At 49.8% G+C, this 140,000-nt stretch overlaps 3 protein-coding genes and 1 non-coding gene across 6 annotated transcripts in view; 3 read left to right on the top strand and 1 right to left on the bottom strand.

Moving 5' to 3' along the window:
- The first annotated feature begins 11,784 nt into the window (after positions 1 to 11,784).
- Slco2b1 (solute carrier organic anion transporter family member 2B1) lies at positions 11,785 to 60,085 on the top strand. Its single transcript, XM_029479789.2, has 14 exons — positions 11,785 to 12,260; positions 28,252 to 28,388; positions 29,542 to 29,679; positions 31,068 to 31,230; positions 33,894 to 34,127; positions 34,437 to 34,535; positions 37,154 to 37,344; positions 47,943 to 48,036; positions 51,788 to 52,145; positions 54,099 to 54,264; positions 55,862 to 56,025; positions 56,891 to 56,955; positions 57,238 to 57,358; positions 58,289 to 60,085. Exons 1-14 carry the CDS (start codon positions 12,245 to 12,247, stop codon positions 58,422 to 58,424), a joined length of 2,082 nt encoding a protein of 693 aa, XP_029335649.1. The 5' UTR covers positions 11,785 to 12,244; the 3' UTR covers positions 58,425 to 60,085.
- A 4,622-nt stretch (positions 60,086 to 64,707) lies between these two features.
- On the top strand, positions 64,708 to 64,844 carry LOC115031622 (small nucleolar RNA SNORA41). The gene has a single exon (XR_003837295.1). It is a non-coding gene; the product is annotated as a small nucleolar RNA SNORA41 (small nucleolar RNA).
- A 27,389-nt stretch (positions 64,845 to 92,233) lies between these two features.
- Tpbgl (trophoblast glycoprotein like) lies at positions 92,234 to 95,234 on the top strand. The gene has a single exon (XM_021168088.3). The coding sequence runs from the start codon at positions 92,502 to 92,504 to the stop codon at positions 93,654 to 93,656; it is 1,155 nt and encodes a 384-aa protein (XP_021023747.1). The 5' UTR covers positions 92,234 to 92,501; the 3' UTR covers positions 93,657 to 95,234.
- A 17,042-nt stretch (positions 95,235 to 112,276) lies between these two features.
- Positions 112,277 to 140,000, bottom strand: part of Arrb1 (arrestin beta 1) — a 73,399-nt gene continuing 45,675 nt past the window's right edge. Inside the window, exons 1-16 of one of the 3 annotated variants that reach the window (XM_029479370.2) lie at positions 139,623 to 139,799; positions 137,186 to 137,216; positions 135,753 to 135,813; positions 132,381 to 132,425; positions 131,442 to 131,638; positions 130,691 to 130,750; positions 129,962 to 130,029; positions 128,275 to 128,410; positions 127,064 to 127,148; positions 126,596 to 126,668; positions 124,788 to 124,925; positions 123,395 to 123,478; positions 122,438 to 122,461; positions 120,922 to 120,992; positions 119,257 to 119,308; positions 112,277 to 117,998 (exon numbers count right to left, since the gene is read on the bottom strand). In XM_029479370.2, coding sequence (XP_029335230.1) covers positions 117,887 to 117,998; positions 119,257 to 119,308; positions 120,922 to 120,992; positions 122,438 to 122,461; positions 123,395 to 123,478; positions 124,788 to 124,925; positions 126,596 to 126,668; positions 127,064 to 127,148; positions 128,275 to 128,410; positions 129,962 to 130,029; positions 130,691 to 130,750; positions 131,442 to 131,638; positions 132,381 to 132,425; positions 135,753 to 135,813; positions 137,186 to 137,216; positions 139,623 to 139,678 — 1,293 coding nt within the window. In that variant the 5' untranslated portion in view covers positions 139,679 to 139,799 and the 3' untranslated portion in view covers positions 112,277 to 117,886. Of the gene's footprint in view, positions 117,999 to 119,256; positions 119,309 to 120,921; positions 120,993 to 122,437; positions 122,462 to 123,394; positions 123,479 to 124,787; positions 124,926 to 126,595; positions 126,669 to 127,063; positions 127,149 to 128,274; positions 128,411 to 129,961; positions 130,030 to 130,690; positions 130,751 to 131,441; positions 131,639 to 132,380; positions 132,426 to 135,752; positions 135,814 to 137,185; positions 137,217 to 139,622; positions 139,801 to 140,000 lie in introns of those variants that run through there. The other 2 variants (XM_021167486.2, XM_029479371.2) reach the window with 2 other exon arrangements.

Raw genomic sequence — 140,000 nt, forward strand, 5'->3', positions numbered from 1 at the left:
CAGTCATGTTCTCCCAGAGCTGGCTCCCTCCTTGGACTATATATACACTCAGCTCTGGACACATTATTTTGTTTACGTGTCCGTCTTTTGCCTGCATGTATATATGTGTACCATGTGAATACCTGGGCCCAAGGAGACTAGACGAAGCCATCAGATTCCCTGGAACTGGAATTATGGATGGTTGCGCACCATCATTTAGATGCTGTATAACTGAGCCTGAGTCCTCTGCCAGGGTAACAAACTCTGAGACCTCTCTTCAGCTCTAGAGAATTTTAATTCTAGCTTTCCTGCTTGGGACCTCTGTAGCTTGTCCCAGGGCAGGCAGCCCCAATCCAGGATGCTGAAGCTGACTCTTTCTCTTCCATCCAGTGCTGACTCATTACAAATGGCCAGCTTAGGATGGAGCCGGACACCATCAGTCTCCTAAGCGCTAACCCTAGTGGCTCCTGGGATTTGGGTCACTAGGGATCTCTTTTCCTGAGGCTCTGGTTTGTTTTGGGGGCATTCTCGGGTGGCTTGTTAGCTGCCACTCCTGGGCCCTGTGAGAAGTAGAACAACAAGATTAAGCGGTACACTGGGGTACAATGTTGTGTCCTCTGGGGCTCCCCCACCCACGGAGCAATGCTAGTATCATTACCTAAGGACACCGTAGGTCTGAAGACCCACGTTTGTAATTCTCTGTGTAGCGTCCATGCCACACAGTGATGTAATGAGGAACAGTGAGAGAATTCACTCTGGGGTGTAAAGTCCATGTGCCCTCAGCCTGTGAGGACCTCTGGGTGAAGGGTCAAGTGTGACAGCATAGAGGGTCACTTAGTCCCCAGGGCTACACTTTCTTTCACTCACTTTCCTGTTCTCTCTTGTCCACTCCTGCTCTCTCTTGGCTATGGTATGAATAAGTTCAGCTTCTGCCAGGGAGCCCTCCATGACTTCACCTTCTCCAGCTGCCAGTGAGCTTCCTCCCCGGAGTAACCAGGCCCAGCTGTAAATGCTGCCATTTTAAGTCTCAGAGAACTCTGGTCCTCAATCACGCTGACCCGAGAGAAGCTGGCTTGGTCATGAACTGGCAGTGGAGTGGAGTGGTTAGTGTCAAACCTGGCACCCTAGCCACTGTGATCTGTGCTCTGGAGGGCCCGGCGGAGGGAACAGCGCAGGGTGGCCCTGGAAGAGCTGATCATGGAAGACTTCAATATGATGTGTTTGGGCTTAGATGGAAAGATAAACAATAGGGACATTGAGTGAGACAAGGAACATGGTAGTGGGCAGCAGGCAGTCGAAGTGAGATGAAGGTTTTAGAAAAAGACGATGAGGGCTGGCTTAATGATTAACAGCATTGGCTGCTCTTCCAGAGGTCCTGAGTTCGATTCCCTGCAACCGCATGGTAACTCACAAGCATTATTAATAGAATCTGATGCCCTTTTCTGTCTGATGCCCTCTTCTCTCATGCAGGCATACATGCAGATAGAGCACTCATACACACAAACAAACAAGTAAATGAATAAACAAACAAATAAATAAATAAATAAATAAATAAATAAATAAATAAATAAATAAATGGAAATTATGGTGAGTTAAACTTAGGACACATTGCATTTGACAAGCCTGAGGGATATCCACAGGGAGGCTCCGGATCTTGAACTCAGGAGAGAGCACTGAAGTGCAGATAGAAACTGGGAAGGCCAGAACCCTGGGGAAGCCAACTTGAGGCTGAGACAAGGAAACACACAACGGTGAGAAACACTGCACAGAGAGGATGTTGTAAGTGCCAATGAACAGCTGTGCTAACAACGTTGGGTAATACAGACAGAGACCGCCATGGTGGCACACAGTTGTAGTCCCAGTACTGAGGAAGCTGACTCAAGAGGGTTTGGAGTTCAAAGTCAGCCTGGCTACATACAAAGATCCTTAACCAACAACCAATCAATAACCAAAACACTACTAGTGATGGGCCCAGAAAGACAGAACCTGAATGTGCTTGTGAGATTCAGCAGAGAGGTCCCTGGTGACTTCAGCATGTGTGGGTACAGTAGAACAGAAGCCGTGAAGGCTCATCAAGTGAAGAGAGGGAGGGTAGGTAATCGCTTCCAGATGTCTGGCTGGGAAGATAAGTATCTGGCTGGATCAGAAGTATCTAAATATACTCCACCAAGGTGATGGACAGGTGACAGATCTGCGATGTTTGAGGTCAAGATACCTGGGGATTCCTCAGCTTCTGAGGACTCACTCTGCTTCATCAATGGCCTCTACTAGCCGAGACCTTGCAGGATGGGGCCAGACAAACTCTTCCTGGCATCTTTTATAAGGCCACTAATCCCATGTGTGAGGGCTCTGCTCTTCCAAACTCACTGCTCTTCACACTGACACACTGGAGGCTGGCTTCCAGTGTCTGGTTTTGTGGGGAATACTTTAGGGTTGAAGGTTGATGTGATGGCTATTCTTGGTTGTCAACTTGACAGCATCTGGAATTAACTAAAGCCCAAGTGGCACACCTGTAAAGGACTTTTTTTCTTAATTAAATCCTTGTCAGTGGGAAGACTCACATCGAATAAGAATCTCTGAGGTGGGAAGACATTCCTTTAATCCAGACCTTTTGAGGTGGGAAGCTCCACCATTAATCTGGGCCACACCTTCAGCTGGCAGCCTATATAAAGGACATAGAAGAAGGAAGCTGCTCTCTGTCTGCTTGCTCTCAGTAGCAAGTCCATTCCTTCACTGGCAATAGAGCCCATTTCCTCAGGATATATACCAAAGACCAGATGAGACATCCAGCCTTGTAGACCACCAACCAACTGGATTCTTGGACCTTCTGTTGGTAGCCATTGTTGAGCTAGCTGGACCACAGCCTATAAGCCATTCTAATAAATCCCTTTCTGCTCTTTGTTGCCAGGAAACCACGAGTTGGGGGGGGGGGTTGTCGGTTGCTTTTCTTGTTGCAGTGAAAAAAATACCTTAATGAGGTAAGGCAGGAAGGGCTTCTTTGGGCTCCCAGCTTGTGGGTGCAGTCCTTCACCGTGAGGGAAGGAAGGAATGGTAGGTGGCAGGAGTGTGAGGAAGCCGGGTACTCTGCATCCATTGTCAGGAAGCAGACAGCAATGGATGCTGGAGCTCAGCTCACTTTCTCTTTTTTAATCTGCTTGAGACCCCAGTCCACGGAATGGTATTGCTCACATTTAGGGTGGGCCTTCTCATGTGAGTTAACTCAGTCTAGAAACTCCCTCGTGGTGTGCCCAAAGCCTGGTCTCCTAGATGACTCCTTTGATAGATTCTGTCAAGTCAACAAGCCTAGGCTCCAAGTGCAGGCGAACCAGGCAAAAGCAGAGAGGGCTAGAGGGTTCTCCTGTAGGTTGGAGTGAAGACTGAGAACAAGGCTCCTTTAAGACCTGAGTGTACACTTACTTGATCACCACTCAGTGGGCCTGAGGACAGCAGAATAGACCAGGCTCAGATCTCAGTGTTGGGCTGATATAGACCCAAGCCTTGCACTTCTGATAATCTGTTTCCTTTACTATAAAACAAAGGACTGTTCATCAGGTGAGGATTTCTTACGTCTTATCTCAGTACTGATACAGTACAGGTTTAAAGAGGTGAAAGGGACACGCTGGTACCACAAACACACCTTAGCCATGTGACATAACCCATGTCTCTCTCCTCCAGGACCATAGGAGGGCCACATGCTCACTGTCCCTTCAACTGTGAAATAGAGAGGTCCCAAAATGTCTCCAGAGGAGTCCACACATCTCAGGAGCACGTTCATGCTCAAATCAGAAAATAGCTGGCAGGGTGCAGGGGAAGGGGACAGCAGAGAGATGAATCAAAGTATAAAGGCACATGGTGCTTAGCCTGGCGACTCGAGTTCAAACGCTGGGTCCTAATGAGGAGGAGGAGAACAACCAAGTCCCATAGTTTTCCTTTGTCATCCACACGTGTCACACACACACACACTAAAGTGAAGAAGAGAAAGGAAGGAAAGAAGGAAGGAAGGAAGGAAGGAAGGAAGGAAGGAAGGAAGGAAGGAAGGAGAGAGGGAGGGAGGAGAGGGAGGGAAGAGAGGGAGAGGGGGAGGGAGAGAGGGAGAGGGAGAGAAGGGGAGAGGGAGAGAAGAGAGAAGAAAGAGAAGAGAAGAGAAGAGAAGAGAAGAGAAGAGAAGAGAAGAGAAGAGAAGAGAAGAGAAGAGAAGAGAAGAGAAGAGAAGAGAAGAGAAAAATAGAGCAGCCCTCAGCCCAAACAGAGGCTGGCTGGCCAGCTGCCTGTGCCCTGTGCCTGGACACCACTCTGCTCTGGGGGTGGAGCTGAGAATGGTGACAGGCTGTCTCTCCCTGTCTAGCTGTCACTGCTCCTCTCCATCACCTCCACCCCCTTAGAGGTGTGAGGCTCTGACAGACATGACAGGCTGGAAAAGGAAAGTGTCAAGGAAGAAGAGGAGTTAAAAATACATCCCAGGAGAGCCTGGGCGCCTTCCCAGCCACAAGCAGGAGGTCCTCCGCGCTCTGTGGAACAGACCAAACTCAGCACACAGGTCAGGGCCTCTAGTGTCATCCTCGCTTCCACCAAGAGACAGTGTGACCAGAGCAGAAGCCCATCTGTCTCTGGGGCTAAATGCACCTGGCTTGGGTCTGAACACCAGCCACCAAGCAGCTGTGCACCCTGGGAAGGTGGCTAGGCTTCTCTCTGTGTATCCTGGGTAGGTGGCTGTGCTCTCTGCCTTGGTTTACCTTTTAATGAGGATGATCAGACAATCCATGTTGGCTTAAGTAAAACTGTGGTGAGATGCTGTGTGTGAATGAGTAACTGAGCAGCCAGCTGGGCAGCCCTCACACCACTACACACATGTAAGCTCACACGCACATGCACACACAATGCACACCCCTCTCTCTGAGGCTTTGTTGTGGAGAGGCTGAGATTCCCGACTTGTTTTTCTTTAGGATTAATCTGCCCTGTGATCAGTGACCCTAGGGTTCCTCTATCCTTACCCTAAGGTCTTAGATGAGGAAGAGGCATGCAAACCCTATTGGACCCTGATGGAAGGCAGAGGAATTGACTCAGGAGGCTCTGCAATGGAGCCAGACCGTGGGGTGCTCTTTAGTCAAGGCCCTGGGAACAGAACATGAACCTGATGACACCCCTGTTCTTCCAGGAGCTCAGGAAACATTAGTTGTCTGGGAGTTTGGGGGACCAGTGAAGGATTTGAGACGGGCATTAGATCAGAGGAAGCGCTCAGGCTCAGGTGTGGAGACGGGGTACGTGGCACTTCAGTGAGTCTGGGAGGGAGGTTTTGCTTTGGATGTGATAAGCATTGGGTGTTACTCCATGGAGAAGGCTAGGCACAGGAAGTTGGGGGCTTGGAAGGATCTGTGGCAGGGTGTGGAGGACAGACAGGGGTCAGGGACAATGGAATTAAAGCAAAGAGACAGCAAGACAAGGGTCCAGAAAGCAGTTGGAGTGGACTCTGGGTGAAAGGTGGGGCAGGAACAGACAGGAAGGGGAAGGACATTCCCCCACAGGCTGAGGGGAGAGACACTAGTGAGAGATAGGTCTGGATCTGATTGGACTTGGCGCTTCATGTGTGGAAGATCAGTTTCCATGTGAGCCTCGTGTACCTGAGGTCTCTCCACAGAGCAAGGAGGTGCACAGTTCAGGAAGGGGCTGAGCGGGAGCAAGAACCTTGGAGTCACTAGTTGGGGTTCGAATGGTTTCTGTTATATGGGGAGAACTGAGATTTGACAAGGCAAGTGACCAGCCAAGACCACCCAGACAGTCTTCAGTGGAGCAAGTGGTCCAACCCAAGGCATGGGGACTAATGGCTGGGGACCAAGTTCATGACTGGCCTCTGACTCAGAGATCTGACTAGGGATGTGGCCTGGGCTCTGATCTTGACCTGTCCCTTGCCAGCTCTGTGGCCTTGAGCAAATGCTTTAGTTCCTCTGTGTCTCTGCTTCCTCATCTAGAAACTGGAGATTCTAATAGGTTGTTGGGAACATTGGTTGAGCCAATCCCAGTACTGAGAACAGCGCCTGATGTACTGTGATGTAAGTCTTCGTCGATGCGATGTGATGCGTCCATTTTTATTATTTTGCTTATTTTGGGTGATTTGTGAGTCAGGATCTCACACTGTAGCCCAGGCTTGCCTCAAACTTGTTACATAGCCTAGACTGGCCTGGAACTTAACTTCTGAGAGCTAGGATTTCAGGTGTACAGGGAGACACCTGGCAACACATTCAGTTTACAGCAAGGAGACAGAAGCTTAGAAAACACTCAATAACCACCCGCTGCCATGCGGCTGGTCATTAGCTGAGCTCAGGCCTAAATTGCTCTGAAGACTATGGTGGCTTGTTTATTTGAAACCGCCTCCCCTTGATGCCCAGATCTTAAAGGTGGTTTCCCATCTCGCATTCAGGAGACTTCAGGGCTAGGGAGATGGCTCAGTGGGTAACATACACGCTTGTGATGTAAGCATGAGGACCTGAATGTGGCTCTCCAGAACACATGTAAAGCCTGGCATCACGGGGCAGATCTGTAATTCAGCACTTTTATGGCGACATGAGAGCAGAAAGAGGAGGGTCCTCATAAGCTCTCAAGCCAGCTAGACTGGGATGTGCTGTGGTGAGCCAGAGACCTCATCTCAAACAAGGAGGAAGGTAAGGACTAACAGCCAAACACACACACACACACACACACACACACACACACACACACACACACACAGAGAGAGAGAGAGAGAGAGAGAGAGAGAGAGAAGTCCCCCGTCCAAAGGCAGGATTCTGAGACTCAGTATACCCCGTTCTGGGCCCAACCTCTACTACCTGCTACCTGTCTCATCCTACCACCACCCTCTCCTATTTTCTGGGGAAATCTACCCTACCCTTGCCTTTGGGAGGCCACTTCATTTGAAAGACCTGAGACCTGGTCTCTTCCCTTGCTAGAGCCGCACAGTATGCTCTCTCTCCCTACATATCGAAGAGAGGATAGCATTTGCATAAGGCCAGCATTACCCAGAACACTTGACATGTGTTCCAGAACCTAAAGAGACCTTGTGTGCTGGATGGAGGGCATGCTCTGGAGTGACGGCTGTAGGGGAATCTCCAGACGCAAGCTGACAGAACCCTGGATAAACAGCTGTGAGGGATGCAAGGACGCTGGTCCAGGTCCTCTCCTCCCTCTCCCCACAGCAGCAGCAAACAAGGATCCTGCCTAGCCCAGCCTTAGCCCTAACGTCAGGCTGGCCTTTCCAGAAGTGCCGTGTGAGCCAGGCCCTCTGAGTGAGTATCCCATAAGCCTCGGCAGCTGTGGGTCACTGCTATTCCTGCCTTCTACCCTCAGACTCGCAGTCCATGAGGGAGGAAGTGACTCATCTTCCGGGTGAAGCTGGTGGTGTGCTTCCCTGAAGCTGTCACAACTTCGAAAAGTCGGTAAGTAGATAGCATCATGGCCATGCAGTCCTGGAGATCACAGCTTGCTGTTGGAGACAAACGCAGTGTAGGGTTGGATGGACACCCATTGCCCCTTGACAGCTCCACACACAGAAAATGTACTCAGTGTCACCCAGTTGTCCCCCTAAGGTGAGCAAGGTGAGACCAGCATGGCACACACCTGTAATTGCAGCATCAGTTATACACTGAGTCCAAGGCTAGCCTGGGCTACAGGAGACCCTGCTTCAAAGAAATAATACTGACAACAAAAATGTGGGGGGTGGGGAAGCATGGTAAACTAGGTGTGGAGGTTCACACTTGTAATCTCTTCACTGGGGAGTCTGAGACAGGAGACTGGATGTGAGTTCTGGGACAGCAAGGCTACAAAATGAGACTGTCTCTAAAAGATGGAAGTTAAAAATCAACCAAAGCCACGGTAAACCTTGTGCATCCTACCACTATAAAAATGAAGTAGAACATCTGGCAAGTGGAAAAGCCAGGACAGCTCACACAAACAAAGCATCCTTGTTTGTTTGGCTCTGGTCCTTCCTTCCAAAGGCCCTTTCAGCCCTTACTGGAATCTGGGATCAAAGGCCAGGGTGCAGATCTCCCTTCTGCCTCCAGGGGGCAATGTTGCAAAAATCTTTCAGGGAGCCAGGCTTCTCCTCCAGCATGGTTCCCACTGTCCACCTGACTCTGTCTGCACCCTCACCCCCCACTTTGTGTCCCCTCCAGCTTTGCTGTACCCATCAATGTCGTCTCCCCAAGGACACACAGTATTAATAACTGTAACCCCATTTTAACACTTCAGCTTATGCAATCCTTCCAAAGAATGGGACCCTTCCCGGCCATCTCCCTATTTTATAATAAGGAAACTAATAAGCAGGCAGAAGCAGGACCATAGAGATGACGCGGTGACAGCTGGAGGTCCCAGGCTAGCCAGTGCCCAGCTGGAGTCCCATAAGAGACCCCTAAAGTACCCACTGATGCCTGGCCAGTCTGTTGAGCTCCCAGCTTGCCCTTGAGCTTCCTCCTGTCCGAGGGGAGGGGTTTTCTGGTGATGTACTGCCTTGGGGCTGTCAGTCAGGTCTGGCTGGCCTGATGCTCACCTGCTGTGAATGACTTCCTCCCCTAACTCTGCTTCCAGAACCACAGGTCATCAACATCATCATGGCTGCCATATCGATAATGGGGATGTGTCTGCTCAACTCTCGGGACTTAGCAAGCACTAATCCATCCATCAGCTCATCCCAGCCTTGACAGCTCTAGGGAGGCATTTCACAGACAAGGGCACGGAGGATCAGAGAGGGCAATCAACTGACTCCAAAGTCAGCCTGAGAGTTCTCTCTAGAGAGGGAATTTTGTCTCCTTGCAAAGGAGGCACCCATTCTCTAGGAGATGATGATGCTCTGTGTGGCGCTGCCCAAAGGTTCCTTATCTTTTTACCCACAGAGGAGGACACTGGGCTCCAGAAAATTCTTGCAGGGTCAGAATTGAAGCATCCAGTGCCTAAAAAGCATCAGATGACCGAAGTCCTGCTCTCTGGGAAACAGGCCTGTCACTTGCAGGGGAGAATGCTGTTTCTAGTCCAGCACGGAGGCAGTGGGAGCCAGGGGGCAGCTGCTGAGACAATAGAGTCTGGTATAAGTGGTACCCCCATACCACAGTCTGTCAGGTGGAAGGAGTTCCCGAGAGCAAAGCAGTGGCAGTAAGCAAACATGGATGAGCCAAAGGGTTCATGGCAGAGCCCCTCCTAGAGCCCCCTTTATCCAGCTGGCCTGCCAACCATGAGGTGTCTAAATGAGCTGCATTTCCTCAGGGTAGAGAGGACTGGCCAAAAGGGAAAGCCCAGACCCTTAGCCAGATGGAGGCTACTTCTCCTCTACTGGCCAGGGAAAGAAACCCAGGGTGAAGTAGACAGGCACTCCCAATGAGCCTCACTCAGTCTCACAATCTGAAGAAGGGACATTGAATTAAAGGAGCTCTACATTCCTTCCCACACTGACCTCAGTACAACAGACATATCTGACACAGATGTCCTTAACTCACAGCTCACCTCTTGCTGGAGAGAAACGTGTGTGTGTGTGTGTGTGTGTGTGTGTGTGTGTGTGTGTGTGTGTGTGTGTGTACGATGGGATGGGGATGGGATGGTGGGATGGGTGGGTGCAGGGGCAGGTGCAGGGGAGGGCTCTGAGCAAATCACCTCTCTGAGTGGTAGTGTGAGGCTTGGCAGTGAGGAAAGACAAGCAAGGCATTGCCTTCCCTGGACGGACCTAAGGAGCCCTGCAAGGAGCAGGTCTGCACAGCAGGGATACTGAGCCCAAGGCAGTGGCCCAGGCTTGGACCACCCAGACTCGCTGAAGACCCTCATTTGCTACCGAGCTAGCCTAGAGCTCATTTATAGATATCCGCTCCCTGACTGACGAGCCAGAGGGAAGTGAGAATGGAGGTGCTGAGGGTGCAGTTTGGAGGTTCGGGGGGGGGGGTGTCTCTGACTATTACTCCCCTTCCTTATCTGCTGAGCAAGGTCATAGTGACCATCAGGCCCTCCCTGCAGCTTGATGGTTTAATGCCATGATCACTTAACAGATGGTAAGACCGAGTCCTAAGGAGCGGAGAATTTGCCTGGTGTCCCGCAGCAGGGTTGTGACAGAGCTGGGACCAGAACAGAGCTCAGCAATCTAGTTCCCTGCATCCTTCTTCCTGCAACCCGAAGCAGATGGCTCCACAGATGAAGTCTCCTGTTGTGTCAGGTTTACAGAAAGGCCCGTCTCTACGTAGGCTACTCAGAGAGAAGGGCCCTGGTTCTGCCAACAGCTCAGGGTTTTACCACAGCGTCAGGCTTGGCAGGAACCACAGGACCATGAGAATGTCAAGGATGCTGGGAGCTGCAGAGTTTTGCAAGCCATGCCAACAGCAGGCGAAGCTTTAAAAAGGCATCAAGTTTCACAAACAATGGGAATCTGCAGATGGTGCTAGGATCCACACAGCCCATGGGGCTGTGCAGTGTGCAGGCTGTAGCAAACACCAATGTTCTCAAGTACGCTAGGCCAGGGAGCAAGGCAGCAAGCACAGAGCTTAGGGCTCCTATGGATGGGACCCGACTCAACTACTAGTTCAGGAACTGTCTGAGGACCTGTTAGCTCAAGTTTCACAGGCTGACCTTTGTTCCACCTAAGCATATCTGAGTCCATGAATATTCTGGTTTCATACAAAGAGCCTCAGTTCCTGAGGCTAAGTCAGTGATAAGAGAGTTTCTACCTGTTTAAAGGGACCCTCCTTCTTGCAGCTCTGTACCTGTAATTTGATATCTTGAAGGTTCTCTGTCTTCCAGTCTCTAGGAAGACTCACTGCTGACTTTGTACTGAAGGGTGAGAGCCCAGATCTAATCTGGCTTCCCAATTAGGACAGAGTCTGTTTTTCTTTCAGTCTGTCACAATTGCTGGCCTTCATCCATGGTCACGTGCTCATATTGCTGGTCCTTCAATGACACCTTCACTCAGAAAGTGTTGGGCGTCTGGCTGAGTGCCTAAGCTCCAGCCAGATCTGTATCTCAGATGTCCCAGCTTTCTATGGCCAAGTGGGCTAAAGGAAGCTCTCTAGCATTCCGAGGAAGCTAGACTCTCAACTCACATCCCCACTCTATGCACAGGTCTCCTTTTGGAGATGGAGTTGTGCTCATTTCTGTATCAAATTGGGGCCAACTCTTCCCTAAGAAGAGAGCCTGGGTTGAAGGGCATGCCTGGTTCTAGCATGGTGGGTGGGGGCGGGGAGCAGCAAGACATGTTTCCCCAACAAGTGGGGTGCTCTGTGGCATGTGACTCAGACTGTGAAATGGAGGAATCCAAGGCTGTTGGATGAATGGGCCCTAGGGAGCCTCACGCGCAGGCTTTGCCATTTCCTCCCCAGCCCAGTGAAGGCCCCGCCTCTTGCCCCTCCCTCCAGTTCAGCCTCCGGCCTCCAGGCTTGGTTTCTCTATTTATTGTCGAACTCTTCACACCTGCAGGAACTCCTGTGATGCCTGTCCCTTGGCTAGGGCCAGCACTGGGACGGGATCATTCTTCCAGCCGTCTAGAAGACCTTTGTCCAGATATCTCTTAAAAATTTCACGTTTACTGTTTTGTCTTGCTTCCTTTCCCCCTCCCTTCCTTCCCCTTTCATCTAGGTGGCGCAGATGGGAAGGGCAGATATTAGCGAGGGATGAGGGAGACAGGACAGAGGCTCAGAGGGAAGCAAGGGCTTGCTTCAGAGCTCATAGAGGGTTGGGAAAACAGCAGCCCCACAGGAAAAGCAGCTCAGGCGGTGACCAGGATTGCAGCAAAGAGACTGAACATTCTGGAATGTTTGTCTCTAGAATGGTCCTGAACTTAAGAGCCATAAACAGCTTCTCACTCTGGCCTCTGCTGCTCGCACAGGAAATAACCATAAGCCTCAGGGAGGGACCAGTCTCCTCGCTGCATGGGGGCTGGACCTAAACAAACCCGCCTCCTTTGCAACTCCTGGTCCCGGGCTGTCCCAACTAGAGATCAGAGGAATTCATGGAACCAAAGAAACAGACACTGCAAGGGTTGGGGGGTCTAAAGCTAGATAAAGGAGCAAGTTCCCAGAAGAGCTCTCAGGGAGGGGTCAGTTTGAGCAGGGCCTCTACCACGCCCGACCTGAGGGCAGCTGTTGTCCAGTGTGGCCAAATAAATATAGCCAAGTGAGGGACAGTCCTACCTTGACGGTCCCTGCTGCTCTCTCAGGAGCTGTCTCCCGTTGTCCACTGGCAGGCTCACTTCCTCTCTGCTAAGCTCCAGGTTGGACTGGGGGCCACAATTCTCTGCATTTCCCCAGCCATGGGGCCCAGAATAGGTAAGTCTGGGGGACGGAACGGAAGGAATTGGAGGGAGCCTGGAGGCTTCTCCAGCCACAGGAAAGGGGAGAGACTATATATAGTGCCTCTGGTGTGCTGAGGAGACAGAGGCTTAGTTCTGCACAGAGCAAGCCCCTCTCCCCTAGTCTGTGGACCTCAGAGAGGGTATATGAGTGAATGAGAGGGGCAGGAAGGGAAGCCAGTTTACTGGGCTGGAGACAGGGAGCCAAGCCAAACCACTCTGCTGAGCTAGAGACCCAAGATCTTAGAAAGGCCAGCCTGCCCAGCCCCATTAAGCTAATCCCCAACCCTCATCACCACCACCCCAGTGTGAGGGAGGCAAAGTAGAGATGGATGGACAAAGTAGAGGACCACAGAGAAGAAGCAGAGAGAGACACAGAGACAGAGAGAGAGAGAGACAGAGAGAGAGACAGAGAGAAAGAGACAGAGAGAGAAAGACAGAGAGAAAGAGACAGAGAGACAGAGAGAATGTGCAAACAGACACAGGGACCAACAGGTGTCAGCAGGACAAAGGGGCAGACTAGGATCAGGACAGAGGAACAGACACAACATGGCTCTGAAGGAGAGTCACAGCAAGGACCTGGAGGGTGAGAGGGGAGTGTCAGTGTGAGCCAGAAAGGCAGAAAACTACCAACCCACAGGGACAAACGCCCAAAGGGACTGACAGACAGATTTCAGACACTCAGGATCCACACAGAGAGGGCACTCGGAGAGGCCTGCTGACACTTACCTGGAGTGGGTAATGGTGGGGTCTGAGGAGGCTAGAGGGGAAGTGTCTGGAAACTTCCTAAAGCCAAGTGTGGAGTGGTAAGAGGAAAGCACAGAGTGGCCAGGTCAGAGTGACAGACCCACCTGTGACAATGGTGGAACAGAAGGTCTTTACACAGGCAGTCCGGGCTGGATGCCCTACAGTAACCCTTGGCCTCCCTGCCACTGCCTGTCTGCTGCAGTGATGGCTTCACACCCACCCAAGCAAGGCCAGGCTTGCTTCCAGGCCAAACAGACTCGGCAGTGTAACAGACACAGTTTGGGGACCCTGGGACACCAGGAAGGGTGGGGATGGGTATTTGCTCTAAGGAGGCTTTATTGGAGAGAGGAAGATGAGGTCAGGTTGAGGGAAGGGTTGGGCTTTATTTTGGGTTTGGTGCCACAGGATTTGCTTGTAGTCCAGGTTCAGCTCTGACACGCTTCTCTCTGGCCTCTGCCTCCAGTGTGCAGGGATCACAGGTGGGCACCCCTGACCCTGGCTTAGTAGGATGTGTTAGACCTAGTGGGGAAACCCCCACCCCATTCCCGATTCAGCGTGCACCCAAAAAATCACAAAGGACCATCTCTTGCTGTAATTACATGAGGACGTTTAATTACGGAGCTCCGGTCCGACATGCATCTCACACAGGAGATAACGGATGCCGGCCACGAGGCTCGAAAGCTAGGAGTTTTTATGGAGTAAGGGGCTTAGGGGTGTGGAATTCAGCATAACGACACACTATTGGCTTATTCAAACATTAACAGAAGGATTACAGAGCAACAGGACTTTGTTCCTGTGGGCTGGGGGCTTATCTTTGTTCACATAGCAACCAGTTGATGTATGACTTTTACCTGGCGCCAAGGGGCAATAGACAGAGGAGAGGTTCTGGCCAGATGGTGGGGACTCAGACAAGATAGCCTTGCCTGCTTCCTTGAATTCTTTTTATCTTCACAGTTAAGATATTCTTAGGAATGCCTTAACAACAGCCCTGCCCTGGCAGGCCTGGGGGCTGTTCGCTTTGTTCCCAGTCCCAGGCCTGGGCAGTGGGCTCTTAAACAACTCACAATTTACAATATTTTACCTTCCTTCAGATGGATTCACAGGGCTTATGAGCTACAGACAAACAAAATTCCTATTTACCTCTTCAGTACAAATGCAGGGATTGGAGATCCCGTGACAGGGGAGAGACTTACACTCTTAGTTCTGCATTGTCCTCCCCCCTGTAAAGGCTTGGCTCTGGGTTCTCTAACTGATCTCTGACACATATATAACAGGAAGCTAGTATGAGTTCTTGCACTGAGACACCAGCAGGAGACACAGCTTGAGGTGGCCTCCCTCTGGAGACATCTGTATCCCTCGTCCTGTCCACTGTACTGAGCCTCCCTCTGGTGCTTTGGTCAAGCTCAGAACAGTGGACAGGAATAGGGACACAGATGACTCTCAGTCTTTGAAGAGTCCAGGGCCAGCTGTTCTACTAGAGACAGACAGACACCAAAGGGAAAGGAGAGTCAGATGTGTCTCCCACAGAGCTAGCCTGACAGTTTGCATGTGCCCTTGGGTAGCTGAGTTCCCTTGTCTGCGCAGGAAGAAAACTAATATTCCCAAACTGTCCCTATGGTGAGAGCCAGGGAAACCACTCTCTGGCCTCTATACCCTTTCTAGGGAGTCCTTGCCCACTGCAAATTTTCTTGAGAAATTTGACATTTCCAACATTTCCAAATAAAGCCTACCTGGGGGCCGCTGTCCAAGCCAGAGGAAGCCCCTGCTAGCCACCATGCACAGTGTTAGCCACCAGACACACAGCCCAGTTCATCCTTGCTTACTCTAGGTGTGGCCACTGTGGCTAGCTCGCTGTCGTACTCTGTTTAAATGAGATCTTTCCAGGGAAGATAGAGGAGTTGAGGGAGAGAACCATCAGCCTCATGTTCAAATCCCAGCTCTGCCCCATGGACTTTATGGGAACTCAATGAAATTTTCCCTCCCTTTTAACAAACAGATACTCAGAGAGGGCAAGTGACTTGTCCAAGATCACCCAGCAACTCACCTGCAGGGTAGAGGCCAGAACACTCATCTTTCTCATATTGGTGCTCTCTCCTCTCTGTCACTTGCTTTCTCATCCTCACTCCATACTGTTGAATTCTGGCCTACCTTGTGCACTTTTCCATTGTCTCCCCACAAAACAAATTATTTTTTGGGTGCCACTGACTTGGGAGCAGACATGGGGGGGTGTTACTTCTCCCATGACTGGTCTTGGAAGTGACAGATGCTGGTCTGGCCTTGACCTTAGCAAGGGATCATGGAGTCCATGCCCAGTCTGCCTGCCTCTATCCCTTTCAGGGACTCTAGTTCTCTATTTTCATAGTCGGTGGCAGGGATAGTCCCTTGGTCCCCCACTGTGCTTATAAACTTGGTCTGTGAAGGGAACAGCAGGACAGAGGCCTCTCTGCAGGGACCGACTGGGCCTTTGAATCAGTATGGGGGATTGAAGCATATAGGGGCTTTGAGAATGGAAGGAGCCCATGTTAGTGGGCTAGAAGGTATAAGAGACAAGACCCAGGTGGGACCAGACAGAGCTGGGATGATGGGAGTAACGGGTTCTGTGTCCTGGGTCCCAGCTCTGTGGTGCCCATCAGTGGTAGAGCTCAGGCCTAGCATGCTCAGGGTCCTAAGGTCAATGCTCAGAATCCCAGAAAAGAAAGAAGGAATGAGAGAGAGAGAGAGAGAGAGAGAGAGAGAGAGAGAGAGAGAGAGAGAATGGGGAGTGTCAAACTAAAAGATAAAGCTAATTGTTTTTCTAATTTCAACTGTCATGTTTTTCTTTTATTTTTTGTGGTGGATAAGTGTATCTTAAATGAAATTGATTATGAACATGTAAAACCCCAGGTGAAACTCTGTGGCTTCAGAATGGCTGACCTCAAACTACGTAGCCGTTCACTGGGATGTACAGTTTGGGATTAGGCAGTGTTTGAGTGACAGGTTTTTTGTTTTGTTTTGTTTTTTTGTTTTTGTTTTGTTAAAGGGTGGCATCAACCTTTAATCGTTTAAGTGACAATCACAATGGGCCTTCAGCTAGAGTTTTTTTTTTTTTTTTTTAGCATGTCTGAAGAAACTTTAAAAAAAATTTTTTATTACGTATTTTCCTCAATTACATTTCCAATGCTATCCCAAAAGTCCCCCATACCCTCCCCCCCACTCCCCTACCCACCCATTCCCACTTTTTGGCCCTGGCATTCCCCTGTACTGGGGCATATAAAGTTTGCATATCCAATGGGCCTCTCTTTCCAGTGATGGCCGACTAGGCCATCTTTTGATACATATGCAGCTAGAGTCTAGAGCTCTGGGGTACTGGTTAGTTCATAATGTTGTTACACCTACAGGGTTGCAGATCTCTTTAGCTCCTTGGATACTTTCTCTAGCTCCTCCATTGGGGGCCCTGTGATCCATCCAATAGCTGACTGTGAGCATCCACTTATGTGTTTGCTAGGCCCCGTTGAGTGACGGTTTTAATCTAACTGTGTGATGCTTTTTTTTTGTAATCTCACTACAATAAAGGCATTTTTTTTTGTTAAAGGAAAATAATAATGAAAAGAAGAAGAAAAAGCCAAAGTTTAAAAAAGGGTTTTTTGAAAAAAGCTGTCCAGTATTGGGGAAGCAGGTCTACATCCAGATAGGGTAGAAGATTCTAGTGGAGGGAGCACCAGCCAGCAAGGCCTGAACAGAATGTATATTCTAGAAGGGCAAGTGGGCTGGGCATGTTGTAGGCTCAGTGAGCAATCAGGTTAAGGGAGGAGGCTACTGGAGATACCTGAGAAAAGCCAACAGACTCTGACACTAGGAGTTCATATGGCTCCCTGGGCATATAGAGTCCAATGGGGCTCTAGAAAGATGTGAAGAGCTGAGTGGCCAGGCCTCGGTGATCTGTGTCCTGGGATATTGATCAGGACCTTACTTGTGCATCACAGCTCTGTGAGTTCAAGTCAGACTTCTGCCCCATTTACAAATGAGGAAAAGAAGCCAAAGACCCGTGACCTCGGGCCACACATCTGATCAGAGTCAGACTCTGCAACACCCAAGCCCCCTGTGGAGTCTGGGCTCTTAATGGCCTCCCTTTGTCCTCTTTCTTCAGAATCACACTGAAGGTGCCCCAGGTCCAGCCCCTGCCTGGTGTCCACAGGGGTGACCTTATGTGTGGCGGCTGAGCCTTACTAAGGCCCCCAGATTTGTGCTGTGATGCAGGAATGAGAAAATGGGTTCAAACAGAGTGCCTGATGAGCTTTCTTCTGGGGCAGGGGAAGGCAGCATGGCCTTGGGCCAATGGCTTCGTGTTTAGATAAGGAGACTGTCTTGCTTCCCCAAGGCTCAGGACACCCCCACCCCCACCCCAACGTCTAGTCCTTATTTTTAAGGTTATCTTGGGTTTACATGGGATAATCAGGGCCAGAACTAGGAACAGAAAGTCCCAGCACTTGGCCCCTGACCCAACTCGGAAACCACCAGAGTGCCTGCCCCCACCCTCCATCCTGACCGAGCTCCCTCTAAAATCAACAGCTAGACCTTGAGGTCATTTTCCCCGCCAGCAGACCACCCAGGGGTCCTTCCAAAAGGAATTTCCCCCAAATGACAGCCAAGCCCAGCTGCTGTCTGGAGACTCCCTCCACACTTTCTGCCGTGGACTCATTCTCCTTCATAATGCTGGACCAGGTCACACTAGAAACTAGAACTTGAGGCCCCACAGTCACTCTGAGTCAACTAGGCTCCAGTCTGGTCAGCTACCTCATGAGGACGAGCTCAACTCAATCAACAAGCTTGCTCTTCAGCTGGGTTGGGGTGAGACCTGAGAAGCAATGGGCAGGGAGAGGGAGGCCAGTCCATCAGGGGTATGGCATGAATAAAGGCCGAGAGGATTAATCTTGGGAATGGCAGGAGTCTACTGGGGCTGGAGGACTATGTTCTGCAGGAATGGATAGATGAAGCCCAAGGCTCTCAGGGGCCTTGAACTTGAGACTGGGAGTCTAGACCTCTGGTGTAGAGGAGTGTAGAGAGAAGAGAGGGAGCCTGCCTCTGAGATCTGCAAAATATCAGGCCCAGGGCATTTCTTTTGAGACTGGCTTGTGTATTTTGTAATGTGGTGGAAGGGGGTGCCTTAGCAGGTCCACACTGAGGCATCCCTCCCCTGAGGTTCCAGTCTAGTATAAAATGACATTTATTTGGGGACATAAGAAGGGAGGTTGAAAAGGGAATAGGGACAGAGAAAGAGAGGAGACAGAGGAGGTCAGAGAGGGAGGAAGAGAGAAAGAGGTGAGAGAGAGGGGGGGGGAGAGAGAGACAGAGAGAGAGAGAGAGCAAAGAGAGAGAGAGAGCAAAGAGAGAGGGGTCAGAGAGGGAGGAAGAGAGAAAGAGGTGAGAGAGAGAAAGAGGAGAGAGAGAGAGAGAGAGAACAAAGAGAGAGGGGTCAGAGAGGGAGGAAGAGAGAAAGAGGTGAGAGAGAGAAAGAGGAGAGAGAGAGCAAAGAGAGAGAGAGAGAGCAAAGAGAGAGGGGTCAGAGAGGGAGGAAGAGAGAAAGAGGTGAGAGAGAGAAAGAGGAGAGAGAGAGAGAGCAAAGAGAGAGAGAGAGAGCAAAGAGAGAGGGGTCAGAGAGGGAGGAAGAGAGAGAGAAAGAGGAGAGAGAGAGAGAGAGAGAGAGAGAGAGAGAGAGAGAGAGCAAAGAGAGAGAGAGAGAGAGAGAGCAAAGAGAGAGGGGTCAGAGAGAGGAAGGCCAAACAGTCCTTTTATAGCAAACCAGGCTTGTACCTGGCTGCTGTTGCTAGGTAACTGATGGCAGAGTCTAGAAGAAACTGGTAAAGAAGGAAACTGAGGCTTAGACAAAAAGAAAAAGAAAAAAAAGGGGGGGGGAATCCGTCTAAGATCATACTAATAACTGTGCTGCGCAAACAAAGTTTTGTATCCTAAGTATTTTGTCTAGAGCAGTTCAGCAGATTTACAACCAGCTCTGTCTGGATAGGCCACAGCTCAGCACTGCTCTGGGGGAGTTAGCCCGATCAAACTGATAAGAAGCTGATAAGAAAGGCATAAGTAGCAAGAGAGTGGCCAGCTGACCATGGCTGAAGGGTTGTGGGGATGGCCTCAGGACTGCAAGAGCACCTGCAAGAGAGAGACCAACCTGAAGGAGCTGGGCTGCAGTCTGCAGGAGGCCAGGACATCTTAGGAGGCAGGGCTCAGGAGATGCCCCCAGTTCACACCACTGGAAAGGGGTCTGCCACCATCTTGAGGAATGAGACGGCTCAGTCACTATCTGTCACCTAGACGCCACCCTCCCCAGGCTTAGACACTGCCTTTGGTAATGGGAGCTAGTAGCTTTCCCAGTGAGTCCAATCCACTATCCTGGAAGGTGAGTCTGATGGCGGTCTCCTTTCTCTCTGCTCTGTTTGGACACAGGGTAGGACAGGTTCAGACCTTCATCCCCTTTCAACCTTTATGCTGTCACACCACTGCTGCGGCCACCTTCTTCCTCTTCTTTCCCTTCCCCTTGTCTTTCTTCAAGAAGTCTTCTGCTCCAGGCGTCTCCATTGTTTCCATATCTTTGCCAGACTTGCCATCCCAACGCTGGGCACCATCCCTGACTCAGAGTGTGAGGTTCGTTTTTTATGATTACATTTTATTAGTGTGTGTGTATATGTGCGCACACGTGCGCGTATGCACACCACAGTACACTTGACTGTGCACTTTTGAAGATCAGAAGACAATTTGGAGGAGCCTGTCTTCTTCTTCCAACAAGTGAATTCTGGGAATAGAAAGACAAGTGCTTTTCCCACAGAGCCTTCTCCCTGGCCCTGGAATGAATCATTACTCTCACTTCGAGAACCAAAGACACACCACTTGTGTGTCTGCTATGACTGGGTATGTTCTGGGCTCCTTTGGCTTGTTTCCTTACCTTCAAAGTGTTTTAGCAAACTCAGGCGCCCTATCCAGGTGGCTCCCAAGCTCAGGGTTCTGGGGCAGACGAGGAAATCCACAAGCAGGAGAAAGGGGCCCAGGAAATGTGCAAGAGACACCCGCTGCTGAGGCTCCAGCGGGGCAAACTTCTCTGAGCAGGCGCAGCACCATGGACAGCTGAGTCCATACTAGATCTGCTGATCTTTCAAGACAAAAACAAAAATCTGCAGTTAGCTGTGAAAGTTTCTGATTTAAAAAAAAAAAAAAATGCTGGCAATGAATTGAAAAACATTCAGCAAGCCAGGATTTTGCAGGCTTCAAAACAAATCCCAGAGCCAGAAGCGCCTCCTGGCAGGACAAGTCCAGAGGCTGCTTTTTGCCTCAAGGAACTAGGCTGAATGAAGGCCCTGGGCCAGGGTTTCCCTGTCACAACCTCTGCCTTTTCTATGTGTGGTGTGCAGGTCCTTTGATGACCTGACATAGTGTGTATGTGTGTTTAGCACCGTGTGTGTGTGTGTGTGTGTGTGTGTGTGTGTGTGTGTGTGTGTGTGTATGTGTGGAGAGAGAGAGAGAGAGAGAGAGAGAGAGAGAGAGAGAGAGTAAGGATGGGTGTGTTGTTTCTTCTTATACACCGAAGTTAGAAAAATAACAAAAACAAATCCTGGAATGCAGCTGAAGAGCACAGGACCTTGGGGTAAAGGCAGTGTGGAGACTGGATGGTGGGGAGAGACAAAGAGCTGCTGGTGGGGGTAGAGAGTGAGGGGGTGGGAGGTGAGAGGGGAGTGGCTTCCAGTGGGTTCCGTGGGGCTTCCTGGATCAGATGAAAGTAACTAAGCAGTCTTCCATAAGCAGGAAATAAGTTATTCTGAGGCCTGGTGGCCGGGCTTGCAAACAAACCCGCTGATGAGTTTGGGGCCAAGGCTGACAAAGTGAGTCTTTGAAGTTGAGCAAGCCCTTAGTCTCACATCCTCCCGGTGGGTGGTGGGCAGCAAGGTCCATTGTTCCAACCTTACGAAAGCCCTCTGATTGCTAGCCATAAAGCCATGGTCCTAGGTTTTGCTTTCTGTAAGGCACTAGCTAGAACATTCTATAGAAAGTACCATGTCTTGACTCTTTCAGATTCAAGCCTTGGCATTTCTTGGCTGATGTTGCTGTAGTTTTCCAGAGGGCTCCAACCCACACTTTGGTTGTGGATCTCTAGGCCGAGGCCCTCTCAACTTTCTCCCCACTTTTCCTTTCTTAGCCCCTTCAGATCACAGAAAGAAACACCTGACTGACCAGTGAGCTGACCCACAAGCTACAGAAAGCTACAGAACAGGCTGGTAAAATGACAGATGGCAATGTGGCCACCTTTGACAACTCACAGAAGGGAAGCTGGGCCAGAATAAGAAGTGACCAGAATAAGAAGCGACTGTCATTCTATTTGTTCCAAGGCCATCAGTGCAGATCTGATGGCTGACATCAGGAGCCCAGCAGTCAGACAGATCTGGGCTCATATCCAGATATCCATTCTCCAGCTCTGGGATTCTTTTCCAAGCTTGTTTGCCCACAGGCATCCCAAGCCCTGGTTGCACACTCTGAGGATGTGCAGATACATGGACACCCAATGTAGTCCTGCATTTGGTGCTACCTGCTCTGCAGTAGCCCTGCTTCCCCCTCAGATCACAATGTAACACACTAGATGTGCATGCTGACACATGTCCAAGCTCTCGGTGAGCTTGGGACCATCTGGTCTACACTGTAGTTTCAGGCCAGCCAGATCTACATAGTGAGACCCTGTTTAAAAAAATAAAAGACGAAAGAAAGACAGAAAGGGGGGGAGGGAGGAAGGAAGGGAGGGAGGGAGGGAGGGAGGGAGAGAGAGAGAGAGAGAGACCAGAGACCACTGTTTAGTAGGGTCTTCAATGGCCACCCCATCACTGCCCACAGAGAGAGTTTTCATCCAGCTCACTGGTTCTAGTTCTATATGTAACAATACCTCATTGCTTCGTGTAAGCAGACTTTAGTTGAAGCAGGTGGTGTTTCATGGCAGGACAAATTGCTGATAGCAGGATGAACTCTCTACCAGGGAAACGAGTACCACTTAGTAAGTCGGAGATTCCCAATGAGGTAAATTTCTTGTGAGCCACAGCTGAGTAGACCCTGCAGCGTCTCTCTGGGCTTTGTCTGATCGGCAGGAGAGCTGAAAAACTGGAAATTTGTTTCAAAACCTTTCAGTGCAGTGGGGAAGGGTGGCCAGGGACCTGAGATAAGAACCACAGCGTGGCAGTGCAGGATGGGTGGGAACTATAAAAAGGCATGGACCTGGGACAGGAGGGACCAAAGGCTCTGAAGATGCCAGGCATGACAGTGTGTGCAGGTAATTCCAGAACTTAGGAGCCTGAGACAGAAGGCTTGCAAATTTGAGATCATCTTGGACTACATAGGGAGACTCTCTCTGTTGATAGGAAAGAAAGGGGGAGAGAAGGAAGAGGGACAGAAAGGAAGGAGAGAGAAAATAGAGAGAAGGGAACAAAAAGGAAGGAAGGAAGAAGGGAGGGAGAGAGGCAGGGAAGAAGAGAGGAGGGACTAGCTGGGAGCAGGATAAAGTGAAAGCCCCGGGGGCCAGTATTCTGTTGATGGTCCCCCCTAAAGAGTTGATCAGATTAATGAAGTCCTGTATTGAGCAGTTTAACCACTTGCTTGGACTGAACAAACTAAGAAGAGGGTGAAAAATGTGTCTGAAGACCAATAGACCAGCAGGGCCATGTGTGTGGGGACAGGCCATGACTCTAGAGGTCCAGTGTGCAGATAGGCACATTGGGCGAGCAAGCAGCCCGGGTTCTCGTGGGTGCCTCCTGCACTGGGGAGGAGGCATTGGATGTGAGAAGCCAAAGGGACTACATGGCTTCTATGGCTACATAGCTGAACTGTAGCTTCTTGTGCTCTGTCTCAGTTAGGGTCACCGTTGGGTGACAAAACAGCACGACCAAAAAGCCAGTTGAGGAGGAAATGGTTTATTTTGCTTACACTTCCATATTGCTTTTCATCATCTAAGGAAATCAAGACAGGAACTCAAGCAGGACAGGGACCTGGAGGCAGGAGCTGATGCAGAGGCCATGGAAAGGTGCTGCTTACTGACTTGTTCCTCATGGCTTGCCCAGCCTGTGGATGGCACCACTCACAATGGGCAGGGCCCTCAGCCATCAATCACTGATTAAGCAAATATCTCACAGCTACATCTTATGAAGGCATTTTCTCAATTAAGGTTCTCTCCTTTCAGATAACTCTAGTTTGTATGTCAAATTGACATAAGACCAGCCAGCCCAGGCTCTAAACCTGGGTCACTGACCCTAGGGCCATTGAGTGCAATCAGAGAGAATTCAGTTCTCAGGGTCTTGTGGTTGACTGGAGCCTAGACGAAGGAAGGAAAAAGGTAATCTAGAGACAGTCTATGGCTCTGCCAGAACAAAGAAGATAATTTGGAAGCAGGAGGTAGCTCCAATTGGGATGTGTTGTCTTGGACATTTTGGAAGATTTATCTGGGATTAGTGGAAAATGGCTCTTTGGTGGGTGCCAGTCTGAAGTCCAGCCCTGGGAGACACCTGCCTCATGGGCCTAAGGAAATAGAAGAGATTTTCTGTCCTTCATTGATCCTGGCTTCATTCCCGAGACACCGACAAAAGACAGATTAGCAAACTAGAAACACACAGTATTATGTAGTCTAAAGTCCCTAAGATATGGGAGTCTTCAGTAGAAACATGAAGAAATGGAAAACTGTGTGTGTTTTTATGCTATGTCTGATGAAGTATCTGATTGTGGAGGGGGACGCAAGTGGATAAATGGGGCATGACGTGATGGTGACAAACTGAGGGAGGGGGACTTAGCCAAGTCTGTATTGAAATGCTTCAAATGAGAGGAGAGGGGAAGGTCAGTGAGTAACTTGCCTAGGTCACTGACCTACCTGCCGGCGGGGGTGGGGGGGTGGGGGGGGTGGTTACATCTGACTTCTGCTGTCTTTTCCATCACCACCATGCCATACTTGGGAGCAGTGTGTCATAGGTCCTATCTGTAGATAATATCATCCATAGCTGTAAGCTGAGGAAGTTGGAGCTCAGAAAGAACAAGAGACGTGTTCAGGCCCACCTTGGAGGCTTGAGGGGAACTTGAGGAAGCCTGTATTCATTTCTACATTTGCAGGCGTTGCATTTTGCAGTCTGACTCTAGGAGGTACTATGCATTGGAAAGTGGTACTGAGCCTTTCCAGGAACGAGTGATCAGGGAGGGAAGGGCCAGGCTGGTCTCTGAAGTCTTCCCCCTTCCCATGTGACTGCAGCTGGATTGAGCACCAGCTCTTGTTCATGAGAGCAGCCTTGCACCACAGGCTCGCCCTGACCAGCTCCTAAAGAGCAGTTTTGGCTGGCAGATGTTAAGGGAGATGACTGCTCTCAAAGCCCAGAGCATATTGCTGGGCTTCTTCCCCAACCCAAAGAGTAGAGCCTTGGACTTTGTGCACCAGAAATAGATATTTCGCTAACGGACAGAATGAGCCAGGAAGACTTTGAGCTTTGGCAGAGGAGGCTGAGGTGGAAGCTTCAGGAAGACCCAGAGTGAGGCTGCAAGTAGAAGCTCACCTAAGGCAAGTGAGTGACGCTTTGGGAAGAGCAGGTGAGAGGGCAGAGAGGAGAGGGGATGTGACTGTTGTATAGGGAGCATTGTCTCCAGCGTGCTCAGAAGCCCAGGCTGAGTGTCCAGGGTCTAGCCTTGGGCTGGGGGATGCATGTTCTGAGCTGACCTGCTGACTTCTTCCTCTCTCTCATCCATTCTTTGCATTTCGTTCTGAGCTATTCCTTCACATAGGTGACTTCAGACCTTCCATCTGAGCTTCCAACAGCCCCAGACCAGGATTTGGGGTATGCTGGCCCTGCTGCCAAGGTGACCTGGCTAGGTTAGAGTGTGCCAAGACAGAAAAAGACGTTTGTGCTTTCTCTCTGTTTGGATCTGTCCAAGGAGGGCTGTTAAGTTTAACATCTGTACTGAGCTGCTGGGATCCCTTCTCAGAGGCTTGGAGATTCAAAGGACATAGGACACAGAGCTCTGAAAAGCATTCATGTGCTGTGTATGCATATCAAGACCCAGATGGCAGCCGGTGACAGGCTTCTTTCTGCTGGTGAGAGGAGCTTAGGTTCAGAAGTGGCCCTCTCAGTGTCTCCTCCTCCTCCTCCTCCTCCTCCTCCTCCTCCTCCTCCTCCTCCTCCTCCTCCTTCTTCTTCTTCTTCTCTCTCTCTCTCTCTCTCTCTCTCTCTCTCTCTCTCTCTCTCTCTCTCTCTCTCTCTCTCTCTTTGGTTTTTTTTTTTTTTTTTGAGACAGGGTTTCTCTGTGCAGTCCTGGCTGTCCTGGAACTCACTCTGTAGACCAGGCTGGCCTCGAACTCAGAAATCCACCTGCCTCTGCCTCCCAAGTGCTGGCATTAAAGGTGTGCACCACCAGCGCCTGGCTTCCCCTCTTCAGTGATCTCAGCAGTCTCCTCCTCTTTCCCCTTCCCAGTGGTGCCCCTCCCACCTCCTCCCTGCCAGGTGTTGCTCTCCTCTGTTTCCTCTGGATGTTTGTGACCCAAAAGGAACTCCTCCCAAACACACGCACTTCCGTTTCCTCAAAAGTTTCCAGCTACTGTCTAGGCATTTCTCTGGAGAGTTATAAAAATGATAAATATGAACATAAAAAGATGCCCACCATCATAATCAAACCATCCATGACCCCATCACACCTACCTGGGTGGCCAGCACTGAAAAGGCTGCTCATAACTTATCAGAAAAGGTGTAGAGAGACTGGAATGTTATTGGTGGGCTTGGAAATGGCATATCTCTCCATGTTCCTTGAACAAGCCTGACAAGGGGAGGGAATGCAGTGCCCTTCTCCATTGGGCCTGCTCACACTTAGTCAATCACCCCATGTGGCATTGCCAGCATGCCCTAGGTCCAGGCCAACCAAATGACAGGGCTGGAGCTGAGCTTAGAAGAGTTGCAGCAAACAGTCAGATGGTTTCTCAAACAGTCAAACACAGATCTGTCATAGGACCCAGTGATTCCACTCCCAGATGTGTGCCCATGAGAACTGAGAGTGTATGTCCCATGAAAGGCTACAGTGACTGTTCACAATACTCCAAATGGCCCAAGTGTTTATCAGTTGATGAATATATATATACATCAACAAAATGTAATCTACCCTGCGTGACAGAGCGCCATCATCTGTACCAACGCATGAAGCATTGACAGAAGCTACAGTGTTGAGCACCCTTGGAAATATTATGGAATTTAAAACATTAGTTACAGGTGACCAACCACATAGTAGATCATTTCATCTATGTAACATGTCCAGAATAGAAAACCCACAACGCCAGGAAGTAAATTTGGGTTTCCAGAACCCTGCTAAGGAGGAATGAGAAATGACTTCTTAGTGCCAGGCTTCCTGCTGTGGAAAGGGGGAGTTTTGGAACTGGGCAGTGGTGATGGCTGTATATGAACATACAAAACCCAAAATGCACTTTACCCCTTGGCTCTGGATTGTGAGTTTTATGGCATGTGAATTATACCTTATCAGTCATTTCACTAGTTAGAGTCTGATACCTGATCATAAAACAACCTAAGGGAAGTTGTATTTGGGCTCATAGGTACAATCTATCACTATGGAGAAGATGTAGCCCAGTTACGTTGTATGTACAGTCGGCAGAGAGAGAGAGTCGAGTGCTGGTATACCTGTTGTCTATTGTATAGCCCTTTGTCTATTGTATTTAGTCAGAGACCACAGGCCAGCGGATGGTGCCACATCATGCTAAGTGGCCCTTCCTCAGTTAAACCCCTCTGGAACCTACCCTCAGACACACCCAAAGATATGTCTGCTAGGTGATTGTAAATCCCACTGAGTTGACAATCACAATTAACCATGATACGTGTTAATGGTTCTCAAGGCTGGGGGGATGGCTTTTAATGGTTAAGGGAGTGCCCTGTTCTTTTGGAAGACCTGAGTTCCATTCCCATCATCCACATCAGTGGCTCCCAAAGGTTTGGAGCCCCAGCCCCAGGAAATCCAGGGCCTCTGGCCTCTATGGACGTGTGGGCACACACCTACACACACACACATTTAAAAGTGATCTTTGGAGGACAAAGGGGCAGGGGGAGAGGACGCTGGAGAGATGGCTCAGTGATTAAGAGTATGCATTGCTCTTCCAAAGGTCCTGAGTTCAACTCCCGGCACCCACATGGCAACTCACAACTGTCCAATGCCATCTTCTGGTATGCAGATGTACATGCAGGCAAAGTACCCATATACATAAAATACATAAGTAAATAAATCGTAAAAAAAGAAATAGTCCTCAAGTTCCAAGGCACCTTGTGTGAGGAACACAAAACCTTGGCCTGTGGAGGTTCAGGGTCTCGGTTGCCCTCTTTGAGTTTTCTTCCCGGAATGGAGACAGAATCCACTGCCTCAGAAGTGTTTTTAGGTCTCCAGCAGGCCATGAAATGAGGGGAAACTGTAGCCTGTGGTGAGGGGGACATGGAACAATGGAGGAGGCTTCCCACAGGAAATGGAGGGGGTTGTGCAGGGGAAGCTCTGGTCTCCAGCTGAAAGGATGTTGTAGAGTACTGTAGGCGGTACTTCTGGGGTTTCCACTGAGAGCCAGAAGCAGGAGATCCCAGGAGATAGTAATGGATGTGTTGCTATAGTTACTATGTGAGAAAGCCAACATGGTACTGAGATCAGGGGTCCCAAACAGCTCTGCGTCTGTTTGTCCAGGCAAAGGTTCTGTGACATATATTCTGAGTTAGCTGTGTGCTTTGATGCATGGCTTGCAGACATGACTGCTTAGCTCTGTGGCTATGTACATGATGCTGTCCTATGAGGACAAGAGGTATCTGTCTGATAAAGGGAAAGCCTTTATCCCTTAGCTCGGGAGTCAACATTGACCCCCACCCCTAGTCTAAAGCCTACGGAAAGACCACACAGCTCATACTTAGTATGAGGGTGGTTGTCCCAGAGCTTGCTGTGGGGGAAAAGGGACTCTTTCTATCTCTTTCAGAAGTGTGTGCCTGGACAGAGCAAAGGTCTCCAGCAGGAATACATGGGTGGGACCCATGGTCTCACAGGAAAGGCCCTCCCAGGGGGTCTTATCAGAAAGGCTGATGAGACTGACTCTCAGTCCCCCATACTACCCAGGTCACAGTTTCTGGAAACAGTACACTGCACGGGTCAAGGGCTTTTATCTGGGATTTTATCTCATCACTGGGTTGGATGTCCCATTGGGCCCATAGGTGAGGGGCCCCGGATGCCAGACAGGAGCACCAAGACCACAATGGGCACAGAAGACATGCATGAAAGGAAAGTCAGTGTGGAGCCTCAGGACTCACATCAGGATGCACAGCCCCGCGGGATGTTCCACAACATCAAGGTATGTACAGGCAGGGCAGGGCAGGGCAGGGCAGGGCAGGGACCACCCAGCCCAGCTTGGTACCCCAGACCAAGTGTCTGCCTTCTCACTTCTTCTCTTTGAGGATGAGTTTGTGAGATGACTCAAGGAAGCTCTTAGCTTGGTTCTGGGCACAAAGAAGGCGACCAGGCTCTCCTTGCAGAGGTTGATAGTGTTAGCCTATAGATGATAGGGGGTGGGGGTGACTCCCTTGCTGCTCAATCCCTTGGAGAAATAGAGATAAACCCTGCAGTCCTAAACCTGTGTGAGCACTGAAGTTTTGACTTCACAACAAGGGCCCGAAAGACTCACCCAATAGATGTCAGACCCTGTGCAAGGTGCTGCACACGGGCTCTTCTCTGTTACAGCTTTAGTGAAAAGAATGAACTTACTAGATGAGTGTTCTCCTGCTGAGCCCCACCACAGCCCTCGAGGGATGACTCTCCTCAGTGATCCTAGGTGGGGCTCCTGCCCTTGTACTAATGAAGAAATCGAGGCTCCAAAGTACTAAGAAAATACGTTAAGCTCTGGCCTAAGTTCTCCTGGATTTTGCTTCCTAGAAGCAAGCTTTTCTTTCTCTAGGAGGTTTGCCAGCTTTTTCCGGGAAGGCTGGGTTGTTTGGGGTGAGGTGGGGTGGGACAGCTTGGGGAAGTCAGAAAAGGGAGTGTCCTCCTCCAGAGCATCCCCGTGAAGATGGGTGCGAGTGGGGAGGAGAGCCTTCTGGGGAAGAGGGTAGTGCTACAGAGCCGGGAGGAAAGTCCAACCCAACCCCTGAGGAGATCAGAGGGTCGGAAAGGCACTGATGCTCCTATTTTTAGTCAAGTGTGTCTCTGGGAGCACCCATGTCCCCAAGTTCTACCTCATTTTGTCAACCTGAGTGAGACTCCATGGGCTACTCCAATTAACTAACTCTTTCCCTCTCTCCCTCTCCCTCCCTTCCTCCATCCCTCCCTCCTCTCTTCCTCATCTCTTCTCTCCCTCTTGTTCTCTCCTCTCATATATCTGCCTTCCCTGACTCTGTTTACCCATTGTCTATCCCTTGCTCATCTTTCGGCCACGTTCTCCTCTCCCTCTGTCCCACATGACTTCTGATGGTGTCCGTTCACCTGCCACTATCACTGCCTCTCTCCTACAGTTCTTTGTCCTATGTCACAGTCTACTGCAGCTGACACAGCTCATGATCTCTGGCTACCTCAAGAGCTCCATCTCCACAGTGGAAAAGCGCTTTGGGCTGTCCAGCCAGATCTCGGGGCTGCTAGCTGCTTTCAATGAGGTACTGTTCCTAGCCCTCCTCAGGAGTGCGTGCTGAGCAGCAAGCCCTGCACACCAACCTCCACTCACCCCCTTTCGTATACCCATAAACATTTCCTCCCCAGGCCCACATGCAGCCCCCAACACTGCCTGCTCCCCAAATCTCTCATAGCTCTCCTCTTGCAGCATCCTGGCCCAGGCTGGAAGCCTAGAAAAGCCTCCTCATGTCCTGATCGTCCTAGTAGGAAAAAGGACCTAGCCATCATGCCCTTAGGAGACCTTTGCTAGAGAACAGGAGATATTTTCTAGTTTGCCAGAGTTGGGTAAACACCCACCCTCCTTGTGGCTCCTTTGTGTCTTGGATCCTGTAGCTATTGTCTGTCCCAGGAAGGAATCACAGAGAGTCACTTCTGTCCCTGAGAGAGGCTCCAGTTACCTGCAGGATACCCTTTGACTGACCTTGGAGTGACAAGAGGGAGGCGTGACACTGCAGTGGAGGTCTGGCCCCAGGATACCCAGGATCCACAGGTCCTCAGACAGGCAGGGAGAAGCTGAGCCGACGCATTCGGATTCAGTGGAAATCAGTTCTGCTGGGCCTCAGCCATCTCCCACCAGATGTTGTCTCTCTCAGAGATGGGAAGGCTCTTCTCTCTCAAGGCCCATCAGACTTCTGTCAAATACTTTTCCTTGGATAATGTGCCCACCAGCTGCACAGCATCCCATTCCCAGATGGTCTCAGCATAATGCTACTCTTAGATCTCACATGTGGGAAGGGAAGGTCAGTCCATTTAGTAAATGGGGAAAGTCCCTCTACCCCAGTCAATAGCCCTGCAAACCCTGTTGATATGGCCCACTCCCTTTGAGGACCCTGGAGCTCGCCCACTCCACCTGTAGCTCCTTGAGATTATGAGTCTAAAACTTGAAGTTCCAAGCCTTAACCCCCTGGTGTTAGACTGTATCTTTCATTCTCGAGGCCGTGAAGCTCTGAATCCCTTCCCTGATCATCCTCCTCCAAAGTGAACTTGACCAGCCAGCTTTATCCTTATTTTTCTCCTCTAAAAAGGCAACGAGGCCCTTCCCTTTCCTAGGAAGACACAAAATCTGCATGTTGTTGTCAGTTTTGTGTTCTGTTTGTTGTTGAGATAGGGCCTCACTACGTAGCCCAGGCTGGCCTTGACTTCCCAGCTATACCTTGGCCACACTCTTTGGAGTACTTGGATGGTAGGCATGCATGAGTCAACATGCCTGGCTTAGAATCTCCATTCCAAACACATCCAGATGGTTCTTATTCAAACCAGCCATCCCAGTGTACAAAAGGGCACACTGAAGGTAGCCAGCCACAGAGAGGATGGCAGCAGCCCTTGGGTTGAGGACTCTGGCGTGCCTTCATTCTCATTTCATCCTTTGCAGGTAGGGAATGTATCCTTGATCTTATTTGTGAGCTACTTCGGCAGCCGAGTGCACAGACCCCGGATGATCGGCTATGGGGGTCTCCTGGTGGCCACGGCAGGCCTGCTCATGGCACTCCCTCACTTCATCTCAGAGCCATACCGCTATGACCACGGCAGCTCCGGTAAGAGACTGGGCAGGAGATGACTGAGGGACTTCAATCCTGAGCATGGAGCCCATCCCCAAGTCTGCATCCAGGATGGGGATCACTGTCTAGAGTACCTGATTGTCCTCCCTAGCTCATCCCAGTCTCTCTGGTCCCAGTTCATGGTAGGAAAGGTAGCTGTAGGGCAGAGGTGAAATCTAGTCTTCTCTGGGCGAGGACCTGCTCATATGTCTCTGTGGAGTTTTGAGGTGGGAGAGAATTTATAGTACAGCCTGCTTTAGGGCCCGGCACACAGAGGCTTCTTGTGAGAAGTCTATAGAATAACATAAAGGCATCCTATGGTGCTTCCTGGATGCCAGGCATAGGTTGAAGCATTTTGTTTGTATTTGTGCATTTAATTCACACAAACATTCAAAACAGAGAAGCCAGGCTTGGTGGAACACTTGGGAGGCAGAAGCAGGAAGATAGGAAGTTCTAGGCTCTCCTTGGCTATACATTGAGCCAAGGATACATGAGACTCTGTCTCACAAAAGAAGGGGGAAAAAAGAACCAATGCTCGAATGAGTAAGATGGATATAGTAAATAAATAAATTAATTAATAATAATAATAATAATAATTTAAGAGGATTTTGTTGAAAGCCCAGTTGAAAAAGAAAGATGTCTCTTCGAACAAGCATCTTGAATATTCACTTTTCTTTCCTCTTGCATCCATCCATCCATCCATCCATCCATCCATCCATCCATCCATCCGTGGTTCATGAGAGACATCTACAATACTGCCTACTCTACACCCAACCCCTTAGGGCACTGAGCCTCCTCTCCAGGAGACTCCCAGCCCTGGAGAGGAGACAGACAGACAGACAGACAGACAGAAAGCTTAGCATGTGGGTTTTGTCTCTGAAGTGCTAAGACCTGGAGGGGAGACTGTGAAGCAGACATATTCTGGACCTTATAGATGGAGTGAATATGGCCATTCTACCTGACTGCATAGAAGATGGGGAGAGGAAGCCCCGGGTAGGGGATGAAGACAGATAGTTAGAAGGAGCTACCAAGGGCTAGAGGAAGTGCCATGGTGGCGGGGTGGGGGGGTGGGGGGAGGATAAACATTGCAGGGAGTGGGGTGTGGCACAAACAGGGTCCCCAAAAGTGACACAGTGTAGAGAGCATGAAGAAGGCAGAGAATCACGCTTGGTGGTTCATGCCTAACATTCTAGCACTCAGAAGGCAGAGAGGCATGTTGATGGCCACATGTTTGAGGTCATCTTGGGATACATAGTGAGTTCCAGGCTGCTCAGGCTACATTGTGAGCTCTTGTCTCTTACTTTAAAAAAAAAAATGCTGAGTGGGTTTCTAGAGCTGAGAGGACGGCTGTCACCAGGGAACCTTGGGATGCTGGGAAGAAGTACTTCCTCATGGCGTTTTGCCCAGAACTTCCACTTTAGCAGAGATTTTTCTGTGCAAGGTTTCACTTTGGCCTCCTGGCTGGTTCTGAGCTCTTCTCATGTGTGAGCCTCAGTGTTCACAAGATCAGCTCAAAGCGTACCATGACTCTAAGCTCCAAACGCTCTCCCTGCTCTGACAACCACAGCTTTCCTCAGTTTATCTCTTCTGCAGTACTGTGCATCTGTGTGACAGGTTAGGCCATCTGTAAGACCCTGGACCCAGGAATAGTAAAGGCAAATGTGATTGGTGTACTTAAATATCTACTGGGAACTAGAGAGGGACACCTCTCACCACTCTGTCAAGGACCTTATAGGGCAGAGGTTACCACTATGGCCTCAGGACCCTGAGGCCAAAGAGGGAGATGCAAGGCCAGGCCCATACCTAGACCTCATCCAGAACTGTTCTTCATTTGACCTTCTAATGCCTAGAGAACATCTGTTCTGGGAGACTCATTTGAGGGATGAGGACCAGAGAGGCAATGGTTACACAGAGGGACAGCCACTGAGGACAGTGGGACATTCGCTGATGACTTTGGCTGCATGGTTCTTTCCAATACCTGGGTGTGGCTCTCTTGGTTGACTTGGCACCTCTGGGTCCCTGCTGTCACCATGTTGGGGATAATAATAGAACAAGGGTCTCCTCGAGTTTGCTTACCAAATATTGGTCAAAGAGTAAATGTCTGGAGCTAAATTAAGAAAACACCCTTTTCTGCACTGTGTCCTGAACCAACACAGCTTCTTCCCCAAATGAATACCAAGAACACCAGAGCCCTCCATAGTCTGGGGTCTTCCTGTTCCTCCCAGCCCTGCCTATAGCCCTGGGATGCCCCTACTCTGTGACTTGCTATTTGGAACATCTCCTTCCATCTCTGTGCCCTTCTGAGGACCCAAGTTTGCTCTCCTGTGAACTCTTCCCCTCCTTTCTGGAAAAAATCTTATTTGTCATTCTCCACCCAGTTCAAATTCTACCTATGTTGGTCACTCCTGCTCCTCCACCCAAGAGTCACCACTGTTATGACCCTTCTGGATGCCCCTGCTCAGAAAGATGAGCTGTGGCAAGCTAAGAGCAGGAACTGTGTGGTCAGACTGTGGGGCTGAGCTGGTTGACATGTTTCTGGTCTGTGAACCCTAGGTTGGGGCAATCGAGTGACTTACATCCAAGCACTCAGAACATCTTCTTACATTTGGTGATTACTGTTCGTCTCAGCTATGGTGATAGCTCTTATCGTCTTCTCTCAGACAATAGGTCACTGGACTTTGAAGCATCCCTGTGCCTGCCCACAACTATGGCTCCAGCCTCTGTCCTGTCCAATGGCAGCTGTTCCAGTCACACAGAAGCCAAGCATCTGACTATGGTGGGGATCATGTTTGCAGCACAGACCCTGCTTGGCATCGGTGCTGTGCCCATACAGCCTTTTGGGATCTCCTACATTGACGACTTTGCCCACGATAGCAACTCACCCCTCTACATTGGTAAAGATGTTCTCTCCCCTTAAGCTCTGATAGTGGGGCCAAGCCCAATCAGGGGGAAGAGAGGCCTGGCAGGAGGATGAGGGAAAAAACCTAGAGAATCCTACAGAGAGCCCTGATGACTGTTCTTGCCATGAAAGATTGGGTAGTCAGAGACCCACTCGGGGAAGACAGAGACCCACTCAGGGCACAGACCTGCTGGGGGTAGGTGGTAGGGACCCACTAAGGTGTGCAGGAATCTACTGATGGTAGACAGAGGGATTCTGATGGCAGGTAGCATCTCAGTACCCTCACCAAGACTTTGAATTGCAGGGATCTTGTTTGGAATAACCACGATGGGGCCTGGCCTGGCCTATGGGCTGGGTAGCCTCATGCTACGCCTTTATGTGGACATTGACCGGATGCCAGAAGGTGAGCCTGTGCCGTGTTCATCATCCTCAGGGGTGCACATGCACACACTCTGTAACTGATCACTGCTCTTCCAGGAGGTCCCACACCAGGAACCCATATGGGAACCCTGTAGCAACACTGACCATAATGAGCCTTTTCCTTCAATCTCTAGGCCTCAGTTTCCTCACAACTGAGATCATCTCTATCCTCCTGTTCCCTGAGGCTGTCACAAGAATCTGGTGACGTATCAGAGATAAACTGTAAAGAGCCATCTTTTAAGGAGCTGTGCCCTTTGGCACCACCTGACCTTATTGCATACCCTCCCTCCCCAGACACACTGTTAAGGCACAGACACACTGTTGACAGATAATAAAATATGCCCTCTTAGTCTGTGGGGAGCACTGCCCTCAGGGGGATAGCCTTCTAAGACTAGGGCCATAGCACCTGAGAATCTAGAGCAGAGCCCAGTCAATCAGATCTCTCCTCATATCTCTCCCAGCTGAGACCTGACCTGGGGCCCTTTTAGCCAAGCAACTACCTTAGGATCCCAGAAGCCTCTGGGGGTCTCATTTGGGAAACTGTATTCTCAGAATCAACTAGAGGCCAGAGTGGGCCAAGGAGCCTGGCTAAACGTTGGTCTGAAGGTAGCCAGGAAGGTCTGTGGGGTCCAAGAGCCCTGGATCCCTGCATGTGCAGGGGGATGGAGGGTGGATGGTATCCTGTTAGAGCAGCTTACCGTGGCTCCTCAGCTGCCTGCTTGTCACACTCAGTGCCAGGCATGCCTTCGGCCCCCTACCACTCAGAAGTCCCGTCCCTCACTTGGAGATTTTTCTAGCAGGTCCTAGAAGCCACCAACAGCGCATGTGTGTCTGGGTGGTCATCCTCTAGCTTTCTCTCACGGGTTCCCTGAGCCAGGACAGGTCTGGGCAACCATCACGAATGGCAATACTGCCTGTCTCTCTTCCTTCTAGAACACTGGGCCCCAACACCAATGACCAAGGGGCTCTGGTAGCAGCCCCTTGATGCTCTGAGGGAAAGTCCCTGAGAGTTGGGGTAGCCTAGGTTTTCCAAGACACCTCCATTTGGAAGTATGTGTCTTCTATCTGTTGGCATCATCTTGGCACACAGGGTGGATGTTGCCTCTAAGCCATCTCCCAGGTCCATTTCTTCATGGGGGATTTGAAGGGTGGGTGGTTCCTATCTGCTGCAGGCATAGACTAGCATATGCTTGAAGAGGAGCTAGGCTCTCTCTAGTGTGGCATGGGGCCAAGGCAGACAACAAACAAAGAAAGCATTGAATACCATCAGTGGAGAAGCCACACCCGTCCATGATCTGGAACCACATTGTTAAGTGCCAGCTGTGCTCCCTAGCTCCTGCCCAGAGAAGCTCGGGACCCAGTGCCTGGAGAACAGACTGTGTGAACTGCTGCTGGCTGGTGCTACTGGGGACTTGTATTTTTATAAAGTACCTGTGATGCTGGGTGTTGTGTGACTTTTCCTGGAGAGAAGTGAGCAAATGTCTTTTCGCCCCAGATAGGGCAATGATGACAGACCAAAGAAACAATTCCATCTTAGGCAAGCTTGGTGAGCCAGTGAGTTTACTGGAGTTACTTTCAGGAGCATGGGGGATTCAAGGGCATCATTGAGAGTCCCACCACACTGTAAGTGACAGCACACAGAAGCTGCATCCCTAGAGCATCCTGCACAAGTTGCTGATAGTTCCATCAGAGAGGTTTCTCCTGCCCAAAATGTCTTACTGCTGTCGTAACCTTAGAGAGGGGCTCTGTGGACCTTGTGTCTCAGCCTCCTGATGTTTCAGTTCAGAGAAAGAGCTACCCAGCACAGAGAGACTCAGGGAAGGTGTCAGCTCTTCAGCCTTTCACTTTAGAAGCTTTATGAGCAGTTGAGCATCATGTTCTAGTTAAAATAGGTTAGGGACCAAACCCATTAAGATAGGACTTGTTAAAGGAACACATTTGTTAACCCCACAACTCTATGGTCATTTTAAGCAGGTCTTAGTAACTCTGAATGGTTCTGTTAAACAATCCCAGTTGTTTTAAACGTGGTCTAAAGACAACAGCAATCCCACCTTAGTTTGATTCAGTAATAATGCTTTGTCTAATGGTGGAAATGCAATGGAAATAGAAATGGGAGAGAAGGAACATGTGACTATAAAATGCACATCCCATGAAGTTCTTCTCCTGTCTGTCTTTCACAGATTTTGTTTGTGTTTTTGAGACAGGGTCTCCTGTAGCCCAGACTACAAACTCAGTGGTTAATTAGCCGAGGGTGACCTTGGATTTTTGATCCTATTACTTCCACTCCCCAGGTGCTCAAATTAGATATTTAATTTTTTAATTAACTTTACTTGTTTTAGCTATATATGTATAATGTTTACCGTTATATATATATTTTTTTCTGTAATTCTCCTAACAACCCTATGACATAGAAAACCTTAACTCCTGAAGCTACTAATATCTGTGTGTCACAGTGGAAGACACTAAGGCACAGAAACTAAGTAGCTGGCCTGAGGTTATAGGCATTCCTCCAGTACTCCGTCGGCCTCTTGGTTGAAGGTTCTCAGAGGCAGAGATGACAGACAGTCATGACACTAACATCATCATGGTTTTCTCTTCCAGGAGGCATCAACTTGACTCCAAAAGACCCCAGATGGGTGGGCGCCTGGTGGCTGGGCTTCCTCATCTCTTCAGGACTGGTGGTCCTGGCTTCCAGCCCCTACTTCTTCTTCCCCAGAGAGATGCCCAAGGAGAAACATGAGTTTCATTTCAGGCGGAAGGTCTTGGCAAGTGTGGCCTCGACTGCCAGCAAGGTAAGCACCCTCCATGTACCAGCCCTAACTCAGGCTCCAGAGCCACCATAATGCTTCCTAATGAGGCTTCATCATTCCTGAGCAAGCCCCACTGCCTCCTTCCAACAGGCACACACACGCTGAGACCATCATGGGGCCCTCCCATAACCCAGGAGCTGTGGGGCAGAGGGAGGATGGTATGATTTGCTCGAAATCGATGAACAAATCCAGGAGCCCTGGGGTGAGGACTCAGGCTTGCTGGGGTTCACGAACGTCGGCATCGGTCACTTAGAAATGTTGGGAATTCTGACTATGCTAGAAGATGCTAAGGAGTTGAGGCTGTAGAACTTGGGTGTAGGAAGAGTTCTGAGCTAGACATGAGGACACTGGCAAGTACAGAGAAGACAGCCAAGGGATGCTGAGTGCAAACGACCTCAGCTTAGGGTTCCACAGCAGACATGAGGCTGGCCTTGCCAGGCGCAGTGATAGGGCCGAGTACGCATAGAGTACTCTGAGCCAGGATGGTGGGAGATTTTGCCCAAGGTCACATGACTAAAGAGACCAGGAACCATGAACCACAAAGCAGGATAGATGATTATAGCTAAGAATTTACCAAAATATGAAGCCCAAAAGACAGTAAGTTGCTTCCAAATTGAAAAAAAAAAGACAAACAACAAACTTATTTATTATTATTATTATCACCATCACCACCACCACCACCACCATCATCATCATCATCATCATTACTGGGATCTAAACCTCTCAGACCTTTCACATGCAGTGGCAAGGGCTCTACCACTAAGATATGTATGTCTGACCCTGGAAATGAGTCTGAAAAGTCTATTTTGACAACATAATTTCAATTTCACTCATAATTTCAATTCAATTGCCACTTTGACCGGGTACAAACTTGACTACATTATGAAGCCTTGTCCATTTTCTCTTTTCCCAAGTATGTGAGCTGCTTGTTAAGACCTCAGCTTTAAAGTTAAGTAAGGTGCTTATTGCTAAGTAATTCTAATTGCAAAAGAATAATTTATTTTAAAAAAAATCTTGCCAGATGTTCTTGCAGTGGCCTGGTACTTCTAGGCACGTTTATTGAAGTGCGGAAGAGGGCTTCCTTCTTAGAACAAGAAAGTTTAACCCAGCAAGTAGACCTGAAAAGGTCATTTCTTTTTTGTCATTTTTTTTTTAAATAGAGGGTCAATTTATTAGAATATGAGTTCAAGTCCGTCTAAGCTCCAGGACCATCTGTTCTACTGAGCCTTGTCAGCTACCTCAACCTAGGGCCAAAGACACCCCAGGTTGGGATTCTGGCCAGCAGGGGCCAGAACCACAAAACCTTTGCTGGCTTCAAGACCCAAAGGTATGCTTGGAAGGACAGGAAGCAAGGACTTTTCACCTGCTTTACCAGGTGGACTGGACCAGGAAGAGCATGGAGAGAGAGGCCACTGAGGCCTTCTTGGCCATGCTGGGGGGCAGGCAGCAGAGCACTTGGGAGCAGCCAATGGGATAGGCACCGGCTCTGCTGCCCTGGGGCAGGACTTGCCCAGGAGTGATGCTTATTCAGCAATGGTGGTTCCCAGAGACAGCGGGTGACTGGGCTGACAGTGCCTGTGATCGCTCTGGAGGCAGGGGGCGGGCTTGGAATCTCAGTTCTGCCTAGCTTGGGCCAAGATTCAAATTCCCAGAACCTGAAGTGGAGTCCTTGGAAACAGGAGTGTCACTTAGGAGGACAAGAGTCTGTGTGTCTGGGGACAGATACTCTGCGTTGGGCTCTATATTTGGAAAGAGAACAAAAGGCGTGGGTAGCTGTCCACTGGACTGGGTAACAGGTCAGCCATGTGCCTCCGCAGCAAGTCACTTCCCTATGCTTGCTGCTGTGTGTGGCACATATAAGGTACAGAGGTCAGATTCCTGGAGCACTACACAATTACCTTGGGTTCTGAGAATGTGCAGTCCTGGCTGCCGTGGTTCCTGGAGTCGGCTTTTGAGAACTATGTGCCATGAAGCCTTGTGACACTGGTTCTGATTGTGTGCCTGTCTGGCTGTCTGCATCTACCTTGTCAGATGTGGAGTTCTGGGAGGAGGGGAGCTGAGAGGTTCTTAAGAAAAGATTGAAGGCTGAGAACATGCTGATCCGCTTCCAGCAGCTCTTGGGCAATAAATATTGATGTGGGAGGAATTGATCCTCCGCCTCCGCCTCTGCCTCCGCCTCCGCCTCTGCCACTGCCTCCACCTCCGCCTCCTCAAGGCTTCCAGGACCAGCCAGGCCGCTTGCAGTAGGGTTGGCTGGCCTGGCCCACTAGAGTCACTAGTGAAGAGCCTGGAGAAGTGGTCCCACTGGGTGATATTGGCTGCTACATGCTGCATGTGTCTCTCCTGCACAGAGTGGGATGGGTAAGTAAGAAACAGTCAAAGCCAGTCAGTTTGGGAAATCTTTTCAAACATCTCCCAGACTTAGGGCCCAGGAACCCCCTAAGTACCCTAGAAGTAAATGCAGCCATTAAAGTCAATCTCTACAAGCCAAAAGATTGTAGCACATAAAATAAGGCTTGTCTGATCATGAGTGGGTCTGGCCAATGTATCTAATGTGTGGGCAGCAGATTTGACAAGAACAGCCAGCTCTGCATATTGAGGCTGTGTCCTCTAACTTGCTCCATGCTGCTATGTTGTTTGTTCAGGAGAGTTGAAGAAGACATCCCACACACCCTGCCTTAAGGAGTGAAGGAAGCCAGGTGTGAGGAGACATGGGTGCCTGAATGGTGGCTCAGCTATGAGGCCTCTTCAGGGTCTCTTAAGGGCTCTCTGACAGATCATTTCTGGGTGCATTGCCCCTTGGGTGGTGGGGTGCCCCACCCGGTACTTCTCCAGTGTTCACTGGCTCCTCTGAGAACCTGTTCTTAGAGCTGAGCCAGGAGATGGAAGAGGCCTGGCCACCTGCTTCCTAACAGGCCTTTTGCCTCTTGCATCAAGCATGCTGGCCATGGCCAGCCTCTGAGAGCCAGTGGGCACCATGGTCTTCTGTTGGCTCTGTTACTCCTAGAATAATTCCAATTCGCCATAGGTCTTGCCTTAGTGCTCTGCTTCTTTGTGTTTGTTGTTGACTGGGCAGAGTTTAATTCTTTAGACACTTGGGCCTCAATCTGGGCTAGCCTAGGATTTACTATGTAGCTCAGGCTGATCTCAAATTCATGGCGATCCTCCTGCCTCACCCTCCCAAGTGCTGGACTGACAAGTATGAGCTATGGCACCTAGCTAAAGTTCAAATCGATGGGTATTTTTAAGTACTTCTTTTCTAGAATCAGAGGAGTGTGTGTGTGTGTGTGTGTGTGTGTGTGTGTGTGTGTGGTGCCTATGTATGTATTTGTGTGCCTCTGCATGTGTGTTCTTATCTATGTGGCCTATGAAAGCATGTATGTGTTTGTGCCTGCACATGTATGTGCACATGAACATCTGTGTGTGCCTGTGCAATCGTGTGTGTGTGTGTGTGTGTGTGTGTGTGAGCACTAGCAAGTATGTTTGGGGGGAGATATGCAGATATAGGCACATGTGTATATACATGCTGTTGGAGGCCAGAGGACAGCCTAGGGTGTTTTTCCTTGGTTTTTGAGACAGAATCTCTGTAGCTAGGGGACCTGGCCAGAGAGACCTAGGTACCTACCTACCCCCACCTTCTGTGTACTGGAACTACAAGTGTGTGCCACTATACCCAGCATTTTTACATGGATTTGGGGATCAAACCAAGGTCTTTACATTTGCATTGCAAGCACGTCACTAACTGAGATCTCTCTCCAGGCCCATGTCAGAAATAGTCTTCGAGTCCCAAAATCCACTTCTCTCTGTCTCTTTGTCTGCCTCCATGCCTCTGTCTCTATTTCTCTCTTTCTCTGTCCCTCTCTCTGTCTCTGAGACAAGGTCTCACTATGTAGCCTTGGCTAGCCTAGAGCTCACTATGTATTCCAGGCTAGCCTCAAACTCATAGAGAATTGAGCAAATCTTTTATCCCATTGAGTGCTGGGATTAAAGATATGCACCACCACCTCTGAGCAAAATTCACATGTTTAAGTGACCATAATTTGGCTAAGAGCCTGTGAGTCCATGACACTGGCTGTCTTGGTCATTGACCTCAATGTACTTCTTTGGGACAATAGCCAAGGATGCAGGGCAGGAGCAGAATTCCTTAAAGCCCAAAACTTAGAGCTAGCCTACTAGCATGTGCCCATATTCCCCCTGGGACTTCTGGGTCCCTGCTGTAGCCTCTTAGTGAGACAGAATCTACATGGTGACACTGGCTTTCCTTGTCATCTGTGTCTCCTCCTTGTGGGCTCTCCTCTAGAAGCCCCCTTGTGTATCCCTTCCCAGCCTGGCAGTGTAGGGCTGAGACTCCAGCCTCACATTCCCTCTAAGCTTCGAGACTTGAGTGATCATGCAATCCCTTCTCCATCCCACAGGATGAGGTACTGGGTGGGGCCTATAGAGGGGCCCAAAAGTGTCCAGGGTATGGTGGCCCTGCATCTGTCTTTATGAGGCCAGTCTCTGACCCAAAAGGTCAAATAAGAATCTCTCTTTCCCATACCAGAGCTAGAATTCCTTTTGGGGTATACTTGAGTGTACTTCAAACTATACCCCATAGAACACCAGGAATGACAGCATGAGGTGAATGAAGAAGTCTCTCTCTCTCTCTCTCTCTCTCTCTCTCTCTCTCTCCCTCCCTCCCTCCCTCCCTCCCTCCCTCCCTCCTCCCCTCTCTGCAATTCCACTTTGGTGTTTTTATAGCAGCATATTTGTTTCTGTTTGTTCAGTGCTGGATTCTGGTCTCATGCACACTTAGCAAGTGTTGTAACTCTGAGGGTGTAACATCCTTGAATCAGACATCATGATGGGATTTCAAATTGGCTAAAGGTCTCTGTTGCTAAGAAACAGCTGGTCTAGACATACCACAGCTAGGCAGAGAAAAAGACTGAGGTTAACAAAAAGATGGAATTAGTTAGGACATCTCATGTTTGTCATCCAGGCACTTGGGAAGCAGAGGCAGGAGAATGACCACAAGTTTAATGCCATCCTGGGCAATTTAGTGAATCGCAGTTCTTGCTGGGCTATAGAAGTAAGACTGTCTCAAAATAGACACAGATTCACCTACACACACACACACACACACACATATTCACACTAAACCACAGAGAAGGGAAAGGGAAAGACAGAGGGAAAGTGTGTGTGTGTGTGTGTGTGAGAGAGAGAGAGAGAGAGAGAGAGAGAGAGAGAGAGAGAGACTAGCTCTCACATGGTATTCATCCATTCACCTGCTAATGACTGTTGTGAGACACTTAGGTTGACTGTGAATCTCGGTAATTGTGAGTAATGCTTCAGTGAACACGGGCACTCAGCTTTCTCTAGCACTAGACATTGTTGATTCTCCTGCCACTTTACTTTTGTGATTCTAGGAATTAAATCCAGGACTGTCCACGCTAGGCACGCACTGTACCTCTTGGCTAGATCTCCAGCCTTATCTTTGCCTTCTTTTTCTTTTTGAGACAAGGCTCTGTGTATTCCTGGCTCTTTATACAGCCAAAGAGGACTGTGAACTCCTGATCCTCCTACCCCAACTTGCTGTGTGCTGGAAATACAGGCATGAGCCACTGCACCCATTTTATGTGTAGTTGGGCTTGAACTCAGGACTTCATGAATGGTCTGCAAGTTCTATATTAACTGTGCTACATCTCCAGCCCTGTTTTCAGTTTTTTGTGAAGCACCTCCATACTTTTTGACTTAATGACTACATGAATTTACATTTCCACCAGTGGGGTACAAGGGTTCCCTCTCCTGCACAGCCTTGCCAGCATTTGCTGCCTTTCATTTTCTTTCCACCAGCCATTCAGACTGGAGTGAGGCAACTGACCACTGTGTTTCTTATTTGTTCTTCAAAGTCTTCCTTCCATTATATCCTGGAGAGAGTTATAGGCAGCAATCACCAAAGCCAGGTCTGGTGCTAAGTAACATAGGAGGAGTTAAGTTAGAGTGTATTATGTTCTTCCTGTCCCTCTGCTGGGCCCTATGTGTGTATTATCTCATTTAACCCCTACTGCCTGTGTGGCAGATACAATTCCTATGTTCTCTTTGTCGCTGAGGGATTTGAGTTACAGGGATTGAATAGCATCGTCACATGGTTTATAAATGCCACTGAGGCTCAGTTCCAGGAAAACCCACTCCCCAGGCACTCTCTCAACTAATCAGTCAGAGATCTAGGGAAGGACAAATGAGGCAGCTCGTCTGCCTCAGCACTTCTGATGGTCTGCTGCAGGACCCCTCACCAGAAGACGCCGCAGGCCAAGATGCCCTGGCTCTCTGCTCCAGCCCTCTGCCCTGCCTCCTTAGATGGCCACCATCTCTCAGAGATCTGGTGTCTGTGACTACTCTGTGATGACACAGGGGAGGAACTGAGAGCTGGCAAGGAGTCCCTTACACGCTGGCAGCCTAGCTCTGGCTTCATAGACTGGGACCCAGCTCCAGGGTGAAGCTGTCTAGGACCTCAACTGTGCCCAAAGATAGCTTCAGGATGGCTAGAGGCCCACAGCAAGGTCGTGTTCACAGCATGCATGTCCTGTGGGCTTGCAGATGTCAGCACCAAGCCCCCTGAGAGAGGAAGTTCTATCAGGCTTGCTGACCTGGTCAAACCACAGACCAGATGGGCCACCCAAGCCCTGCTTTGAGCAGCACTGTGCTTCCTGCCTGAAGAACCCACTATTAGTCAGCGGTCCTCAAAACAGATGAGGATCAAAAGGTAGAAACAAATTGGGGCATAGGAACCTAGGACAGAGAGGACTCTTGACACACAGAATAAAGTCTCCATCCCTTCATCTGACCATAGACCACCAAGGCCTGGTCACAGTCTGTCAATCGTCCCCAGTTGCTTCCCCAGGGAGTACTGGCTGCAGTCAGATTGCAGTAGCGCCCACAGTATGTCCCTGATGCTGTGCCCTGCTCCATCCTCTCCTTCCCAGCCACACTCCTCTCCAAACAGACACCCTCTCCCCCCACTATCTCTCCTCTCCTGTCCCCAAACCCTGTGTCCTCTTTCACAACATGCCAGGGTACCAAGGAACCAGAGAGTGATAGTCTGGTCTATCATGGAGGCATTCTCCACTTGGTGTTGTCCCCGACAAACAAGTGCAGTGAGACCGCACCTGAACTGAAACGCCAGGGCAGATGTGAAAGTACACTAAACGTGACAGCGAAGTACATGCAAGGGGCAGGTCACACTGTGGCCAGGACATGAAGTTCACCAGAGTCCGCTTGCTCTCAAGGGCGAGACTGCCCCTCCCTGGAGGAAAATGTGAGGAAGTTGTCAGTCTGTCCGTCTGTAACTTCCAGCTTCTCCTACCTTCTTCTACTCCTCTCCTCTTTGCCTCAACTGTCCAGGCCCTTACCCTGGCCACTGTGGCCAGGGCTAAGAAAGAAAAAGTGCCTTGGTCTATGACAGCATATCTAAAAAGAGGTATCAGCCAAGTCGTGTGTGTGAGGCTAAATCTCTAGTAGCTACACTCAAAAGTCAATTAAATTTATTTTAATGATAAATTTAGATGGGGCAAAATGTCACAGGTTTTAATTCCCAGCACTTGAGAGGCAGGAGGATTAAGAGTTTGGAGTCAGGTGTGTGTGATAACTCATGTCTGTAATCCCAGCACTCTGGCAGCTGAGGCAGGAGGATAACCATGGGTTTAAGGCATGATAAACTCTAGGCCAGCCTGAGCTACACAGTGAGATTCTGTTTCAGAAATTTTAAAAAGGAGTAGGAGGTCATCTTCAGTCAGCCTGGACCACGTGAGACCTGTCTCATAAAAAGAAAAAGAAACAAAATCCAATTTGGGAATATAATACTATCAATGTTTATTATTATACTTGTGACATATTTTAGTTGGACTAGCCATACTTTAAGTGTTTAGTCACGACATGTGACTGGTGGCTGCTGCATTAGATAATGTGGCTCTGGCAGGCATGTCGAACTTATAGCCCAAAGGCCACCCTAACTCTGGATAGCTTCGAATGCAAACAACACAAATCCTGGGGTCTCAGTTGTACCACGTGTTGTACCACACAGTGTGGTGCACACCCTCAGCATAGTTGCTCACGTGTGAAGAAGCACAGCACTCCCCACCCACTGCCCTTTGCTGGTCCTGAGGAGGATAGCACACACTCACACATGTGCGGCCCTGAGCCCACACATCCCAGGCCCCTCATCTTCTGGCATCTCACTCAGTTCTCCTAGCCCCTGGGGAACTCCGTCATTTTACTGCCCGACTCTGAAGCATCCTGGTCTGAGGACTGCCTCCTACAATGACAGCATCTCCTCCTGCTCTTCTTGTTTGTCTTCCAAGAGCTTGGTGTCGGCTGCAGTAGCTGCTCAGAGCCATCTCCAGTTCTTCCTTCAGTGCAGATTTATCAGATATGATTTTGCTTCATGCTCCTGTAATGAGCACTGCAGCTCAGAGACTGAGATAAACACAATGCCTGCTTATGCAGAACCCTGGACAGCAGTGAACAAGACAGACCAGAAAAAGGTTGACTCAGACCCATGTGTTTGTAAAACAGTATTTTATTTCATTTCTAGACAAATCTATTTAATTCCTATTCTGAATTTCCAATCTCCCAAGTGATTCCAAAAGTCCACCTTATTCTTTCTTAAGGCTCCCCCACCAAGGTAAAAAGATTCCTGCTATACATTGTGATCATGTATCAGAGGGCCCGGCTCTACCTACAAGGCCAACCCTGGTCACTAGGGCCCATGTGGTTCCCCTTGGCATGCCTGAGACAGAGGCATCCTGGTATGGCCAGAAGTTTGAGAAGCCTGCATCTTTGTGTCAGGTCTCTGAGGTACATGGCTCTCTGCTACTGACAGAAGCTAAAGGCTGCTTACTGCCTGCCTCAGACTCATTCCCTGCCACAGTCTCTTGTCTGTTTTTTCCCCATTAATGCTTTCTGCCCTGTCACCACCCCACTTCAGGCCAGGAAACCCAAAGCTGTGCCCAGCTAAAATGTAGGGAGTTGGAAAGGCAAAGCCCAAGGGAGATGGCATGCCTGGATTAATATCTGAATGAATTGCCTGCCGAGACAGGTCAGGCTTTGGCAGCCAGTGCAGGGAGCAAGACACGGGGAGCTGGGACAAGGATTCTGTGTTAGAAGTGCCATGTGGGGTTCTGAAATGGGGAAACTGAGATGGGAAGCTGGGCACAGTGGCTCAGGCCTGTGATCTTAGCACTTGGAAGGTCAGCGTGGTAATAAGAGGTAAGACCCTGTCTCAAAAGGAAGAAAAGATAAACAAGTTGAGAAAGAGGTATCTATAGCAACCACTGACACTCCTACTCTCTCTGTCCACATGGTTCCTGAGAACTGGCTAATCCTTACAATGGTCCAAAGGCTTTTCCCCTGAAGTTGCCAGCTGCTGACTCTGACCTCAGGCTGCATAGAAAAATGCAATGACATCAGACCCCCAGGCACTTAGCATCTTAGGTAATAAAAGTGGCTAAGATGTTGCTAAAGGTGATGGTGATATTGATGATGCATGAGAGTGGTGGTGGATCGATAACTTTGGTGATCTGCTCCAATTTACTTTCCTGTTGCTGTGATAAACACCTCAAACAAAAGCTACTTGGAGAGGTAAGGGTTGGCTCACAGTCCATCCTTAAGGGAAGTCAGGGTAGAAAACTCAAAGAGCTCAGTTCCAACAGGAAAACTTCCTGAAGTGATGTCATGGAGGAATGCTGCTTGTGGGGCTTGCCTCCAGCCTCATGTTCAACTACTTTCTTATGCAGCGCAGGCTCACATGCCTAGGCATAGTCCCACCCACAGTGGGCTGGGCCCTCCTACATCAATTGGCAATCAAGAAAATACCCACAGACATGCCCATAGGCCAATGAGATGGAGGCATTTCTTCAGCTGAAATCCCCAGGTGTGTCAAGTCGATAACCAAGATGAGTCATCACATAGTGTCAGTGATACTGATAATGATGTCAGCAACGGAAGTATTGTTGGTGACTGCATTGGTGGTGAAGGACTGTGAGTTGATGTCCCTTTGGGTGACCGTTAGTCATTTGGTGACACAGATGAGGTTGGGACATTAATAAAGATGATTATGTTAAAGATAAGAGTGATGATATTACAATCACAGCGTTAGCAATGATACTGAAGACGCAAGTAACAGTGATAATAACAGAGGTATCCTGTGGCTAGGACAAAGGCAATGACAATCATACTACGAGGATGTGATCATGAATAAATTGGTCATCTAACGGTTTGTGAGCATAGTGCTGATATGCATTGGAATAAGACTGCTGATAGCTGTGTCTATAATAATAATTGTCACCTACATCCTGTTTAATTATGCGGCCTGAGGTCAGAGCACGTGAATGGCACCATGTTACAGTTCAACCACTAGAGCTTCATTCAGTCTTTAAATCCTCTTGAGTACCTAGAGGGCCAAGAACCAGTGGGATATCAGTAGTCTCTGCTCCTGATGGGGGCGCCAGAGCTCATTCCAGAACTCCTGTCTATCCCATGGCCATGTCTGAACAGCATAGCATCTCTTGCATCCAGCTGACTGGGCCTGGCTTTATGTCTTCCAGGGTGAGGACCTCTCCTCCCAGCACGAGCCTTTAAAGAAACAGGCAGGATTGGCCCAGATTGCCCCAGACTTGACTTTGGTCCAGTTTATCAAAGGTAAGTGAGCCCAGATGAAAATGGAGTGGGGAAACCAAAGGTGCCTTTGAGGTTATCCAGAATGCTTAGTCTGCTTCTACAGGCCTCTTGTGAGCTTAGACATTCCTGGTAAGGCTGGTCATAGACCCCTCTCCTCAGGGTTCATTGCCATCTTTCTTGTCCCATTAGGTCATGTCCAAGAGCCCTTCTGTCCTTCTGTGCCTGGATCCCACCAGGATCCCTCCATCCTCTTGGCTCTCAGCACCCTTGGAGCTTCTGTCTCAGCTTCTGTCTCAGCTCTGCCTGTCTTTACCCATCCTCCACCATAAGCAGAGAACTCCTGAAGGACAAAGCTTGTGTCCCAATTTCCTCTAAGCCTGCAAGCAGGAAGCCCTGAGTAAAGTCTCACTAAATCTCCAGGCTGTGGCATGGGTAGAAAGCTGGGGGCCTTTTTGGTTCTTGTTCCTGGCTTCTCTGTGGGCCTTGGTTTCCCTGGATAATTTCTCAGTACAGTAAGAAATAGACTCACTGACAGAAACTTCATGCTAACCTGATCCTGACACAAAGAAATCAATCAGGCAGTTACCGGAGGCCACAGAGGGACTAGGCAGCGTTTTCTAAAGAACTCGATCCTGTAGACATTGATTGAGTACTTGCTGGGTCCAGGCTAGTCAAACGGCCCTGACAGAAAGCCTGCCAGACACTGATCATTGTACGGTCTTTGGAGGTTGTTTTCTGTCTCTGACCTGAGTTTCCTCATATACAGACTGGGTTGGTAATATTTGTTTCACCTTTCTCAAGGATTGACATGTCGAATAGGATGAGGCACACACAGATAGCACCTGTCTACAATTTTAAAAAACCACTTATGTAAGGTATAGGTTTTTTCCTATGATCACACCTTTTTATTCTTATTCACCTTTGAACAGTAAGCGGAGCTGCTGTTTAATACCATTTACAAAGGCATTATCCAAAAGATCCTTTACGCTTCACCAAAGACATGTGTAGCAGGAAGGAATTGGTTCCAATTTTTTTTTGCCAGTTTTCTAAGATTCGATGTTGGGGTAACTATAATCTAGCCCCCCCCCAATTTCCCAGCATTCCCAGGAAAAGGGACTGTCTAAATTCCATGGGGCTGGGCCTAGAGGCAGTGGCCTGCGTTGCTGACCTCAGGTCGTCCCCGATTACTGGAAGGACTCAGCACACTGTAGCATGGACCAAGATATTAACCCCCACTCTACCTCCTACTCAGGGTGCAGCTGGGGCTGGCTGTGCAAACTCAATCCTAGAGCTGGTAGTCTGGGCCAGCTCGTCTCTGCACCGTCCAGCTTCTGTAGGCCTTGTGGCTGGTTAACCAACTTGGCCTCTGGGCAGCAAAGCTCTACAAGGACTTGGCTTTCAGCACCTGTAATCATGGGGGTGAGGGTACGGGGGGGGGGTGGCCTGAAGGAGAAGAAACTCTTGGGGAAGACAATCCCTAGCAGTGGAAGTTCTTACCTGGTGGGGGAGTCACATTCTCTCCCAGTCTGCAAATGGAGGGGGAAGCTATCTGATGAAAGAGATCAGACCCAGACCAACATGATAGAGGAGGTCCTCATTTGACGGGAGCGACATGGTCCGGGAGTTAAGAGAAGTCTGTGATTTGTGGGAGGAAGCAGCAGTAGTTTGAGGGCACCCTTGTCCAGTGCCTGGGCCTCTAAGCTTGGCAAGGCTGTTGAGGAAGGCAGTCCCTGAGTTGAAGAAGGTCCGTTGTCTGATGGGGAGACCTTGTGCTGAGTGAGGGAAGCCCTGTGCTAAGCGGAGGCTGAACCTGAGCAGAGACAGGCCCTGGAATTCCCCTTCAGGTAGTTAAGGGAAAGAAAGGCATGGCCCTGCCCTCCAGGAATTTTCCATCCCTTGTGGAGAAGGCTGTGGCTGCTGAGAAGTGGGGGATGGGCTCACAGTCCACTGCAGTGATGAGGACAGCAGAATGAGCATTGTGGAGAGAGGAGCCCTCTGGGGCCAGGCCGCCAGGAAGGACAGCATCCGAATGGGAGGGGCAGAGGGAGAGCGGTTCTGTGCTGGAAGTAAAGAGAGCCTGGCTTTGCCCTGGCCTCTCTGGACAAACCTGAGTGTGTCCATGCCCACCCCCACCCCCGGGTCCCTCTTTGCAGTGAAGACCAAGTAATATAAAAGACCAGCTCGTGTGGAGCTTCAGATACCCTGAGCAAGTGTGGAGGGGTGGGGGAGAAAAAAGAAGGAAGGGAGATTGGGAGGAAGGAGAGAAACAAGGAGTGACAGAGGGAAAGGGCGGCAGCAGCTACCTAGAGTGAGGTCTAGGGCCACCTAACTCATCCAAAATGCTAGCTGAATAGCTGGTCTGGAGGCAAAGGACTAGGGACTAGAAGGAGGCGTTCTGTGACTGTGGTCCCTACTCACCCCTCCTGGGCTGACTTTATTTTCTGGCTCTGAAGGAAACAAGGCCAGACCTTGAGGATAGTGATGGAGCTAAGTCTGACTATGCTCTGAGGAGAGATAAAATGTGTCTCCTATAACACGGGGATGCAGGCTTTGGTCTGGCAGGAATCAAAGGCTCTTTCTCTAGCCTGGCCTCCATGGCTGTCTCTCCTCACTAGCACATTCAGGTTTCTCTTGCTTCTTTCCCATACTGCCTGCCTGCCTGCCTGCCTGCCTGCCTGCCTGCCTGTCTGTCTGTCTGTCTGTCTGTCTGTCTAACCGCGGAGAACCCCATCCATCAGAGCAGAAACTGTCCTCAGGCATCCCTGTACACCCTACTCACCCGAACACGGAACCCAGGAAGGAAGGGAGGGATTTACCAACTCTTCTGAGCTCAAAGGTTTAGCACTTTTAGGAAGGGCAGCCTGAACAAGGCACTGAGGTAGGACTCCAGATCTACCCAGATCCTAGGGAGGTCCCCAACGCCAGAACAGTCATGACTACTGCCTGTCTTCAGCCTGCTCTCCTGCCCACACCCCACTAGGAATTCCTCTCCAAGTCCCCTTGTTCTCTAGGTCCTAGCTCTGTCCTACATCCAGGGAGCCTCCTGGCCCACGGCTGCCCAGGGTTCATTTTCTCTGGAGACCTGAGATTCCTCTGCCCCCGGCGTTTGGACATTTGATCCAGTCCTCATCCATTAAACAGTATTTACAACGTTTTGACAAAATGACCAGTGTGCCCTGGGCTCTAGAGATAAAGGAACTGATACTGTAAAAATTACTACTCTGAAATAAAATGGGGGTGAGGTGGCGATAAAACGGCTAAATGAATAAAATGTACAATTGGTTTGTACAGTGCTCTCAGGAGACACACTCTAGCCGAGAGGCATCAGGGCAGGAGTGGGCATCTGAGTTAAGGACAAAGAAGAAAAGACCCAAGCCCAGGCTGGTTCGAAAGAGCAAGACAAGATGGAAAGGACCCGGTGGGAGTGGAGGGAGGGAGAACAATCTAATAGAAATGGGGGGGGGGGACTGAAATGAGACGGAGTGAATGAAATAGACCCAAATGAGATGGAGGGAAGTAGACTTGACTCAAACAGACCCGAACAGAAATAAACACATTTAATAAACTCCCACATAACTCTGAACTGAAAGGCATAAGGAGAATTTCAAAACTAGAGCAGGACAGGAAAAGAGTCCAACGTAATGCGATAGCATGGACACGCTAGACTTAAACGGAATGGAAGAGAGAGAACGGAACAGAAGGCGTGGACTGGACAGATGTGGATACTGTGGCTGGCTGCCCACGCTGACCTCCTTCCCACTTGTCCCGACAGTCTTCCCTAGGGTGCTGCTGCGGAATCTGCGCCACCCCATCTTCTTGCTGGTAGTCCTGTCCCAGGTGTGCACCTCATCCATGGTAGCGGGCATGGCCACCTTCCTGCCTAAGTTCCTGGAACGCCAGTTTTCCATCACAGCCTCCTTTGCCAACATGCTCCTCGGCTGCCTCACTATCCCTCTGGTCATCGTGGGCATCATGATGGGAGGTGTCTTAGTCAAGCGCCTCCACCTGAGCCCCGTGCAGTGCAGTGCCCTCTGCCTCCTTGGCTCGCTGTTGTGTCTGCTCTTCAGCGTGCCGCTCTTCTTCATTGGCTGCTCTACCCATCACATTGCAGGCATCACACAAGACCTGGGGTGAGTGGGCATGCGCATGGGAAGGTGCGTGGTGAGGATAGGTCAGTGAGCCACCTGCCTCTCCTACCTGCCCTCCCACACACATACACACAGTGTACCCCCCCTCCCCCCAGTGCCTACAAAGCCCTATGCTAACCCTTTTCTGGGCTCAGGTACAAGCAAGCAGTGGTCACTGGTAGGCACCTAATGCCACAGAAGAGGCATGGATGAAACACCAAGACCAGGAGGCCTAGGAAGAGCCAGAGGTTGAGCCAGGGTGCAGCCAGTTGCGCGATGGTATTTCCAGGGAGGCTGAGACCTGCGGGTCCGCAGAAGTGGGATGGACGCCATGCATAGGAGGCAGGACCCAGCATAGCCTGAGAGAGACTTTTGTTCCCAGATGAAATTAGGTCTGCCCAAGAAGGGACAAGCTCCATGCCTTGGTTTCAGAAAGCAGGTAAACAAGGAACTGGGCAGTCCTCCTAAAGAAGGCAGACGAGGTTAAGACACCTTGCCTCTTCCTACAGTGACCTCATTTTAACTGGAAGATGTACTAAGCTTTGTTTGGCCCAGTACCCAGCTAGAATTAACCCCCTTGGCACAGCCTCCCCCACTCAAGGGCCAGGTTTCCTCACCTGGTCCCTCTCATGTGACTTCGGAGGACTCAGCTCAAGGCCAAGACACTTGGGCCCCACCCTCATCACTTGACTCCATTCCTTCTTTTCTCTAAGAGCCAGGCTGTCTGGAGTAGGGCCTTCTGTGTATGGGCCACACCCTATGGGCCCTCAGGAAGCCCCAAGCCTAAGCAATTATGTTTCATGTCAAGTCAGTGGGGATTTTAAGCAAAGGGGCAATGATAGAACCCATTAGAAAGACTGCATGGAGACTTTATGAAGCACACAGGGGTGGAGTGGGGCGAGGGAGCCTTGGGCCTGCTGGGTGTGTAAGAGACCCTGGCTCTGAGCAGGTGTCCATGACACTAGTTGTACAGGAATAGGGACTTTCCCCAGTTCACTCAACTGGTCTCAGGCCACCCTGCTTGCCTGTGTCTTCTTTCTCCCCTCCTCCCTCAGTCTTGACATCCAATCTCACCCATATTCTCACCAAAGATCTTATAATTGATGCGTTCCAAGTTCTAGTTCACTGAGGCTTTCTGAGGCCAATGGAGTTTCCCCTCTTGTGTTCCACTGAGTCTCCATGAGATCTCTATAATCGCTTCTGTTGATAGACCCACTTTACTGAAGATACGGTGTCACCTGGCAAGGGTGTTGTGTTTCCTCCTGGCATGAAAGCCAGGCTTCAGCCTATGTCCCAAAGCTGTCCTCTAGCCCCCAACCCAGGGTGCTCACCCCTTTAGACTCAGCCTCTCTTCTAGCTCCAGCTCCTATCCAACCTCAGTTCTCCAGCTAGGGCACGAGCATGCCTGGGATCCTGGGGCAGGTCCTCTGGTGGGGGCACTTGACACTGTGAGCAGGGCAGGAGAATGACCACAGAGGTCGTGAGACTTCAGGAAAGCGACAGTGAGAAGGGAACCCCAGCCCAGATTACAGAGAAATTACTGTCCTGCAGGGAGGAAGGCATAGGTTAGAGGCCCCACAGCTGCTCCATCTCATGCCAGGGCCCACCACAGCTGTACTTGGCTGAGACAAAGTAGCAATTCAGCTCAAAGAGAGAATGGCCCCTTCATCTGACACTCACTTCTGGAAGGGATTTCAATTGTGTTCCATCCAAATACAGGAATATTTGCAGAAGCTCCCAGACTTGTAGAATCTAGGGTTGAAAGGGCACTCCACAGCCCAGACTCCTCACTCCCCCATGAGGAAAGTTCCTTGAGCTTCTGGAAGAGCGTTTCTCCCTCAGGGAACAGCTGCAGCTGAAATCACTGGCCGCTCCTCTCAGAGTAGGAGCCAGCCTTCAGCCAGGGGCCTGAGAGAAGAGAGCCCAGCCAAACACATTTGCCTCTTCTCTGTCTAGTGCCCAGCCAGGGCCAAGCCTGTTTCCTGGCTGCTCAGAGCCCTGCTCCTGCCAATCAGATGACTTTAACCCTGTTTGTGATACCAGTGCCTATGTGGAGTACACCACACCCTGCCATGCAGGCTGCACGGGTCGTGTGGTCCAGGAGGCTCTGGGCAAAAGCCAGGTAAGGCTGACCTCCCACGCACCCTCCTCCTCCTCCTCACACATGCTGCCTGTCACTCTGAACCTCTTGCTTTCCCTCTGTCTCTGCCTCGTTCCTCTGCTTTGGCAAGTGCAGAGCCCTGTTCTGTCAACAAGTTTCGTTGCCAGCTAGGGCTTAGGGAGGTGAGCTGGAGCTCCCAGCTGCTAGCTTGCTTGAGGAAATGACCCACAGGAACTCCAGGCTACAGATGGACAGAAGTGGTCCCTACCAGTACATAACAAGCGTGGAAAGGGACACAGCCCATCTGGGAGGGTTATAAGGCAAAGTCATTCCTGTGGGGGAAACTGGAGACGTCTGTGAGGACCTCCCACCATGGACATAGATGCCTATGAGGAAAGCTTGGGGAAGAAACTAGAAAGCAGTGTCCAGCCTTGGTGTCCACCCCAGCTGTCCTTCCAAGCAAAGGAGCAGTGTTGGAGCTACCTGCCAGTCCTCTGCTTTGGCATGTTTTTCCATGACCTGACTCCAGGGCGTCTACAGCTCAGCAGGCTGCTCCATATGTAACTGAAGCCTAAAGGCCACTTGTTAGATATGTGAAGCGCTGTGAGGGATTAGAGTTCTGCCAGTACAGCCTGGCCATACCTAGCAGCTCTGCATGGCAATAGGTGGACATCCCAGTGGCCCCTCCCTCTGCCATCCTATCTTTCTTCTTTCATTAATTCTATCTCCTAAATACTTCGCCTCAAAAGTCTTTCCCCATGCACCCTGACAGTGGGAACTTCTGCTTGCTCATCCCAGTAGCCACTGAGCTTAAATCCTTTCAAGATGCTACCTTGGGTTTCTCAACCCTTCTCATGCTGAGAATTGTCAGAGATTTTTTTTTATTGTAGTAAGAAGCAAGAGGCCCAGGGGTCTCCAGGTACCCTAGCCAGCAGTTTACCAATCCCTGCCCAGCTGGCTGTGGCTTCCAGTAACTATGGTCCAACTGTACAGGTCTGACCTGGTGCTGCAAAGATGGCTCAACGTTTACAAGTGTAAAGAGTGGACAGCTCCAGCAGGGGATCTGAGCTCAGTCCCCAGCATCCATGGCTGGCAGCTTGCAGCCACCTGTAACTCCACTCTGAAGATCTGACACACTCTTCTGGTCTCTGTGGGTACCTACACTCACACACGCACACGCGCGCGCTGCGCGCACACACACACACACACACAAATAAATAAACAAGCACATAGACACTTTGAACAATAGGAAAGGGGGGAAAAGCCCAGCTTGCTGGACTCACTCAGGACAGCTACCTAAGGACAGTGGTGGTAAGACCACCTATTAGTCCATCCCTGGCTGGAAGTTCTGCAGGCTACCATCAAACACACCAGTACTGGCTGAGAGACAGTGTCTGCCTCACAGCTGTGCCTCAGTCTGAGCACAGTCAGACTGTCTCCAGGCACCTTACTTGACTCAAATGATCACAGATCAACCAATGGTCAGAGTCTGGGGCTCCAGCCAGCTCTGCCTTACTGGCTGTAGAAACTTGGGAGCTCCCAGGCCTTAGACCCAGGCCCTTGGCTGGCTACTACCCTTGGAGGCCCCTGAAGGCTCTTCTCCTTCTCCTCACCCCAGGTCTTCTACACCAACTGCAGCTGTGTGGCAGGGAATGGCACTGTTCCTGCAGGTTCCTGTGAGTCAGCTTGCAGCCACCTGGTGCTGCCCTTCATTGTCCTGTTCAGCCTGGGGGCAGGACTGGCCAGCATCACCCACACACCTTCCTTCATGCTCATCCTGAGGTGACAGCAGAGCAGGCAGGGTGGGTGGGTACAAGGAGCCCCTACCAACAGCCAGGGTGGGACATTCAAGGGAAGAGGTGAAGGAATGAGGTCACTAAAGTGTCCTAGGTCCCCAAGACAGCCGGAACTACACAGAAAGACCTTGTGTCAGAAAAAAAAAAAAAAAAAAGAAAGAAAAAAAGAAAAAAAAAGAAGGAAGAAAAGGAAAGGAAATAAAATAAAATAAAATAAAAGAGAAAGGAAGAAGGAAAGAATATTAGAAGTTAGAAGATGGCAATCCATAAATCAGGCTGGCATGAGGGAGAATGTGGAAGGAGCAGATGCCTGCAGGGAGTTGAACGTGCGGCTGTCGTGACTTGAGTCCTCAACACTTGCCAGTCCCCTTATCTGCAGAATAGGCCTGGCGACATGCCCACCTCCCAGGCGTGAAGTGAGCTGAGCACAGGACTGACTTACAGGGAGCAACCCCTAAGTGCCAGTCATAGGCACTGTTGAGAAGCCAGTCGTTGCTGGATATCCCAGGTCACAGTGTTACAGTGCTAGGGAAACTGGACCTGGTGCATGCCTGTCCCGGTGTTGGGCCTCTCCAAGTGTACAACCTGGAGAATTCAGTGGGATTACAGGGTGTGGGGCAGGCAGCGTCTGCGACCCTAGTAGTTGGTATGTGGGCCTAGGATGCAGGTAACTGGGCTCTGTCAGCTGTGGAGTGACAGATGTAGGCTCTGAGACTTTCCCACGCCCCTGACCTGCAGTCTGGGAGAGATTGGCACAGAGGGTGGAACCCACCTATTGAGACCCTGCTGCTGCTTGGCACTGGGGCTGAGTCTCTCAGTCCGTCCTCATACAACCATGTCTTTCCTGGCAGAGGTGTGAAGAAAGAAGATAAGACCCTGGCAGTGGGGATGCAGTTCATGCTCCTGAGAGTGCTGGGTAAACTGCTTGCCCAGGGACCTCGGTGGTGGTGGTGGTGGTGATGGGCATCCAGATGTCTTCCGTGTGCCTGAGATACACAGACATGAGTGGGATCTTAGGGCTCCCAAGTGGGTGGGGTAACAAGCCCTAGCCTTGTGTCTGGAGGTGGTGTGCCTGCCGAGGCCACCCATGATGCAGGCACCCTCCAAGAGACCCAGTGCCTTGGTGGCTTGCATGTGCTTAGGGTGGGGACTGGGGAGTGGTGATTCTCTGCTATCCCCTGCGCCTCTCCTTCCCTAGCCTGGATGCCCAGCCCTGTGATCCATGGCAGTGCCATCGATACCACCTGTGTTCACTGGGCCCTGACCTGTGGGCGGAGAGCCGTCTGCCGCTACTACGACCATGACCTGCTCCGAAACCGGTAAGCACCAGGGTGGGAAGTTCACGTCAGAGCACACCCATCCTGCAAGTTAGAGACTGCCTCTAGAAAGCTCTCATCTAGCTGGTCTGGAATTCACCGTATAACTGAAGCTGGCCTTGAATTCCCAACCTTCCTGCCTCTGCCTCTCAAGCACTGGGATTACAGGCGTGTGCCACTAAACCCTAGATACTTTTTTTTTTTTTTTTGAGTCATGACCTCATTTTATGCCCATACTGTTCTTGATCTCACTAGAGCAGCCAGGGTGACCTTGAACCCACGACAGTCCTCCCACCTCAGCCTTTTAAGTGCTGGGATTTCCCACATACGTGTCCATGCTGGATAGCTCCCCTATGAGGAAAATGACAGTTAAAGAAAGAGACCTCAGGCTCTTATAAATGACAGAGCCATATCTCTCCTCTAAGCTATCAGTCAGCAGACAGTCCTTACCCTCCCCCTGGGGCTCAGTCTTCCTATCTGTACAATGGAGAGCTCAGAGGAGCCCAAAGGCAGGAATGGATAACATAGGCTAGGTAGATGTAGAAGGACTTGAAACAAGACAAGAGCCAGCCAGGGAGTGGCTTCCTCTGTCTCTGAGCCACAGGACACAGTTCCTGCAGTCTGGGACCGTCTAGGGAGGCTTTTCTGCAAAGGAAAAGCCAAACAGGGGTCTTCAGGAGTTAGGTGGGAAAGGGAGATCCTGCTTTTAGGATATGTAGGGCTAGCCTGGGTCATCCATCTGTCAGTGACAAAGTAAGAGGGATGTTTAATCTCTCCCCCACACACCCCAGGGTCCCTGCAGAGTTCTCCACCCCCCAGGCCTCAGTACACAGTTGCACCCTGTCTACTGACTCTACTACCATCCCCAAGCTGAGGCTAACAAGTACCAGAGGCGTGGGCTCCTGAGTTCAAGGTTTCTCATTCTTCCCTCAGATTCATAGGCCTCCAGTTCTTCTTCAAAACTGGATCCCTGGTGTGCTTTACCTTAGTTTTGGCCATCTTGAGGCAACAGAGCAGAGAGGCCAGCACCAGGACCACTGTAAAGAGCTCGGAACTACAACAGCTATAAGCATCAGGACAAGAGAAGAAGCCTAAGGATTCCAGGAGGTTGACCGTCCCAGCCCCACCCTGACCAGGAGTGGCATCCTCTGAGCGTTTGCCAACAATGGGCAAATCAGCACCCACGGGTATCGGAAGCACCCAGTCCAGTGCCTGAGGGTCCTCTACTAAACTGTGAAGTGACTTTGAACATGCTTCTGGCCTTGCTTGCTCTTTGGCACCAAGGACTCACTGTGTTGGCCATTTCTCAAGCAAGAGGGCCATCCCCATTCCTCCCCCAGCCAGATGGCCAACCTGGAACCTAGCTTCAGTGGTGGGGAGGAGCTATAAGGCATCTCTCTCCCCTGATTCTAGAACAGGGAGTTAGACAGACTAGATCATGCTGTGCTCCACACAGTGCCTCAGCCCGGCTCTGCCACTTGTGGAGACCCTCTCCATGCTCTCAGGAGGGGACTCCTGCTCTTAGGCTCCAGCTGTGCACATCTGTGCAGTCAAGGCCTCCTCCCCAAGCCCCAGCGGCCTTCAAGCAGTGTCTATTTGGCGCCCCCTGGAGGCACAGTTCAGAGATGAGATTAAGGAGATTTCCAAATGCAGGAGGGAGGACACTATATTTGATTGATGTGTGTGGGTGGGGACCTTAGCTGGAGCGGGCAAGGGATTCTTTGATTCAGAATGTCGCAGCTTTTGTCATCAGGGAGCCACAGTCGGGAAAGGGAGGTTTATCCTTTCTTTCAGAGACCTTGTAACTTCAGAGACCACTTTATATGGGGACCTGCTCCTACTAAATGTATATTGTCAGGATCTCGCACATTTGACCAGGGACCATCAAAGTCACTGTAGCTTTTGGGAATAGAAACCTAGTCCATATCCCCAGGGCTTTGTAACTAATACCTGATGCTGTCATAGCCAAGTCAGGGGTGCCGTCTGGTTCTCTGAGGTCTCTGGACCGATGTGAGGTCTCAGGGCAGAGAAGAGCAAAGCCAAGCTCTGCATCGTGCAGCATCCTTGGATCATATCCCTGGAACCCCCAATTCTTTTCCAAGTCAGGCCTTGTCCTGCTTTCTGGCTAGGCTCATCTGACCTAGTTGCTTCCAGGCAGCAGAAGAGAAAGCCCTGATCTGCTCCCAGCCTGGCCTGTTAATGCTACACGCCCCACCTGTGTGGCTAAGAAGGGAGGTGAGGAGCTACCAGCAGCCTCCCTACCTGTGTGCCAGCTCTTAGCCTTAGCTGGCAACAAGCTGCACTTGTTCCCAGTGCAGAAGAAGGGACTATAGAAGTCTCATTCCTGTCAGGCATAGTGGCACGCATCTGTGACCTAGCATTTAGAGACTAGATCAGAAGTTCAGTACAATGTGAGTATTTTCACTCAGCTCCATAGTGAGTTTGAGTCTAACCTGGACTACATGTGAATGTCTCAACAAAGAATAGAGAGAAGGAAAAAGGAGAAGAGGAGGAGGACAAAGAAATGAGCCTGGTTGCCGAATTTCCCAGAGTTGAGTGTTTAACCAGTGCCTGAGCCTACACTAATCAGTGCCAAGAATTTTGAAGTCACTTTCACCAAGACAAGTCTGTTAGCGGGTTTCCATTCTGTCTATTTTCCTGCTTCCCAGGTTGTACAGGAATAGCCTGGCTGTATACATACAGCTGAATATTAAATTTGTCTCTGCATAATGACTCTTCCACGACAAAAATTTATCCTTCTAAACTGCATTAGAGGTTTGCGTCAGCCACATCGCTTCCAGTTATTTAGACTTCAGCCTCACCGGCTTAATCTGCCCTGGCATCCTGCATTGTCTCCTGCCTTTATATTCCAGTCTAATTTTCCCTCTGACTAGCTTATTTCCTCTAGTAATGGTTTCAAAAATGGAATGCAGTCACAGGGCTGTCCGAGTCCTCACCTGTCTCAGTTGTCACTCACGTTTTACAGAAGAGAAACTGCCTCAGAAAGGTTGAGTGGCTTGCTTGGGACTATGATAATACTATACATAACTATATATGTATACGCACATGCACACACACCCACACACTCAATGGTGGGGCCAGAGCTGGATCTAGATCTGTGGAAAGCAAAGCTAACACATCTCACCAGTTCTCTTTATGAAAAATAAGTAGAGAATATTGCGTGCAGGTTAAATATGTAAACTCTGAGACCAGAGTATTTTGGACTTGAGATATTTTCATATTTTGAGGTATTTGTATCATAATCATGATTTCTCTCGGGGATGAGACTCTAATCTAAATAGAATTTCACCTGGGTTTCATACACACCTTATCCACACAGCCTGAAAGTTACTGCATGCAATGTGTTTAGTGCTCCTGTGTGTGCTGAGGTCCTGACACCTGGCATCAGGTCTGAAATATCCCGTGCATGTTACATTAGCCCTCAGGAAGCTTGCGTGTTAGCTCCTTTCCGATAGTGGATTTCGTATTAGGCATAGTCAGCCTTTACAGATTTGAATAAAGAAAACACCTAGAACGAGAAACACCCGCTCCATCTAGAAAAATGGCATACTTTTAAAAATTAAATAATTGCCCTGCATACCTGTAATTCATCCACACACACCTACCTTTATGATTGGAATTTTCCAGACTTGCTTCTGGCTCCGTACACATTCCTATTTCTCTACTTCCTCCTCCACTCGCTTTGTTTCCAGGGCCACACGCCACAAACAGAAACCATTACCTTGGTGTTTGGCTCTTGGACGTCATAATGCCAAATGAGGTGGGCTGTGGCTGGGAGGTTCCGGAAGCCATTCTTTACTAGAGATGGCTACAGTGACTTTCCTGTGCTTAGCAGTATATGACGGGGACTCCCAATTCCTCCTTGACCAGGCTCTAGAAGCCAGAAGCCACTTGCTGAGCCACAAAGGAAGCTGCAGAGGGAAGACGTGACTTAAGTGTCTTCCCTTTGCAGACTTCCCACTCAGAACAGGTAACATTTCTGGAGTGCCTCATTTGGGCCTGAGGAGAGGCCAAGATGGCTGCCAAGCACCCACCTCAGTGAGAGCTGGATTCGCAGGGAACTGAGGGAGAAGACAAAGCCTTCGCTCCACTCTGAGACCTGGCCTGGGGGAAGCTGAGAGCTAGAATCCAAGCCTTTGTCTGTGAGTGAACGCTTTGCACCAGTCAGGTGAAGACGCTTAGGCATCCCTGCAAGAGAGATGTGCAGCCACACACCAAGAGTTAGGTAAGAAAGGTTTCTCTAGACTGTGAGAGAAAATGCAAAACACACAAACACGTGATTATAAACACACATGCATGCATACACATGATACAGACATGTATATGCTCACAAATACATGCATACATATTAATACATGCAGGCACATACTTCCTAACACACATGCATATGCATGCACAGACACATAAAAACTCATACAAGTGCCTTTGCACCCACTTATATGCATGCATAATAATTAACACAATCATGTGCACATAAGCTCACATGCACATTTACATATTCACATATGTCAGACACAGATTCTCACACATATGCGTACACTCACAAAACACAAACATGAACATACACAGAAGCTACACATTCTCACACACATGTTTACATGCACACACATGCACTCACATATTCCATACACTCACCTGCACTCTTGCAAACACAGAATCTTGTATATACATGCAAACATATTTACATACTCACACCCATGCACACACCAGCTCACACTTAGAGTAAAAATGCATACACATTCGTGCACACATGCAGGCACCATGTATAACAGGCACACACAAAAATGTGTACTCACACATTCACATGACCACATATACACATATGCAGGTACACAGGCGTGCATGCAAATCCACACACATGTGTACACAGGCACACCCACAGACTCATGCACAGAAAAGCAAATAAACACATAAACACACACCTAGTCTCCTGTCAATGAAAAGCCATGAGCATCTGTGTCCACCAGCCACTGTCTCTACCCTGCACCAGGCTCTACCCTGCATCACCGCTGGTGAGAGCAGCAGCAGATGGGACTGGCACCAGAAATAGCATCTCAGTGTCTGGCCTTCCATTCCTTTTGCTGGAGAAGCTGGAAAGCTCCGGGACCACCAGATGCCCCTTGGGACCTGGCTCCAGGAGCCACGGTCAGCACACTGCAGGCTCACATTCATGACCTGCACATGCAGAACATCTCCCCTGATAGACCCAGCTGCCTGGCTTGTCCTGTCTCTCCACACCTCTTCTTTAAGTTTCATCTTCTATCAAGGTCCAGTTTAAAAGTCACTGCCTCCAGGAAGCAGTACGACCTACCAAGGGCCTCTCCTCCCATTGATGCCAGATAAGCCTCTACCTCCAGGAAGCAAGTTGGGGAAGTTGCTTCATTAAAGACAAAAACACCATTTAAATAAAGTTATAAGCCAAGCCAGGCGTGAGGTACATACCTGTAATGCTATCACTTGGGAGACAGAAGCAGGAAGATGGTGAGTTTGAGGGTAGCCTGGACTACATAGCGAAACCTTGTCTCAAAATCCAAAATAAATAAATTAAATTCAACTCCACTCATTTCCTCACACACATACAAAGATACACAGTTGTGTGTGTGTGTGTGTGTGTGTGTGTGTGTGTGTGTGTGTGTGTGTGTGTGATTTGGAGGTAAGGAGCCCTCTAAAGCACTGTACAATCTTCCTAAGAGGCCAACATCTCAGGTCTTTAAAGTCTTCTATATTGGAGCTACAGAGACATCAGACTTATGTTCAAAATAGAGTCTGCTGTGTATTCACAGTGTGTCCCTGAACATCCGACCATATCCCTCAGCTCCTGGCTCCTTACCTGTAAGGCAGGTAGATTCGCCCTGTCTCATCTCCCACGATTGTGGAGACCGGTAAGATAGCACCCTGGACTCAGAGGCTCAGCACCTGATGATCTATAGTTTCCTTCCCTTCTCCTGTCTGAAAGGATTTAATAAGCACCTGGAGCAGAGAGCGGGAGGGGCCGAGGGGACAGACAAGGCTGTGCACTGCCCTGGCTGCAGCTCCCTTGCCTTATAATCTCTACCACCCCCCACCCCCCACCCCCCCACCCCCGCTGTCAGCGAGGGTTCAGCTGGCCCAGCCTTATCTCTCCCCACAGCCAGCTTGGGACAGCTTTTCACCTCCAGATTTACATTTTTATTGATTTTCTTCTCCCTTCAGAGCTGCCCTTCCCTTCTGCCTCCCGTTTGGCTATAAAATGGGTCTACTGTGGGAAATAACAGTTCTGGGGCCAAGCAGAACTGTGTGATGGCCTCGTTCACCTACTCAAATCACCCACCAAACCAACCAACCAACCAATCTATCCCGCAGGCATCTGGGGACAGAGCCTCGAGTCCAACGCAGTCTGCTCTCAAGAGAGCGCCCAAAGGCACCATGGGTGCAGGGCAGTCAGAAGGCTTTGGATGCCTTCCTGGAGGGCAAGGAGGAGCCCTTGAAACATTGATTGATGGATTATTCCATTGACTGGTTATTTTAAGCAGAGAAAAACAAAATGTATATTTTAGAAAGGGCGGGGGGCTGCATCGTGGGGCTTCAGGATGGGAAAAAGAGAGATGCTAAGGTCCAGAGCTCAGGCAAGAGGCTAGAGTCGTAACCAGGAGAAGGCCTCAGGCCACGTCAGAAGCAGCACTCCAGAAGTGGGACAGCCAGACTGGGTTTTGAAAGATGAGCAGGGACAGGATAGAGCCGGGAAGGGTGCTGGGCGGAAGAGGCTGCAGAGATAAGAGGAAGGTCGGGAGAAAGCGCCTGATGGGCTGAGGAAATTTCCACTTGTTCTGAAGGCTCAGCATGACCTAAAAGGGCACGGTGAGGGGCAGAGGCTGAAAAAGTAGGTCAGGGCCCTCGTCCTCTCATGCTCGCTGTCCCCTGAGCCTGAACACAGAGGAAGCTGGGCTGGGCTCTTGAGTCTCAAATTGGGGCTCTCCTTCCTCAAAACAAACCTTCCCTGCCCACAACACAGCACGTTTGTAGAAAGGACTGTAGGGATGGGTTGTTCTTTTCATGGAATAGTTAAAGGAACTGAGGCCCGGGGAGGACACTGGCTCGAGCTCCGCTACACACTCCTGTTTATTCCTGCAAGTAGAAGGTAAATGCAGGAGGAGCCAAAGTTCAAGATGCTCTCTGCTATGGAGACTTTGTGGCCAGCCTGAGCCTAGATGAGACCCTGTCTCCAAATATACAAGCAAACAAATATACAAGCAAGCAAACAAACAAAACCCATGAGACAGAGAGAGAGAGACAGAGAGAGAGAGACAGAGAGAGAGAGACAGAGAGAGAGAGAACAGTTACTTGCTACTGTCTTCCTCAGCTACTGGTCTGCAGCTGTCCTCATGGTAGCAGTTGTAGCATTCCTCTATGGGAAAGAAAATGAAAATGTTACACAATTTAATGCCTCTTTCTTGGCCACACAAAAGAAGAATATGCTTGACAGAGGCAAGGTGAACAGAAAAAAAAAAAAAAGAAAAAGAAAAAGAAAAGAAAAGAAAAGGAAAGAAAAGAAAAGAAAAAGACGGCTTGCTACTCTTCCAGAGGACCCAAGTTCTGTGCCCAACAAATAGGCTGGGTGGCTCACAACTGCCTTTAAGTCAAGCTCCAGGGAATCTGACGCCCTCTTGTGGCCTCCTTGGGCACTTACACACACACACACACACACACACACACACACACACACACACACACATAAAAATAAAACCAAAAGGTTTTAAAGGAAGGAAGTGGAGGGGTTTGTCCCAGGCCATTCAAGGGCCCAGGCACCCATTTTTAACTACCCATGCATGCTTCAGAATCACCACACACAGTAAGTGGGGTGGAAAAGGCAGAGGAGAGAAAACCACAAAACAGAGTTGGGGGTTTTGTTGTTTTTCATTTCTTAGCTTTGTTTTTATGTCCCCATTTCTTCTTCCACTTTCATAGTGGATAGGAGAAAACATAGCTATGTGACCTCTGTGCTTTGGAGAGGATCTCCCAGCTCTGTCACTAGATGAGTCAAGCCACCACACACAACTGTGTCTTGTTTTCCCCCACCTTGTGAATAATAAACTCCAATCCTCAAAACAATTGAAGAGGGAATACTAAAGTGTAGCCGTGTAGTGCTTATATCTGTTACCAAGTAACGAGTGGCCCCAAAACTTATCAGTTTAAAGCAACAAGTACTTTTTCTTATTCAGTTTTAGACATCAAGATTAGTGAGTTAAGTGGAAGCTGCAGCTCAGGGCCCTCACGGACACTGTAGACAAGCAAAGACTCAGTGAGGGGCAAGCACTTCTGTGCATTCTGTGATCTCAGCCATGAGGAGGCAAAGGCAGAAAGACTGCCACAAGTCGGAGGCTACAGAGCCAGAGCCTTCCTCAAAAATAAATAGAGAGAGCAGGTTTTGGTAGCACACATCTTGGAGAACAGCTCTTAGGAGGCAGAGACAGGAGTATCTCTGTGATCCTGGTTTACACAGCTAGCCAGAGCTGAGAGAGAGAGAGAGAGAGAGAGAGAGAGAGAGAGAGAGAGAGAGAGAGAGAGAGAGAGAGAGAGAGAGGAAGGAAGCCAGTAAAGTTGCTCAGCAGATAGACACTTGCCGCCATGCCTGATGACGTCAATAGCATCCCTGGGGCCCACGTGGTGGAAGAAGAGAATTTTTTCTGGCAACTCATCCTCTGACCTCTGTATATATGAGCCATGGCAAGTGTGTGCCCACATACATGTGCACACATACATGTGCCCACATACATGTGCACACAAGACAAACAAACAAACAGACAGACTCAACTGAGGCTGGACGATTCGTTTTAAACCCAGAAGTTGGCTAAAGGCTTCTGTTCTTTGTAAATGGCCCTCTCTCCTGAAGGGGCTCATCCCACATAAGCCACGTAAGCTGCCCCTAGAACAAATGAGACTGTGTGCTATCAAGGGGGAAGCCTCGGTGCTCTGGAGGTGACACACTGCAGCCTTTGCCATATTCTTTTGACTGCCAGACTAATCCCACTACAATGTAGGAGGAGAATGCAAAAATATAGGAATACCAGGAGGTGTGTGTAAGCTGCTGGGGCCATTTGAAAGGTGTCACCCACGTGCCCAGAATGACAGATGGCACGCAGTAGGAGTTTATTCCTTAGAAGCTTCTATTCCTCTTACCGTTGTCACATTTGGACAAGCTTGGATGTGAGAAAGGAGAAAACAGGGGCAGTGGGAAACGCTCTCTAATTAGACCATGCTCAATTGCAGTTAGAAAGAATGTCTAAATGGAGGGGTGCGACTGGGGAGACTCCCCAGCACAGGTAAAGAGCATTCCTGAGAGAAGACAGGTGAGTATGGCAGGTCCGTTGCCACCTGCCATGGCTCAGGTGTGAAACCCTCTCCCCCACACAGCCCATGTGTGTGGATCCTTGGTCCTGTATGGTGGCACTGTTTTAAGGAGCCTGTGGAATTTGTGAGAAGTGGGACCTCCTTGAGAAGTCAGGCCACTGGAGGCTGAGCTTTGAGCTTTAGAGCCCAGCTCCAGTTCCACGTGGAGTTCTCTGCTTCTTGACGGCTGGTGTGATGTGGATTTTTAAAGTTCCTGCCACAGCTATGAGCCACTTCTGGCTCCATGTCTTCCCCACCATAGTGGACTGGATCCCTTTAAAATGTGAGCCAAACAAATGCTCTCCTCTCTTTAGTTGCTTCTTCTCAGGTCCTTAGTCTCAGTGATGAGGAAAGTGACTGACCCCCCCTCCCAGTTCACCGTCAGTCTCCTCCTCTTTGGTCCAGTAGCAAGGTGCCCAGCCCCACTGGGATGACCCAGGCCCTCAGTGAACACACCTTCCTCTCTGCCAGAGCGGGAGGTCATGTGACTCACTTTGATGGACAAGATGAAAGAATGGCCTGGTGGGAAGTCTGTGTTCCTGGATGAGAGATCAGGTGGGATAGGAGACTACCTTCCTTACGGTGGGTACTCTTCCTCTGGTTGATGCCACATCAGGCATTTGTGACTACAGGGGATGGGAGCTCCCACACAGGTCGGAAGGGGAAAAGCCTAAGTCATCAGAGAGGTGATTCAATCACCAGGCTAAGCCCAGGACCACTTCCCTCTGGGCTCCTTGTTATATAAACAGGCTTCTGGGAGGGCAGGTTCTTCTACTCCTTCTAACTGATCCTGCCTCCCTCTGGGCTTTTCTTTTCCTGGGGCAGATAGAGAGAGGAGTGGGGCAGTGAAAAGCCCTGGACCAGGAGACAGAAGTCCTTGGTCTAACCCCAGCTCTGCATCTGAGGTGCTCTGCAATCCTGAGTAAGTCCCTACCCCCACTGGGCCTCCAATAATTATAGCTAATATTTATCGACTGCCTGCTGTGTGCCAAGCACTCTGCTAAGAGCTCCCCGTGCATTATCCTGCTCACCCCCACCCCTCCATCGGCTCTTATGCTCACATTGCTCTTTATCCCATGGATAAGGAGACGGGAGGCTGAGACCTGAGGCTGCACAGCAAGCTCATGGCAGATGTCTGGGTTTCAAATCCAGATTTGCCTCCCTGAAACATCAGGCTCCCAGCCATACACACTAGGCTTCCTAGCAGCAAAAGGACATCCATGGTCAAGGTGACCTCTGAGGGACTTTCCGGACCAGATATCATTTGATTCGTTGTGCCATTTGTAGCTAGACAATCAACAACCCCGCTTAGCCTAGCAGAGAGGAGAGAAATAAGGGCTGTCTTTAACCATCCCAACAGCTGTCATGTGAGGGGGATTAGATTTGCTCAGTGTGGATCAGAGGACGTGAGCAGGGCCAGTGTGGCACAGAGGGTGCAGCTCACATACAGGGAATCTCTCCAGTAGCCCTTTGGCAATGGCTAGAGCTGTACCCAGAGGTAATGGCTCCCCTGTCAAGGAAGTTTTACAAAGCTTTGTCAGAAGTCTAGCAGGGCATAGAGATAGAAGTGAATGACTTAGGGTTTATGGGAATTAAGCAGGATAGCATGCTCCCAACACCAAGTATGTAAAGCTAAAAGGGATGGAGTTCAGTGAACTGAGTGGTTTCTTCTTTTGACACTGAAACTCTTACACTTTAAGATTCTCTAGTATTTTTTTTTTCTGGTTATGGCTCAAACACTCTGTAGTTCTGTGATTTTTTAAATGCCTTAGTTCTTCCCTCCGAGATGCTATGGATTTTAATACTTTAGCCTGCTGTGACTGGGACTCAAAAAGCTGAGAAGCCTGTGATTTTTTGATTTAATAGCCTCTAGCTTTAACGATTCATTAAAGTGCCTCTCGTCAGTTCCAGACACTAGAGGGAATTGCTCCAGATGCTGGGTTTTGGCAGGCTGGACACGGGCTGAGCTGCTCTTCCCATCACCCACCCTATCACCCCCACCCCAGCCTCAGCTCTCCCTCCCAACCAAGCATTGGGCTCCCCAATCCCTGCCCCCATCCTTACTCCGCTGCTGTGTCATATTTGACCAGGTGGGCACTTCACTCTCTTCATTCTGGATGGCTTGTTAGACAGGACCCTTCACTGAAAACAAGCTTGTAGCTAGTTATTCCAAAGGGGACTAAAGAGAACAAGAAGAGTTAGCACCATAACCCGAATTAGGAGTGTGAAGCTCCATCCTCCTTGAATAGTTGCTGAGCACGCAGGACTTTTGTCTGTCTGTTCTGACTCCCTGTCTAAACATGAGATTTCTCTCTCAGTCCTCGGTTAGGTTGGGAACTTATCTTCCTATCAGAATGGAGCCTCCAGATAGACACTGTTGCACCTCCCTTATATTATGCCTGAACTCTAGTAAATGGTTGAATCCTTTCACTATAGTGAAAGGTTCTTCCCTCAGTTCAATAGATTTCCAAAGGCAAGTTTGTCTCTGTCTTTGAACTGTGTAAAATTAGAAAGCATGGGTCCCTTTAAGAGAAGGAAGTCCCCAAGGTCAAGGGCTGTGTCTCCACCCTCATACTGCACCAGAAGTCTAACTGACAACAGGAAATCTAGGCTCTTCCAAACTCTATATATTCCTTCCATCTCAGTCCAGGACTGAACACAAGAAAGGATGTTTTTTCTTAAAGCAAACAGACATAATTTTTTAAAATGAATATTTAGGAAGTGGTATGGGAACTCCGCCCCTTTAGACCCTCTCTAGGGTCTATTCTGCACCCTCTTTTCTAGAAGCTGGGGTAGTCCTCTCCCGACTCCTCCCAGGAACTCAGAGCCGAGTGAGATGTCAGCACGTTGGACAGCGCCCAGCCCATTCCAGGCCTCTGAGCCAGAGGAAGCAGAGCTCTCCAACTCCCTCCGCCAGTGGGTGATGGATTTCCTCATTCCTCAATTTGATTAAAGCCCAGTAGATAACCAGAGCGCCTTGTTCCTTTCTCTTCTCCCTTCCTGATGAACATAATTAACTCCGTTAGGCTGGGGATACTTGCTCTCAATCGCTGCCTCCCAGCCCCCTCCCAGCCCCCTCCCAGGATGAATCAGTAGGACACAGCCAGGACACTTGAAAGACTCACAGGGTTCTTCTTGGGCAGTCGAGGTGGAAGAGGATGCTTGCCTGAAGATCTACAGAAGCTGCATACAGACACTGGGATGTGGTGATTGGATAAAGGTGCCCCTAAACAGGAGGTCTGAAAATGATGGGGTTTAGCCCTGACTTTATCACAAATCTAGCTAGGGCTAGCCATGTGTCTTTTCTTTCTAAGTCTGGTCTTATATTGGCAGGAAGAAGACATTGGACTAGACAGCATAAAATGCTACATTTGATGCTAAGATGCTATGAGAGGAAACCTTTAAAATAGAAGGAAAAGGGCTTGTCCAAGGTCACACAGAAGCTCAAGGCAAAACTGGACTTGAATTCATGGCTTCTGATTTCTTTCTACCTCAACAGAATTTCTCATGAACAGAATTCATCCCTTTATCTGCATCACAGACTTCCTTTCCAGGGAATGGAAGCTTAGAAAGTTGAAGACGGGTAAGATTTTATTAATTAGTGTTGGCAAAAGAAAGCAATATTTAAGATGTATAGAAATGCTAATGTCTCTAAAGAGAACAGAGTATTAACAGATCATTAAGATTGGGAAGAAATGCTCACCTGAGGTTCAGACATTCAACCTTAGGTGCATATCAACCCAGAAGTGTTTGGGATTTGCCAAGATCATCCAGAGAGGCAACTGTAGACTATAGAGTTCTCTCCCTTCTTCTCTCCTCATTCTTCTTCTTCCTCTTCCTCTTCCTCCTTCTTCTATCCCTCCCTCCCTCTTTATCTCCCTCTCCCTCTTTATTTTCTTCTCTCTGTTTTATTCAGGGTCTCATGTATCCCAGGCTAGCTGCAAACTGATTCTGTAAACAAAGGATTGAACTTCTGATTCTCCTGCCTCCACCTCCAGCATGCTGGTCTACAGATATGCATCATTGCTCCCTGTTTATATAGTGCAGAGGACCAAAGCCAGGACTTCAAGAATACTACGAAAGCCCTATCAAGCCAGCCATTTCTCATCCCCCTGTAGAAAGCTCTACAAAAAGTTAAATAAGTATCCTAATCAAGCATCAGGGTTCCCCATCAGAAAAAAAAATGGGAGAAGATATAAGCCAATCTGCAAATACAGTTTAGGGACTGTGCCCAACTCCTTGGCTGACAGGCATAGAAAGAATGATACATAACTCATGATCTCTAAGGACACATCTTAAATGTGTCTCTTCTGCTTAGAATTATACTCAGTGCACCAATGAATCTAAACTGCTGTCCTATCAAGGCCAAAACCAAACGTCTTCTGCCAGGAAGGAATCTACAGCCTGATTCTGAAGGTTCTTCCTCCTCTGACGCTCCAAAGCCTTTTGTTTCTGTTTTACTATTCAGCACCATTTCCATTATCTGCTTCTACCTACTTCAAAAATAGTGATGAGGAGAAAGAGAGAGAGAGAGAGAGAGAGAGAGAGAGAGAGAGAGAGAGAGAGAGAGAGACACTAAGAATGCCTTTTATTCAACTTTGAATTCCTCAAATCCTCAGCACGGTATTTGACATGTAGTGGGATCTCAATAAGAACAGGATGGAAGGAGAATGGATAGAAAGCTAAAGTATGGGTAGATAGATGATGGGTGGATATATAGATGATTGATGGATAGATATAATGTATGGGCAATGGATAGATAAACAGAAGGTAATTGTGCACATAGATAATGAATGGATAGGTAATGTATAGGCAGATAGAGGATGGATGATAGATAATGCATGAGCAGATAGATGATGGGTGGATAGGTAATGTACGGGCAATGGATAGATGAACAGAAGGTAATGTGTGGGCAGATAGATGATCAATGTGTGTGCGGCAGATGGATCAGTAGGTAGATGGATGATGAATACATAGGACACTGGAAAGTAGAGACACAGAAGATAAATATATGGATTGAATGAGTGGGTATTGGAATAGGCTTGTGGGTGAATAGATAGGTAGGTAATTGGACAAGATGGAAAATGGATCAAGAGTAAACTGATTGGTAGGTGGTTGGTGGAGAGATGACTGACATTTGAGCAAGTCTGTGGATAGACTGAGAGAAGGATATGCATACAGCAGGTGGAAAGGCTGCTGTGCTGGTTGGGTTTTGTCAACTTGGCACAAATCTAGACATAGCTAGGACTAGGAAACTTCAGTTAAGGAATTGCCTCTATCAAATTAGCCTGTGGGCAAGTCTGTGATTAATAATTGATGTGAGAGAACCCATCCTAGTATGGATTCGTTTTGGGTTTTTGTTGTTGTTGTTGTTTGTTTGTTTGTTTGTTTGTTTGTTTTTCAAGACAGGGTTTCTCTGTATAGCCCTGGATATCCTGGAACTCACTCACTTTGTAGACCAGGCTGGCCTCAAACTCAGAAATCTGCCTGCCTCTGCCTCCCGAGTGCTGGGATTAAAGGCGTGTACCACCACGCCCGGCCTAGTATGGATTCTTTTCTCTTGGGCTGGTGGTCCTGGGTGGCAAAAGAAAGCAAGCTGAGCAAGCCATGGAGAGCAAGCCAGTAAGCAACACTCCCCCATAGTTCCTGCCTCCTCTGCTTTGAGTTCCTGTCCTGTCTTCCCTCAAAGATGGAGTATGACTGAAATTTATAAGCCAAATAAGTCCTTCCTCCCCCAACTTGGTTTTATCACAATAACAGAAACTTAACTAGGATAGCTACTAAATAGATGGAGTCATATATAGTTGGGTGAGTAAGTAGATATATAATCACATTACTACATAAGAAGATAAATGCCAGGGGAGGTGGAAAGTCCTATATAGAAAAAAACATATAGATATATTTAATATCACAAAGGTCTTTTATTACATTTAGAGTGTGTGTGTGTGTGTGTGTGTGTGTGTGTGTGTGTGTGTGTGTGTGTGTGTATTCCTGGAAATCAAACTTAGGTAGTCAGGCTTGGTGGCAATCATTTTGACAACCCACAGAGGCCTTTTTCCTGGAGACTTTCCTTTGGTAGTTCCAGAATGATGACAGGAGTTTCTGACTCTTTGCTGAGTCAGGAGTAGAAAGTGCTCAGGTACCAACGGTCTCAGGCTGTATCAATGGGAATGTAATAACAAGATTAAAAAAAAAAAAAATTTCAGATGGTCCTGCCATGCCCTGAACTGTTCACACTGCCCTGGAGTGCTTTGTGACATCCATAGCTTATGCATATAGGAGAGACAGAAGGGAGTAACCAAAAAAGACTACTAACTGGAGAGCTGATGAATGAGCCAGGAGTGTTTATCCCAGGGGGAAACAAACTCAGAAGAGACAATGACCTTGTCCCAGGCTCTGACTTCCCTAGGACTCATGGGTGTGCCCTGTGTCTTCAGAGGTGGAGTTAATTCCAAAGAGAATCCCAAGTGTGATGTCTCTGCCATGTGTGAGAAAGAACTTTTCCCAGGTGGTGTTCCCACATAGAGAAGGATTGTCCTAGGGGTGAGCTTCCCATCTCTGAAAGCATCCAAGCAGGTCTGAACATCCTCTTTCAAGGAAGCTGCAGAGTGCAGACGCACTCGCTGCAGAAGGTAAATTAAGGTCTCTACCCCTCCCCCGCACCCACTAAATTAAACATCTGTTCATCTCTTCATTCCCTAACAAATTAGGTTTCTCTGTATCCTGTGCTCAGAGTGGAATGCAGGGAATTTCTGTCCAGGACTGGAGGAGATCTAAGAGGCAGACAAGTGTCTTATGGGATTCGCAGCTTCTTTCCATGGAAGTCTGGGACTTGAGGAAAGAGGAGTCACTGAAAATGCCCTTTCATGCACCCCCAGATGACTTGAGAGGAGGATCAGAGCCACTAAGAGCCAATCCATGACCCAGTTTCCCTGTAATGAATGTGCCCACGTCACTGACGTGTTGGCTCCTGATCAGCGCCATCTCTTCCACCCTGGCCTCGCTCTCTGTATGAGGAGATTAAATCAATTAGAAGGAGATCTGGCTGGCTCTGGTTAGGGACAGAGGATAATTCACTTACATAACAGGGGATTGAGGTTTGGACTTGGCACTTGAGGGGAGGGGTGGGGACCTCAGACACCATGCCTTTCACTGGGGCGACTTCTGGACCTGAGAACCAATGCAGATGGGAGAAGTCCAGGGAAAGGGGAGTGGTGAGTCCACACCCACCTCCATCTTCCTTCTGGGATGGAACCTTCCATTCCCTGGGTTAGAAGAGAGCCATTGAAAGGCCACTGTCTTGTCCCCACATGAGGGTATCTCAGTCGATGCCATCTACACACGCTTCTCTTTAACCATGTATCAAAGCCCCGTGGCCTCTCCAGATGCATCTTCTGCCTCTGTGACTTAGGGTGGACAGAGAAGCAGGCACCATGGCCTGGTACCCTCTTTGTCAAGTGGTGTAATGGAGTTGTGTGTGTGTGTGTATGTGTGTGTGTGTGTGTGTGTGTGTGTGTGTAGAACACAGAGCAAGCAACAACAACAAGCCAGGAAGTCTCTGGGGCCAGTTCTGGAAGGTTCTCCAGAGGAGGCAGTGAACAAGCTCACTAAGCTGGAAAGGAAGGGTGGATTAGTGAGAGATAACCAGGCTGACCCGGTGGAGAGGGGGCTTCGGGTGGAGGAAACAGAATGTATGGTGGATGGAGCCTCAAGCAAGGCAGGAAAAGGAGAGATGAAGCAGGAGGCCTTGCTGGGTCCGGGTCTGACTTGGATAGCACGTCAAGATGAGACAAGATAAGACACGGGGACCCCAGTGTCTCAGATCAGTCACCACTTCTTGAGCACAGACAGCATCCTGGAATCAGGGGTATGAACTGAACAGAGATGAGTCTGACTAGAGTTTTGACTGCAGGAGTTTTAAAAAGGGTTAAGCAAGCATATTCCCTTGAACAGAGGTAGTTAACTCTAGTTAACTCAAAGTGAGACTGGGTGCTTCTGTAGCTCCCATTGGCTGGGTCTGCCTGAAGCCCTTTGCCAAAAGCCTGAGATGCCCAGCAAGCAGACTTGCTGATCAAAAAGAGCTGACCACCACTGGGAGGAGGTGAACAAGGGGCTCATGAACAGGCGAGACAGGCACAGGACAGAGTAGCGCCCTGCCGGTGGGAGGGGAAAGGTGTTTAGGTGTGCACTTTCCAGGGTCTACCTATGATCATGGAAGAGAAAGCCGGGCAGCACCATGGGCAATAGTTGGGGCTTTATCTTGGGTTGTGCTATCCCTAGAAAGCACCACGGGATAGTAAGGATGAGGGATGTTTCTAGCTATTTGGATCCTGGGATGAATCAGCTGAGGCCTGCAAGCCTGAGTTTAACTAGCCCACACAGAAGCTGCTGCAGAGACATACTGCTCATCCCCAGGCCCTATTTTACTCCTGAGTCTCTTTCATTCTTTCCTTTGGCTGCTATCTCTGAAACCCTCCCTTCAGGCTAGCTCGGTGGAGCAGAGAGGCAGGCACTTGAGGGCTGTCCTGCTCTTTGTCCAGAGGCCCAGCACCAAACACAGTACATCCGGGGTCCTTCTGCACAAACGCTCGAGCTGGGGACTGAGTCACGTGCTTCCAATTTATTCTCTTGTTGAAAAGATTTCAGAACTAACCTTTGTGCCTGCAATGGCTGGTTCCAGAGCTGGGAAGAGAAGGGAAGGGGAGGGGAGGGGGAGGGGAGGGGGAGGGGAAGGAGGGAGGGGAGGGGAAGGGTGTGAAACACAGAAAATTGTTCAAGTAACTATTCCAGTGTTTTCACATGCTGACTGGTAGGATAAAGAAACAGAGGGTAATATTTCCTTTGTTTTGTTTTATCTTTCTGTACTTTCTCTGTTTGAAACATAAGGCGTAGAAAACAAAGCCAAACAGTTAAAAAACAAAAAAACAAAAAAAACAAAAAAAAAAAAAAACAAAAAACAGCAGCGTTAGCAACAATTAAGAGATAGACAACTAAGAGAAAAGACTAGATGGAAATTAGACAAACAAATGTGGTTCTATTGCCTTCTAATTCTATTTTTCAAGTTGTTCATGGTGAACATACTCTAAAAACCATATATTTAAAAAACAAGCATACGGTGGAACAGACCTTTAGTCCCAGCACTTAGAGAGCAGAGGCAGGGGGATTACTGTGAATCTGAAGCTAGCCTGGTCTGCATAGCAAGTTGTAAACCAACCAGGGCTACATAATGAGATCCTGTCTCAAAAAAGAAAAAAAGAAGAAGGAAGGAAGGAAGGAAGGAAGGAAGGAAGGAAGGAAGGAAGGAAGGAGAGAGAGAGAGAGAGAGAGAGAGAGAGAGAGAGAGAGAGAGAGAGAGAGAGAGAAAGAAGAAAGAAAGAAAGAAAGAAAGAAAGAAAGAAAGAAAGAAAGAAAGAAAGAAAGAAAGAAAGAAAGGGAAAAACAATAAAATTAACAAGAGGCTTAGTTCTCTGTTTTGCTGGAACAGTCCTCAGGATACAAAGGCAACTGGGAGTTTCCTGGGCAGCCTGGCAGCTCTGAGCTGTGGGCCAGAGGCAGAGCTGATGCAGCCTCAGCCCATCCTAGTTACCAACCTTATCTCAGGCCGGGCACTGAGCCTGGGTGGGAACAACCCAGAGCTCCCACATCTTATAAGTATGTGTATGTTATCAGCTTGGTCTGCGCTGGGAGGATCCCAGCTCTGAGGAGGGGCTGGACTTCCTGAAGCAGGCTTTATCTCCCATTTCCCAGGCTTTGAGGCTTAACCTCCCTCTCCAAGTGGGGCAGGGCTGCTCCATTGTCGGATTTGGGCCCCTCTGAGGCTCTTCTGTGTCTCTCTTATCTGAGTTGTAAGCTCCAACCCCTGGCCTCCCACTTACTCTGTTCTGCCAGCCCATTTACTCAGATAGACGGATGATAGAGATTGGGGCCGACCTGCAGACTCCCAGGACCTCAGGCTAATGGGAAAGCTATTCCCTATCCTACAGATTCCCTAATCAGATGGAAGGCAGGACTCCTCAATGGCAGGAGGCCTAATATGTACAGAAAAGTCCAACTCAACCAGATTGGGCTGCCCAAACCAAGCTGGGGACCCCAGGCCTCAGGCCTCCCTACTCTCTCTCATGGCATCCTCAGGACCCTTCTCCTTTCTACCCCTTCCAAAGTACAAGGAGTCCTCTTTGAGTGCTGTGCATCCTCTAGTGATTTGCTTCCCCTCTCTGTGCCTTGGTGTATTTCCTCAGAAAATCTATACAACTGACTAACCTGGAGGTCTTGCAGCCCAATAAGGACATTCTATGTCTCTTTTGCCTCTTCCCCGACTCCCCTTCCTCCTTCTTCTGAGGATACCACCAATCTGTGTGCCCCTAGACTCTCCTGACTGGACCACTGGATGCCCTAAGGCTGAGAGCTGCAGAGAGCTGCAGCGGAGTGGGGGCTGTCGGGAGGAGGCAGGCCCAGGCCAAGGCTGGGTTGAGGAGGCTGGGCAGGGCAGCCAGCCAGCTTAGCAGTCCATGCCAGCACTACCTCAGCAGCTTCTGCTAAACTCTGGTCCAGCATCTACACTTGGGTGGCAGCTGCAGGGCTGGAGAGGCTGGGTGGGGCGGGTATCCTGCTGAGGTCAGCAGCCTCTGGAATCCTCTCTGCAGGAGGAGGAGGCTGCAGAGAGCCAGGGACCAAGCCTGGACTCAGGAATAGTTAGGAAGGATGCTTCTACTACTCCCTAGGGGTGGGTGACTCAAGTCACCTAAACTCTAGGCATGGGCAGGACCCCAAAGGATATCTAGTGAATATAGGCGTCTCTAGCAAGCTGAGGATATAGCTCAGTGGTAGAACACTTGCCTAGTATGTATGAGGGTCTTGGATTAGTTTCCAGCACTCATTCTCACAAAGAAGAAGAGGAAGAAGAAGAAGAAGAAGAAGAAGAAGAAGAAGAAGAAGAAGAAGAAGAAGAAGAAGAAGGAGGAGGAGGAGGAGGAGGAGGAGGAGGAGGAGGAGGAGGAGGAGGAGGAGGAGGAGGAGGAGGAGGAGGAGGAGGAGGGAGAAGGAGGAGGAGGAAGAGGAGGAGGAGAAGGAGAAGGAGAAGGAGAAGGAGAAGGAGGAGAAGGAGGAGGAGGAGGAGGAGAAGAAGAAGAAGAAGGAGGAGGAGGAGGAGGAGGAGGAGGAGGAGGAGGAGAAGAAGAAGAAGGAGGAGGAGGAGGAGGAGGAGAAGGAAGAGGAGGAGGAGGAGAAGGAAGAGGAGGAGGAGGAGAAGGAAGAGGAGGAGGAGGAGGAGGAGGAGGAGAAGGAGAAGAAGAAGAAGAAGAAGAAGAAGAAGAAGAAGAAGAAGAAGAAGAAGAAGAAGAAGAAGAAGAAGAAGAAGAAGAAGAAGAAGAAGAGGATTTTTTTTCTTCTTGTTCCCCTGGCAGCCTTTCAAAAAGTTCATGTGTCAGTTGCCAGGGTCTTAAATATCCAGTTACTCAGCATGCCTTGCTTCATCAGGGCCAAGCTAAGTTCACCCTCCCTGTTCACCAGGTACCCTCACCGTGTTTCTCCACAAATGTCCTGCCATTCACAAACCAAGAACCAAGGCCGCAGACTCTGACTTCGTGTATGCAATCTGTCTCCCATCCCCAGCACACACACCCACTTCTCTGCATCCCCACACCACTTCCCTGCCCCAGCGTCCCTGTCTTCCATTCTCCCCTGCTCGTCCAAGCTTTGAGTTTGTCTTGCACCTTGTTCCTTCAATCAAGCTGTGATAGTGGTCTTTACAAAGTGCAATAAACTGGCAGTGCCTCTCAGCCCAAACGCCTTCCTCAGTTCTTTCTCACCTCTGGGATAAGGGTCAACTTCTCTGGAGGGAGGGGTAAGTTGGGGGAATCAGGGTCTCATGTAGTCTAGGCCGGCCTTGAACCTGATGTGCAGACAAGACTGATTTGGGGCACCTGATCCTCCTGCCTCCCCCTCACATATGCTGAGATTACAAGTTTGTACACACTGTTAGGCCAAGGTCAACATATTTAAGAAGGCCTTTGTCTGAACAGGGTATGAGTCAATAACTGCACATACATGCATGCACGCACACGCACAAGCCACCTCTTTCCAGTTTCCAACCCACTGGGCCTTGTCTCCCACCTTAGAAACCTTTGTGGATGTTTCACCTTTTCTCCCTTGAGGCCCCAAAGCTTGGGCTGGTCTCCTTTTTTGCTCCAAATGACTCCTAGAACATCTGTTCCTCAAATATCCCCTGCCCCTGAACATGAGTCCCCAGCCCACTCCACCTGCAGGAACAGCTGCAGAACTCTGCAGGAGAGTTACAAAGTAAAAGTGTTCCCAGCCAAAGCCCTGAAGCCACTTACTGCACCAAAGGGCACAACCCCCACTGATTCCCAAGGGCCTTCCAGGACTCCCACCACCCACTGCTATCGTCTCCCATTTATGAAAAGGGGATAAAGTGGGGGACCTGGCAAGCCTCCTCTCAAGGTCTGCTCCTCCTGGGGCTTTACAGTGAGCCTCAGTGCCCCTGAACACTGGGGAGCAGAAGGGAGGTGTCAGGACTGGTCTACCTCTGCCTGCCTGGACTCAGAGCCAAGCCCACGGACATAGGTGCTCGGGCCAAGAACGGCTTCGGGGAGTCTGAAACCCTGGCTTCCTCTAGGTCCCTCAGCATCCTGTGCCCCCTGCCCCTGGCACTGTCACATTCATCTCTTGCAGTATGGGGACAAAGTCAGGGTGGGGTTCTCCTCTCGGACTGGAAGCTCAGCTTGCCCCCAGGGCTTGGAGTTTTTCATGTCAGCATCCCAAGCTTGGCTCAAAGACAGGCTCAGAAAAGAAGCCAGAAAAGGCTCCTTCTACTCATTCAGGAATTGTAGCACTGACACAAGCTTTCTTGTTTTCTTTTCCAACAAATTGTATTGAGTGCTGTTTCCAATGTCCAGAACTTTCCATGAAGAAATGAAGAATCTTCCCAAGAATATGATGAGCCTATATTTAAAAACACAAACACACACACCAGCACCACCTCCAACAACAACAAAAAAGAGGATCTCACAAAAATGGGGACATCTCACTATGTCACTCTGGCTGACCTTGAACTCACAGAGATCCACCTGCTTCTTCTGTGTCGAGTGCCAGGGTGAAAGGTGTGCAGCACCACACGCTGCAGAACCTGAATTCTGATATAAGCTCCATCCATCTCTTGCTTTGCTTAGGGTTTTCACAATTAAGCGAGCTATTGAGAATGGTGCTTCCTTCTCATCTCCTCACCCCAACCTCGAGTCCTAATGGAAACTTGAAATTTACCACCATGCCTTTGATCCCGTGGCCATTCCCCATAGACCACTTTGAAAGTCTGTGCTTCCATCCATCTGTCAGATGCATTTTGAGGGATTTGGATAAGGTCCAATAAAGCACACACATCAGGCCTGTGGTGGGAGATTGGTGACACTGGATGGAAGCACAGAGAGAGAGCATGAGGCTCTGCACCACTGGTCCTCGGTCCAGTTGTCACTGGCTCTTGATACTGTCCAAGTGGCAAGGCAGTCCCACGTATCACAGCTAGGTCCAGCATCCGGACTATTTTAAAGGACCGTGTCTGAGATACAGAGGTCTTTTGCAAAGGTTCAAGATTCTATCATCACGGGCGAGGAGAGGCTAGCTTGATTGCATTTTCTTTTCTGAAGATAAGGTCTTTTGCAGCCCAGGTTAGCCCCTAACACCCATCTTGCCAAAAGCAGCCATAACTTTCTTGGAGAGGAGGTACATGCCTGCATCTAGTTTGGTACATGTGTGTATATGTGGACACATGCACATACATGTGTGCCTGTGTTTGCACACATGTGTACTCATGTGATGTCTTTATCACTCTCCCATTTATTCTCTCAGGGCAGGGTCTCTAACTGAGCCTCAAGTTTCCTCATTTGGCTAGGCTGGCTCACCAATGATCCTCAGGTATCCACCCATCTCCACTCCCCAACACTGGTGTTATAAGCATGCATAGCTATGCTTAGCTTTTACAGGATGCCGAGGGTTCATACCCAGCTCCTTACGCTTGCCCAAGTGAGCTTACTCAGAGAGCCATCTGCCCCAGCCCAACCTCAGTCTTCCTGGCCTACTTCCCAAGTCCCGAGATCATAAGCACATGCTACCACGCCCAGTTTATTCCTTGTTTTTCTGCAGTCTTTGTTAATGGTACTAAACCTGAAAACTCATCAGTGATCAGTGAAGAGCCACACCCAGAAAGGTTGCTGCCAACACACTACTTGCCTACAATAGACAGCCATTGGCCCGAAGCAAGTTAAAACAGGAGTGAACCACTTCCACCACAGGATTGTTTTGGTTTGGTTTTAGGTTTTGGTTTTTGGTTTTTTTAAGGCATGCTTTCTCAGTGTATCCCTGGCTGTCCTGGAACTTGATCTGTAGACCAGGCTGGCCTCAAACACAGAGATCCACCTGCCACTGCCTCTTGAGTGCTGGGATAAAAGGTGTGCGCCATCACTACCCAGCTGGGAAATCTACTTTTTAAATGAACAGATCTTTGAGATCTGTTCTGCTCTGTGTCACTGTGCTTGAGGAGTGGTGAAATTCAAGTAGTTGCCGCCCTGTATTAATAACACTGCATCAGGCATTCACTTGACAATGCTGTGTCTTAATAAAAGCTTGGCTGCCTATTTTTAAGACCTAGAAAATAAACTTAGCTGACCACAGCTCTCTGATTTTCGTATGATTATTGAGAACACAGAAAGCCAGCACGGGAGGAAGCTTAATGGAATCCAGCAGGAGTAATTTGTGATTAGAAACCCCTACGCAACATCTCAGCCAAGGATGGGGGTGATCCATCTTAAGTGCACACGTGTACCATGCTGGGTGCTGAAGAGTCTAATCAGACACACTTCACTGGCATTTTTCACAATACCAAGGGGCCCCTAATTGCCAGTGGGTGTGGAGACCTGGGCTTCTTGCTGTGACTTTGGAGTGATCATAAGGATGAAGAGGCTGAGTCAACTGCCCGGCGGTGTGACCCCAGCTTCCCGGAACCTCAGTGGCATCTCTACCTCCAGTTCTCCATCTTTATGATGTTTCAGCTTATTTTGACTTTGTAGTCAGGGTCTCTTAATATAGCCCAGGGAGGCTTCGAACTCAAAATGACCTTGCCTTTGCCTCTAGTGTGCTGGGATTACAAGACTGCCCTACAACCTGAGTTACTTTTCTTGTCTTTAACCAGGGTTGACACCTTTCAGGGTAGTGTTGGTTTGATTTTTATTTGTTTTGGGTCTCATGCATCTGAGGCCGGTGTCGAATTCACTACATAGTCCACCATGGCTCTGAATTCCTGATCTTCCTGAATCTATGTCCTGACTGCTGGGATTACAGGCATACACTACCACGCTCAGTATCCAAAGAACTGGAAAAGAGAACCCCTAGGCTTTGCAAATACAAGGCAAGCAGTCCACCTACTGAGCTACATCCCTGGCCTGTGGTATTTGTGAAGATTAAACCAGTTCTGTTCACCAGCCTGGCCCTCAACCTGTCTGTCTTATTCCCCCATTGCTACTTCAGGGAGCCCACAGGCAGGGACAGCTGAGGGTCTGCTTTCCTACGCCTTACATCTTTGTTGTGGGCACGTTTCTCTGCCAGAAGATCCAGCCTACATGGAGAGACATGGTGACCACAGTGGCTCTTCCTGGAGTCCAGTATACCCTCTGCTCCTGGTGTCCATCACCCAACCTGAATTACATGTCAACTCTGAGTGCCTGGCCTACTGGTGATATGCTTAGCTCCAGCTAGGAAGGTTTGGCTCGACAAGAGTTAAACATTCTTCATTTGGTTTGGTCTTCTGCTGCAATTTAACCATCTTGGAAGATGAGGATTGGTAAAGAGAGGAAGACAAATGATCTATTCCATGCTTACCTCTGCAGCTCCATCTTCCTGCCCTGTGTCTGGGCAATAGCTATGCTCAGGCACTGCTGTGGGCTCCTGGGATTCACTGCATGGCACCCCGTGGGCTGCAGAGACCTCGCTCCATCTGAGCACATCCACCATTTCCCCATCTGCTCCTTCTTTCTGTCCTTTCCTGGTTCAGCGTCTCCCGCTGAAACTCAGCAGCTCTTCTCAGTACTCACCCCACACCTGACCCTTCCTGGAGTGATCACTGGGGATACTAGGGTGCCACAGGCCACTGTTCTGTCCTCCAAGTGTTCTTATCTCAGCACCCAAAGCAGGTGACAAGCCGGAGCCCACCTCTCCTCTGCTGGGCATCTTTCAATCTCTTTGGTCTTAAGTCAACCACTTCATCTGAGTGGCCATCTCTAAGTTTAAAAACCCCGGGCACAGTCTATGTTTTAGAGGCACTGGGAGATGTAAATTTGATCACATGTAATGTCCTCCGTGCACTGTGGCTGAGCACACACAGTGAATGCATACACAGTGAAGTTGGCCTGCCCTCCTTCTTCCCTTCAGCCATCTGCCTCCTCTGAAGAAGATTCAGCAGGGTCTGTGGGTGGCTGTGGAGCCCAGAATCCCATATTAGGTGGGCACCGGGGCCAAGGCCTGGGCCAGGCAATGTGAAGAGTGGGGAACAGCTGAGCCCTGCCTGCTAAGTGCTTTCTTTGGGAAGGATCCTCAGCCCTCTGACCTCCTTTTCCTTTCTCGGAGTGGCTAATTAGTGCCCATTGTGGGCTCCTTTTTAGTCTTTCCTTTTCTGAACTTCCAATTGGCCCCTTTTCCTTCCCCTGCCTTCTGAGAAGCAGGGCTGGGACACATTGGCTGAGCCAAGCTAAAGTAGCCCAGGGCCTGGGCTAAGCATGGGGAGAGCTCCTTGTCTCCCTGTATCACCGGGACTCTGAGGACTCGAGGAAGAAGGGGTTACCCCACAGGGAGCTCTTTGTCTGCTCTCTGCCACCCACCCACCTGTCATCTGGGGTTGTCTGTTCTAAGCCCAGAAATATATATATATATATATATATATATATATATATATATATATATATATATATATACAGGGCAACCAGAATCAATGTTTTGGTCAAAGTTCAAGGTCTTCCTGCCCATTCACAGCCTTCAGGGTACCATGATCACAGAGAGATCACCAGGGATACCCCAGGGAGGAAAGAGGAACCCAATCCAACCTTACCTGGGGGTGACCACTTTCTCTATCACGGTGGGACACAACCCAGGAAGTTCAGGAACATAGACTTCCCAGAGTAAGCAAGCAATAGAGCATGTTGGTGACTGGTGGCCAACACAAGGCAGGGAAGTTAGAAGAAGACCTATCATGAGCTACCCAGTGATGCAGGGAGTATAGCAGTGAGTCATGGGGATGAAGATCAGCAGTACCTCTTGATAGAGGTACTGAGACATGCACCCACCCTAACACTGGGGAGGGACTCCAGCTACAGTGCAATGGAACTGGTTCAGCTGAGTGGAGAGAGGAGGGCTGTGGACCCAGGCAAAGCTGCCGATTACAAAGGAGCATGGGTAATAGGTCAGTCTGGCTCACAGAAGCTTTGAGCCTCAGCTGAGAAAGAGCCACCAGGGCCAGTGGAGCTTCCTAAAGAGGAATGTCACTGAGAAGGCTGGGAGACCTTGTATCAAAGGTTTGGGACGAACTGAGGAGGGATTGTCAATGCTTCAATGATTGGGAGCTCGGGCCTGCACCGTGCTTTGCATTCCTGACTGGAGCTGGGGAAAGACACTGAAGTCGCTCTGAGCCAAGGTGTCCTCAGGCACCACTGCCAGTGAGTGGGGAGACCGCCACATGTTCCCAGCCTGCCTTCTCACCTGGTGCCGGAGCTGCTGCTAATGGCTTCCAGGTGTGTCCTTGGGCCCCTGAGGGGGAGACTTCCTGGAGGACACACCTGCTTCTTTGGTCACCTTTATCCACAGAGCCTGGTGCAGTCTCCGGTGCATAGCATGAACTACAGTGTTCATGCAGATGATACCCAGGGGCATCAAAGGTCAGACTTCCTCCTTATTTGGTACCCCAGAGCACTCCATAGCTGTCATTTCTATTTCCAGTGTGTGGGAGGTCACATGAAAGCTGCCCTTTGGAATAAGATGGCTGGGTAGCAGGCCTCCCTAGGGAACAAGCTTGCCAAGGACATTCTTGTGCAACAAGTGTTGCCTGGCCTGTGGGGTCTGTGACCATGGTCTGCTTCTGCCTGTACCCATAATTCTTTCTGCTCATCTGTCTTTGTAATGATGTCCCTCTATTTCTGAAGTGCCCATGTGTTTCTCTGAATTTCACAGCAAAGTTTTCCTTGTCCATAACAGCACATTCCATCTGTGTTTATTATCTAATAAATGTTACTCCAGTGTTGCCCTTCCTGCTTGACCTTTCAAAGGCCCAGAGTCTCCATTCCTGTGTTATTTGCAGCCTGATTAGGGTTCATCTGACTCACGCTGTTGTTGGGGTGGCCAATTATTACAAATCTCTATCACTGAATATCATTTTGCATTGAGCAGTCCAGGCCAGTGATCTCTCTAAGAAGTCGGGTGGCAGGGACACTAAGATATGGTAGGATCCCACCCATAAGGAGTAGCCTCATTCTAAACAATCATTAGGAAAATAAATAGTAGAGGATGGTGGTAAGGATGTGGGGAAAGAGGGCTGCCTATTTGCTGCTAACAGGGATGTAAATGGTACACCCACTATGGAAGTGAGTGTGAGGTTCCTCAAAAAACAAGGGAAAGAACTAACATGATCCAATTGTAACAGCCCTGAGTGTCTACCCAGAGGTCTCTAAGTCAGAATATCACAGACATATGTGTTCATTCCTGCTCACAGGGAGGCATTCACAGCAGCCAGGTAAAGGATCTAGCCTAGATGTCCATCTACTCATGAACTGATAAGGACCATATAATAAAAATTCACAGTGACATTTATTCAGCTCTAAAGAAGAGTCAATGATGACAGTCACAGAAAACTAGATGTAATTGGAGATCACTGTTAAGTGAAATAAGCCAGATTCAGACAGACAAATATCACATGATCATTTCTCATATAGGGGTGGGGGTGGGGTGTGCATGTGTGTGCACATGCACTTGTTCCGGTGTCCAAGGAAGCCAAAGGCATTAGCATCCCTGGAACTGGAGTTACAAGGCGCTGTGTGAGCTGTTGGGTGGGGATGGTGGCGACTGAACTCCAGTGTTCTGCTACAGCGGTACTTGTTCCTAAACCTCTGAGCCATCCGTTTCAGCCCCAGAAGTCACATTTAAACACACAAACAAAACTGGACATAGTAGCATCTGCTGGTAACCCCAATGCTGGGGAAGTAGAAACAGGTGGACGCCCAGGGCTGGCTGGCCAGCCAGTTTGGAATCCTTGGTGAGTTCCAGGCCAGCAAGAGACTCTGTCTCTAAAAATGAGTGGACAGTGTCTGAGGAATGAAATTTCAGGTTGTTCTCTGGGTTTCACATGCACATGTACACACACACACACAAACACAGAGAGAGACAGTGAGACACAGAGAGACAGAGAGAGAGAGACAGAGGGGGGGAAGGAGGGAGAGAGGGAGGGAGGGGGAGATGGAGACAGGCAGTCAAATGCACAGGGAGACACAGAGAGAGGAGAGAAAGAGAAAGAGACAGAGGTGAGAGAGAGAGAGAGAGAGAGAGAGAGAGAGAGAGAGAGGGAGGGAGGGAGGGAGGGAGGGAGAGGGAGAGGGAGAGGGAGAGGGAGAGGGAGAGGGAGAGGGAGAGGGAGAGGGAGAGGGAGAGGGAGAGGGAGAGGGAGAGGGAGAGGGAGAGGGAGAGGGAGAGGGAGAGGGAGAGGGAGAGGGAGAGGGAGAGGGAGAGGGAGAGGGAGAGGGAGAGGGAGAGGGAGAGGGAGAGGGAGAGGGAGAGGGAGAGGGAGAGGGAGAGGGAGAGGGAGAGGGAGATAGAGGGAGAACGAATATACCCTTCACATTTGCATGTACACTCACAATAGAGACAGAAAAAAGAGCAATAATCAGGATGAAGGAATTTAGTACCATGGACAGATCAACAGTCTGCGCTGGAGGACAGCTCCTTGCAAGATCCCTTTGAATTACTGCTGTGTTACAGCTGAGGCCCCATGAGCATCTGCAGTTGGGTATATTACCTAGGATCTGGTTGGTCTCAGGGGATTCAGCTGAGGTGGCTCACTTCTGATCCCATCTCTGTGGTTTTACACATAGCAAATCCAGGGAAATCAGGGGGCTGGAGGCTAAGCATTTGCTAACTCTCCTGCTTGCACCACAGTTACTGACGTGCCATTATCCCAAAGAAGTAAAGTGGTCAAACCAAAGTCATGTGAGAAGGCACAACATGGGAGCGTAGACCAGAGTGGTAGGATGCATTTGGGGAACTGGGAACGGCCTCCCACAGCCTTGCTGTGGTTAGCTCCCATCATCCCTAACTAACACCACAAAAGTCTGTGCTCTGCTTCCCAGACACTGTACCCTATGGCTCTCCAAGGCTGTGGTTCTAAGAACTCAGCGTTTTGATGTCGAGACTCTGTGGTTCTGAAAATAGGAAGACTATAGAGCTGAGGAAGTGCACCAAGGCCCAAATGGAGGCTAAGGAAGTCCTGCAAAGGGGGGGGGGTCCTACCCAGACCTCTGCCCCAGCTACTGTCTGGATCCCAGACTTCTGCCCCAGCTCCTGTCTGGATCATGTAAATGGCACCAACAACATGTCTAGAATTAGAAAACCTGGAATGTAGCCCCTGGAGCATGGAAATGTAGTCCTTGAGTCATGACTCATCTGAGATGACCCCAAGCATAACTTTCAAATAAAAACGGTATATGTATGGGAAGCGGACAGGCACGTGAATGCAGATACTCCAAGAACATCATTTTTATTTGTGATTTTTTTTCTCAAAGCTGAAGGTTGAAGCCAGGTGTGTGCCTGGTGTGTGCTAGGCAACACCCACACTCCCAGTCACTCAAACAGAGCTCTAAACCAGCCAGTGCTCTCTCACCGACAGCAGTTACCAGGCCCTGCTTTCTGAGTGACGCGGACGATCAGCAAAGCCAGAACTGAGCCCACTGGTTTCCATAACTGGGATCCTGCCCCGCTGTGGCTGAGGAAGAGGGGTTGATGTCAGCTCCTCCAGCTGCACCCATAGCTACTGAAACCCTGCTTGAGTTCCAATAGAACCAAGGCTCAAATGGGCTCCTGCTCTCAGCCTCCACTTTTACCTGAAAAAAAAAAGAAGAAAAGAAAAGAAAGAAAGAGAAGAGGGCAGAGGAGGGGAAGAAAAAGAAGGGTCTCAGCTCTGTACTTCCTCTTTCCCACCCTCTCCTGACTCTGACTCAATGGTGCCCTGCACCAACCACTGCCTGTGCCTGAGGGTCAGTGGTCCTGCCCCCTAGCTCTTCCCAGACGAGTGATGGAGAAATATGGGGTCTCTACAAGGGAAGAAGGCCTGAAGCAGCACGGAAACCCATGGCATCCTACCGCTGTAGAGGGACTAGTTGCACAGGAGAGGAACTGAGAGGCAGTGGTCTGCTCAGTCATACCCCAGCAGTATACCAAAACCAAATCCCTACCCGTTGCTAAACATATGGACTCAAAAGCCAGCCTGAAGTGCCTGTGTAGGCCACCAAACCCCAGACAGGGGGGTAACAGAATCATCTTTGTCAGTGGAGCGCGGGTGGAAGAGGGAGGAGGGAGAAGAGCTCTTACTCTTCCCCAAGACTCAGCCCACTCATTTATATTAGCCTTCCCCAGAGGCAGGCCACAGAGTGGAGGAGGGTATTAAATATCAGAGAGTTATTTAAAAGCCAATTGCCTGCCCCTCCCAAGCAGAGTATGGATGGCCTCTGCTGACTCAACGGAGAAAATGAATCTCGAGCCTATGGATTTTCCTGTGTCTCCTGGCAGTGGGGGAGGAGGGAAGCTGTGATCACAGAGTGATGGATGGGGGAGGCCCACAGTGAAGTTTCCCATCCAGGGCAGCACAAGGAGAGGACCTGGGCCTCCCCACTGTCATCACACCAGGCTGCTGGGTTGCACCTCCATCTGCCTCAAAGAAGGATAGACAGAGAGTCACCTGAAAAGGACTCCTCCAAACACACACACACACACACACATGCATGCACGCAGAGACAGGGAGACAGAGAGAGAGAGAGAGAGAGAGAGAGAGAGAGAGAGAGAGAGAGAGAGAGAGAGAGAGAGAGAACATTTATAGTTGCTTTCACTGTATGACTGAGCAAGTTAAGGCCTTAACTGCCATGGAGTCAAGTTCAAGGCCACATATAAAGGTGGCGGCACAGATAGGAATGAGTTATATCTTATTTTCATGCCTAAGTATCTAAAAAGTCTAGGACTAAGAGGCCCTCTGTCCATATACACTCTTCGTTCTTTTTTCAGATAGGAAAACTGAGGTCTGGAAACAGAGCCTTGCTCAAGAATTTCAGTGATCTTTAAGCATCTCTGAGGAGCTGGTGCCTGCTGAGTGAGGGGATGCTGTTGGGTGACCCCAAAGAAGTTACCAACCTCCCTGTGTGCCAAGGTGCAATGGAGTGTAGAGTAAGCAGGGTCTTTTCAAGAAGAAAAAAGGCCTAAGTGAAAACTCTGAGCACAGGAAGGAGAATCACCCTGCAAGGCTCAGAGAGTGGCCCTGAGATCTAGTAGGATATGAATCTCAAGAACAGAAGTCCAAGCTAGGCATAATGGTACTCTCCTTTAATCCTAGAACTTGAGAGGCAGAGACCAGCAGATCTCTGTGAGTTCACGGCCAGCCTGGTCTACATAGTGAGTTCCAAGTCAGCCATAGCTATATGGCAACACCCTGTCTCAAAACAGAAACAAACAAACAAAAACCCTGAAGCCTGGTCCAGGCACACAGCAGCCAGTTAGTCTGCCTGGATGAGATGCAGTGCCTGCCTAGCTCTCAGCTCAAGGAAAGGGCCAGCTCACCACCCACAGGCTCCCAGTCACACTGCCGAGGGAGGAATCCTGGGGCCCAGAGGGCTATTATGGCAAAGAATCTTTGGAAACCTGAGCTCCAAGCCTGGCTGGGAGGAAGTGCTTAACCATCCAAGTGAGGGGCTCCGGGTACAGTCATAGATGAAGGATCCTCCGCAAGCAGGCCTCAAGCCAGAGACTTTCAGGGAAGGTTCATTCCCTGGCTCCTTCTCCGTGCTGGGCCCTGAGCTGTGTCCTGTCAACACAGGCATCAGATTGATCTGGAGTCCCCAGTACTAACGGTTAAAAAGCCCAAGAGAGTTCTAGTACGCTGACCATTAAACGGAGCTCCAAAAGAAGACAGGAGGAGACCATTGCAAAGGAGATAAACAGTCAAAGAGCAGGTACTTCCATTGACTGAGTCAGGGAGCCTCAAACAGACAGACATTTATTGAAATACCTACTGGACATAATACACTGGCAACTCCCGAAGGGAGAGAGCCCTTCTTCCAGAGAACACAACAATTCCCTCATTCATACAACACAGAGAACACGGGTCCCCTTGCCTGATGATCGTCCGTTCTTCTTAAGCTTCTCTTCCCCAGCTGAGGTGTTTAACACCAGTCAATGAAAGCTGCCTGCAACCATGTAACCCCTCTCCCTTGGAGAAGGCAGTCAGCAGTGATCAGAAGGCAGCCACCATGAAAACCCGAGAGGGAGTCTTGGCCTTGGCAGTGGTCTACACTCCCTTAGGGACTGGAGGCAGGTCTCCATGGAGTTAAGTGGGGGAAGCAGGCTCTTCTGGTCACTCATGATTTGAGCACTTGTGCTGTGTGAGAAAAGGTACCTGTGACCTCCAAAGGCCAAGGACATAGTCCAGAGCAGGAGAGGGCCCCATCTGTACGAATTTACTTTCACAAGAGCCTGCAAGCTGCCCCTCTAAGGCTGCAGCTGAACCTGTGTTGGCCCAGTGAATGAACACTCAAGCACTTTGGTCTGCTTCCGACTCTATGGACACATACCAGGTTACACTCAAAGCCTCTATGTACACAGGCACACATGTGCCTGCATGTGTCTATGTGAGACCCATTTGTTTGGAACTGCTGTGTGCAAGCCTCCCGTGCACATGCATGCACATCCAAGTAAGAATAAATTTGTTAGACCACACATGGGCACGTGTAGGTCTGTTTGTGTAAAGTTTGCCTTTCTGTATAGAGGCACACGTGTGTAAACTCAGGTGGCCATGTATACAGACATGTCCAGCTCTAAACATGAAAGCTACTACTGTCATCTGCTGGCATCTGGAGGTTATCATGGAGAGAGTACTAGGTCAATATGAGCTAAGGGAGCCCAGCACGATCACCAGCCTGGCCCTTAGTGTTGGTATTTGCCTGAGACCCAGGCCACTGCAGGGTATGCCTCGGAAAGTGGTTTCAATTTGCTGGTCGATCTGCTAAATGCAACTTGAGGGAAGAAACCACCAATGGTCCCCAGTTCAGGAGAAAGAGACTGACTGATTCTTACGGGGAGGAGGGGAGCCTCTATCCCAACCAGCTCTGCCAAGTAAGATACTCGAATGGCCTGCAGATCAAATGTCAGCTTCTCCAACCTGAATAATTCATGCCAAGACCAGGAATGCTCCCTCCTCTGGAGTCTGTCTCTTTAAATCAGGTCTTGAGCTTCTCAATTCTGGAGGAAAAAAAAAAGTAAATAAGTAAAACCCAGAAAAAAAAAGTCTATTAACAGCTCAGCCCCCACCTCAGCCCTGGATCTTACCACACCCCCACCCTCCACTACAAAATCAGTTCCTGATTTTCCTGCTCCTAGAGCGAGCCCTCTCCCCAACCGGCACCCCACTCAATATTGACTGGTAGGGCAGTTTGGAGGGGAAGGGGCACAGTATCCTGGCAGTACTCAGTGCTGGGGCGGGGTGGGCAAGCAAAGAGCTGAATCGCTCCACCCACCGCTCCCTAGGCCTAGGAGGGGTCCAGCCTGAAGGGTGGAACCAATGGGAGTGGTCGTGGCAGAGGCAGAACAGCCTGAATTAGGGCGCGGGAGATGTGGGGACAGAGGGTGCTTTAGAACATAGAAGAGGGTCGATAAAAGACTGGACACACAGGACCTGCAGAGTTTTAGACACAGCCTAAGGGAACTGGATTCGCAAAGGAGACATCCAAGGCTAGGGATTTTCCAGGCTCGCTCCCGTAGCACAGCCCCTTTCCTTGACTAAAAGAAGAGTAACTTTGTCAGCCCACCCCTCAGCCCTGCCTCCTTTTCTGGGGACAGCTCTAAACTCTCCCACCTTCTCTGGGTGCACAGATCCACCTGCCAGGTCAGCCCTGAGGGCCCCGCCCCACGTGTGCTTCAGAGGGAGGAGGAAAGAAGCTGCCTAAACGAAGGGGGTGGGGAAAGAAGCAAGTCAGAGCTTGGGGAGCCAAACTTCTCAGCAGCTCGTGAACTAGAGAGCAGGGGAGCAAGAGAGCGCAGCGGCCCTAAGCCTGCTGCTCCGGAGCCTCCCACCCCGCCTCCCTTGCGAGGAGGTGCGGAGACTCCGCTGGGGGCGGAGGAGGCGGCCGGGAGGCGGGGAGGGGGAGGCGGGGAGGCAAACCCTGCCCACTCGGCTCCGAGCCCGAAACAGCCGCGGAAGTCGGAGGCCGGAGCGCAGGGCGACGAGGGCAGCGGGGGCGGGGTGCTCCGCTCCCCGCCTGACCCCTGTCGCCCCCAGCCATCAAAGTGAAGGCTCCTCGGACTTTACAAGCAGGAGGACGGACCGGTCGGAACTGTCAGCTGCTCCGGGTCAAGGTCTAGCCCACAGCCACCTTCCCGTGCTACCCCCATCCCATCATCTCCAAACGCTCCCAATTCACTGGTGAGCGCTGCGGGCCGGGGGCTGGATGCGGGGACGGCCGCGATGGCCCCGCGCGCGGGACAGCGGGGGCTCTGGAGCCCGCTGCCAGGGCTGCTGCTCTTGGCGGCGGCGCTGAGCCGGCCCGCCGCGCCCTGTCCCTTCCAGTGTTACTGCTTCGGCAGCCCCCGGTTAATGTTGCGCTGCGCGTCGGGCGCGGAGCTCCGGCAGCCGCCCCGGGACGTGCCACCCGACGCGCGCAACCTCACCATCGTGGGCGCCAACCTGACCGTGCTGCGCGCTGCCGCCTTCGCGGGAGGGGACGAGGGGGCGACGGACGGCGTGCGCCTACCGCTCCTTACCGCGCTGCGCCTCACACACAACAACATCGAGGTAGTAGAGGACGGTGCCTTCGACGGGTTGCCCAGCCTGGCGGCACTCGACCTAAGCCACAACCCGCTACGCGCCCTGGGCTACCGCGCCTTTCGCGGGCTGCCTGCGCTGCGCTCACTACAGCTCAATCACGCGCTGGCTCGAGGCAGCCCCGGGATGCTGGATGCACTGGACGCCGCTCTGGCCCCTCTGGCCGAGCTTCGCCTGCTGGGCTTGGTAGGCAACGCGCTGAGTCGCCTGCCACTCGCCGCGCTGCGCCTGCCCCGCCTGGAGCAGCTGGATGCGCGTGTCAACGCGCTGGCCGGCCTGGGCCCCGACGAGCTGCGCGCGCTCGAACGCGATGGCGACTTGCCCCAGCCGCGCCTGCTGCTGGCGGACAACCCACTGAGCTGTGGGTGCACCTCGCGCCCCCTGCTGGCCTGGCTGCACAACGCCACCGAGCGCGTACCCGATGCGCGCCGCCTGCGCTGCGCTTCCCCGCGCGTACTGTTCGACCTGCCTCTGATGGACCTGGATGAGGCGCGACTAGGTTGCTCCGACGGCGATGCACACGAGAGCGGGGAAGGGATAGACGTCGCCGGCCCGGAGTTGGAAGCCTCTTACGTCTTCTTCGGGCTGGTGCTGGCACTCATCGGCCTCATCTTCCTCATGGTGCTCTACCTAAACCGCCGCGGCATCCAACGCTGGATGCACAACTTGCGCGAGGCCTGCAGAGACCAGATGGAGGGCTACCACTACCGTTACGAGCAGGATGCAGACCCACGCCGTGCGCCCGCTCCGGCCGCCCCTGCCGGCTCCCGGGCCACTTCTCCAGGCTCGGGTCTCTGAGCATCACCTCCCTAGTGGGAGGCTGTTCCTATCAGCTGATGACTTTACTTGGGCCATGCAGCCTTTCTCTGCCTGGCCTGGGCCCCGGAGATAACACACTCACGAGTTTGGATCTCTGAGACCTTTGGATCAATCGTAGTATCTCTCCCATACAGAAATTCCAAAGTGTACTCTTTCCCTGGCCTTAGAGTTTCCAGATCGAAAACCCAGAAATCTGTTTCCAGAAACAAATCCTGCCTGCCGGTCCTTACTGGACCATTGAAATTCCTTCTCCCTGTCCAGGCTCACCCAAAGATCCTACTCTTCCGTTTTGAAATCTCTAGCACTTTCTCCACCTTCCTATATGCTTTAAGCCAGACACCCTGGCTAGATTGCACTGACCCCTGCGCCGGGGTAGAAGACCTCAGTCCCTTTCTCAGAGTTCAAGGGGCGGGGGGGTCCTACCCTTCTGGTCTCTTTGGAAGGTTTTTATGAAGTTTGAGCTTTTTGTCCCACCTCAGAACTCTGGGCTCTCCATCATGTAACCCACATCTGAAGGCTTTCAGTGTCTCCTTTAGTCTGATTTGCTTCATACCCTGGTTCTAGCTCAGGCCCTTCCATTCCTTGCTCTTGGCTGGGTTTCAGCCCCAGCCTTGTCTCTCTCATGCCAGGGGCAAGGAAGGCTTGGTGTAGAATCCAAGCCTTAGCCTTTCTGTTGCGGCTCTAATGTCCCAACACTCAGTGTTTGTCCTTCATCTAAAACTCAGCTCTTCACCCCAGTCACTTTCATGCCCTGGCCCAAGTCTTAGGCTCTCAGTTCCCTTGACATCCATCGCTGGCACTTTTACCATTCATTGACCAGGGGCCAGAGAGGGCTCTTCCCCATGGTGGGGTGCTACCCACTGCCCTCCTAGGAGACGTTCTCCCATCCTGCAGGACAAGTAAAAAGCACCCCCATAGCATATAGGCAGACTTGAGGGAGGAAGGGAGCAGGTGGGGTGAGCAGGGTCTCCAATCCAGGGCCACTGGTCTGTCTGGAAAAGCGAGGCTTGGAGCTGCTGCCCATCTGTGCTCTGTGCTTCACCATCTACATGGTCCTCCCCTGGGAACTCCTTGCTACCACCTCTCATGCCTTCTGGAAGGGGATGGAGTCTGACCTCTTGTCTCAGTCTCAGTGGAAAGCTTTCCTGGTCAAGGTCATGGCCTCAGTGCCCTGCCTTCTGCATGATCCCAAAGCACAATGGTGAGTGAGGAGGGACTGCCTCCCTGCCTCTCACCCTAAGTCAGGCAGAATGGCAGGCCTGTGCTGCCTCTGCACAGGAAGTCTTCCTCCTCTGTGTATCAGCTTGAGGCCCGCTGTCCCCATCCTCAACTGAGAAATCTGGACCTCCCTTGGGCTGTTTTCTATAAAGTCTGCAATAATCTCCGATGCTCTCTGCTCTTGTAAGTGGTTCTGTGTTTGTCCTACTGACCTTGGGGCATTGGTGGGCGTGAGAGGTGACAAGAGGTGGCCATTTGGGGCAGTGGCCCTTATGCACTCTCTGGAGATGTGGGAAAAAGAAATAGGCTGTGAGTACACATAGCAAGATTGGGGCTCTCCGTCATTCTCCAGCCTGCTTTTTAATGGTCTGAAATGGGCTTATCCACAGCCAGCATGAGATCCTATGCTTGCTTTACACCCTCTATCCTTTGTTTGGGGTGGGGCACTGAAAGGGAGAAAGAAAGACTGGAGAACCTAGCCTCAGATGAGCCTCTTGGGAAGGAGGACAGCTATAAAGGAGAGACACTTTATTGGGGCGAAACTATCTAAGGGGCCATTGGCTGCTGTGGACCTATCTGCTTGCTAGTACTTCCTGTGCCAGGCTGTGCATTTTTATTTTGTTTTGTTTGGGGTTTTGTGTTTGTTTGTTTGTTTGTTTTTGCCAGAGTGGGGCAGGGGCAGGGGCCCCCTAATAAAGGTGATTTGGGGAGGCAGGCTTTAGGCTGAAGGATGGTGCTCACCTTTGACCTCGGTATTCCCAGTGTTGGTTGCTTAGGGTCTCAGAGCCCTAGAACCATGGGGCAGGATTCCGGCATATATTTTAGAAGTTCAGAGTCACATATGTCTAGAATGTGTGGCTTCTAACCACTGAAAGGGCCGTCCTAGTGCCATGGGAAGCCTCTGTTGTCTTCAGTGGGACACAGTGAGCTGTCTCCTTGCCTTCCCCCTCCCGAGTAGATGCTGTATCTGTTCCCCAGCCCCACCATTTTTCGTGAGCATCTGCCAGTGACCTTCAGCATGTACCTTGGCCATCCTCTAGGAAAGCATGGTGATGGTCTTAGGTTAGAAAACTACCTCTCAACAGATCACAGCACTAAAAGAGTAGCCTCTAATTATGTAGTCTCTGACTGCAGTGAATTCTGGCAAATAAAACGTGCTGCTGGCTGTGGGATCACTACCAGCAAACAAGTGCACCTTTTATGTACTGCTACTTTTGATTCTCTGCAAAGTCCTAAGAACTTAGTTTTACTGAGCCACGAAACATCAACAGATTAAAAAAAAAAATCAATTGAAGGCCTACAGTATATGAAGTGGGGTTTTGCCTTCGTGACTTTTATGAACCGCATTAGAACCTAGCTCTGTTCTGCTATGCAATCTTCCAGTCCATATCCGCTGTCTTCCTCCTCTGCAAATCTAACCATCCATTTAGCCTATACTCAATACAGCTCTGCCAGTCCCAAGGAGGCTAATGACCCAGAGCGGAGACATTTGATCAAGGTCTAGGGAAAAGAGATCGCAGGAAACTTTGAGAGCCAGAGAAAGAACCCCTGACCTAGCCTAAAAGGATTGCATAGATGAAGTAGCATTTGAGCTGAGTTGGGGTTTATTCTACTTGGTTTCTGCAATCCTGGAGGGTCAAATCCAGATACTTACAATTACTGTACCACTGAGCTACATCCTCAAGCCCTTGGTTTGTGTTTTGTTTGTTTGGTTTACATACAGGGTCTTGCTATGTAGCCCAAACTGCCCTTGAATTTAAGACCCTACAGTCTTATCCTCCCTAGTGCTGGAATGGGCCACCTTGACCTGATACTAAGATGCTCACTGAGTCTAAAGCCTCTCCCAGAAGCTGCTATGAGTGAGGAGTGGGCAGAGGCCCAGGGTATGGGGACAGCAGGGATGGAGTGATAGGGAAGAAGCCATCTCTGGGATGTCCCCTTACAGAGTAGGTAGGGCAGTGAGCAGGCGGGGGGGGGGGTGAGGGGAAGCGGGAGTGTGGGTGTAACTGTCAGAGTGTGGTAGACATGAACCCGCTGCGCACTTGGAGAGACGTGGCAGCCTTCCCAGGCTGTTGTGACCCGTAAGCAGTGCGAAATTGCCTTTCAAAAAGTTCTCTATGAGAAGCCTTTCGTGTCGGTGACCCTGAGCCTACGGGTGCCCTCAGATCTGGAATGAGAGCTGGAGACGGTCTGGCATGAGCCTGAGGACTCTGAATCTGAACTAAGCACCCCTCGTCCAGGGCACTTGAACCCTTGGACCAAAATATTGGGTGAGTTTTCACTGTGCTGAGAATGCTGCTGACCTGATCGCTCTCTTTCTAGCCCAGGCTGACACTGACCCCTAGACTCCCTTGCTTCTCTGCAGCTTCATCCTCCTTCCATTGAAGCTGAGCTGGGCTTGTGATCTCTGAAGACGCGCACTCACTGAAGCCCATCTCCATCTTCATTAAACCAGCCTGGCAGACGCTTAGCCCTAATTTACTGGCCTGGCCTTCCCCAGGCCCTGAGAAGTGCGTGGGGGTGGGTGGTGGTTAACAATATTGTGCTCACGCACTTGGCCACTTTCTGAACTCCTCCCTCCTCCGTGAGCCCACCCGTTTCCTTCAGCATCCTACTGAGGCAGCTTTTCCAGGGGGTACCGATAGGTGGCGCGCAACTCTCTCTTCCTTGGATGGGTGTGGAGATGGAAGCTCAGTTTACTGGAGTGGAGCCTACCTATTCAGGTTCCCGACTGCACCACAGCTACCCCTCGCTGGTCTGCCCTGAGTCTGGGTACTTGCCAGGATCACCATCTCTGAACTCAGCATCCTCTTATTCCTGCGATACTGGTTCCGGAAGCCAAGCTGAACCATGAAGGCCTAGAGAGGAAAAAAGAAAGCCCATGATTGGAGCAGGGATAGGGACAGAAGGACGCAGAACACACACACACACACACACACACACACACACACACACACACCACCTGCAGCATCTTCAAATAAGTTGCTGGAGTTCTGACCTGTTTCTTGGAGGTAGCAGCTGTGCTGGGGGGGGGGGGGGCTATGTCTGCCGTGAGGGAAGCAAGGGGCTGATTCTGGACGCCTGAGCTCAAGGCCCCCGACTTTCCGTCCACCCTCCTGCATCTGCTCTGCTGGCGCCCACTGAGCACAGGGCTCACATGAAAGAACTAAATCTTATTGCCGTCCCAGGTCCAGATGGTGCCAGACAGGGTCACTGTGATTATAGCCGTTCGTGCTACAGGGAAGGTCCTGAGTTGACCACTTAAACTGGGAAAGTTTGATGTAAAAGGACTCACTATCAATAATCACAAGGGAGAAATTAAAAATAATAACAGTTACATGGAAATCCAGGCACGGTGGCACACGCCTGTAACCCTGGATATTGGGAGACAAAGCAAGAGAACTACCACAAGTTTGAGGACATCCTAGGCCAGCATGAGACCTCAGACAACCACAGCAGTGGGGGCTGGAGAGGTGGCTCCGTAGCTGAGCGCATTTGCTGCTCTTGTAGAGAACCAGAGTTTGTAGCCCAGCACCCAGGGTAGTTGCTCACAGCTCCAGGGACCTAGCAGCCTTGTGTGACTCCTCAGACACCCACATATTCATGCATATGCATGCAGATGGGCACAGCAGACATATAAATAACATTCAAAACGTTTTCCATTTAAATCTCAAAGGAAGAGGAGGAAGAGGAGACTGAAGAAATGACTCGAGGGTTAAGAGCACTTACTGTTCTTCCAATGATACCAGTTTGGTTCCCAGAACCTACATTGGGGTCACAACTGCCTATAACTCCAGATCCAGGGGATCTGACACCATCTTCTGGTCTCAAAACCTCCTGTACATACACATACAGACATACACATACACAAAAATAAAAACTTTCATTTTTTAAATAAGCAGGCTTAATAGGTAGAGTGCTTTCCTAGCATGCACAAAGCCCTGGCTTTGGTCCCCCAAACTGCATAAGTGGGACAGAGCAGTACATGCCTAGAAGTCCAGTGTTTGAGAGACGGAGGAAAAAAGATCAGAAATTCAAGTAGGAAGTAGGAGGTTCAAGGTCACCCTGGGGTACATGTAACCCTGGTTTTAAAATAGATTATACAGACACAAGTGTGTGTGTGTGTGTGTGTGTGTGTGTGTGTGTGTGTGTGAGAGAGAGAGAGAGAGAGAGAGAGAGAGAGAGAGAGAGAGAGAGAGAGAGAGAGAGACAGAGACAGAGACAGAGACAGAGACAGAGACAGAGACAGAGACAGAGAGAGGACTGTGTAGGCTCAGGCTTCCGACCCAGTGATTTTTGACAAGGTATCAGGAGGGAGGAAAAGTGCTGAGTGCTGGTCTGGACCAGGTAGTCTCCAAGAGCTGAATAACCAGTGCCCTCCCTTTCTGGATCTCTGGCCATGACAGCTTCTCCTCACATCTTAGTGATGCTGCCAGCTGTCCCCCTCCAATAGCAAAGCACCATCTTCCCAGCATAGCACTGGGACTGTCCCAGTGATGTGCATCTGGACCCTCACCTGTACTGGCCATTTTTCTTGCCCTTGTCAACATCAGGACAGGGGCAGAACTGTCTGCCTTTCAGGTCTGCATCCTAGTACATAGAAAATATTTTCAAAACTCCCCTGGTCTCAGTCCTACCCCCACAGATACACAAATTCAGAGGGAAAGGTATCACCCAGGGCACTCTGACCTCCCTTTCTGTGCTTCTCTAGACTCCCAAAACCTCCCACCTCATTAAACTGCAATTGCAGTGATATAAGATGCCTGGGTGGCCGGTTCCTCCCTACTCTTCCTCAAAGTGAATAAACTTGGTGCAGATGCCTGTGGTTCTGGCTCCTAGGAGGCAGAGGTAGGAGGATTAGGAGTTCAAGGCCAACCTCAGCGATTCCAAGACCAACCTGAGCAACAGGAGACCCTGACTCTAAACCAAGCTTTTAGAATGTGACCCTGCAAGACATAATTTAGATTTGGCTTCTTCATGTCATCTTTTCAGTATGGTTTCATTTTCTGGCCCTATTTTGAATGCTTTTTCAGGATCCTGTCTAGACAGAGCCTTCCCTAGCTTTGCAGCGTGGGTTCTTCATTGGGACCTGCCAATGCACCTATTGGCAGAGGTGTAGCCGCTTTCTCCTTTCTTTGCATGCAGGTGCCATCTGCTGGTGGAGACAAGACAATTTTTTTCTTTTTTTTTTTTTTTTTTCCAGTCCACGTCTGTCCATGGGTGTATTGAGGCACCCAGGAAGTGTGGGAAGCTAAGAGTACTCTTTTAAGTAAAACAGAGGAAATAAGATGTGGTGTCCTTTAACCTGTTACCTTGATGGCAGTTCTATGGCACAGATACTATCCCTGCCTCACAGATGGGGAGCCGAGGTCACAGAGAGATGAATAGCATGCCCAAGGTCCTATGGCCAATGAGCTTAGGACCCAGACAGTGAGCTGCCTGGACTGTGATCAAGATGCCTCTTAGGAGGGAAGTAAGGAGTAGAGAATGGCATTCTTTGAATGGCATAGCCCCAGAAGGACCTTCTGAACAACCAGCTGAGAAAGACCAACCCGGGAAGAAGCAGCCAGTGCCAAGGGACCCAGACCAAAATTTCCAGTATCCACTGGAGGCAAATCCTGGCCTAAGCACCTCTCCAGTATGTCCTCTTCACCACCACTGCCCCTAACTTTGCATGGCTCAATGGGATCTTGCCCTGCCTCCCTCCCGACCTCCTGCCTGCAGTGCCCCCTCTGTTCCATGCTTCACACTACAGCCAGACTGATGGGGACACACTAAGAGGATCCTTCCCACTCCACTCCAGCTAACCAACTCTCTTCTGAATGGAGACCACACTCTGGATTGATCGCCTGTGACACTCTAATCCAATTCTCTGCCGGCTCTCCCAGCCTTCATTCCACTAGGTACTTACAGGTCCAGGTTGTCTCACCCTGAGCATCCTCCTGATGTCCCAGGAATACCCACAACCCCTCCACACACACCTACCCCCTTCCTATCCTTCAACACTCACTCAGACTTCCCTTCCTCCTGGAAGCCTGTCTGATCCCTGTCTCAGCCACCTCAGCAGAGCATGAAGACCTTCCTTAGCTTGGCATGCTGTAATACATGTCAAGGCCAGCAGCAGCAAGTCTAAACATTGGTCCAATCCCCTGTGAATGTATGAGCAATTGGAGGAGGATTGCCTGGTTCCTTTTACAGAAAGCCTAGCACAAGCCCAGCAGTTAGTGTAGACCAATAAACTATTGTTTGTAGTAATTAACTACTAATTATTCTGCCTGCCTACCTTTTCTCCTCCTCCTCCTCCTCCTCCTCCTCCTCCACCTTTATTGTTCTTTTGGAGGCAGGATTTCCCTATGCAACCAAGACTAGTCTTTTCTGTCCTGGTCTCCTGAGTACCAAGATTATGAGCGTGTGTACTGCTGTGCCTGGCTTCTTTTATTTTTCTTTCACGTTGAAATTTAGACAGTTAAAATCCACCCTTTGGGGCATATGGGTTTTTGAAGAGAGATGGAACAGGTCACTATCTACTAAAAGTCACCCTCCTGACACCTCTTCACAGTCAGCTTTCACACAGTTCCAGCAAGCACTGGTCCTGTTTCCCTCTCCACAGAGGCCCATTTATCCACATGCATAAGCAGAACATAGATTGGCCCTTTTAAACTTACTTTGTCCATAATTCATCAGAGATGCCATTGTTGTGAGCATTGTAGGTAGATGGTGCATTTATATTAAGAAGCAGCATTCCACTGAGTACAATGGTACTCTCATTTGATAGCTGCAGAACATTTAACTTCTTTCTAGTTTATATTTCCTTTTTGTTTTATTTTGTGACAAAAATCTCACTATGTAGCCCAGGCTGACCCTGAACGGCAGTCTCCTGTGTCTCCATTCTTGTTTTTGACAACTGTGAACATAGCCCTGTGGACATCTATGCTAAGATCTTTGTGAAACTGCCTGTTTTCATGTCTCTTGTGGAGTGAAAATGCTGAGTTTAAATATAAGAAACTTCCAGATCTGCCTTGTGTACAGTACCATTTCCAGTCCCCTCCAGCAGTGTGTGAGCATTCAGGTTCCGTATCTTCACCAGCAGTTTGTTGAAATGACAGTTGAGTTGTGTGCTGGCTGGTTTTCTGTCAACTTGACACAAGCTAGAATCATCAGAGAGGAAGGAGCTTCAGTTAAGGAAATGCCTCCATGAGATCCAGTTTGTGGTGGTTTGAATATGCTTGGCACATGGGAAATGGTGCTATTAGGAGGTGTGGCCTTGTTGGACTAGGTGTGGCCTTGTTGGAAGAAGTGCATCACTGTGAGGGTGGGCTTTGAAGCTCTGCCCAGTGCAGAAGAGAGTTTTTCTCCGGCCTACTTTCAGATCAAGATGTAGAACTCTTGGCTCTTCCAGCACCATGCCTGCCTAGAAATTACCATGCTTTCTGCCTTGATGATAATGGACTGAATCTCTGAACCTGTAACCTAGTCCCAATCAAATATTGTCCCTTATAAGAGTTGGCTTGGTTCAGGGCTGAAATCAGCCAAGTAGAAACAAAAAGAACTACCAGGAGCTGGTTCTTTGCGAAAATCAACAAGATAGATAAACCATTAGCCAGACTAACCAGAGGGCACAGAGACAGTATCCAAATTAACAAAATCAGAAATGAAAAGGGAGATAGAACAACAGAAACTGAGAAAATTAAAAAAAAAAAAAACCATCAGATCCTACTACAAAAGCATATATTCAACAAAACTGGAAAATCTGGGTGAAACGGAAAATTTTCTAGACAGATACCTAATTTAAATCAGGATCAGATAAACCATCTAAACAGCCCCATAACCTCTAAAGAAATAGACACAGTCATTAAAAGTCTCCCAACTAAAAGAAGTCCAGGACCAGATGGGTTTAGTGAAGAGTTCTCAGACCTTCAAAGAAGACCTAATACCAATACTCTTCAAACTATTCCACAAAATAGAAACAGAAGGAACACTACCCAGTTCGTCCTATGAAGCCACAGTTATGCTGTGTATTCTCCCTTGGAGACGAAACGGTTTCTGTTTAGTCAGGCAGGAACTTGTCACAAGTTCCTTTCATAGAGGACTTCATAAGAGATTTTTTCTACTTCTATCATGTTGTTTAATGTTCCAAATAGATTTTAAAAACTGGTTGAATGCATATTACTTTTAGCTTCAGAAGATATCATGTATATTTAAGAGGCATTTAACTATTACAAATTATTTTGATGACTTAAAAAAATGTCAGCCGCGTGGAAGTGTAAGCCCAATAAAGACTTTCCCCCCCAACTTGCTTTTGTCAGGGTGTTTTGTCCCAGCAATAGAAATCCTAAGACAAATTGCCCCTCTCATTTGTTTAACATCAAATGGTCCTGTATACATACAGCCATGTCTGCATTCCCACTCGGCTCATAACCTTTCAGCGTTGACTGCCACAGTCTCCATTGCTGTAGCTTCATAGTGAGTCTTAGTGTTAGCTAACAGATGCCGCCAACGTCATTCGTTTGCTTTCCTTTTCCATTTTTCCATGTGTGTTGTGTATGTGTGTACACATTTTTGTATGTGTCGTGGTACACATGGGTGTGGAAACCCAAGACTGATGTTGGCAGTCCTCCTGAATCTCAAACCCAGAGCTTGCAGATGTGGCTAGTCCTGCCAGCCAGCTCGCTCTGGGAAACCCTGTATCTGTATCCTAAAGCTGGAATTGCAGGCAGCCGCTGTGCCTACCTAGAATTTATGTGGTTCTGAGGATGTTGCACAGACAGCACCTTGACCACTGAGCCATCTTCCAACCCCAATCTTCTTAGTTTTTTAATCGCTGTTCTATCTTCATTCCTTCACCTTGCCATATGAATTTTACAGTTGGTGTGTCTACATGTGCCAAAAAGTCCTTCCAAGGTCTTAATTTGGATTTCGTTGGTTTGTCAGTTTGCAGAGGATTGGTATATAATATTTATGATCCTTTTTATGTCTTGCTGTGTTGCTCAGGCTGACCTTGAACTCCTGGGCTCAGTGATCCCCATTTCAGCCTCTGGAGTCATCAGACTTCAGGCAAGCACCCGGTGCTATCAAGTCTTCTGATCTCTAAACACAGTTTGGTTCTCATTTTATTTATTTATTTATTTATTTATTTATTTATTTATTTATTTATTTTAAGATTTATTTAAGTACACTGTAGCTGTCTTCAGACACACCAGAAGAGGGCGTCAGATCTCACTATAGATGGTTGTGAGCCACCATGTGGTTGCTGGGATTTGAACTCAGGACCTCTGAAAGGGCAGTCAGTGCTCTTAACCACTGAGCCATCTCTCCAGCCCTCTCATTTTATTTATATCTGCTTCAATTTCTTTTCTTTCTTTCTTTCTTTCTTTTTTTTTTTTTTTTCGAGACAGGGTTTCTCTGTATAGCCCTGACTGTCCTGGAACTCACTTTGTAGACCAGGCTGGCCTCGAACTCAGAAATCTGCCTGCCTCTGCCTCCCGAGTGCTGGGATTAAAGGTGTGAGCCACCACGCCCAGCTCTGCTTCAATTTCTTTCATCAATGTTTTTTAACTTTCTGCATAGAGTTCATGTACTTATTCTATTGTGTTTTAACTAAGTATTTCAGATTTAACTAATATTATCCTTTAAATTTCTATGTCAGAGACAGCGAGATGGCTTAGCCTGATGAGCTGAGTTCTATCTTTGGAGCCCACATAAATGTGGAAAAGGAGGGAATGGACTCTGCAGAGTTGCCTTCTGGCCTCCGTGTGCGTGCTACGACATGCCTCCTCTACACACATCATGCACACATGATAGAATGGATAAATTTAAATTAAAAGTTAAATTTTGAGCCCAGAATAGAGGTACATGCTTTAAGCCCAGCATTCAAAAGGCAGAGTCATTGTGAGTTAGGGGCCAGCATGGTCTACAAAGTGAGTTCCAAGACAGCCAGAGATACATAGAGAGACTCTGTCTCAAGAAAAAAATAATTTTAATTCAGTTCAGTGTTCGATGCTACCCTAAAGAAGTACAAATGCTATAGTGTGCTGACGGTGTTCCTCTACTCGACTAAATCCCCTTAATATCTCTTCCCCTTTTGGTAGGTTTCATGAAGATTTTAATGATATAATCAAGTTGTCTGTGTGTAGTAGCATTTTATTTCTTCCTCTATGAATGGTGGTCCTCTTTATACCTTTTCCTTACCTTGTTGTACTGACTAGGACCTATGTAAGGATGAGTAGGAGTCGAGAGAACATTTTTCCTTACCTAGTCCCAATTTTAAAGAACGTTCAGTCTCCCGGAATTAAATACACACACACACACACACACACACACACACACACACACACACACACAGAGAGAGAGAGAGAGAGAGAGACAGAGACAGAGACAGAGACAGAGACAGAGACAGAGACAGAGAGAGAGAGACAGAGAGAGAGAGAGTTGGTTCTGTCCTTCCACCAAATGGGATCAGAGTGTTGGTCTAAAAGTGCCTTTTCTGAGCCATCTCACTGGCCCAGCTGAGTTCTTGTAGATCTCCCTTATTGGTTTTAGATTTTCTAAGTCTGGAAAGATGGCTCAAGGGTAAAGACAACACACACACACACACACACACACACACACCAGACAAAGAAACAATAAATAAATGTAATTTTATTCCATACGTGTGATATTTTACCTGAATAGATGTCTTTGTACCACATTCAGGTCTGGTGTGCAAAGAGGGTGTTGGATCCCCTGGAACTGTCCTTACAGATGGTTGTGAACTGCTGAGGTGGTGTCAGGGACTGAACCCAGGACCTTACCTGCTGAGCCATCTCTCCATCCCCTAGGTATAATTTCTTAAGTTTTTCTAAGAGTTTTTTGGTTTAAAGTCGTAAGTGGCAGGGATGTAACTCAGTTGACAGAGTGCTTGCCAGCACGTTTGAAACCCTGGGCTCAGTCACATAAACACAACGGTGCGTGCCTGTAATGTCAGCATCTGCAGGGGAAGCAGGGGAATTCGGAGTCCAAGGTCATCTTAGCTCTATAAGAGAGGCCAGCCCGAGATCACTGAACCCTGTCTCAAAAGAAAAAAAATTAAAAACAGAACAAAAAATCATAAATGGATATTGTATTTTCAAGTGCTTTTTCTGAATCTACTAAGATAATCACATTTTAACTCTATCTCATGAATTTAAATATTTGTTTCTATTTTCATTTTCTGTCCTGAAATAAAAGGGGGTTTTGGTTGTTGTTGTTGTTGTTGTTGTTGTTGTTGTTGTTGTTGTTGTTGTTGTTAATTGTTGTCTTGCAGTGGGCCATTTCCATGCAAGCATTTGCGTGCAGCCTGAGCACACCTTCATAGTCCGCTACACTCCCTCTCTCAGTCCTTCTTGTTGAATTCTGTATTTGTTCAGAACAATATTTTCTCTCCTTCCTTGTGGGTTCTTTGTTGAGCCCTTTAAAGGTATAGCTTGATTTCCAAATACCTGCAAATTTCCCAGATACTTTTTTTTTAGTGTTAATTTCCAGTTTATTCCTGTGATGATCAGAGAAAATATTTTCATGACATAAAAATTTTAAGTTTGTTAAGAATGTCCTTAGACAGAGGAGACATAAACTGCGTACTTGGGGAGACTGCACATGTCTTGTTTGGGAGTAAAACAGTCTATGATGTCTTTTCCACCAAGCTAATGGGTATTGTTGTTATTTGGATCTTCTGTGTCCTCACGGTGCCTTCTGCCTCAGTCGGCCACAGAGGGGGGTGGGGTGTAGGTTCCCACATCCATCCTTTCTCTCCCCCTTGTTGCCTTGTGTATATGGACACACACTGATCAGGTGCATTGCACATTGATTGAGGATTATCGTGTCTTGATAAGTTGATACTTTTATTATCACACATTTTAACCCCTCCTTAACCCTGCTAACACTTCTTGTTCTGAAGTGTTAGCCTACTTTATCAGTTATTAATATTGGCGCTAATTGTACTTTTTATTATTGTTTGCATGGCATAGCTTTCCCAACCTTTGAGGGACTGTTTTGCTTTCTTTTATTTTGTTTTGAAGTCCATGTCTCGTGCAGCCCAGGTGGGTCTAGAGCTCACTTCAGAGCTGAAGCTATCCTGATGTTACCGCCTCACTGTCCTTCACATTTGAACATATCACCCAGGTGGTGGCTCACACCTTTAATCCCAGCACACAGAGGCAGGTGGATCTCTGTGCATTTGAGGCCAGCCTGGTCTACATAGTGAGTTCCAGGATAGTCAGAGCTGCATAGTGAGACCCTGTCTTGAAACAACAACAAAAAAAATAACTAAAAGAATATAAATTTTAACATGTCTCTCTGTCTTTGTATTTGAAACGAGTTTCTTACAGACAGAATTTAGTTAGATGACAAACCTGGTCTGGCAATCTCTGCCTTTCAGTTGTTATATTTAGTCCATTTTCACTTATTATAGTACTGGTATGACTGGTTTCAGGCTTCCCACTTTAAATTTTCTCTTTTTTGTGGTTGTTTTACATTTCCTGCCTTCTTTTGAAACATCTGCATGGATTTTTAGTAAATTATCATTTCTACTTTCACTCATGGGCTATTCTATTTCCAGTTGTTGCTTCAGGGGTCATGATATACACATATTTTCTGGTTTATTTGGGGCTTTTCTTTCATCGTTTCAAGTATAATACGTATATTACATCTTTCTTATTACATGTATGTATGTATGTGTGTATGTTCGTGCACATGTGTATGTAGCTATGCATACACAACATACTGTGGTGGCCAGAGGACAGCATGTAGGGGTAGATTCCCTCCACCCCATGGTTCTGCAGATCAAATTTGGGTCATCAGAACTGGTGACAGCACCTTTCCCAACTGAGCCATCTTGACAGCCCTCAAATACAGAAGAGGTGTGGACAGATAAGCTTCTTTCTCTTCCTTCATTAACTTTACATTGTCGATGTCTAATATAGTTCAACTATCTGTGAGTACTGACATATCCATCAGTGATACTGTCTTCTTTCACCTGCAGTATTCTCAAAGAACTTAAGTCAACAGAGCCTTACATATTTACCTGAATCATTACCATGCCTGCCTCTTTTAATTCCTGAAAATCTAGGCTTGTCTCTGTCATAATTTTCCTTCAACCTAAATATATTTTTTTCAATAAGTGTGGAGGTAATGTGGGTTTTTTAAAAATCTTATTTACATTAGTATTCTGGCTCCATGTGTGGAGGAATGAGGGTGTCAGATCCCCTGGAACTGGAATTACAGACAGTTGTGAATGGTCATGTGGGTGCTGGGATTTGAATATTGGTCCTTTGGAAGAACAGCCAATGTTCTTAATCACTGAGCCATCCCTTCAGCCCTGCGACGTGTTCTTTTGATCTTTCTTCATCTGAGAATTTCACAAAGATTCTCAAAGGGTGTTTTCTTGTCAGGTATAAAATTCTGAGTCCACATTTCTGTTAGCCCTTTTAAATCTATTTTGTGCTCTTTCGACTCCCGTGTTTTCTCCCGAAAACTCTGCGTTCATACAGTAACTCTTTAAATGGAAGAATATTCCAGAATACATCATGTCTCCAGTGGCTTTCAAAGGCTTTAAGTTGCAGTAGTTTGGTGATATGTGTCTGTGTGTGGATTTTCTTTTACTCGCGATGATGGTGATCTTAATCACCAACTCCACGGGAGCTAGAATCACCCAGGAGACAGGCCTCTGGGCAGGCATGTCTGTGGCGGTGTTTCCAGAGAGGATGACTGAGAGGTGGAAGGAATCCACCCTCAGCATCTCCTAATATACCACATCCAAGGAGGACACAGTGCCGCCTGCCTCCATAGTGCCTGCGTAAGTGTCCATCACAGCTGCCCCCTCGACCCCCCACTGACGTCAGACTCCAGTTTCTTCAGTTTTCCAATGTGGCCTGGGTGCTGCCAACGCTCTAGGAATCCTCCAGAACTTCAATACCAGACTGGAGCTCTGAGGCATCCAGGTTTATAGGTAGAATGGCTCCGACTTTCTCTGCCTCTCCAGTAAGCAGCCAGCCATTGTTGGGCTACCCAACACATATCAGAATGTAAACACACACACACACACACACACACACACACACCAAGGTTCCCATCCTGCAGAGATTCCTGCCTAATTCTCTTGGTTATGTTAATGTGTGCCTTTCAACAAATTGAAGTGGGGAGTGTTAGTGGCCATTGTTTCCTCAAATTTTTTTTTTTTTTTTTTTTTTTGTCTGCACCAATGTCTTTCTGTGCTCTGAGACTCAGATGACAGGAATACTCTGTAATCACACCCCACACATTGTGACACACATGGGACACCAAGGTTCTGTTAGCTTTAAAAACATGTCCCCCCACCCACACACACACACCTTTTCAAAGAGAATAATGCTGTTTTTATTTTCAAGCTCAGCAACTTTTTTGTCACTTCCCTTATGTGAACCCAGCTAGTGAGCATTTCACTTGATATATTTTTAATTCTAAAATCTTCATTTTGTTACTTTTTCCTATAGTTTCTATATCTCTGCTTTGAACAACTGCCTTTCTGGCCATTTAAATGACAACTGTCACCTCTGATAATAATCTCAGTGTGTAACTCTTCTTGGAGGTAGCATCTGATTGCATTTTTTAACTTAAGCGTTGGTCAGTGTGTGTGTGTTCAGCAGTTTTAGATTGTGCTCCGGATTCTGAGTGTTACACTGTGTAAATGATGGCTCCTGTTAGAATCGTCTATGGGATGCTAATGTTGTCAGTGCTGTCTCAAGAGACAACCAATGTCTGGTGAGTCTACTTGGTGTGTAAATGCATCTGGTGGCCTCAGTTTGAGCCCCCATGCTCACACAAAAGCAGATGGAGGGAACCAACTCCACAAGGTTGTCTTCCAACTTCCACATGTGTGCACATGTGACCCATGACCCACCGCACCCCCCTCTGGGGGGAGGGTAGGGGTGGGGTTGTTGCTTGCTTGTTTTGTTTATTGAGACAAGGTCTCCCTACAAGGCTGATGCTGGCCTAGAACTTGCAATGGTGTCCTCAATCTTGGGGCAAGCCTCCAGCCTCTGCCTTCTATGTGCTGGGATTACAGGTGTAAATAAGTAATTATTTACATTTTGGGGAGATAAGAACTGATCTGGCCTCAACGCTAATCTTCGCCTTCTTCTTGTTCTGTATTACCAGGCGCCTGCAGTAGCAAACTGATTGCCAAAATTCCTTGGAGGTCGACTTAGAATTGAGTTCAGCCAAGAACAGGCACTGGCATGAAACCAGAAGACAGGGGGGAAATGGGGGCCAGAGTGTGTCTCCCACTCTCTGGTTCAGGCAGCGTCCCCAGCAATGGCCGTGTGAGAGCCCATTTTCGATGCTGTTACAAAATGCTTGAATATATAATGTGGAGGATTTATTGGCTCACGGTTTCAGAGGTGTAGCAGGAAATTGTAGCAGAGGAATTGTGGCAGTCAGAAAAAGAGAAAGAGAGAGAGAGAGAGAGAGAGAGAGAGAGACAGACAGACAGACAGAGACAGAGAGACAGAGAGAGACAGAGAGACAGAGCCTACAGTAGCAGACTTCTTCCTGCCTTCATTCCATCTAAGCCCTAGCCTATGTCACCTGTGTCACCACCTTCGGAGCAGATCTTCTTTTATTAAGCCTGTCTAGAGACAGGCTGTCTGGAGAAACCCTCTCAGAGGCATCCAGAGATATATTTATTAATCCTGCAGGCCCTTCTTAGCCCAAACAAGCTAACAGTCAAGATTAAGCATCTGGGCTGGGGCACTGGCTCAGGCAGACTGTGCTTACCAAATAGGCATGAAGACCTGAGTTCAGATCTTCCCCACATACCATATGAGATCAGTGGGGCACCTATGATCCAGTGCCCCATGCTAGAAAGGCAGAAACAAGAGTCCCTTGGGAGTTTGCTGGCCAGTCAATCTAGCCAAATCAGTGAGCTGCAGGTCCAGGGAGAGACCCTGTCTCAGATAGATAGATAGATAGATAGATAGATAGATAGATAGATAGATAGATAGATAGATGATAGATAGATAGATAGATAGATAGATAGATAGATAGATAGATAGATAGATAGATAAAGTGGAGAAGGACTGAGGGAAACATGAGCCTGTGGCTTCTTCACTTGTGTGTGCACACGTCATGCACGCATACACTAGAACAAACACAACTCAGAACTTCGGCTGTGACAGCCTGTGCTTCTTCAGTGTTCTTCCTTCTTAAGATGCTTTGTCCCTCCAAGTCCCTTCTGGGTCACCCCAGCTCTTCAGCTGGAGCAGTCCTACCCACCCCCTTTCCCAGACCCTCTACCCTGGAAAGGTAAAGACTTCCTCTCTGACCACTGGGTTTTTCTCACACCCCACTTCCCCTTTCATCTCCAACATTTTAGTATCAAATTTCCTGGGGCTGGAGAGGTGACTCAGGGTTAAGAGCTTTGGCTGCTCTTGCAGAGGACCAGGGATTCAGATCCCAGGACCCACATGGTGGCTCATAGTCATCTCTAACCCCAGTTCCAGGGCACCTGTAGGGCTTCCTGACTTCCTTGAACACCAGGCATGCACATGGTACATACACACATGCTGGCAAAACACCCCTAAGCATAAAATAGAATAGACTTAAACATCAACAGAAAAAACGAAATGCCCGTGTTTTCCTCCTGCCCTGCCTTGTCTGTAAGAGAGCAGTGGGACAACCTACCAATGGCTACCCAGGAGGGCAAAGCTTCAATGTAAATTGGCACAATGTTTGTAGGAATTTAAAAAAGTAAATCCCCATCACATAATCAATTTTATAAAAAAAAAATTTGATCATATTCATGGGCCTCACTCTTTTTCTTTTTAACAGTCTCACTATGTAGCCCAGAAAGACCCAGAACTTACTATGTAGACCAGGTTAGCCTAAAACTCAGAAATCTGCCTGCCTCTGCCGAGAGCTGGGATTAAAGGTGTGCACTACCTTGTCTAGCAGGCCTCTTCTTTTTATTGAAAATAAGACATAATCTATTAGGATGTTGACTGCTCTATTAGATGTTATCCCAGGAGCAGGTAAAGCTTGGGAAACTGAAGTCATTTCAATAAGACCTGGCAGAGCAGGCTATGGAATTTGGGCAGAGCCAAAATCAGGGCCAGGCTAAGCTGAGGGGACAGTGACTGGCAGGGGCTTCAACTCAGCTACAAAGCAGGGCTCATGGTATCCAGACAGTTTTTGAGAGATGAAAGGCTTGGCAGCTTCCCCTGAAGGCCACAAGGCTAGAAAGTTGAAAGACAGAACAAAGAACTCCTCAGGGGATCTTCTGGAGGGAGGGCACAGCGGAGGCACAAAACCCATAGCTGGGCAGGGCAGGAGGGCGCTTCAGCTCTCTCTTCCTGTCAGGGCGGGCGTTAGACAAGAAATGAAAACACAGCCAGTGTCCTCCATCACAAAAGGCCTTTAATGAACTCTCGTTCAAGGTTCTTTTGCTCATTTGTCCTGTTGCAGCTGAATAAACTATAATGACTTCACGGGACAAGGGCAGCCACAGGTACTACAGGTTGACCTGGACGTGGTCCAGGAATGAATGTGCCACACAAATCATCACTTCACAGAGGGTCACAGGCCTGAGGGCGCCCCAGCCACCCCTCGACACCACACCCAGGACACACATCAACTCCCACCGGTCGGAAGAGGCAGCCCTGCAGCACCTATGACTGGATAGAGATACTGCGCAGAGATACCCACATAAGACAGGATATCCTGCACCGTCATTCTGTTGTGGTCTATGTTTGTCAGCAACTCAGGCTAAGACCCTATCCCCTCACACAGGCTGCTGCCTCATCCGGCTTCTCTTTACCCTCATATCCCTTTCAGTGGTCCCTGTGACGGGGGCAGAGCCTGGTACTAGCCCTTCACACATGGGGAACCTGAGGCCAGTGGGGTCTCCCAGGTCACACTTGGACTGAATAAAACACCAGTTGGCATTCTTTCCCCCTGTGCCATGATTGACAATGCCCTGAGCTTCAGCTCTTCACCTAGAATGCCCTAGGAGGTGAGCCCAGGCAGGACTTTTTGCCAAAGGCTAGCCCAAGTCTCACCAATGAGCTGTCCTGCAAGTGAATGCCATGACAGTGCAGGCCAGCAGAGAGAAGCTGCGTGGACTGCAGAAAGGGGATGAGTCTCTCTTTGGGCACAAAAGCCTGCTGTTGTGCACATGGACATCCACAGGGGTGGGAGTGGAATCTTAGGAGATTCACTGGAGGAAGACTTGCTTCAAATGCCTGAGGAATCCTGCCTCGTAAAAGCCCTCCCTGGTGGTGCATCTCTTACATGACCCTGGCTCCCCACCCCTTAGCTGTGCATAGGGAGCCAGCCCTGGGTTCTCCTCCCATTGCCCTGAGAATGTGTCCCGAGTGGACCCTGGGCCTGGCTCCTCACTCCGTGGTCTCCACAAAGCACAGGTACGATCAGGACCAAGCCCCTACCTTCACCGAGCAGCAGACCCAGCCCACATCAAACTCATTCCCAAGGTGCAGGGTGGTCAACTAGAAAACCAGTGTATGTGTGCTCTAATGCTTGGACTAGATGACCTGAGTCCCAACAAGTATCTCTGTGCCAGGATGCTGGAGTCACCCCAACACATAAAAACCAAGAGAGAACCTGTGCTTGCTGGTCTAAGACCAAACCACAAAATGGTGGTTTGAAGTTATTCTTCAAAGAGTTTAAAAGTGAAACCTCAATAGACAAGAGAGTTAAAAGCAGTTACTCTGGAGAAAGTAGGAATGGGGGGGAGGGCTGGAGACTCACCCTCCTCTCCCCTTTCCTCAGTTTCCCTGGCAGCAGCCCCCAGCCAGGCTGTGTGGAACACTGAGAGGTGTGCCTGGTCTGCAGACAGTGGGTCCCAGGGACCTGTGCTTCAACTTTGACCTCCCTTTAGGGGTAACAAGTTGGTGATATTGAGGGAGGTGCTAGTGTGCATGGATTGGGGTGGCCAAGGTATGGATCTGCCCCCATCAGTAGGCTGCTTCAGGCCAGGAGTGGGGAGGGCAGAAATTATGGAGCTGCCTGGACCAGGCCCAAGACAAGCTGTGCGGATAAAAATCAGAGAAGTCTCATTTGGTCCTTAAGTTTAAAAAGAGTAAATATCAGAAGAGACACAAGTTTGTGTTCTGGGAGATAAAGGCTGGAGCCCAGCCCTTCACTGAGGGTTGGGAGCCACACATACAGGCCTTAGCCATTGGTGGGAAGGAGCTGCCCCGGGGCATGAAGCTTCTGTGAGTGGGTCAGCTAGGGCTCAGCTCTCAGAGCAAGAGGGCTGGACATTCCCAAAGGTCTCCAAGGAGCTGTGGTGGGTCTTTTGACCCAGGATGGGGCCTTATACTTAGAAGAGGCAACAGCTATTTCCTCTCGCCCTCGGATGTCTTGGGTGGTCACAGTACTGAACTCAGTTCCCTGACCTGTGGTCAGAGCCCAGTTTTCCTCACTTCTGTGGGCTTCTGGGAGGTGAGTCCAGGCTCAAATGCTCCTCCCTGCCCCCCAGTCACTGACAACATCCATGCCTTCTGTGTCCTAGTTGCCACGGGACCCATCCTAGGACAATAGCACCTACACTTCTTCCCCAGTGTGATCAGCAAAGCCACAAAGGCTGATTATCATCATGGCTGATATCTAACCTGGGACATAGGGACAAAGACTGGTAAACAGAGGGCTCATTCCACAGCAAGCTTCCTGTGTGACCTCGGGCCTCCTCCCTGCAGCGACAGGGCCACACCTGTGCAGCCAGTTGGCCTACATCTCACTTCAAACCCACAGCAAGCCCTCAAATAAAGCAGACAAAGGCTATTGTTCCAGTGAGGAGAGACTGAGAGGTGGCCTTGGGGACTTTCAGGACTTTCACTTTCACTGCATCAGATGGGAATTAGGTTGTCAGCCACCCTCTAGGGGGACGCCAGTTGCGCTTTGAAGATGAAGTGGCCATGGGGTCCAGCCAAGCAACTCAATTCTTATGTTTCTAGGAGACAAATTCTTCTCTTGGCTGGGGTACTGGGCAAGTCCAGTCGTCCTCAATTGATGAGCTTTTACCAAAGCATGCTCTTCTTGCCCAGATTGGCATTAACATGTGCCCTTTGGTCTACTGGAAAGTCCCCAATGTAGGCTGTTTGGTGGCCCAAGTCCCAATCTGTCAGCACAAGAAAACCCAATCTCACTGGATGGTGCCTGGAAACCTCCACCTCCAGTTTCACTCCCAAGTGCTGCCTGGCCAGGAAAACTCCAGAACAAAAAAGAGCCCTACAGAGAAGTACTGGGTTACGTCATGTGATGGGGGTGGGGCACGGTGTCTGCAGCAGACGAGAGGCCGAGGCAAGAAAGGAAGAGGCCAAAGAAATATGTGAGCCTGTGTATCTCACCCAGTGTGGCAGCATAAGACTGTGGAGTAGGGACAAATGACACCAAATTCCAGCCCCCTGCAGTGTCATTTCCAGGGTTTGAATCCACCTAGGAGGGACACTGTATTCAAACTCACATCAAGGCACTGTGTGGACTAGCTGTAGCCAGAACTGTCAATGCGGTCTTCTAGATTTCCCCTGGCCAGAAGGTTTCTAGAGACAGGGATTCTAGGGTGAGATCCATCTTAGTAGTATCCAGCATAAAAGAACAAAGCTATCATCAAAGGATGGTTTAGCTAGACTCCAACTTGATCATTGCCCTTATGCAGGCGTAGCTCAAAACACAAAGAGGCAGCAGGGCTCTGATGCTCGCCTGCAGGTAGATCTGTGGGATAAATGGAAAGAGTTGGGATGCTGAGTGTGGGAAGCCTGAGAAACCAGATTGGGAGACCTTTTGCTCGTATCAGTTAAGGATGGGGGACAGGAGGTGTTAGTCCAAATGCTAAAGGGTCTGGTATCAGCTCCAGAGGTTTTAATGGAAGCCAGTTGGAGGGCACATGCTTGCCTCACACTGTTCAAGGTTTTAATCAATTCTATAGGTGCAAAAGTATCCAGCTAGCTCTGGCAGGGGCTAGATGTCAGGGGAGCTTGCAGTTGTGATCTGAGCTGGCCAGGCAATGCGGCTGCCCCAAGACGGCTGTTCTAAGCTGGGAAGAGGTTCCTTGAGTTGACTGCTTATGAGATTTAGGAGGTTCAGGGCCAGTGGGCCTGGACCATCTCACCAGAAGAAATAACAACAAACACTGGGCATGATGGATTAAGAATGGCTGGGATCTAATCTGTACAATAAAGCATGGCGCCAGCAGTGGCAGGGGCATGCCTGCAATCCCAGCACTTGAAACAATAGGATCAGGAATTCAAAGTCACTCTCAGCTATGTAGTGAATTCATGGCTAGCCTACACCTCATGATACGCTGTCTCAAAACCAAACACAAGCTGTGGTCTCCCTTCTCCAGCAAGTGTGGAACTAAGAGAGAGGGAACAGAAATGGAGATGAGATCCTCTTGCCCTAACAAGCAATTATGTTTGATAAACCCAAGGTTGTTCCCATACTTCTCATGCAAGCCTCCACACATAGAAGCTCTGGGATAGAGAAGTCCACAAAGGCTCTGGCCACAACCTGACATCAGATAAGCTGACTAGGTCCAAGAGCAGCCCTGCCTAGGCAGGAAGGTACACTCTGTGATCTGCTCGGTCCTGGGTTCTCTGAGGTACCATGAACCTCTTTTGAAGGCAGATGGAGCACTTAGCAGCCCCAGCTCCAACTGGAAGATCAGAAGCTCTTGAGAGCCACAAACTTACAGAAACTTGAACAAGAAACTCTTGGAATCATCTGGTCGACCTCTTGGCTTTTCCAACAAGAAACTGAGGCCCAAAGAGGGGAAGGAACTGGCCCAAGGTCACACAACAAGCTAGCATCGAAGACCAAACAAGGATATCTTTGAGCATTTTCTGTTTTACCACTTGTATGCCCTGTTACCCTGAGATTCACCCTGGTCAAGTCATACTAACACCACCTGATGGAAACCGGGTACCCATGACTCTGGGTACTAATAAGACCAACTCCTTTAGGAGAGAAGCTGCCTTCATCCTGGGAGTACATCTGGATGGATGGATGCCACCTTCTGGGAATGGGATCCCTTAGCAGTGGGAATAATGGCACCTCTGTCTCTTTCTCTCTCCTACCTTACAGGGCCAGTCATTGGAGAAGCACTAGAAGAAGCTAGGAGATACTGGTGGCTCCAGCTGCCCGTGTCCCTCCATCCTTGTTGCCCACCCTACTACAAAGGAGGATGGATGCCTCCCTACCCAGCCCCATCGCTTAAACTCCCCTCAGACAACATCCTCAGTAGCTTTGGCTCACTGCTAGGGGCTGGTGTTTGTTAAACACCCACTTCCCCTCTCTGTGCCCGCACACAAAAGTGCAATGAAGCTATGATATCTCAGTCTATCAGTTCTGACCTATGTGGCCTGCTTCAATCTAGGTGTCATCTGGTTAGAAAGTCAGTCCATTGCTCTTCACTCCTGGGCTCTATGTGCCTCCCCCATGAGACATAGGGGTATGGACCAAGGATGAGGATGGAGGGGGAGGAGTCTCTAGTGGCCCTGGACCACACACACACACACACACAAAAAAAAGCATTGAGAATCTATTCACAGTCCTGCCCTCTCCCACCTTCAATCTGGTCATCATTTAGCTGCCAAAACTGTCACCTACTGGGACTACAGACATCTTCTTGTGTGTCTTGAGCCATCTTTCCCACCCCCTCCACATCTTCACACCCATCATCATTGTGCCTTCAGGCCCCACCCTCCCCTTTCTGCTCCCCATCTCAAGCAAAATCCCAAGGTCAGGTGGTGTGGCCTGCCTGGGAATGAGCATGAGAAGGGGGTGGGAGGTGATTGCAGAGAGATGGCTGAGGACGTGGTCCTGCTGGCGTGGTGATGCGAGAGGCCCATCACCGAGACTTGGAAGACCACTGGGGCCCCTTGGTAGAAACTGGAAGAACAAAAGGAAGAACCAGAATGGGAAGGAGACGAGAAAGCATCCGAGTGCGAGAGTGAACCTGGAGCTGCCGGGCTGAGGCCAGCCCTAGTCTATCTGTTGTTGAGGTGCGGAGAGCCGGTGCCGTCATCCTCTTCGTCCTTGTCATCCTTCATGCCTTTCAGCCGCTGGCGAGCAAAGTCCTCAAATACAATGTCGTCATCACTAGTGGGAGAGACAAGGAAAATGCCGTTTGTTTGCAGAGGTAAACGACAGGCAGATCCAGAGGCCTGGCCAAACGATGGGAGGACTCACGAGAGAACCCCTGATCTCCAGGGTCTCTGGGATGACCTCAGGCAGAAAGGCGTGCCTGGCCGGCCCATTTACAAGCCCACTGGTGGCTGTGGGGGTTCTCACAAATAAACTGCAAAAAGCTTGCCTCTCACAGTGCATAAGGGCTAGAAAAGCAACCCTGTTCCTGGGGAGATGGAGAAGGTAAGTAGGGGGAGCAATGTGGCTCTGCATCGGAATCCCCAAAGAACAAGCCCAAGAAACCCTATTTCACCCCTCCAAATCAAACTACCAAGACTGCTTTAGGGAGAGTAACTGTTTCAACCAGGAAGTTGGTGCTGGGTTCTAAGGAAGGAAACTCCCATACAGGTCTTCCTCCTAGAAGCTCTAACCCACATCCCCGGAGCCCTAGGTAGGAGAGGGTCTTTGGAACGGGGCTTGGAAGATGGTGAGGATCTATATGAGGACAGAGTGACGGGGAAAGGTGCCTGGTTTAAGGTTGCAGGACTAAGGTCTGTTTCTTTCTTTCCACCATGACCCTTTGGCCCAGGCAGAGGCAGAAGTCCCTGACCCCCATTGAATTCAGTCAGCTGAATGGGTTTCCTCAGGGCAACATGAAACCTCTGTTTCTCAGATCTCACCAAAGAATCAAGGAAAGGAGGTTTGGGAAGCTGGAAGGAGAAAGCGACCTGGCCCCAGAGGCGATTCAAGCCATTGAACTAGGTCCTCTTCCTCTGGCCATTGTTTGGTGCCCCATGGCCTTCCACCGCAGGGGAGTCCGAATCGGTTGGTCCTCAGGTGGCAAGAGTGACAGCACCCAGACACCTTCTCCACCCCACAGGCAGCCTCCAACTGGCTTGGTCAGGTAAGAGAGGGGAGCCCCAGAGTCTGAACCAGCCCCATGTCAGCCAGCTGGGTGGGTGCTGCAGACGGACGGACTGACTGACTGACGGACGTACAAGGAAGACAGACCCCACCAATGCAGGAGGAAGAGGAACAGGCATGGAGGGTCCTTCAAGTCACATGCAGGCAAGCAGGTTGCTGAAGAGGTGAGCAGAGGTGGCTCTCAGCAGACAGGTTAGACCAGCTGCTCCTCAGAGGTTGATTAACATTTATGCAAATGACCCCTCCACCTCTCCCGTCCCACTTCCAGCCCCTCCCCAGACAGCACAGGCAGGAAGGTTCAGCTTACTTGGTGTCAAGCTCTATGAGATTGGTGTCTACTGGAGTCTCGCTCTCTGGAACTGAAAATATACAAGGCTTGTGAGGTACCCAGGGGTAAGTGGGGTATGGGATGAGAGGTGAGGGATGAGACAGGGACCACACGCACACACGCACACACGCACACACACACACACACACTCCTCAGACTCTCTAGATAAGATGGGGAGGGCAAGGAAGGAAGGTGAGTGAGAAGCCTCCCAGGTCAAAAACCAGCAGATGTGGGAGGGAGGCATCCATGCCCAATGAACACCCTGCAGGAAGCAGGTCTCCAACGTGAGACACATTCACTTCTTGCTTGCCTGAGTTCCATTTACTCTAAGATCATTTTGCAGCCCTGGCTGGCCTCAAACGTGATCCTCCTGCCTCACACACCTCCCTCTGCTGAGATTGTGGGCATGTGCTATCACACTGCTCTGTTTTTTTGTTGTTTTTTTTTTTTTTTTTTTTTTTCACACTGTAACCTCTCTGAATTCAGAGTGCCATCTGCGGCATCTCACCGACTACTCATAGGCAGACTCCATTTGTGAGAGGGACTGTAACATCCCTTGCAACGGAATGTAGTCAATCTGTTAACCTCCTTAGAAACTCAACTAATACACAGAAGTGGATGCTCACAGTCAGCTATTGGATGGATCACAGGGTCCCCAATGGAAAAGCTAGAGAAAGTACCCAAGGAGCTAAAGGGATCTGCAACCCTATTGGTAGAACAACATTATGAACTAACCAGTACCCCGGAGCTCTTGACTCTAGCTGCATATGTATCAAAAGATGCCTAGTCGGCCATCACTGGAAAGAGAGGCCCATTGGACTTGCAAACTTTATATGCTCCAGTACAGGGGAATGCCAGGGCCAAAAAGTGGGAGTGGGTGGGTAGGGGAGTGGGTGGGAGGGTATGGGGGACTTTTGGAATAGCATTGGAAATGTAAATGAGGAAAATACCTAATAAAAAGTATAAAAAAAAAAAAAAAAAAAAAAAACTCAACTAATGCCGGGTGTGGTGGCGCACACCTTTAATCCCAGCATTCGGGAGGCAGAGGCAGGCGGACTTCTGAGTTCAAGGCCAGCCTGGTCTACAAAGTGAGTTCCAGGACAATTAGGGCTATACAGAGAAACCCTGTCTCAAAAATAACAACAGCAAAAAAAACCAAACAAACCAAAAAAACCCTCAACTAATATGGGGACTGAGACATGGTTCCACAGCTAAGAGTACTGGGTCTTCTGGTTGTGGGTTCAGTTCCCAGTACCCACAGGATGTCTAACAACCATCTGTAACTCCAGTCGCAGTGGATCTGACGCCCTCTTCTGGCCTCTGAAGGTCCTGTATGTATATAGTACACAGGAATACATGCAGGCAAAATACCCATACATATAAAATAAAAATAAATATTTTTAAATAATAATAATTTTTAAAATTAAAATCCACCAGTGTGGCTTGTCCTCCACTCCGAACCTCCCTGTCCCGTGGAGAATAGGAGTCAGGGCTCTCTGTCCCCTAGTTGGGTCAAAAGCGCAGAAGACTGGGAGCTGGGGAAAGGGTGATTCTGGGCTGGAGGTTAACCCAGAAAGAAGCAGAGCAGTGGGATAACAGGGAGGCTGGTAAACCCCACCCCAGTGGCCCACAGGTCCTACTCACCTTCCCGATGTGGGGGCTCCTCCTTAGGCTTGGGGTGCATTAGGGTAAAAGGCAGTTCCACGGCCACATCACTGAAACACACACCCCATCCAGCGAGCTCGGTGAGAGTCTCAGAGAGAGAGACCTGCTGCCCTGTCAGTCTGAGGCCTGGGGAGACCATGGGCTGGGCACCATGCCCGCTGGGGACTCACACCATGGTCAGTGGGTAACCAAAGTGGCCTGGGGCTCTGCCCATCTCAAATCATCACAGCCTCTTGACACCACCCTTCCCAATTTTCTCCCAGTCCTGTCCACCCGCCTCTCTGCCACCCACAGATTTCAGGAACTGAGGTTCAGAGCTGTCCACACTATAGGCAGACTCTGACACCTCCTGTGTGTGCATGTGAAAAAGCTGGTCACCAGCCATTGTTGGTGACCAGGCCTTCCCTGACACTGTCCCTGGAACACAGGTTGAGGACAAGAACAGGCGTTTGCATGATACAGAGTGTACCAAGCCCCTCCTTAGAACAACTCCTGCAATCCTCTTCACTACAGTCCTATTATTATGATGCCCTAGGCTTAGGTACTCAGAGATTAGCCTCTTGCCTCAGGCTGCACAGCTATTGGCAGTAAGTGCAGAAAGACTCTGGCTCAATCACCCATCCCCTTAACCACTGGATGATAAACAGAATTAAAAGACTGATTAAACGTAGCCCTGAAGGCTCCTCACTGCTAAGGGTGGCATATCTTAGCAGAGCCTCCCTAAAATTATGAGTGTCTCCAGAAAACACAACCACATCTTACTGGTCATGTTGCCAGCTGTGAAGGGGGAACAGCCTGGGTGTGGTGGACTGGTACAAGCCAGATACAGTCAGCTTTCCATGAAGCCATACTGGAGGTGGCTGGAAGGACCTGGGCCTCAGCCTTGCTAGGCTGTGACTAGTAAGGACACTACTGTCTCCCTGCTGGGACTCCAGTACGCTGCACAAGCCTGGCCACAAGTCTGGACTCAAACTCTTTGCTGCTAGACACTGAAGAGATGGAATTGTCTCTTGATTCACTCAGATCTCATAGGATGAGTGACACAGTCATTGTGTGACAACAGGAGATCACACAATCATGTCTGAGACACACCCACCCCTATGTGTGGTCTGGGAGCAAGGGTTATTGACCACAGTTAGCCATGAATTCTCAGTGGAGTAGACGTCTGAAAGTCACGAAGGATGCATCTCTCGAACATCCTAGGACTCAGGTCAGTAATGCCGATGCCCCTACTAGGGGCCACTGCCCGTATCACTGTTGTCTGCAAAGGTCCTGTCACTTGAGTGGGATGGAAAGCAGTCGAGGTGTTCTGCTAGAAGCCACATCCCCCAGTCTGTCCTGGCAGAGTTCCTGTTGCAGCACATTCCCAGACTGAAATCTGAAATAACCCTAGATCCTTCCTTCCCTCTGGGTACCCTGTGGTTCTGATCAGCTGGGTCTATGACCCCAGGACCTCCAGGAAGGTAGACAAAGCAGGACAAAGGAGGGGCTTTACCTGGATGCAAGGTCTCCCAAGAGGCTGAGTGGACCAGAGGAGGCAGAAGAAGCGGTCAGGACAGAGTGCAGAGCGGGAGAAAAGAGAAAGGACATTCATTCACTGCTCCGCCACCCCACCAAAGGACACACTCCCAACCCCTGGGCAGCTGACATCTCTTCTAGGGCACTGAGGGATGTGCTTGCAGAGCCCCTGGACCCCAGAGTCTTCATCTGTAAAAACTAGTCTCCCTGCTTCCAGGTTATCTAATAGCAGAAGGAAGACTTTGGGGGATCAGTAGAATGTGAGAAGACTGTGGGTCCTGCAAAGTCACAGAACACAAGACTGTCCACGGGGCTTAGAATTGTTCTGTTATGTAAAGTCAGTGTTAACACTGCCAGCCGCAGAGACAATATTCTTTGTCAGTCCAGGCTGACCTCAAACTCGCTATGCTGCCAAGAAAGGCCTTGAATGCCCGCTCTCCTGCCTCTCCCTCCCAAGGGCTATGACCACCTTGCACCATCCTTGGCTTGGAGGCATTGCCCTAACTAATGCTACTTAGTCTGTCAGCAGAACTAGTTAGGCTTCATTTTTCCCCATCTATAAAATGGGAAAGTTAGCCAATTAGGAACCCCCCCCCAATTCAGCTCTGGGTTTTTCGGTCTCCGAGAGCCGTGTGTGCGCACTGTGTCCTGAGATGTGAGGAAGTCAATGTAGCCCGAAAATCACAGCACAGTCTGAGGACACCCAGATTCATATAGGCTGTACCCAGTCCCCAGAGCCAGACTCGGGCCTAGGCTAAGGAGCAGGAGACAGGGATAGAGATGGAGGAGAGGAGGAGCCCCAGCCAGTGGAGAAGAAGTCAGAGGAGGGGAGAGAAAAGCAAGTCCTTAAGTCTCGCCTCCTCAATGAGAAGATGCAGCTAAAGGCCAGGCAAGCAGGTGGGACGAGCAGGGGTTCTAAGACAGCTGGACTTACCCGCCCCGGGATACCACCAGTTTCACCTTGACTTTATAGGAAACGATGATGCCCAGGATTTCACGGTTGGCACCTTCCCGCAACCTGCAGGAAGACGGGGAAGCTGGACCTTGGGGCTCCTTGGTGGGTGGAATGTGGTAGACATTGGCATATGATGGGAGGCACCACTGTCCATCCATCTCCTGAGCCTCCAGGTCCAACAGTTAGGAAAGGGAGCTGAGCCCTGTGCACTGGCACTGGTAGGCCTGGGTTCTGTTTATGTCCCTCTTTGTGGTACTAGAGATTAAATCCAGAGTCTCATGCCTGATGGGCAAGTGCTCTACCATTGAGCTATGACCCTAGTTCCTTGGGTTCCACATCTAGCTATAAGATGTCCTTTCTCTGTAGCCCTAGTGGACTCTCCTCCCTGCCTTACCAGTGCCACACAGTGCAGTGAGAACAGGCCCTAACCGCCCTCCCACCACCTACTTCTCTCACACTGCTTATGCTCGGTAGCCCACAAGCAGAAAGAGCCACACTGAGGGCTGAGAAGCCAAGGGTAGCTGGGAGTCGGGGTAATATGGGAAGGATATGCTAAGTAGATACCTCATGGTGGGATGTTGAGGGCAGATCAGGTATAAGTCCGAGTAAAAGGAGGACAAAGAGCTTGTTGGTAAATGGGAGGCCTATGAGGGGTGATAATGTGATTGTCTAGCCTGAGCCAAGTCTGAGCGTGGGGAGCGTGGTCTCGGAATCAACAGACAAAGACCAAATCCCTTGCAGAGAGCCAGATATCATCAGAGGGGATGAAAGTCCCCCACAACTGTCTGAACTCTTCTAGGGTGGGACAACCCTGAAGGCTCAGTGATGCCCATGGACCAAATGGCCTAATGGTGCCTCATGTGGAAGGACCCCCATATCTATACCCAGCTCCCCTCTTTTCCCCAGCCTCTCTAGGCCCCCATTTATCTCCTTCCAGTACCCTTCTAGAAGCGATTCTCTCCCCTCCAGCCTTGACGGCATCAGGGACACACCCCAGTCTGTATTCAGGACTTTGGGCTAAGAGCTGCCAATTCTTAGAGAAAGCTTTTCTGGTTGTGTCCCCCAGAGGCAAATGATGGGACCTGGTTAGTCTTTGGCTGGGTGGGTAGGAGTAGGAAGAGAGCCTCCCTGGGTAGCCACACTCCAGGGGACTGGCCCTAGTCAAGACTTGGACAAGAGCCTAAGCCTCATCCTCATGGTGGTGGGCCAAGAGGGTAGGACCCCGTCGTGGAGAGGGCACCAGGGGCCTGGGACTTAGTGGCTCTCACTCACAGCGTGCTGGGACTTAGGGGCGGGCTCTCACAGCGCCTGGGACTTAGGGGCGGGCTCTCACTCACAGCGTGCTGGGACTTAGGGGCGGGCTCTCACTCACAGCGTGCTGGAAGCCAGATTTGTGTCTTCATGCTTGAGCTTCCCGTCGAGGGCGAGTCCCCGCTTCTCTCGGTTGTTGGCTAGGAAGGGAGTCAGTGTATAGACCTTGCAGAATGTTGAGCTGGGTGCCACATTGTCACTGGGAAGTAGAGAGGCAGCATGAAGATGACTCTTATCACAGCCAGCCCTAACCCAGCCAAGACGCCTGGACTGGCCCTGTTCCACAACGCCCTCTGCCAGCAACCCCTATCTCCCAGATGCAGGCAACCACTTGGGCTGAGCCCAGCTCAAGCAGCCAGCCCACTGCCATGGGAAAGAGGAGAGGCCCACCACACACAAGCAGGACTAATCCTAAACTAGGCATGGTCACCATGCACACTTAAATAGCACACTTTAAAAAAAAAAGATTATTTATTTTACGTATATGAGTACACTGTCCCTATCTTCAGACATACAAAAAAAGGGCATTGGATCCCATTCCATGGTCGTGTGTCACCATGTGGTTGCTGGGAACTGAAATCAGGACCTCTGGAAGGGCAGTCGGTGTTCTTAACCACTGAGCCATCTCTCTAGCCCACACATTTATTTTTAGTTTTTATTTAATGATTAAGTTTTTATTTGTGTGTGAGTGTGTGCGTGCATATGTTTGTGTGTGTGCCTCCATGACTGTCTGTGCACCACTCACATGCAAGTGCCCTCATTGGCCAGAAGAGGGCATCATATCCCCTAGAACTAGAATTACAAGCTGCTGTGAGTAGCCTGGTGTGGGTGCTGGGAAATGAACCCTGGTCCTTTGGAAGAACAGCACGTGTTTCTAACTGCTCAGCCATCTCTCCAGCCCACGTTTATGTTCAAAAGTATCACTGCATACAAACCATGAGTAAATGCCTGGAAGCCCCCACCTAGGTTCTACCATTGAAACTTTACTTGCTGCAGTGTGTATCTATCAGTCATGCACAGGAACCTCTGTTGTTCTCTTTGGCTGGTGCTATTTTATCCCCCATCTCCCTTCTCAAAGATGAGACAGATGTGTGCACCTGACACTGGGACAGCCATGGAATAAGACCTAAATTTGCCTCTCGAAGGGAGCAGAGCCGGCCACATCTCAACCCCAAGCCCTACCCCACAGGAAACCATGCTCACTGGAAGGCCAGGCAGCTACCCTTTCTCTAGACTGCAGATGCAAATATGTGACAGACTATGACGTTCCACTTGGGGTTAAATTCTCTTCTGGCTCTGGGTCATTCAACATACCCCCCCCCCAACACGCACCAGAAGTCTATGCCTCGTGGCTGTAGGTTTTATTCTTTTTTTTTTTTTTTTTTTTTTTTGGTTTTTCGAGACAGGGTTTCTCTGTATAGCCCTGGCTGTCCTGGAACTCACTTTGTAGACCAGGCTTTATTCTTAATCAACAGTGAATTTGAGAATATCCAATAATGCAAGAATATTTGGTTTAGTAATAACAGCTCCATCTCTAGAATATTAGAAACCACGTCAAAGTGGCAGGTGCAGTTGCTCACACCTATGACGTCAGCGCTTGGAAGGCTGAAGTAGAAGGATTGCCCTGATTCCAGGCAAGCTCGGGCTACATAGTGAGTTTCAGGCCAGCCTGGTCTCAAAGTGAGACCTGGACTCAAAGACTGAAACAGGAGCCAGTGAGGCTACTCAGCACTTAAAGGCACATGCTACGTGAGTCCTACCCCAGGACATCGCTCTGCAGGTTGAGAAGAGATGCCTGGGCCTGGACTCAGAGCTCCCCTTTGTCCTGTCTAGTCCCACCTGTCCAAAGTCAGCTTCAGACACACTTACTCAGCCTCCTCCATGGCCACTGGGCACTTGTACTGAGCTGTGTTGAAGAGACAGATGTCTGCATACTGGCGCACTGGGGAGAGAGGGAGCAGGGGAGGTGGGTACATGAGTCAGGGGGTACCTCTCAAGATAGACCTCAAGTTCCCTGTGGTAGGTGTACTTGCTTAGATTGAGACAACAGACAGCATTTATCAAAGGCCACCACCCCAGACTCCACCCACACAGAAAACCCCATCAAAACCCAGTCCCTTCCATGACCAAATCTTTCCTCCCAGAACAGCTTGACCAGGGCCCAGAAAGCCTATGAAGGGTATGCAAAGCGGTAAACCCACTGCCCCAGACCAGCTTTGAAGCCACTGTAGGCTGACAGCAGACCCAAGCTTCCGAAGCTACTAATGGTAGCATCTCAGGCTTTTAACAAAGGTCACACCTGCAGCTATCCCAACCCTCGGTAGGATCCCCAGCTACCCGAGATCTTGATCTTCTTCACAGTCTTGTTGGTGTTGTTGGTGACGTGGACGTTAACGCTGATGGGTTCTCCGTGGTAATAGATCTGTGAGGCAGATGACAGGAGAGCATGGACAGGGACACTGAACTCTGCCCCCAGCTCACAAGCCACTTCCAACTGAGATAAAAGTGTCACAAAACTACCAAGCATATGGACCTTCAGTACCACGGTGGGACCTTTCAAAGATATCTGTATTAGAAGATGACATTCCTGCACTCGGGGGACTGCTTTGCCAGTCAAGTACTTGTGTTGCAAACATGAGGACCTGAGTTTGATCTTGTAATCCCAGCACTAGGGAGGCAGAGACAGGAGGATCCCTGAGGCTCGGTGCCCACCGAGTCTAGCCTAGTTAGTAAGCTCCAGGCCAATGAGAGACTGCCTCAAAGGAGGGGGATGGCATTCGTGAGAATGATACCTCCAAGGCTGTCCTCCAGGTGTATACACACACACACACACACACACACACACACACACACGTACCCGTGCACACTCACATACACACATAGGAAAAAGAAGCTGACATCCTCAGCTCCAGTCCCATTCTGACCACCAGCTAAGACAGCAATAATAGCAATGATGGTGACAACCATTGCATGACTTTGGACAGGTTATGTGAGATGCTGTTTCTCCTTTATCCTATGTGCAGGCTTGAACAGAGTAAGGTCTCAAGTCCCTGTGGGTTCTGATGGTCTGGGTTCACAGACACATTAAACTCTAGACGACTCAGAGAAAGAGAGGAAAGGCTAACCAGCTACTGGAGGACCTGCTCGGGATTCTCAGGGACCACCTTGTCCAGGCTCTTGTCTTTAGCTACCCCAAGAAGGAGGGGCACACCCATACCCCAGTCACCTGGCTTAGAGTCACCTGACTTCAAGAACTTTTCACCTTCTAGCTCACTGATAAGGGTAATAGCAAGATGACGCTGAGTCCTGTTCCCCATCACCACCCTGCTGACTAGCTGGGCTTCTCCCTCCAGACTGAAACAGGCAATTATAAGAGTGTAGGAGGAATGGCCAGGACCCTTCCATTGCTCCTGTCCCATAGGTGCACATGCCCACCTCTGCCAGTCCTTTGGACCCCAACAGGATTCCCCAAACCCTCAAGGACAGTCCAGAGACACTGGGACCTGAGGGATAGTAGAGCTGGGGACAATGGGGTCTGGGCCTCTTACCTCCTTATCCAGTGACGCCTCAAGGTGTAGGGGCTTGTCGGACATAAGGAACTGTCTGGTAGTCTCAGCCGTGGGCTGAGGGCCAGGTCTCTCAGGGGCATACTGAACCTTCCGGATGACTAGCCGCACAGAATTCCTAAGAAAGATGTGTGGGGAGAAAGACAGAGTCACCAGCCTCTACTCTCTTCTCTGTAATACCTAGACCCCTCTCCTGTTCAAGAGTCTACTGTAGCTCCCCACTGCCCACTGATCACAGAGGTTGAGTTGGAGGGTTTGTCACCATGTGACTCAGTCCCAACCTCCTCAATTCTGTCCCTGAGCCACCCGACAGCAGCACTTCATTTGGGTCTGCGTGTCCCAGTCCCCAGCATGATGGTAAGAAAGGGCCTATTTTTTACTTTGTGTTCCCCATGTCTCCTAATAGTGTAAGCCACTGGAGGATGGGAACTTCTTGCACAGCTGGTTCACTACCATGGTCTCAGCACACGGGCCAGTACCTGCTGCCTGGCAGCCTTATCTGCTATGTGGAAGCATGCAGAACTGACAGGCCCTTGTGGGAGGTGGAGGGGGGGGGTCATTATGGGATGTTGATTCAGCCAAGAGGTGCAGGAGAGTGAAGAGGTGATTCAGTGAGACCCACAAGTGAGAGGGGTTCAGTGGAGATCACAGGGCTTAGGGTAGAAGCAAAGACGGATTGAGCTGGCGAGTATGACCTGGGGAAATTACCTCCCTGTGCATCTGTTTTCTCATTTGTGAAACAATAACAACAGCACTTAGCCCTCAGAACCCCGGGGAAGGTTAAACCACATCTGTCCATTACTGTGAACATGACCGGAACTAACTAAGCCTTTGAGAACTGACAGCTATTGTATCAGTATGACTCGTGAATCTTGGGAGTCGACTTAAGATGCCCCATTGGGAGAGGGTGAGGGCGGTGACTCTCGGTGTTTCCTGCTGTTCATTATTCTGCTCAAAATCCCTCTCATATTCCATAATGCCATTAGGTCTCCTTTGTCACAGATCTTAAGGGGACAGACACAAGAGAGGAGAGTCTTTCTCATCCCCCCCATACAAGAACAACCATGCAACAGATGAAAATGCTTGTGATACTTCTAGTCGCCACCAGGTGGCGAAGTCATCCCTAAAGAGCTGGTGGGCACCCCTCAGCAGGCTGACTTAGGATGCAAGGGCATCATTGTCAGGTGAAGGCCAGGAGGCAGGAGGTCCTGAATCCCAGGACCCCCAGGAAGGGCAGCCATGAGAAGTCAGGACCAGCAGTTTTGTCCCCCTGTCTGCCAAGCACTGTGGGAAAATGTTCGCTCTCTGAGCCACACTGAGCACACTCTGAGCCACACTGAGTCCCCTCTATGTTCACCTTCCTCCACTTCTGTCCCTTGTTCAGATCTGTCCACGAACACAGGCTTCACTCCTGCTGAGGGCCTCCCAACCACCCACTGTTGAAAGTTAACTGAAGTTGGGGGTCTTTCTAATATCAACAGGCTGCAGGCTGCAGGGGTAAGGCAGAGAGAGGTAGGGATGTGAGAGAAGCCTGGCTCACCTCCTCCAGGAAGCTCACCATGACCTGACAGATTTCTAGACCCTTCTCACAGCAAAGCCTCTCCTCACTGCTACCCCTTCGACTCCTCTCATTGTCCTTCCTCCCTTCTCCCACCAGTATCCTGCCTACCTTTTGTGGATCTTCTCCTCCAGGCTCTCAGCACAGAAGGCCTTGACTTCATAATCCACACCACAGGCCTGTGGAGAAGGAAGGGCATGCTGACCCTATGGCATTGGGGAAGCAAGGTCCCCAACCACCCTGAGGACTCCTTGTCATGAATCTGAAACCCTGGTACCCAATGTTCACTTTGTCTCCACGCGGCCCCTGGCGCAGCTCCTTCCACTGGAGGGCTCCTGTGAGCCCACCAGCCAACCCCAATCCCATTTGAGACTCCTGCTTCAGTCTGGGTAGTTGTCCTCAAGATAGCCACCAGCAACATGACGACCCTGTGCTGGGTGTCACAGAACCTCCCTAACTCTAAAACAACGTGAAGGAGTATGCTCATTGCCTCTGCTTTGCAGATGAGAGAATGGAGTCTGGGGACTGGGACCTGCTCCTTCCACCCCTGTCTAAGCTTCAGCTATACCCTCTGTAAAATTCAAAGTTACCAGGGCCTGTGTGAGGCCATGTGTAGGAGCTCAGAATTTGCTGGTCTTGTGCAGTCAACACCAGAGCCAGCACAAGTGACTTGAGGGAGCCTGTGAATGATTGGTTACCCAAGGAACATCAGCCAGGCCTGGGCCCAGGCAGCTCCCACAGGAAAGGGAGTTCGAACTGTCCACTACCCCATGCGGGGAAAACCAGGACCCTGGGGACATGAGAGTCTGGACCCGAGATGGCCTTCTTGGAGTGACCTACCTTTCCTGTGTCCTCAGGCCCAGGCTGCAGTGTGACTGAGCATGGAAGGTTTGGCGGGATCTGTTCAGGAGACAAATAACATGAGCTAACCTTTCACCTCTGCCTTGTCTCAACCGACACACCTACGTCGCTACTATACACCCATCAGACCAGTCCCCCTGAGGACAGACCATCTCTCCTTCATCAGACCAAGTCCTCTGAAAACAAGCTGTATCTTTTCCATCAGACAAGGAGCCCCTGAAAGAGACTGGCTCTCTCCTGGCCAAGCCATATCACACTATGTCCCACAGAAAGTCAGGGCAGGCTATGGAAGATGAGAATTCAAATGCTCTTCACCTCGGTTCTCAACTCAGCCTTGCCCCACGGTCATGGAGCCTCAGAAACAGGAAGATGTGGACTCCAGAAGCATGGGGTCTTGGAATGGAAAGGAGGCATGACAGTGGATGAGCAGGGCATGTAGGCAGCCTGTCTGAAGGGACGTACACAGGGACCCAGGGCCAGGCAGGAGTTCTTCCTTCGCTGCAGCCATCCCTGGCCCTTCCTTTTTCTAGTAACTTAAATGCAGGAGGGCCAGAGGAGCAGCCTAGAGGTTAAGGTGGAGTGTCCACAGTGGGCAGACTTAACAGGTAATGTACAGGACAGCGCCTGGGTCCCAGCTGGGTGAGCTAAAGCAGCTGCCCTCCCGGGTTCCCCATGAACCAGCCCTGAGAGCATCCCAGAATGCTCCTGGAGTGCAGGAAGGCGTGCTGACCTCAAAGGTGAAGGGGCAGGCATGCTCGCCCAGCTTCTTGATGAGCCGCTCCTGTAGCCGTGTCAGTGGCTTCTTGTCCTCAGGGGCCGGTGGGAAGGACTGCACATTGGCCACAAACAGGTCTTTGCGAAAAGTCAGACCCAAGACATCCAGGTCTTCCCGGCCATACCGGAAGGCGCAGGTCAATGTCACGTAGACTGTGAGGAGCAGGGGAACTGAGGAGGGGCCTGGGAGGGTAGCATACAAACCCCCTCCCCCAGAGCTCCAGCTGTAGCCCTGGGGTTTGCATATTAGAGGTACAAGCCCATCCCAGGTTTAAATAGAATGAGTACATTGCCTTCTAATGCAAGGTGCCTTCAAGGGCAGCCTTGATGTGGTCTCTTAGGAAGGAACCTCATGATGGCCCTCCCTCGCTCACCCCAGTCCAGGAGTATGGAGGAGCAAGAAGGATGGTTAAGCAGTCAGACAGCCATGGTAGTTGGATTAGATTGGTGGGCTGGGGAGCGGGGCAGAGAGACAGCCTAGAGGGAGGCCCACAGAAGGATGGGTCTAAAAGGCGGGGTAACCTCAGCCCAGCCTAACCCTAAGCGTGTACACAGACCTTTCACCTTTACCATCTATAAAATGAGACCCTCTCTCCTGTTCCGCTGTCATCCTCCCTCCCCCAAGCCTTGCTGTGTTTGTTATTGATGGGGCTGGGCTTGGGGCGTAAGCTTTCATATGGTGAGCAAGAAGCAGGAGACCTCTGCATCAGAGGAAACCAAAGTTCTTCGTGCGGTAAATGCACTGGTTCATTTAAGGAAACGGGAGAATGGACAGGGAGGCGCCATGGGATTCGCTGAGAGGCTGCCTAAGCATCAAGGCAGCGTGCTGATGTCACTGGAGAGCAGAGGATGTGGAGGCTACGGGCATGCTGGGAGTCGGAGAACTGCAGCTTACCTCGCCTTTCTTTGAGATACTCAGGATCCACCAGGACCACACCATCTGGGGGAGACAATGAGCAGAGTCCCCCTGCGTGACCTTCTCAACCTGAGCCCCGACCATCCACTCAAACCAAATCCCAAAGGCAAGCAGGCTCACTGTCCATTTGAGCACAGCCGTCTGCAGGGTGTGTTCCTACTATCAGAGCCATTGACAGCTCTATGGGAAAACACAGCTACAGTCTCAGCCTATAGAACGGGGTTTCGAAGAGTGGTATATATGAGGTGGCCCCCTAAGTGCATACTGCCTAGGGACATCATGGTGATTTTAGATTGTGTAAGCACACTATGTCCTCCACACAGTGACAAAACCACATGAGGACATTTCTCACAATTGCCATCATTAAATGACTAATCTCGCCAAGAGGCTACTAACTATGGTAAATGGCCTTGAGTCATGTTAGGCCAGCTTTGTAATAAACAGACTCTGCACCAGGCTTAGGATCAGCAAGATTTTCAGAGTTTCCTGAATGGGGGGGGGGGGTGAGAGGGGTCTATGAATCAGGGGTTCTGGTCAGTCTCTCAGGGCTCATGTCACAACCGTGTGCCAATGTGCACATGGGTAAATTCTGTCACCCATAGAAGTATTTGGACAGCCCCTGGCATGTGTGAGCCCAAATGTTACGGTTTGCATTTTAAATGTCCTCCAAAGGCTGATGTATTGAAAGCTGGTCTCCAAAGCAACAGTGTCTGCCTTGGGAAATGATGGCTCACAGGGCTCTACCCCAGCAGGGAATTCAAAGCTTAATGGGTTGCTGGGAGGTGGTGGGCACCGTAGGAGATGGGGCCTGGTTGGAGGAAGAATGTCAACACGCCTTGAGGAGTGTGTTTGGTTCTCTGTCCCTTCTTCCCTCTCTGTTTTCCAGTCATTGTGAAGGACACAGCTTGCTTCCTCCACATGCTCCCGGTCATGACGTTCTACCCCACTGCAGTGCCACAACACTGAGCAACTGTGGGCTGAGACCTCTAAAGCCATTGCCCAAATAAGTGAACATCTTGTCACAGCAATAAAAATGACTCACCCACAGTGGAGACAATGCCTCTCACAAGGGCTGTCCTTGGGAGCAGAGCATCTGGCAGGACACAAAGAGTCCATCTCAGCTGAGCACCCCAGGAGGCAGGAGCACTGTCCCAAGGACCATCACTGTCATCCACGTGTGCGTGCTCACGCACACACACACACACACACACACACACACACACACACACGTCCCCACTCTAACGCATAACCCACCCCTACAACTGACTACTCAGAGTATTTTAAGAAACAGACAGTGAGGGGGCTAGAGAGATGGCTCAGCCGTTAAAAGCACTGACTGCTCTTCCTGAGATCGTGAGTTCAATTCCCAGCAACCACATGGTGGCTCACAACCATCTGTAATGCGATTGGATGCCCTCTTCTGGTGTGTCTGAAGACAGCTATAGTGTACTCATAAACATAAAATAAATAAATAAATCCCAAAGGGGAAAAAATGAAAAGAAAAAGACAGACAGTGAGTGTCTTGGCCCAGGTTATAGGGATATCGCAGTCCACCCTCGGGGTCACCCACCCCCTCCAGCATGCTTTTCCATTCATGATGGGCATCACCTATATGCCATGTCCTGTACTGACCGGGCACCAGGAGCTCAGCTGAGGGTAAATACAATGTCCCAGTGAAGGCACATGACCCTCCAGCAGTGTTTCCTCCATAGGGTCAAAGGGGATGACTTGGAGCCTGGCCCCACAGAACAAGGCAGGGTTAGATGGCCAAGAGACATGACAAGACAGCTGGAAGGGAAAGTTCAGCTCAGTGGCCAGAGAGGAGGAGAGGATTCCCAGAGCTGGTGCAAATATTCCATCAGCTGGGCGCTGGGCCCTGGGCTAGCACCAGGTCCCTGCCCCAGATGGGATGGCGGAGGGAAGGGAAGACAGGACCAGTTCAGAGAGAGGGCAGTGTCATAGACAGAAGGTTTCTTACTGAGGCAAATGAGCAAGCCTGGACCATGCCCTAAGAATTCATTAGGTCCTGAGGTCCTGCAGGGAATCTGGCATGGATGAGGACCCTCCAGTGCCAATGTGTGTACTGGAGATCTAGTTCTCTCCTCCTCTCAGCTGTCCACAGCCTCTGCTGTACTCGGGTTATGTTCAACACTGGCCCTCAGGGAACTCTCAGGAACCTCTGCCTGAAGCCGAGCACAGGTGAACCCAGGGCCTCAGAAAAGTCAGTTCTGGAGAAGATGCAAATAGTGGGACATCAGAAGGCCTACAAGCTGTCCCCAAGCAAGGCTGGAGAGGTCAAGTAGGTGGTTCTGTTCCAGGTCCTAAAGGAAGGGGCCTGGATCAAAGCCAGCACCTTCAGCTTGTAGCCCTGTCAACACCCGTAGGCTCAGGGCCCGAGGCTTCCGCTTATATTCCCAAAGCTCTTTTCTCTATGAGCTGAAACCTGCTGCTATGCTTTGCCCTCTGGACTCTGGCACAGCAAGGGTCCCTCTTAGCCCAAGGACGGTGCACAAGAGCACAGCATCATCTCTAAGATGACTTCTGAGGCCAGTTTCTTCACCAGGCCTCAGTTTGAATCACTGTGACACTCACCCCCCTTTTTTTCATGGTCATCTTTTTAAGAGAAATAACAATGTGGGCTCAGTGCTTCCATTTGTAAATCGGATGACTCTGAGCCTCCCCATACAACAAGAAAAGAGCCCGTGAGACCAACGTCTTTCTACAGAAGCAGCTGTTGTGAGCATGGGCAATTTACTCCCATGGGGTCATTTAGCACATTGTCCTAACTGTGGTGGTGGTAGGGGTAGTTCTTGTATCTAATGGGCAGGGAGCAGGGATGCTGGCAAACATCCTGCAATGTCCGGGGAGACATCTGCTACCAACTGAGAATAATACAAACCAAGATGGCAACATTTCCAAGAGATAGAAACCCTGAACTCAGCCAAGCCCTTGGGAGCCCATCTCAGCTGTGACACAGCATCTCCGGCAGAGTCCCATCTAGGTAAGAACACTCCCTGTTTCAGAAATCCTAAGAAAGATTTCCCTAGGAGACAGCAGAGACAGAGGCTAGAATTTCGACTCACTAGCTTTGTGACCTGGAACAAGTTGCTAAGCCTCTCTGTGCCTCATTCTGCCCAGAAAGCAGGAGTTATCACTGCTGCACAGCAAGCCTTATGTAAGATGTGGCTGCTGCTGTTCTGCTCCTAGCCTTGGAGCAGTCAGAGGCCTCTGTCTTGAACAGGGAGGAGCTGTCCAGAAGCCTGCTTCCTGAAGCAGGAAGCCGTGCCTACCCATTCTGTGTGTCAGAGCTCTGGAGATAGGGCTCTCCCTAGCCCGTCGACCAGCACTTACCCACGGGGTCCACGAGGTCAATGTGGTCCACAAAGTCCCGCTTTCCCAGGTAGACAGTGAGCTAGGGAGGAGAGGCACAAGAGCGTTAGTGGCTGTGGAACAGCAGAACACAGGACCCTACCCTGAAGCCAGCGCTGGCCCCTACACATTCCTAACCCTTACTGGAACCACAGTAAGATACGACTCCTTGCCCCAAACCTAATATTAACAATAATAAACCTTTGAAAAGTTTTAAACACCTCTGCCTCCCAAAGCCCTAGGAAAGAGTTGTTATTCTTCCCATTTTAGAGACAAACACATTGAGGTCTAGGGTGTTCTTCATGCCAAACACCACTGAGGAGTTGGGGGCAAAGCTGCAAGGGCAAAGCAGAACACAACAGGAAAGTGAGGTAACCTGGGGAGGTTTGGGGGGACAGGCAGACAAGCCAAGTGCTCCCTGCAAGTGCTGACGCTGTCTCTGGACTCTTCAGCTCTGTCTCCCTGCACCAGGCAAGGTGTTGTCTCTGGGGCACTGAGGAGTCGGGGAGCTAGCTCCCTAGCCAGTCACCGGCCAGAGAACAAGGGCCCCGAGCCAGACCTAGCTCCACTGAGCTGGGAGCACCATCTTAGATGTCCCCTGGTCCTCAGCCTTGCCTCAGTCCTGACCCCTGCATTCCGTCCTGTTTCTCAAGGGTGACTGAACCACTCAGCCCTTTTGGCATTAGGCAGCCTCCAGCTGGGACTGTTCACACAGTCCTTAGCTTAGCCACCCCAAAACGCAAACCTAACAGCTGTGCCTTCTGAAAACCTTTTAGCCATTCCTCCGTGCCTGGGGGGTAAGGATGACAAATGGCTTTCATTCTAAGTACCAAATCTAATTGACTGGGCCGAGATGCCTGGGGCCCTGGATCGCCAAGGCATCCGAGATAGGATGGATCTCCGCTCAGCAGGCAAGGCTAAAGATGATTAGTGATGCCTGCTATGGACACCAAATGGAGAAATGGAAGCCCCCATGGCAACCCAGTATGTGTAAGCTGCTATGCCCAGACACGGGACACTCACTAGCCTGGGATGCCCCGCACTTCCTTGAACTGAAAAAAAAAAAAAAAAAAAAAAAAAGAAGCCCAGGCCCTGAGAGCCCCTGGGGAAAAGGGAACGAAACGAGGTGACACCATGACATCTTGACACCAGGGGACTCAGGGTCATCCCTGTGGCCAGCTTGCCCCTGTTTCTCACACTCACACTAATGTCCAACCCATCTCTCCCCAGCTGGGGCTCCCTGAAGCCCACACAGCAAGTTTCCGCCTCCCTCTTTCCCTTCCCATTAGGATGGAGGGCTCCTGAGGACAGAGCTGTGTCAGTCAGTCCTAGACAGCTAGCCGTGCCTAGGGAGGTTCCACAGAGGAGCCCGGAACATGGGGACAGTGAAGAGTCGGCACACAGCACAGACTCACCTTTCCATTGGGGCTTGCCTTCTTGAACACTCTATGGAGAGAAAGAGAGGTGAAGCCAGGGTTAATGGAGTCAGTCCAGCCAATCTCCTGCCTTGACTGCCCTACAGGCAACCCAGGGTGCTGCCCGCAGGTCTCCTTCAGTCCTTCAGAGCAGACTGAGGGAATCTCACAAGTCCACCCGGATCACACACAGGAAAAACCCTCAAACACCTGGAAGGTGCCGGTGATCCAGCCTCACCTCTTCCTGTGTCACCTCCCACCACTCTTCCCTAGTCATCTACCTCACTGCTCTTCAGTCCCTCTGTTTCTTGCTGCTCCTTCCTCCACCAGGCGATTCCTACACAAGGCCTTTGCTCTCAAAGTTTTCTTATCCTACTCTCTCCTACCCTGGATGTTCTTCCCAAATAGCCACTGCCTTCAACCCCCCGGCTACCCCAAGTCCCCAAGACCTTCTCCTGATTCCTTCTTTTCTTCCCAGCCCTCCCTCACCTGCCACAATCTCTACTTCATGCCTCCTCTGCCACCATGCCCACCCCACAGAATAGATGAGTCCCAAACACACCCAAGAGCACACACCTCACTGCTGTAGGGACAAATAGATATTAAATTGTTAAATGATAACAGGTGGCAAAGAGCTCAATAAATATTCGTTGAACAGATAAGTACGTTGCACAAGAAAGCTGGGGAAGACACCCCGTGCTCACACAGTGGAGCACTGGGTGTGAAGTCAGATATCAGTGGAATCCCTGCATCTTCAAGAGTGCAACTTGCCTTCCACAATAACCATGTTGCCCTCCCAAGAGCTGTATCTGGGAGACTAAGACTCCTTCACTGTCACCCAGCCCGTCCAGCCATTACTAGGGAAAGATAGAGACCAAGGGATGAGGAAATGTATTGAAAGGAGGAGGGTGAGTGGGAAGAGAGGAGAGGGAGAAACAGGTATAAAAATAAAAGATGAACAAGAGACGGGGAGGGGGGGGGGAGAGCCAGGAAACAGAAAAGATGGGACAGACCTGGAAAAAGCAGGCTACTCCAGGGCAGCAGGGTAGCCCCAATCCTTCCCAGTAGCTCATCTGCAGGCACTGTGACTCAGTGGGATCTCCACAGCCTTGAGCCTGCCTCACCCTCCCTCCTGGGGCCCAGGGAATATGGATGGGTCTGAGCATTGCCTGCAAAGGAGAGCTTGGCCCATCATTCCCTCCAGCTCTCCCCTAGGGCCCTGGCGCCTCTTCTCCTCATTAATATTTATCAGGGTTGGGAGTATGAAGATGCCACAAATTGGCTGGGGTGTGATCATTGTTAAGGTAGGGGGGAACTGCAGACCACCTAGTCTGAAGCAGCAACTCCTCCAAGCTAGGAGCTAGGAGCTCCATGCTTCTCCTGTGGGGTCAGAGCTTTGCTCGCCTCCAGACCTTGGTAGCCCAGGTTCTGAGGGAGAGGGAAAGCCATTCCAGTGGCTGCTGGAGGATGAGGCACACCTAGCTAGGGCCAGGAGGAACACTATCCACCAAGCAGGAAGAGAGGGAAGGAAGAGGGGGAGGGAAGCTTTAATGAGCAGCTAATGTATCTAGTAGAATAGATACATTCTAACTCCCACTTCACAGGGGGAAGCTCTTAACTGGGGGCTCCTTCTGACGCATTAACTTGCCCAGGAGCACGGCAAACAAGGGGCTAGGTCAGAATCCAGACCGGCTTTTGCCCCGGCCCCCTCCCGGGTCTGGTGCCTTAATCCAACCCACTGTTTCCTAAAACCCGCAAAGGCAGGAAGAACAGACAAGAGGGGAGGGGAAGAGAAAAAAGGAAAGGTGGCTGGGGTAAGGGGCGGGGTTCAGGAAGTACAGCCATCAGTGGGGAATGTCCTGCTACCACCTTAGTCAGCACCAGGGACCACCTCCTTCAGGAAGCCAGGGCTCTTGTGGCTTCCTCAAACAACAGCAGCTGCCCCGCTCTCTGAGTGTTTTGTTATTCCCCACTCATTCCTGTAAGCACATTTCCCAGGGCAGTGCTGCTCCTGGACAATCCCATTTCAAAGATGCAGACACTGAGGCTCGAAGAGGTCATCCTAGTCCACGACGCTCAGCCGGACCATCCCAGTAGCCAAGCACCACCACTCAAAACTCCACCCACTTCTTGCCCCTAACAGTCGGAAAAGAGACTGGCGTATTTCAGTTTCCAAGACCCCACCTTTGCAACTCCACACAGACCTCTTCTTGTGGCAGGCATCAATTTAACCTAAGCCCACAATCCCAGCCACCCTTGCAGGTATGAACAGCTGCATCTGGTTCACCCACAGTCTTGCCCGTGCCCCACAACCTGAGTCTCAGTCACAGCTAGATCCCCCCAAAACAGGAAGGCCAGCAGCGCCCCTTTGGGTTAAGGCTCAGGATAGCTCAAGACAAAGAAGGGGGGGGTCATAATAAGGAGGCCAAAATCTCACGGGAAGGATGAGCAGGCAGGATGAGCTGGGGCCGGAGCGGGAAATGGGGACGCCATTGGAGCCTCAAGCTGTAGCTCCCTGTCTCCACTGCTTCTTCTGGGGCTGCAGGTCCTCCTGGCTGCGAGGCTGTCTGTGCGGCTGCTCCATTGTCTCTGTGGACCAGCTCGCTCCGCTTACTCAGGGATTTTTCTGCTCCTCCATCCTTTGGGCTCACATGTGACTCACACTCCAACCCTGTTTCTACCCTGCCTCTCTCAGCTTCCCGCTGCTAACTGACTGAATGGCCTAATTCCAAATTCCCAGGAGAGGAATCTGATTGGTCAACTTTGATTAGGTATCCCACCCCCTGGTCCAATCACCTATGTCCGGGAAGTAACC

Source organism: Mus caroli, unplaced genomic scaffold, assembly GCF_978045245.1.
Source record: "Mus caroli unplaced genomic scaffold, Mus_caroli_1 scaffold_8, whole genome shotgun sequence".
In the NCBI taxonomy this organism is placed as follows: domain Eukaryota; kingdom Metazoa; phylum Chordata; class Mammalia; order Rodentia; family Muridae; genus Mus; species Mus caroli.

Excerpts from the sequence above, each read along its gene's own strand:
- Slco2b1 (XM_029479789.2), top strand. Across the intron at positions 37,345-47,942 it reads TGGCCTCGACTGCCAGCAAG|GGTGAGGACCTCTCCTCCCA; the intron begins GTAAGCACCCTC and ends TATGTCTTCCAG. Across the intron at positions 57,359-58,288 it reads CATGACCTGCTCCGAAACCG|ATTCATAGGCCTCCAGTTCT; the intron begins GTAAGCACCAGG and ends TTCTTCCCTCAG.
- Tpbgl (XM_021168088.3), top strand. The coding sequence starts at position 92,502 with ATGGCCCCGCGCGCGGGACAGCGGGGGCTCTGGAGCCCGCTGCCAGGG.